General features: G+C 44.1%; 1 protein-coding gene across 7 annotated transcripts; it reads right to left on the reverse strand.

Annotated features, from left to right (window-relative positions):
- Window positions 1-23,969: 23,969 nt before the first annotated feature.
- Window positions 23,970-121,626, reverse strand: FAM53C (family with sequence similarity 53 member C). Of its 7 annotated transcripts, none has more exons than XM_082254758.1 (5): window positions 121,615-121,626; window positions 118,499-118,701; window positions 87,638-87,695; window positions 48,858-49,618; window positions 23,970-26,242 (listed from the first exon to the last, which is right to left on the reverse strand). In XM_082254758.1, exons 2-5 carry the CDS (start codon window positions 118,574-118,576, stop codon window positions 26,009-26,011), a joined length of 1,131 nt encoding a protein of 376 aa, XP_082110884.1. In that variant the 5' UTR covers window positions 118,577-118,701; window positions 121,615-121,626; the 3' UTR covers window positions 23,970-26,008. The 7 variants fall into 7 exon arrangements, with proteins under 7 accessions (XP_082110884.1, XP_082110883.1, XP_082110882.1 ...); XM_082254757.1 differs by lacking the exon at window positions 121,615-121,626 and adding an exon at window positions 121,366-121,608; XM_082254756.1 differs by lacking the exon at window positions 121,615-121,626 and adding an exon at window positions 121,363-121,608.
- Window positions 121,627-131,249: the final 9,623 nt, after the last annotated feature.

The following is a 131,249-nucleotide window of genomic DNA, read 5'->3' on the forward strand; positions in this document are numbered from 1 at the left end:
AGGATAATGTTGCCAATTCCGATACCCTGCGGGCCGAGGTAATAGCCACCAAGAATGTCACCTTCTGGGGTAACATAGGCAAGGGAATCTCCCAAATATTCTCAAATGGAGGTTTCTGGAGAACCGAAAGTACTACATTAATATAAAAAAAAATGTGTCAGTACTGAGTTTCATCACTCTGGACTCTCCAACGCATCATTATTCAACCCTCCGGTTTCTTTGGCCCCATCCCTAAGGGTATTCAGGGACGTTATGTTGAGGGATTTGGATAAAATCCAGGTACATAAAACCTCCTTGTCTGCTGATCTACAAAAAGGACTTGATTCTTTGTGTGCAAACAAGAATTTGGTCATTAGGCCGGCAGACAAGGGGGGAGGCATTGCTCTATTGGACAGTAAAGATTATGAGACAGAGATGCAGCAGATTTTGGGGAATAAACATACTTACACCTTGTTATCCAAAGATCCCAAGTCCTCCTACAAAAAAACCTTAGAAGGTATTGTGGATAGAGGTTACAACTCTAGTATCCTCAATAGCAAGGAGAGAGCATTTCTGGTACCTAAATGCCCTCGCACCCCCGTAATTTATTACCTTCCTAAATTACATAAGAGTCTGGTTTCCCCCCCGGGTCATCCCATAGTCAGCGGTATAGACTCTGTGACGTCCCGGGTGGGGAAATACATAGACTCTTATTTACAGCCTTTGGTTCAGGCCACCCCATCCTTTATTAAGGACACTAGACATGTCATTAATCTTTTGTCAGGAGTAACCCCCACGGATCATCTTTGGCTAGTCACAGCAGATGTTTCGTCTCTCTATACGGTAATACCGCATGAGGTTGGCCTCAATGCCGTCAATATGTTCCTAGAACGGGATTCTGATCTACATGAAGCTCAGATCTCTTTCATTATGGAACTGCTTGACTACGCGACTCAACACAATTACTTCTGGTATAACGGTCAATTTTTCAGACAGATCACCGGTGTGGCCATGGGGGCCAAATATGCTCCATCCCTGGCCAATTTATTCATGGCCCAGTGGGAGGAGGACGTCATCTATGCCCGCCACAGGTCACAGATCTTGCTGTGGGCCAGGTATATAGATGACGTCCTCCTCCTGTTGGAGGGCACACACGGTGATTTGACATTGTTTTTGGAGGAACTCAACTCCAATGATAGGGGCATACACCTTAACTATGAATGTAGTCAAACGCATATCAATTTTCTGGATCTAAATATATCTATCAAAAATGGTCAATTTGTTACCTCCACCTTCTTTAAACCAACTGACAGGAATTCTTATATTCCTGTCAATAGTTGTCACCATGCCCCTTGGTTGCGGGCTATCCCCAAGGGACAGTATCTCCGCATTAGACGGAATTGTTCTGATCCTCTAGATTTCGAAACACAAGCACAAATCTTGACCACTAGGTTCCTTGATAAGGGATATAGTAGTGTTTTTCTGCAACAGGCCTTGTCTGAAGTGAGGTCAACGGACAGACTTCATTTATTAAATAATTCACAAAATACAGAGAAAGTTGGTTCCTTTAGTTTACCATTTGTTACATCGTTCTCTAGCCAGCATATGATAATCAAAAATCTGATAGGACGCCACTGGCACATTCTCAATAATGATTCCATCCTTCGGGACAACTTGCCTGCTAAACCGAGGGTTGTCTTTAAGGGTGCTCCATCTTTGAGAGATCTTGAAACCCCCTGCCCCTAAATCAACTTTTTTGCAACAACTTACAGGCTATTATAGATGTAATAGATGTCAGATCTGTAGCCTGAACTCTAATAAACGAAGAAGAGTACAAGATTTTGTCTCTCAGAGTACAAAGAGGAGACACAATATAGAGCCCTTTATATCCTGCATGACCACTGGGGTGGTCTATTTACTCCAGTGTCCGTGTGGACATCAATATATAGGGAGGACTAAGCGCCCCCTCAACGTGAGACTGAATGAACACGTGGCAAATATCCGTAAAGGCTTTGCCAATCATTCATTCTCCAGACATTACGCTGAGGCCCACAACAAGGATCCTAGACATACCCTTTTTTTGGGCATTGATAGGTTTGTGCCTCATTGGAGGGGTGAACCCCGGGTGAGGGGCATCTCTAAACTTGAAATGGCATGGATCTATTGGGTAAAAACATATGTGCCATATGGTTTAAATGTGGAACTGAATGCATTTATAGACAATGCCTAGTTAGTCCTGTGTCCGGGATCTATTCCTTTGATTCTATATATAATGACCTCTAGCTGTAGATTTCTAGAAATTTGGATACAGTATTTCGAGTTTCAGCTATAATTTTTACATAGAGGTATTTTTTGGAAATTTTCTTTATTTATCAATAGGTTTGGAGGGTGGATGTTGTTTTTCCATTGTTGGATAATTTTCAATCATCTACATATATATTTGTCTGTTCTTTAATTTTAGGGTACCTAGTCTCCTAGAGGGTGATGGGTCTACCTATAGTGTCTGTTTCTTGTGGCAGACCATGAGTTGTTACTAATAGGAATGATCTAGGTAGACACTGAGTACCTTTTAACACAGATAAATATTATAGTTGCAATATCTATAGAGATATGGTTATTATATATTTCATTTAGTAAATTTAGTGGGATATAACATTCATTTGTTTAAAACATTTTTGTATTAACACTCTAATGCATTGGGCATCCATGTGTGTTGAATGTCATTTATATGAATGTATTGTGCTTTCATCTATTTTGACCAATAGATGGAGCCTGTCACGGTGGAATTGTCCACTACATTGCTTGACCTAAATTTTTGGCACATTTGAGAATATATGGAGTCAGCCTATAAGTGCCTATTTTACATGTAAAACCTGTTTTAGGTCATGTTAAATATTTTTACACAATTTTTCATTTAACTTTTTGTTCTTAGCCCATTGATTTATATTGAATTCTTCATTTGTATGGGGGAATGGGTTTTTCGCAGTCGTTGTTCACCAGAGCCTATTGTGTTTCCCATTTGGCCACTAGAGGGAGCCCACTACAATGTAGCTATTCAAATCAGAGGTTTTAATTATGCAATTTCCGTAATATAGGGGTTTATGGTGTTACGATGCCCATGCCCTATGTATTATATGATACATGCTATGTTGATAAGTTTACCGTGACTTGGCTTCAGGCTAATCAAGTCTATTGGTCTGTATCGATCCCCTGTAGTAATATGGCGGAACTAGCCTCGCTTATTACCGGATATCCGGCTGAGCGGGGCATAAGAGATGGCGTCAGTACGCCGTCCGCACCTTTGAAAACGTCTTCTAGGACAAAACATCGTTAGGTCACGGCGTGCTGATGTCATCCCTGGAAGCGTTCCAAGCGAGCGGATGTGCCTTGCCGTCCGGCCGGCGCCTTTTCATGCATCTTTGATTTTAACAGAATGTAAGTGTGTTTCCTTTATCTAAATAAACCAGTAGTTACGTTTTTACACTATTGGCGTTTTTTCTTTATATTTGGGATTGGTTTTTGCCCATCTACTGGGATTATTGGCTCATCCTTGGGGATCATCTTCAACCCTGACGTGTGAGGTATCTATCGGTGGTGAATGTCGGTGGATTGGACCTGTCCCGACATCATACATTGCGCAATTACTATCTGAGTCTGGTAAGGGGCCCTTATTGTCAGTGTTGGTGGTCCTGGTACTTTGGGATTTGTCTCTATCTGCCTATACCCATCCTCAATCTGGTAAGCGGCTTATATATTCTTGGTGGTCTCCTTCCATTTTCGTCATCATCTGTCTCTGTGATCACTCATTTGGGGAGTGTTATATGCCTGCACATTAGTTTTTTTTGGTAAGCAGCCTCACATCTGGTGAAGGATTTACACACCTCCTGCATGGTGCAATTTAGGGTGTTTAAGGAACAATTTATCGTTATGGTATTATGCTATGGCGTTTTCTTTTTTCCATGATTTTATGACTTCATTATTTGGGAGCTCATCACACGTGTCTTCTACAATCAAGTTCACTCCTTTGTGTTTCATCTCTGCAATTATTTATTGTTTGTCCGGTAAGCGCATCACCTATAAGTTTCTGGATTCTTAAAGTGTGGATTTCACTAGTCACATCAATTTGGAGATTATGCATTCTCACTAGGACTTTTTTGCACTGGGACTTGATTTAATTCATTTTATTTTTGTTTCTGTTTTTGGACATTGATTTGTTCACCTCATTCAGCGCGACTTATTTTATATATATATATACTACATTAATACCCCATGGCGGCAAAAGAGACCGTATAGGTGGTCCACAGGTTAAACCGCCTGAATGAAGGCACGAACTAAAGAGTGCTTAGCTAAGGGTTGCTGAAAGAAGATGGCCAGGGCAGACCCCTGGCCCTTGATGGTACTCAAGGCCAACTTCCGGTCAACGCCCTGTTGAAGTAAGGTTAAGATCTGAGCCACAGAAAAGGATTGAGGATGAGCGGCAACGACTTGCACCAAGAAATGTACGCTGTCCACGTACGATGGTATATCTTGCTGGAAGATGACTTCCTCGCCTTCACCTTATAGGGGGCACTGATCTAGACAGACCTCTATCTCCCGGTACCTGGCTTTCAATTGCTAAGCTACTAAAACCACCGACTGTAAAGCAGGATGATAGATCAGCCCTTGGGACAACTGGTCTTCTCTTCACTAGACAGATTAAAACCTAGAGCAGAGGGGGGGGGGGGGGGGGGGTTATATACCAGCTGAAGACAGCCCATGGGCATAGCCAGGTGTTTTTTGTTCTGCCAATATAACTCACTAGTTATGATTTATGGAGTGCTGTGTCCCTCGATGAATTAAAGGGAAAAGTTAATTTGCTTTTGACCTCCCTAGATAACTGATACCAAATGCAGGATATAGCCTAGGCTCCCTAAGCTCCTTTTGTCCCCTTTTCAGAGGATTGTACTGCATGACCTGGCACTGGATTTTCTAGGAAACTCCCTCTTAAGAAAATGATAAATGCTGTCAAATGTATGAGTGTGAATAAAACAGCATGACACCTACCTGACCACTGCAACACAGGCTACTGGTATTCAAGTCAGAACTTTGAATTGAACATTCTAAAATAAGTAATTTCTTCTGTTTGAGCTACTATGTTGTTGACTTCTGTGTTTCACATCAGTGTCACATTGCATTACCTGACTTCTTTAAGCGTATGTAGAACCTATGTAAAACCAAAATAGAGCAAATAAGTGATTTTTTGCTCTTTGAGTCTTCTAAGTACAAAGTTGAACATGTTTTGTTTTATTTGTTTGATAAGTGCAAAAAATACCTGTTGATCTTACCAGAAAATGTGTGAGCTAAAAACTTCCTCTTCTCTCTGCCTGTGTACAAGGAGTTATGAAGATAAGAATTTATTTTGTACGTATAAAATGTATACCCTGTATGGACTAGATCAACCCTGTGTTATGGTCTTAGGGGGGGGGCACACTTTTTTTTTTTTTTTTTTCAATTTTGACATGGGGATCCCCCCTTTAGGATTCATACCAGATTTAAAGGGCATGGTATGATAGGATCAAAGTCGGATGCTGTTCATTGAAGTCGGACATGAAGTTGTAGGGCAAAGTCGGATCGGAAGTTGTCTGACTTCCATGTCGGAGCACTGTGAACCTGGCCTAAAACCTAGAAGCTGATTGGTTGCTATGAACAGCTGCACCAGATTCTTTGTACATCAGTAAATCTCCATCTATGTGTATTATGGATTTTGCGTTTGTAAATGTATTTTGTATGATACGCTTGAGCTTTTGCACGGTAATCTTTATATGAATTGTATGATTTAAAGAGATAAACACAGCATTTTCAATTGGGATTGGAGTTCTTTTGTGTACCCTGTACACCCAAGGTCCAGAGCAACCCTACTCAATGCTTAAGGAATTTTTAAGTATGAACTGTTCAACTAAAAACACTCACAAGTGAACAATCAGTGAACAAAAACTCCAGTTGTTCCAGTCTGTCCCTGAGGTATAATGGTTCACTTGAAGCCTCAGATCCCAGACAAAGTTGTATCAGGGAATTTTTCAACAGGGAGTTTAAGTGTATTGGTCTCATAAGTATTGCAAGATGTCCAGGCCCCAAGGCAGCAAATTACCCTCACGCCTTTGAAATCTACCCACCATCTTTTAAAGCTGGACTAAGGCTTTGGTATGTAGTTTTTTTTTTCTCCTAACAATGCTTTAAGCAAAGTTACATAGTTGTTGAGGTTGAATAAAGACAATAGTCCATCCAGTTCAACCTGTGTAGGTGGGTGTGGACGTAATCATTTCCCATACCCCTGAATGTTTTGATCTTTGAGATGTACGTCCAAGAGAGTCTTTTAAAAGTAGCCATACTCCCCACAGTTACTACCATTTGTGGTAGAGAGTTCCACAATCTTATTGCCCTTACTGTAAAAACCCCTGAGTAGCCTTAAGTTAAATCGCTTATCTTCTAATTGCATTGTATGGCCTCGTATCCTCTTACATTCCTTGCCACTGAATAATTTTTTTTCTATGCTGAGATCACCGTTGAGGTATTTGTAAATCGCTATCATATCTCCAGCTCAGGCGTCTCTTTTTCAGGGAGAATAAATCAAGCGCTTGCAAGCGCTCTTCATAATTAAGGTCTTCCAATCCCCTAATTAGTTTAGTTGCCCTTATCTGGACTCTCTCCAGCTCCAACACATCCCTTCTGAGGACTGGCGACCAGAACTGGACAGGGTAATCTAGATGTGGTAGGACCAGAGTTTTATAAAGTGGTAGGATAATAGTTTTATCTCTGGAATATATCCCCTTCCTTTTGCATGCTAATATTCTGCCGGCTTTGGCAGCTGCAGCTTGACATTGCATGCTATTGCTTAGTCTATTTTCTACTAAGGCTCCCAGATCTTTCTCCATTTTTGATTCCCCCAGAGGTTCCCCCCCAAAGCATATTTTGCGTTTATGCTTTTAGTACCCAAGTGCAATACCTAAACCTCATTTGCCATGTAGTTGCCCACTCTGTTATTTTGTTCAGGTCATTCTGTAAGATTTCTGCATCATGAAGTGAAGTTATTGCTCTGCTTAATTTTGTGTCATCTGCAAAAACTGAGATTGAGCTAACAATCCCATCCTCGATGCTATTTATGAATAGATTGAACAAAATTGGTCCCAGGACTAAGCCTTGGGGGACCCCATTTACCACCCCAGATCAGGCTGAGTGTGCGTTATTTATTACCACCCTTTAAACAGTTTTCTATCCAAGAGCAAACCTTGTGGTCGATGCCTGCAGACCTTATTTTGTAAATTAACCACTTGCCGGCCGCTCACATTGAGCGTACTGCGGCAAAATGGCTCGTTATCGTCCAGCGACGTAGACCTACGTCGCTGGACTCCACCCCTTATGGGCGGCACGCGCGTGCGCGCCGCCGGAGGCTCCCTCCCACTATATTCAGACACAGCGGGAGTCGGGCCAGGGGAGGAGGCGGTGATCATCGCCGCTCTTCCTCGATCGTCGAGGATCGAGTGAGGAGATCTGCCCGCTTGTGTAAACAAAGCGCGCGGATCTCCTATGTGACAGGCAGGGACAGATTACAGGATTCAACATAGCTGAACCTGCGATCTGTGCCTGTGTCACACAGTCCCCCCCCCCACACACGTCAGTAAGCACCAGGCATACATTAACCCCTTGATCACCAATAAAGTTAACCCCTTCCCTGCCAGTGTCATTATTACAGTAACAGGGCATATTTATAGCACTGATTACTGTAGTAATGTCACTGGTGCCCCCAAAAGTTTCAAAAATGTCAGTTAGGGGTCAGATCTGTCCGCCGCAATGTCGCAGTCCCGCAAAAAAATTGCAGATCGCCGCCATTACTAGTTAAAAAAAAAAACAATAAAAATGACATAAATTTCCCGTAGTTAGTAGCTGTGATAACTTTTGCGCAAACCAATCAAAATACGCTTATTGCGATTTTTTTTTTTTTACCAAACTTATGTAGCAGAAAACAAATTGGCCTAAAATGTTAAATTTTTTTTGATTTTTACATTTTTTTTTTGGAGAATTTCATATAAAAAAATGTGAAAAATATTGTTATTTTTTCAAAATTGTCGCTCTTTTTTTGTTTATAGCGCAAAAAATAAATATTGTACAGGTGATCAAATACCACCAAAAGAAAGCTCTATTTGTGGGGAAAAAAAGGACATGAATTTAATTTGGGTACAGTGTCGCACGACCGCGCAATTGTCCGTTAAAGTAACGCAGTGCCAAATCTCAAAATATGGCCTGGTGAGGAATGGGGTAAAATCTTCCGGTCTTAAAGCGGTTAAAAATACGCTCATTGAGAATTTTTTTGTCAAAGACGTAGCTAAATACATTTTGACCTAAATATATGACAAAAATTGAATATATTGGATATTTTTTAACTGTCAAAATATTGTTATTTTTTCAAAATTGTCGCTTTTTTTTATTAGTATCGCAAAAAATGAAAAGCGCAGAGGTGATCAAATACCACCAAAAGAAAGCTGTTTGTGGGAAAAAATGTGACGTAAATTGTGTTTGGGTACGGTGTTGCATGACCGCGCAATTGTCAGTTAAATTTGCACAGTGCCAAGTTGCAAAAAATGGCCTGGACCTAAAGCAGGAAAATGCTCCGGGGCTAAAGTGGTTAAACGTTTTTGGGGAACTGTATCAAATGCCTTAGCAAAATCTAGATTCACCACATCCACAGGTCTCCCCCTATCTAGCTCACAGCTCACCTCCTCGTAGAATGTTAACAGATTGGTTTGACAAGAAAACCCTTTTGTAAACCCGTGCTGATTACTGCTGATGAGGTTTTTGTCTTTAGCAAATTCTTGGATTTAGTCCCTTATCATCCCTTCCAGTAGTTTACATATTACTGTGTCAGAGAGACACAATCTGACTCTTCTATATACTGGCAGCACAGGGTTCAATCGGAAATTGATTTTTTTTTGTGTACCCTGTACACCCAAGGTCCACATCAACCCTACTCAATGTTTAAAGGAACATTATTGAGCAGTTCACCATTATTTCAGTGGTGTTGACCAGCTGGCTTGATAAAGGCCATATAAAATCTACTTTGTGAGTCATGAAGGGGCTCATTTCATTTTGTGTTTAATACATCTTCTGTGAAATGCAAATTCCTTTAAAATTAGAGGTTTTAAAGATTTTTTTTGAAAATGCATGGAATGTGCCAGAGGCGTAACTAGAACCTTCAGGGCCCCGATGCAAGAAACCATGAAGGGCCCCCCCCAGATCCCTGGCCGGGACCCTTCCCTTCAAGCCCAGGGCTCTTCCCACTAATCCTGGGGCTCTTTACTCTCGTTGCATGGCCTTTTATTACAGTCCCGCAGCAGGATCCTTTCACAAGTTCTGCAGTGGGCTCCCTTCCTGCAATCTTGGGGCCTCCCCACAGTGGTGCAGTGCCAGGGCCCGGTCGCAAGTGTGACTTTTGCAATCCTGGAAGTTCTCCCACTGGTTTGCTACTGGGCCCCCTGGAGCATGGGGCCCGGTAGCAATCCCAACCCCTGCAACCCCTGTAGTTACGCCCCTGGAATGTGCATTTACATTAATATTGACATTATTTTACAAAAGGATAGAGATGAAATCAGGGAAAAGCAGGTGCTATGGTAATGAAGCATTACCAGTTAAATTCTGCTTTGGGTGGAGGTTAAAGAGGAACTAAACTTTAGGAAAAGGTGCTCCAAAAAGGCAGGCAAAGGAATAGTCATTAGGGAGCCGACAGTTTGGTTGTTTAGACAAACACATGAACTTTTGCCTAATTGTATTCCTACGGCATTTGTATAGGACAGCTTTCTGCTGTCACTGGTCCCTAGGAATTGCTAACGTTACAGCACATTGCCTTACATGGCTGGGATTCCCTGGCCAGGTAAACAAAGGGGTGTGGGTCATACTTACCTGTCGGTAGTCACTGTGATTGATGATGGATTTACATTTACTTTTTTGGGGAATTTATTTATTTTTTTTAATGAAGGACCTCTCAAACAGTTGGGTGTTTTTTTTGTGGTTTTATATACCCCATACACATTTGAAGGAGGCGGTCACTTTACTTTTAGAAGGGGCTTCCATATTTCAATAAGCCCCCGCCTACAGACCCCCACAACCACTGCCCTGGGTTATGGGAAAGAAGCCCTTGTCCTCACTAACATGGTACCCCCTCCCCCAAATGTTGAAGGCCTTTGGCTTAGTATGGTTCAGGGTGGGGGACCTGCATTTTCAGGAAGGCCTTTTTTTTTTTTTTTTCTGCGTGAGGTACCTTTACAGGTTCTGTATGCATTTTTTGAGAACATTCTACAATTATTATTTTTTTTTTGTATTTCTCTTTTTGCTGTAGAATATGCTACAGTAAAAGTGACATTTACAAGAGGAAAAAAAATGATACCATTTAAATTGCCAGAAAATGACATTTCAAATTTTAAAATACATATCAGACAATTAAAGGGGTCAGTTTGCTGTATTTTTTTTTTCTTTTTAAAGAACCTGGCAATGAAATGTAAATTTCTTTGCATTTTTAAACATTTTTTTTCCTTTATAAATGTCAGTGCTGCTGTAGCACTTTCAGCACATCACAGAGATGTGCTCCTTCACAGGCAGGATTAGGGCATTAATATTAGGCAGTAGTCAGTAGGGGCAAACCAGAAGTAGAGTGATGTTCCTAAAAGGTTAAAATTGCAAATCTGTTGCCAGGTAAAACATTACAAATATGTATTTAATCACATATTTAGCTGTTTGTATGCAATTCCATCTTAAGGGTCATCTTTAATAAATTTGTGGTAACATTTGCCATACACAGATGGAAGGTTTGCCTAAAGTCTATCTGAAGGAAGAAAAAAAAACTTAGGAGTGTTAAAATTCCAGCCACCTTTAATAAACAAACGTAATCTATGTTGTGAAAACCGCTGGCGGCACAAAATACGTTAGCACATAGAAAACTGAAAGTCGTACTTGATTTTCTGTTAACCTTGATAAGATAAACATTGAGAGAAAGGCAATGGCTAGGATTTCACAGGGCAAGAGGTAAAAGGTGAGCGTTAATCCAAAACCTGTACTAGTTTGTTAAAAAAGAAGTCATTTTACAGCATTCACCTTAATTTGCCCTCTATCCCCACCTGCTACAAAGGTACTTGTATATAAAAACCCTTCAAACTTCCAACACATCAGACCAAAAAGAGGGACAACTGAGGCTGCTCAAGGGACAGAATTATTTGGTCTCAAAGAAAGAGTCCCTCAAAACAAGGGATGGTTGGGAGCAATGTTAACCACTTAAGCCCAGGAAGATTTTACCCCCTTCCTGACCAGGGCCTATTTTGCGATTCGGCACTGCGTGACTTTAACGGACAATTGCACGGTCGTGCGAAGCTGTACCCAAATTTTGCAAAAATAATATTTTTCACATTTTTTTATATGAAATTCCCCCCCCCCAAAAAAAATGTAAAAATAAACATTTTTTAACATTTTAGGCCAATTTGTTTTCTGCTACATATGTTTGGTAAAAAAAACAAAAAAAAAAACAAACGCAAAAAGCGTATTTTGATTGGTTTGCGCAAAAGTTATTGCGTTTACTAACTAAAGGGAAAGATTTTTGTCATTTTTATTGTTTTTTTTTTTTTTAACGAGTAATGGCGGTGATCTGCAATTTTTTTTGCGGGACTGCGACATTGCGGCAGACAGGTCGGACCCTTGACTGACATTTTGGGGGTACCAGTGACATTACTACAGTAATCAGTGCTATACATATGCACTGTTACTGTAAAAATGACAATGGCAGGGAAGGGGTTAACTTTGAGAAGGAGGGGTTAAGTGTGTCCCTAGGGGCGTGCTTCTTACTGTGATTGGATGTGGCTGTGTGTGTGTAACAGCAGAGATCTACAGTCCTACATAGCAGGACCATATGATCTGTGCTGTTACACAAGGGAGAATGACAGGCGGCTTTGTTTACACTAGCCGCCTGCCTTTCTCCCGGTGTAACCGACGATCGCGAGTGAGCGGCGGACATCGGGTCTGCCGCTCACTCGCGCGGGGGTCCGTGAGCGAGCGGGAGCGCGCTCGCTCCCTAGAGCCTCACAGGCTAGTGACGTACCCATACTTCACTTTGCCTGTGAGGGGCTGACTGCCGTCGTATATAGTCGTGCGGCAGTCGGCAAGTGGTTAACCTGTCATAATGTACTGCCCAGTGCTTGAGAGGAAGAGCCTTGCACATTTCAAATTCTGTCAGTGTTATAATACCTGCTTTACAGTAGTTTTGTTACTTTACTCTCATTAGTGAAGCTTGGTTTAAGCTAATCTAAGAACAGTTGATTTGTGCAATACTCCATCTGCAATGGTCAGGGCAACTTATTTGCAGGGTACTCCACATATCTTAAGGTCAGCAAGTAAACAAAAGGGGGGATTGTTTGAAGTCTGGTACCAACATCTTTTTCTGGGGGGGGGGGGGGGCTGGGGAGGGGGCAATGGCAATTTGGACAGGCATTCTAATCGGTCAGACTGATCATTCTTCAGAGCACTGCCTGGCTGGCAACCTCCCATAGATATGAGACCATTTCTCAATTATGGGAATCTCTACTGTATGTCTGTGGGCACCTACAGGCCTGATACATTAAAGCGTCTTAACTTGGAACTGGATTTCCTACAGATATCAATTATGCTCAAACCTGCCCTTTAAGTCTGAATCCAAATGGTGGCTCAAGGGATGAGACCTATTGGTGAGGATGGTTTACCAAAAACCTGATAAAAGTACACATGTCCCACTTTTAAATGTAATTTACATTACAGATTCTTGTTTCCTTTAGCATGAGGCCACCTTCACATCGGTGTGATAAAATTTGCGTTTTCATTCAAAATCAACAGGCTGCCTTAATGCAGTGCACCTTAACACATGGTGAGATGTTTTATTTACTCGTGCATTAACACAATGCAAATTGTGAGGGCGGCCTTAGAGATCTGTGCAATAGGACAGATCAGATGTGGATGTGTAAGGCATTTTGAATGTTCCACTGGTTTTTAATAAATAAAATAAAAAAAAATGTAGTGCATAATAAAACCCATGATAAGATGAATTCAGTCTCAGCTTACTTATAGCCAAAGTATGAAGCATTGTCGGGATTTTCCAAATGTATGCAAACATCTGTCTGTAAATGAGCAACTGTTTTAGCAGTCAACTTACTGTGACAGGCATAAAGTATTCTAATATATTCTAGATCAGTGGCTTGCCAGTATTGGATGGTTAAAGCCTAAGTGCAACTAAAAAAAAAAAAAAAAAAAAAAATGAAAAGCATTAGCTCACTGGGCTGATTTGTTTTATCATGTTATGCTAACATCATTCAAAATCGAAAAATTTCAGTTTTGTATGGAAACTGGAAGGCGGAATTGCTTACCAGCTGCTTAACCCTCCTCTTATGTTAGAATTCTGTTACTATCCATGATGTTAGGGTCGGTTTTGACCCGTGTTTTAAATCAGCCATAAAATACCCTCTGAATAATTATTTATCATCAAATTTGTTTCTTACCTCTTGGTTACCTTGTTAGGCTTCTTTATCCTTGAAAAGATTGGTTTTAATATTTTTGGTGTGACCCCTTAGACCTTTCTTTTGATAGCATACCTCTCATTTTCAAATTTAAAAAATGGTAAAATAAAGTCAGCCACTCTGAAATGAATTTGTCCTATGTTTCTTCACTTTATTTAGAGAACCAGACAAGCAGGAAAAGAGATAGGCCCCTCCCTAACTACAGCTCACAGGGCTGAAAGGGGATTGGCTGTCAGTGTTACTAAGCAGAGAGAGTGTTTATGATTTCAGTTTTGGAACTTATTAGTGTCCTAAAATCCTATATTATAACTGGGTCAGAATTGACCCCAACACCATGAACGTCTTAATTTTCACCACAGTATTTTATAATTTAGTGAAAAGGATTCTTTTTCTATTACGTTGTTTAAATAGAGGTTCCTGACAAAGTAAAAAAATCTTGATGCATTAAACAAATTTATGTGATACTTCTAGACATTCAAATCCTGAAAACGGGTCGGTTCTGACCCTATCATAAGAGGAGGGTTAAGACTGATAGAAACTAGCACAAACCTTTAAACCTGTTGCCCACAGGAACTAAACTGCACAGTTCATTATCTCGGTGTAGTCTGGATCCTATGGGCCACGGCCCCCTCTTGCTTTACTTCCTTATTAGTGTAGAACCTGTGTGCAAATAGCCATAGAATAACCCTGAGGGCCCATTTAGATTTATGCATGTGTGTAGAGGTACATCTTTAGTTGCGTTAGGCAGGTGTGAGGTCATGCGTCAACATCAGTTTCCTTTGTGCATGATATGCATTCTGACGTGTGTTGACACACATTGTCAATGCTTTTTTTAATTGTAAAATTGTCAGTGGAGATGATTAACCAGCTGGTGACCAAGGCTTGTTAATACTGGTTTGCCAACACATCAAACACATTATGCATTTTGATGCGTTGCCGCTTACTTCTTTAGGCCTACAACGCATTAAAATTCAGAAAAAAATGGACATGTATTTTTCGAAATGCACTGCACTGCAGCTCTGAGATGAGAGCAAGCACTATATTTATTATGGGGAAATTGGACGCATGCGTTTTAGTGTGCTATAACAAAATAGTGAAAACAGGCTCTTAAAGCAGAACTTAAAGGACAAAGAACAATGTTTATTTATTTTTTTAATTTTTAGATAGAGTAAGGGAGGGTTATAACCCCTGTCAGTTTTTTTTTTTTGCCACCTTTAGAGAGATTTCCCTTCACATCCTGTCTGTAGATAAAATGGTCGTAAACCCCTACATATACCCAGTGAAGTGACTGGCCTCAGGTGATACACAGAAATAAAACAAATCCTCCTAAATCAACTGTACCTGTTTATCAGCAGCCTTCTCTTATCTACATCCAAAGTGCAGAATTTATAAATTTTATCTGAACTGTAAGAAAAAAAAAAAAAATACACTCCGCAGAGCTCGGTGACGAGAGCGCTCTGAGAGCGGATTGGAGGGAAGGGACACACCCCCTTCACACAGTACACAGGAACAAAGCTGAGGCAGTCAATCAGCTTGAGTTACTTCCCATCACCATTTTTTCCTTGGTGTCAGGAAAACTTGTCAGAAGTGACTCATGCTGATAGCAAAGGAAAGAAGCATCAGACAGAAATGACACTTGGTGCTCTTAATCGAGACAAGTATACACTATAAAGGGATATGCTTTGTTCATATTTTATGAGGTTTACAACCAGTTTAAAACATGAGGTGACAGCCAAAGTGAGGGAATTCCAGACTGTTACCACAACTAGTGTCCTTTTTGGAACATTTCTCCTCTATTCCTGGTCTTGTGAGAATGCAAGATTTTCTTTCACTTTAACTGTAAACATGACAAATAGAGGAGGGTAAGGCTTGGTTCACACGGATGCGCCATGGGATCTGACTTGAGAGCCCAAGTTGCATGACATGTCAAATTCAATGTTTCCCTGTGAGAACTGTCTTCACTGATACTACAAAAGTCGCTTTGACTATAGAAAAGGTTTCCTGCGCTACTTTGGTTTCACTTGGGTGTGATTTCAGCCTTTGTATAGGCTCCTAAATAGCAAGTTGGAAGGAAGTCGCAAGCAAAATCAAACAAATTGGCCGTCGCAGCAGTGTGAACGAGCCTAAATCTCTGTACCCGGGGTACAGACAGCAATACACATCTGACAGGTGTTCTAATCCCTCTTCACTCTATCCAAAACAAAAGTAAAGATTTGCCTTTAGTTATACTTTAACGTTGATGATTTGGCAAAATAAACTTGGCATTTTTAATGAGACTTGGCACACTGAACATAACTGGAAAAAATTACAGAATATCATAAAACCCTGATATGTTTGGGCAAATTGTATAAGAAAGAATGTATAGTAAAGAAGCTGTTAAACAGCGGCAGCAAATCACCCTAATTTTACAATGAACATCTTTATTAAAACAATACTCTCCATTTTCTCAATTCATCTTGATTTTATTCCTTAATATATCTAGGCCAATAATTTGAAGGGAAACACATCATAGACATGTATAGAGAGCTCTTCATAGACACATAAAATGAATCTGAAATGCAGTCTGAAAAAGTGATCAATTTTACTGCCGTTTACGAATAGCCGAAAAGTCTTTATTAAATCAGTTGAACAGAACTATTACCAGTGCAGGGAAAACCCTTTTTTCACGGAATGCCAATACGGCATCTAAAAAAATATAGACGTTTAGTCCAGATAGAATACCCAACGTTTAGTCCATTATCTGCAATCTTTATTGACACTTCAATCTTCTAAGTCAGAGATTCCCAACCAATGTGAATCTATGCAGCATAATGCCAGGCTGGATCTGGCAAAGTCAGGAAAATATTCGGATAGGCAATGGAGATTATGCATAAACTGTATTTAATTGCAAATGGCACCATTTAGCTATTGTTTAAATATACAGATACTTATTCACAGTAGTGATTCTGTTTATAAGATTATTGTCATAAAAATGAATTGTGTATTATTGTGTATGTAGGTGTGTCACTATGCCACATAGGTTTGGAACCCCTGAAATGAGTTTTAGCTTAGTTTTTACTATTTGCTGTTAAACTCCAGTAATTGTCTCAAATATCATTAAAAAGATACCTGCACTTTCTGTAGGTTTTACACACTGTTTTTAGCAGATTTGTTGACCTTCACTCATCCAACAACAGAAAATAAATAAATAAAAATGACATTTCAAATATAAAAATAGGAAGTTACAATTACATTTACAATACTAGAATGAAAACGCCGTCGCTGCAGAAAGTGTAATAACTTTAGTTATTACTAATTTGTTTTCAAAATTCAATAACTTCAATAGAGGTCAGTGTGTGTGAAGGAGCAGGTGGATTGCTTCACAAATGCCACCAGTAAGTATTTTTCAGGTGAGATAAATTTTTTGCAAGTTGTCCAAACACACAGTGGAGGGAGCCATTTTGTCATAAGTAACGCAGTATTATGTGCAGCAATTCAACAGACAAAAAGCAACCTGTAAAGGGTTAATATCCAATAATTAGGGATAACAGAGCATGTGCCTCAATCTCTTGCACAGATTTCCAGAATGCAACTGCAACGTGCTTTCCGCTATCAATTTGCCATAGATCAGTATAATCCATTCAACTGGGCACAAAAATGTTTAATGCAATTATCACCAGTAATTGTTACAATGAAAACAAATATATAAATATAACATCTTCAAAATAGACTTCTACCCAATCACTGGGTAGAAAAGGATGTGTTGAATAAAAGAAATGTGTTTGATTTTACCCAACTAGAACTCCAATGTTTGTCCAGCCAAATACTCCTTTAATTACTGGCTCACCTGAGTACAAAAGGTTTGACAGTATCAGATTCAGCCAATGTTACCTTCAGTGGCAGATAACGGGAAGAGTTAGTAATCTTAATGAGGAACCTCTTGGGTGGGATAGTAGAGTCTAGTACACTATGTGCAATATCATGCTTTTAGATGCAGCAATGATGTATAAATACCATTAATAGTTTATGGCCCCTTGGATTGCCCCGCATACAAACCTAAAACTAGCACATTTGGCACCTTTCAGGGGGGAGGGGGGAACGGGTACCTGTTTTTGACAGGTACCCTTCCCCACTTCTGAGATATGGTGCAGCCCCTCGGAAGTTTGGCCCCCTCCTCCTTCCCCCGCCGCAGAGCCAATAGAATGAGCAGCGCGCTTCGCGCATGTGCAGTAGGGACCCGCCCGTGAAGCTGCAAGGCTTCATTGCCGGGTTCCCTTACTGGCAATGCCGCAGCACCTGACAGCCGATGGAAACATCGGCTGCGGTGCCGATATTACTGGACTTCAGGACAGGGAAGTGTCCTAATATTAAAAGTCAGCAGCTCCAGTATGTGTAGCTGCTGACTTTTAATTTTTGAAGGGGGTGGAGGGAAAGGCGGAACTCCGCTTTAAGTCTACTACCGTACAACCATGCTATGAAGCCACATTGCGGGAGTAACAGTTACTTGTGTCAAGCACATTGGATAAGTACATAAAAATAGCAGGCTTGTGGCTCACTGGTTTATAAAAATTTTCTTAACATCTCCAACAGAAAAACAAATTGCAGTGTCTATAGAGTCCCTTAGCCGCAATTTAGTTTGTTCAGTAGTAGGACAAAAAGCAATTCTCAACTACTGTAACCCAAACAAACCAACCAGAATAATTGTTTCTGGTCTAGAATCTGATTGCTATGGTTTATGAGGCTTTATAATGCTTTGCCGAATAGGCTTTTAGTGGATTATTTGCACTGGCAAACACTGGGCACAATTATGATCTATACTATTTTAAATTTGGTAACAATATGGCCAGTGCAATTTAGGGTAATAGGTCCATTAGGAGCAATGGAAAGTATTTTCAGAAGCTATGCGCCAATATTGTGTCAAGTTGCTCTATGGCATTTTCCCAAGCATAGATTATACAATTTTCTTACCTTCCATCGTGGGTAGAAGAAAAGAAAATTGCTTGATTTCCCCCATCAGCACAGTCAGTGTTGATGAAGGAATCCCTTCTATTGTGTTCTGCCAGCGGGGAGCCTTCCCTGCTGGCAGAGCACAGTGATCAACTGCTGGCGGCAATAGCATGAAAAAAAAAAAAAAAAAATCTGTCAGGCTGCTTGTACTGAAGTCAATCAATGGATCAACTTCAGTACAACTAGCCTGTCCATAGGTGGATCAAATCTCTACTGGTCCCTGCTGAACTGGCAGAGATTTGATCCATCTATGGCCGACCTTAGATAACCATGATCATAAGGCTTTATTAATTAAAGACAAACTGGCTCCAAAAACATTACGCATGAGAAACCTTATCTTAATTTTTAACCGTGTTAAACCAGCAACTGTTACCTACAACCCAACTTTTTCGCACATGTAGAAGCAGGGCTCAAGCCTCTGTTTTGTTAGTGAACAGAAAATCGAATAACTTAGAAAAAAATGGCTGTCTCCACTGTGTTCTGGCAACAAGTTCACTGCTTCAAAATTGTTTGTCAATCAACAAATCAAGATATTGCAAGAGAAATGTTTCAAGAGAGAAGCAGTGCCACACTGCAAAGCAAACCACAACTGGACAGGTATTGGAGTAGATGGGATCACAGTTTCTGTTTAATGTAAACCTGAAGGAAAAAAATAAAATAAAAAATAGCACACAGGCTTGCAGACGTGGGGGCCTGCACATAAAATCACAGTACTATACAGCAATTCAACTCCTTAAAAAGAGATGTATGGGTTTCAAACAAGGCATTGAATAGGAAAATTCAAAGGTAATATGGACAACAGGGAAATGGGCATGAAATGATTAACAGTGAAATGCTTACAGAAAAAGCCATTATTTTGGGATACATCCAAGTAAATTTAGAATTGACACATTCATTACAGCTTTCAATCCCACCCACTGCTGGTTAAGGAAGCACTCCAATTCAGCATAATAAATGGTTTATGGGCTGTTACAGCTTTTGTAGTATAGGCTCCCATAACACGTAGCTTTTATGTGAAAGAGCCGCTGGTAACCTTCATAAATGTGTAATAAAACAAAACAAGAAAAGGAAATAATTCATTCAAACTGTGCATGGTACAGGTGATGGTCAGCCATATTGAGAAAAAAAAAAGTGGCTAAGAGGAAGCAAGCAAATCTTTCACCAATATTCTGTGTCAGAAACTTTGCTAATCTGTGGCCATCCAAACTACAGGCAAAAATCGGTCCTCACCTTAACCCAAATTATACTGAGTTCTCGTAGCCCTACATGCAATAATATCAAGAGCATGTTTATGTAAACCTATCTTTTTTTTTTTTTTACTGGCCACTTAAGATCAGGAAGCTAGAAGGACAGACACAAAGCAGGTCAGCTCCTGCTCAGGAGGTTTAGGATCAGGTCAAACCAATTCCAGTGTTAGCAGTTACTTTTTATTTCAGTAAACTTTTTAATTTAAAAGGGTTAGTTCACCTTTAATGGCCATTTTTCAAAAAATCCTTTATACATTTCAGAATCCCTAGCACATTAACTACCACTCAGCTGTATACATAGTTAGCAAAGTTGAATAAATACACCAGTCCATCAACACTTGCCGTCCAAGCCAATTTTGACATGTCTCCTAACATTAAAAATCAGCCTTTGGTTTGCTAGAAAATTACATAAGACCCCCAAAAATTATATATTTTCTGAAAGCTGAGGCACTGCAGAATAAAATGGTGATTGTTGCAATTTTTTTTATGGCACACAATTTTTGTGCAGCCATTTATCAAATGCAAATTTTCAGGAGAAATAAGTTTATGTGCATTTTAATGCACATAAACAATATAATACCAAATTTTTTAGTAAAATATATAAAATGATGTTGTGCCAAGTAAATAGATATCAAACATGTCTAGGTTTAAAATGTTGTACGTGATATGGCGACAAACTACTGTATCTAAAAGTCTCCATAGAGACCTTTAGAGGCTTTAAAAGCCTTTACAGAATACCAGTTCAGAGCTCTGGCACTAGAATTATTATTGCTCTCACTCTGATGTTCGCAACAATACCTCACGCCTGGTGCAGTCACCATTTACATATGCATGCGGGACCTACATGCGCGTTTGCCTTTGCATGTGAGCATGGAGGGACGACGGCGCTTTTTTAAAAATTAGATTTTTTTTACATGGTTTTTTTTTCACACACTTTCCTTAATTTTTTTTAAATTTAACTTTATTGCTATCACAAGGGATGAACAAAATCCCTTGTAATAGCTGGAGCAGTGACCGGTACAATTTTTGGAGATATCTGGAGTATATTAAACCCCCGATACCTCCTCTGCCCTCCAAAGCAGCTGATCAAACACAGATCGGTTTGGTTGGCTGCTGCGCTGGCCAGTATCGGGCAGTACATGAAACAGAGAAAAGAAAGCGTGGAAAGAAACAATCATATTGGTAACAATATTTGTGATGACACTCACCTTTATTGTAGGTGAGCACCAAGATCACGTAATTGTTGGCTCCCATAACCATTTTTCTCTTTTGTTTTGGAGTAATGGCCAGTAAGAATCGAAACTGTATGTGGCAAAATCCTTGTTGCTTCTGGTTTCATTTGTCACAGAGGAGTCGATATTCCTCCCTATCCTCTGTCTAAAGCTAGCACGACAGTATGTCGCAATCCTAAACTAACACAGGAACAGTGACAGTGAGGGTGTGTGTTTTTAGGGTCCAGCATATTACTTCCAAGTCCTGTAGAAGTGATCGGGCAGCTGAAGAGACGCTCAGATCAATTTTACACAAAAGTCCATCACTGGCTGCAAATTATGATATCAGGATGCCATGATCCTAGTATATCTGCTTCCCATTCAGGACATATATATATGTACACTGGATGGGAAGCAGTTAAACATTTGCTCCAGGCCCCCTCCATATATGTAGGCCATGCGCAGCCTGTCTGGAAAAAAAAAAAAAAAACTCTTTAGTGGCTGACCCCCAATTCATCCTGCTGAATATCAGAAGTACACCCCTAGTGGCTGTTCTGGCTTGTTCAAACATGCATGTGGGATTTTTTTTAGAATGGCCATTAAATGTTCATGTAGACTTTAAAATATAAAAAAAGAATATATATATATATATATATCTTTTTTTTTTTCCTATCAGTCTGGGTTGATCAGAAAATGGAAAATATTTACATGAAGGTATTGAACAAATTTATAAGGGCAGAAGAGAAGGGTAGAAGGTGAGGGCAAAAATAGAAGTGGCATCCACAAGATGCAAATCTGTTCCACCATTTTCCCTTACTGCTCTTCTGCTGCTGTGTGTTTCAGTACATTCTGCATTATAAGGCAAATGCAAAATTCTGAAAAGAGGAGGCAGCAGAAACACAGAATTGGAAAGACTACCAGGGGAACTTTAGAAGCTTAACATGTGCAACTACACACACAGACTGTGAAATGCAGACAAAGAAATATGGAGTGGTTGCTCATTTATAACAAAAGTTCATGTTTTAATAACTTCTCCATACAGGTAAAAGACTGAAAACTAAACCTGAATAATTGCATGTGCATTTTTTTGAATTCAAGTTCCTTGTTCAAAATTAAAGAATCCTTGAGAAAGAACAGCAAATGCACAGGTAATACATGTTTATTACCTCCACTCCAGCCTATTCATTGGACAGTGAACCAGGATCCTCCACTTAAAAGCAGGGAGCAGAATCTAGCAGATCTTCTGAGCCACACTACATAGCATGGCCATGCCAGCTGTCAAAATACCAGAGCATTCTGCAGAGTTTTGGCCACACACAAATGGGCTGCAGCAAATCGGCCAGTTTGTCCGCGGCCATAGCACAGAGTTTGGCCGCCTTTGAACACAACAGACTAAAGCCTCGTACACATGATCAGATTATCGGACAAATTTTCTTACGTTTTTTTTTTGTTGCATGCTAGTCTCATCTCGAAAGTAAAGAGGTTACTTTCATACAAAAATTCTCGTACGACAGAATACAACTTCAGAAGTTAAGTCATGTGTTGAATTGTTTTGTATGCATTCTTTAATTTCTGAGCAAGCATAGTCCTGCTCTTACGATTTTTTTCGGAAGAAAACTGTACTATTTAAATGAAAAATCGGACATTGTGTTTACGTATGATTAAAATTTTATAGACTGCACATCCAGTTTTTGTCCAAAAATTCGTAATCGGCTGTCAAAAGCACTATACTAATGATCCTGAAATCGGCAGATCGTTCCTTGGACGAAATTTAAATTCTGATTTTCTGATCGTGTGTACGGGCCTTAAGGCTGGCCATATACGGGGCAATTTTCTTTCCTGCCATGGGTTACAGGAAAGGAAATCATTCAATTCACCCATCAGCACAGTCAGTGTTGATGCTGAATCCCTCTTGCGGATCCATTGTGTTCACAGTGATTATAGCTAGCAATAATCGCATGTAAAAGTCAACAGGCTGGTTGTACCCAAGTTGATTGATCAACTTGGGTACATTCAGCCTGCCTATACATGGTTCGAATCTCGGTTGGTTCCTGCTGAACCGGCCAAGATTTGAATGGTCTATGGCCAGCTTAAGCTACAGTGTTAAGGTAATTAGGGCTTTGCAGTACTTTGATCTAATATGCATTACCAATCGCTACAGCATTAGGCAATACAAAAGCTAGAAATCTGTAATTTATTAGATCAAATGTATGGCATCAGTAGGCTTTGCTTCGAAAAGAAATGGTTTTGACAAATTAGGACTAGAACAATATGCCTATTGAAATACGGTAAATGAAGAACTTATTATGCCTATTGTTCATACAGTCAATATGGTGATATTATTGACAAATTAGAAAGAAAAAGATATTCTGATTGTCTCAAATATCACTTTTCCCCTGCCTATTAAAGCAGCAAGCTCTTAAAAAGAAACAATGATAGGTGCTTATTACTGGTGCCATCGCAAATCCCCGCAATACTGCTTTGCATTAACAACGCTGGGATACACTGCCATTTCACATGTTTTACACTGAACTAAAAATGCAGTTTCCTCATTACATAATGACTCGTGGTAAAAGTGCTGCACTTTTGGCATTTAAAGTCAAAACACTACAATATAAATATGAAAATAGAGCTTTCCGCTCAATGTACTAACAAATGAGGGCTTTTGCTGGGGTAAAAACATTTGAAAATCCACTAAGGTGATGGCCAGAGACTGAAAAGATCCAGCCTCCTTTACCTACAGCATTCTCAATACCCATCTTCACATTATGTGCTTGCCATGAGCAGAATTTCTTTGGGAGGTCATCAAATTATTACATTTTTGAATGTTAATAAGATTGTTATTAAAAGTCTCCATTTGAGTAATATTTTACGAAGTGTTGCTCACAAACACTAGGAATGATTGTCGCTCATAACCTTAGTAAGCGTGGAGACTATTCTAAACCAAGTGGGACTTTGACAAGACTTTCCTTTAGTGACGGAAGTGTATGTAACCTCAAAATATATTATATATACTACATGTCTGTGTCCACGTGGATCTTAAATGTAATCTGGTATATGTTCTTTTCCTGGTGATCCTGCCAGTCACCCTTCTTTCCTTTTCTATTCTGACCACGTAAAGCACAGAAGCAGATCCCTGCTGGTGTGGTCAGTTTGAGTCTCAGGTTTTAATTCATGAAAATACAGGATTCTGCACCAATTTTTTCCGTAGTCTGTTTAGCTGCTTTGCTCCCTACCCTGACCTGTTGATTGACAGCTGCTCCCAGCACAAGCCTCACCGTCAAATTATAGCTGCTCGAAGTCAGTAGAGAAGTGCAGTTGGCTGTGTGTGACATCATGAACTGCCCTTCTCCCTGATGCAGAAGAGTAGCTGAAAGTAGGCTGTGCGGTCTATGACCACTAAATAAACCCTCATATAAAAAAGGTAAAACATTAACGTTTGAAATAACTAAATACGAATATGGAAACTAAATAATATTTCCTGTTTTACAACGCATTTTTGATGTAGTGCATTCACATATACTTTAACTATGAGCAAATAATGTAAACCATGAGATATTGATTAATTATTTTTTAAAGTAGAGAAAAATAATTATTTTAAAAGATCTGGACCTGCCACTGGGCAAGCTTAAAAAATATCACAAGGCATAGAATCCACCAAGAGGTATAATGGCCACATACACATCTAGCAAGAGGTATATTGGCCACATACACATCCAACAAGAGGTATATTGGCCACATACACATCCACCAAGTGGTATAATGGCCACATACACATCCACCAAGAGGTATAACGGCCACATACACATCCGCCAAGAGGTATAATGGCCACATACACATCCACCAAGAGGTATAATGACCACATACACATCCATTTTATGTGTAACTGCAAACACAGGCTGATTCCCGTCCTTTGTCAGAATATACAATAATATTTACTGTACAATACATTGTATATAGTAGCATACTATATACCAACAACATTCAAGGAGGACATTACACCTTGACTACTTCCTTCATAAAAAGGTTATGAGACACTGTCCTGGGGGGCTCATGAACACTAAAGAATAATACAATCATTCATACATCCACGTCCTGCAAAACTCATACCCAAGAAGGTAATGGGATGGTGACATCCAGGAGGGATTGTGTATGCAGAAAAGAAAAAAAACCAACACCTGTCTGAGGTAATGGCATGGCCATGTAATGACTAGGATGGCAGTGCAGGCAACATAGGTTTAGGGTGAACTGGAAGCTTCCTTTTAACTGGCCAGCAATGTTAAAGAACAAATTCATTACAGCTTCTAAAACATTTGCCACAGGCAAACATCAATAAAATAACATAAAAAAACAAAAGTTTAAAAAATAAAATAAAAAACACCACACACATACAACAATTGGAAACATTTGTTCTGTTGTCAGCCTTCTTCATGATGAATTGGAGAGCAAAAGAAAGTGTTCTGATCGGAACACACGGGATTGGGCTTCCTTGGTGTGAAGCTCTAAACTCATGTCTTGGGGATTTCATTTGAAAACAAGGCCTCAGCCTTTGTGCACAACCAGATTTGCCATCTTGTTGGTTTGCTTTTTTTTTCCCAACAGTCAGTTAAGCATGAAGAATTAATCACACACCTATATTTGCATGTGATCCCCTCAGGGCAGTGCAGAACATCCTTCCAAAAGCCATCTGTAAAAAAATAAAGCAATCCCACAGCACCCTTTATGTGAAGTTTGTTACTCGGTAATGGGAGATCCCAATTCCAGCTGTATTACTGGGAATGGAGAAGTGTAGTTGGGGGTCCAGGTGACCCAGCCCCAGGCTTCTCCTTTAGAAAAAAAAAAGGACAAAGCTTTTTGCTCACTCTCTTTTGCCCTACACCCCCACACAATATCTATCAGTCATGAAGTTTAGAATGTTTGTGGAATGCTCCTGGTGCAAGTCTCCTGGTGGTGCCTGGTAGCCTTACACTCTCACTAATATGTCCACCTTACAATAACTCCATTTGAAGTATGATGTTTCCTGAGAGTGTTAATTCTCTTCAATTAGATTTAAATCCAGGTCCGCAAAATCGTGCTGGAAGAGCATTGCCTGGGAGCAGGAGTGATCCCTGTGATCCCTCCTACCAATATCTTCTTCACTAAGTGCCAGTGTGCAAGTGGTGACAGGACTTCCAGAAGTGCAAGGAGACTCCCCATGGCAAGCCATAAAAGGAGAAGGGCTGCCTTCATCCGAGTTGTCCAAGAAACACATAGCACCAGCATTCTGAAAAAAATAAAAATAGGTTGCGGTTAATATTCAGACATATTTATGGAAGACCTCTGCCCAAAACTACTTACATGGCCAGGCAGCTCTACAACAATCTATACAAGGTGAAACACAAACCTAGGCCTTTATAAGTGAAACTTAACTCTCTCAATCAACTTTCACTATTCCTAAAGTCGATCTTCACTGCATCTGAACAACAAAAACGCTATTTAAGGCTCCATTCACATATAAGCAAATGGGAAGCATTTTGAACCGCATTCGATTAGCATAACATATGAACCGGCAGCCTTCTCGATGCAGCTAGTTCACACATGTGCGGGGTGACAGCGGTGCGGTTTTCAGTCCAGGTTCAAGGTTCAGTCCAGTCCAGGTTCAAGTGTAATTTCATGTAAAAATTTGCATCTGAATCACACCTGAACTGGTGAACACAACCGCACCGCACTCCCACGCTAAAAACTGGGTGGCATATATGTGAACAGAGCCTCATTCATTTTTAGAATTCAAAGCAAACTCCCCCATCCATCCATGTCTCTATGCTTTATTTTCTTGAGAAATCATGTTGAAAAACAATTCCCTAGCATTTCTGGCGGTGGCCATCTTGAATAAGGGCAAATGATTCATGTAGCATTTACTTCCTGGAATCTATTTGCCCTAAGCTCAAGCCTGCATGCAGGAGAGTATTTTTAGCTGAGAAAACCCCCCCTACTCTCCTGAAGATTCCTGGGATGTAGGACATCATTTGCCTAGACCAGAAACCAGGAAGTAACAGAAGAAATGAAAAAAGTAAATATAATATACTTTCCTATCTATTTACTAATGCTAGCAGCATAAGGATTAAAAATATAATCAATGTTGAGAATGAAGTTCCACTTTAATCTTTATGCTGCTAGCATTAGTAAATAAATAAATAAATACAATATGTAAATTTACTTTTTTTAGCCGCTTTTTTTTTTTTTTTCCCCCCCATTTTCAATTTCTGCATTTACTTCCTGGTTTCCACGCCTATGCAAATGATACCATACATCCCAGGAGTCTGTAGGTGGGGAGGAGGGGCTTTCTCAGCTACGCACATCCTCCTGCTTTTCATCCCTGAGCTAAGGGCAGATTGATTCCAGGAAGTAACGGCTGCAAGAGTCATCTGCCCTTACTCAAGATGGCCACGGCCAGAAATGCTAGGGGGGCAGTTTGCAAAGTGATTGCTCAACAAAATAAAGCATGGAGACATGGATATATGGGTGTGTTTGCTTCGAATATTAAAAATGAATTAATCACTTCAATGCCAGACACTTTTACCTGCCCGAGCCAATTTTCAGCTTTCAGCACTGTTGCACTTTAAATGAAAATTGTGCAGTCATACAACACTGTACCCATATGAAATTTTCACACACATAGAGCTTTCTTTTGGTGGTATTTAATCACCACTGGGTTTTTTTATATTTTGCTTAACAAAAAAAGGACAACAAATGTTTTTGTTTATGTTAAAAAAAATGTATTAAAAACTTTCTTCATAATTTTAGGCCAAAAAGTATTCTGCTACATTTCTTTTGTGAAAATAACCAAAATCAGTGTATATTATTTAGTCTGTAGGAGAGGTATAGAGTCTAAAAACTATGGTATACACAGGTGATTCTCATAACATTAGAAAATCATCAAAAAGTACATTTATTTTAGTAATTCAATAAAAAAAGTGAAAATTATTTTATATACAGTGGATATAAAAAGTCTACACTCCCCTGTTAAAATGTCAGGTTTCTGTGATGTAAAAAAATGAGACAGAAATAATTTAAACATTTTTTCCATCTTTAATGTGACCTATAAACTGTACAATTCAGTTGGAACAACAAACTGACATATTTTGGGGGGGTAAAAATAAAAACAAAAAAAAAAAAATGTGGTTGCCTAAGTGTGCACACCCTCTTATAACTGGGGATATAGCTGTGTTCAGAACTAAGCAATCACATTCAAACTCATGTTAAATAGGAATCAGTACACACATGCCATCATTTAAAATGCCTCTGATTAACCCCTAAAAAAGTTCAGCTGTTCTAGTAGGTCTTTCGTGACATTTTCTTAGACACATCCTACAGCAAAAGTCATGGTCCGCAGAGAGCTACCAAATCAAAAAAAAAAAAAAATTCCAAGGCATTAGATATACCATGGAACAAAGTGAAGACAGTCATCATCAAATGTAGAAAATATGGCACAACAGTAACATTACCAAGAACTGGATATCCCTCCAAAAGGAGAAAAAGACAAGAAGAAAACTGGTCAGGGAGGCTGCCAAGAGGCCTACAGTAACATTAAAGGAGCTGCAGGAATATCTGGCAAGTACTGGCTGTGTGGTAAAAGTGCCAACAGTCTCCCGTATTCTTCATAGGTCTGGGCTATGGGGTAGAGTGGCAAGACAGAAGCCTTTTCTTACAAAGAAAAACATCCAAGCCTGGCTAAATTTTGCAAAAACACATCTGAAGGCTCCCAAAAGTATGTGGGAAAATGTGTCATGGTCTGATGAAACCAAGTTTGAACTTTTTGGCCATAATTCCAAAAGATATGTTTGGCACAAAAACAGCACTGCACCTCACCAAAAGAACACTATATCTACAGAGAAGCATGGCGATGGCAGCATCATGCTTTGGAGCTTTTTTTCTTCAGCTGGAACAGGGGCCTTAGTCAGGGTAGAAGGAATTATGAACAGTTCAAAATATCAATCAATATTGGCACAAAACTTTCAGGTTTCTGCTAGAAAGCTGAACATGAAGAGGATCTTTCAGCATAACAACGACCCAAAGCATACATCCAAATCAAAAAAAGGAATGGCTTCACCATTATTCCTTGTTGGCGTTTAGTACCTATAGCAGGGAGAGGGAGTATACCCCCTGGGACTGCCCATAGGTATAGCCAGATTCTTTTTCTGCCTAGTGTCCTACTCCTGTAGGGAGCAGTATAACTCAATCTTTATGAAGATCAGGAGCTGTGTCTGTGAATGAACAAAAGAGAAAATTGGATTTTTGACTTACCGTAAAATTTATTTCTCTGATGTTCATTGACGGGAAACAGCTCCTGATATTCCTAACCATTGGGTTATATACTTCCCCTACAGGAGTAGGACACTAGGCAAAAAAAAAAAAGTCTGGCTATGCCTATGGGCAGTCCCAGGGGATATACCCCCCTCTCTGTTTTGTTACAAGCGGTGTCAGAGAAAATACAACTCTACAGAAGGGTGGGTGCTGTGTCCGTCAATGAACATCAGAGAAATAGATTTTACGGTAAGTCAAAAATGTGTGTCTGTGGCATCTGCCAGAGGATCCCATGACCGTGCCACGAACCTCTGCACCTTTCTGTTGAGCCGAGACACCAACAAATCCACCTCGGTGGTGCCCCAGCGGAGACACAACTGATGAAACACCTCAGGATGCCGACTGAGGTAAACCGCCTGCCAGTTTTCCACCCCAGAATGTGTACGGCGGAAAGGGCTGAAACAAACAAATGTTCTGCTCACCTGAGAATGCTGGCTGCCTCCGAGGCAGCCAGGACCCTTCTTGTGCCCCCTTGGTGATTGACATAAGCCACGGCTGTGGCATTGTCAGATTTTGTGCGCACTGGATATCCTTGGAGATGATCCGTCCAATGTTCCAGGCAGAGTCCGATTGCTTAGAGCTCCAGGACATTGATCGGTAGTCTGGACTCTTCCAGGGTTCAGACCCCCTGAGCAGAATTTGTTGAGCATGCCTCCCCACCCCAACAAGCTGGCATTCATGGTGACCACTGTCCAATACAAGGGGAGGAAGGATTTGCCCTGCTGGAGAATGAATCCACCATATCAGGGTCCCTTTTGCGACCCGGCTCAGCTGGATTTTGTTGTCCAGAGACTGCAGAGTCTTGTCCCATTTGATCAGAATCTCCCTTGCAGGGACCTCGTATGGAACCGTGCAAATGGGACCGCCTTGAAAGGAGACACCATCAGGCCCAGCACTCACATGCAAGTCAGGAGGAATGACCATCTGCTGGACAGCAGAAGGCGAATTGCAGCATGCAATTTCTGGAGTTTGTCCAGAGGAAGGAACACTCTTGCTAGAGCCAAGTCCAGAGTCAGATTCAGATAGTGCAACTTTGTGGAAGGAACCAGAGAAGACTTCTGATAATTCAGAAGCCAGCCAAACTCCCTCAGAGTCTGTATAGTGATTTCCATTTTGTTCACCAGAGCAGTAGGTGAATCCGCTTGCAGGAGAAGGTCGTCTAAGTAGCTCAGTACTGCGATCCCCCGCTGACTTAACAATGGCCACACCGGGGCCAACACTTTAGTGAAGACCCTATGAGAGGAGACGAGACCAAAGGGTAACGTCACAAACTGAAAATGTTCCTTTCCCACAGCAAAGTGGAGGAAGCGCTGGTGACAGACACATATTGGAATGTGTAAGTAGGCGTCCTTGATGTCAATAGAGGCAAGGAAATCTCCTTGATGCAGGGATGCCACCATCGTGCGAACAGACTCCATTCTGAACTTCTGTACCCGCACAAAGCAGTTCGGTGCCTTAAGGGCCAGAATTGGATGCACCTTGTCCTCTTTCCTTGGGACCATGAACAGGTTTGAATAAAACCCTTGAAAGCGTTCCGAGGTCGGAACTGGGACAATCATCCCCTGAAGTAACAGGTCTTGCAAAGATAGCCTGTAATCGGTCTGGGGACAGACGTACGTTGGAAGGAAAGAACGAAACTCGATCTTGTAGCCAGACAGTATCACTTCGTAGACCCACTTATCTTGCACCAGGGAAATTCTTGGGTCCGGGAACCAGCGAAGACGTCCCCCCACCCCAGGCACGGGTGAGGGTGCACCATGTTAAAGGAGCCTTGTCCCCGGGTCTGGAGAATCCCATTCTCTTCTTGCCAGACCAAGGTCGCTTAGATCACCCCCGAGGAGGCCTTGAAAAGCTTTAAACCCTTCTCAGCCCACCCTGAGGGACGAAAAAGCTTCTTATGAGCCGAGAAGGATGGGCCACGTCTACGACGAGGTTCCTTACCCTTACTAGCCTGTGGAAGAAAAGTACTCTTCCCCCTGTAAGACTCTTAACAAGATCATACAGGGTAGCTTCAAATAGGCAATCTCCTTGAAAAGGAAGATCAGTTAAAGGGTAACTCCACTTTCGTGGGGAAAACAAAAAAGCAAATAAAAAAAAAAAAAAAACAATGTAGAGTATACATTTGCGACACAAGTCATATTGTAATTGAATGTTATTAAAAATGACATTTCCTTTTCAATCTGCAGCAGTTGTAATTTTCTAAAAATGCAATGCAAAATGGCTACCTGGAGATGTTTTGTACACAGAATATGTAATGACCACAACCCAGAATTATTTCCTACTTGTGTGATTGGCTCACCAATTTTCCCAGAAGTCTGCACTAACAAGTCAGATTTCAGGCATCCCCTGCAACAAAAATGTCATTGTTGGTGAGATCCTTCTAATAGGATCAGGTCTAAAGGGATGCAGGCCCAGTAGATTTCCTCATTAGTGCTCTGCAGCTGCACAGCTGACAGATAATTATGAAAGCACTCCCATTAGACCCACTCAGCACAGAGGAACAAACAATTACTTCTTCAGAATAACAAAAGGTAGGAATCTGCAACAAAAGGTTGTTAAAATCATTCTAATGTACTTAGATCACCCAGAGGGGAAAATTTTTTTCTCAACAAAAGTGGAGTTACGTTTTAAGGCTTTTTTTAGAGGTCCGGTCCGCAGACAAACATTTGAGCCACAAAACAATCCTAAGGACCACTGCCGAAACAGACAGTCTAGAAATCAGGGGAGCAGCATCCAAAGAGGCATCACAGATAAACTGCACCCCTTGAACCAACTGATCCGCAAACTCAGCAAAGGCCAGGGGGAGCTGCTAACCCTCCAGGTCACGGCGTAAAAGTTTAGCCCACTCGGTCAGAGTTTGTGACATCAGGACAATAGTAAACACCGGCCTAAGTGCCGAACCCTCAACAGTACACATATTGCAGGCCACAGCCTTGGCCTTCCTGTCAGCCGTATCCTTAAAGGCCAGAAACTCTTGAACCTGAATCATGGTTGCCTTATTGAACCTGGAAACCGGGGGATCCACCACTGGTGGAACAGTCCACTTTTTAAGGAGGGACTCTTCAAAAGGAGTACCTCATTACAAATCGCTTAGACGTTCCCACTCTTTTGTGACAAATCTGTCAAAAAAGAAGGGAAAGGGAAACACCTTCACCGATCTAGACAGCTTGTGAGTTCCTAAAAGGAACCGGTAGCTCTGACGTAGCTTCAGCTACATCCTCCATTTTTAAAGTCTCACGCACAGACACAATCAGCGAGTCCACCAGCGCCTTTTTGTGCGCATCTACAGGTGTGGAGGAATCATCCTTACGATCGGAAAAATATAATTTTTGTAAGAACTTACCATAAAATTATTTTCTCTTACGTCCTCTGACAGACGCAGCCTCTTCCAAGTTTCATCACTACTGGGTAATGGTGCCCTCTGCAGGAGCAGGCTAGGTAGTGAAACTTCATTAAAATGCTTTAACTAGACACACCTTAGGAGCTGTCCTTCTCGACATCACCCTCAGACACTTAGAGCTTACTAATCAGTTTTGTAGCAAGCAGTACAGGAAGACAAATAACCCCAATATAGAGGGGCTCGGGCTGCGTCTGTCAGAGGACTCAGAGGAAAGCATTTTATGGTAATTTCTTACAAAAATTCTATTTTCTCTTACGTCCTGACAGACACAGCCTCTTCCAAGTTTCATCACTAGTGGGATATCCTAAAGCAGTGCAGGTGTGAGGGGTGGGAAAAGACGCAACCAACAGAATGGTAACGTGCCAACAAGGCCAGAACAAAACGTGGCCAATAGGGCAACAAAAGCTCAACCAACAGGAGCTAACCCCAGAACAACAAATTCACCCCAAGAAGAGAAAACATGTCTCTTCAACAAACCGCAGCGCTCAAAACTTTGCGGCCAAAGGAAACATCCGGGGATGCCATCACGTCAATCTAGTAGAATTTGGTAAAAGTGTGCACAGACGACAAGGTCGCTGCTTTACACACCTGAGCCACAGAAGCCTGAGGCACTCACGGCTCTAGTAGAATGTGCCCTCACAGGGAAAGCAGGAACCTGACCCTTGAGTGAACAGGCCTTAACAATAGTCCGTCTGATCCAGTTAGAAATGGTTGCAGTCGCCACAGCCAAACCCTTCTGAGGTCCCCCAGGAAGGACAAACACCGTTCTGCAAGAAAGCTAGGACCCTCGCCACAGAAAAGGAGCGAGGATGCAACCCTTGTGACTCACACCAGGCAATGTACGCCTTCCAGGCACGATGATAAATCTTCCTGGGAGGTAGCCTACTGAGCTCTCAGCAAGGTAGGAATAAGAGCATCAGAGAGACCTCTGTCTCTCAACACCTGGCCTTCAACCGCCATGCCGTTAAAGCCAGAGACCGTAAACAGGGTGGAAGATCGGTCCTTGAGACAGCAGATCTTCTCTCAGAGGTAGCTGCCAAGGACGCTCAACGACCATCTTGACAAGGTCTGCGTACCAAGACCGACGAGGACAGTCTGGGGCCACCAGAAGCATTTGTACCTGTTGCAGCGCTAACCTGCGGAGGAACCTGGACAACAGTAAATCAGCTGATACTGGTGCCAGGGCACCACCAACGCATTCGAGGCGTCTGCCAGAGGATCTCGAGCCCTGGCCACAAACCTTTCCACCTTTTTGTTGAGACTAGACGCGGACTGATCCACGTTCAGAGACCCCCACCGGACACACAGGAGCCTGAAACACCTCCGGATGCAGGGACCATTCCCCCTGATCCAAGAGCTGACGACTCCGATAGTCCGCCTGCCAGTTCTCCACTCCAGGAATGTGAACAGCAGAGATAGCTGGAACATGTGCCTCGGCCCTAGACAGAATCTCGGCCACTTCCCTGGCCGCCCGGGAACTCCTGGTTCCCCCTTGGTGATTGATGTAAGCCACAGCCGTGGCATTGTCGGTTTGAACCCAAACCGGGCGACCGTGCAACCGAGTCGCCCAATGGAGGAGGCAAAGTTTTATCGCCCTGAGCTCCAGAACATTTATCGGCTAGGAGGATTCTTCTGACGACCACATTCCCTGGGCACAAAGAGTGTCCAGTACTCCACCGCTGCCCGTCAGGCTGGCATCCGTGGTGAGCACCGTCCACAACAGGGGCAAAAATGACTTGCCCTGGTTCAGAGAGGGTGATAGAAGCCACCATGAAAGCTCCGTCCTCGTGAGACGGCTCAAACACACCATCCTGTCCAAGGACTGGGGATCCCTGTTCCATTTGGCAAGAATCTCTGCTTGCGGAGTCTTTGTGTGAAACTGGGCAAACGGGATTGCCTCGAAAGCTGAAACCATCAGCCCCAGGGACCTCATGCAGGCCCGCAGAGAGGAGAGATCGGTGTCCCTGAGGGACCTGATCTCGCCCTGCAAGGTCTGAAGTTTTTCCTCCGGGAGAAAAACATTTGCTTGAGTGGAGTCCAGGACCATCCCCACATATTGCAGATGTACGGATGGAGTCAGTGCCGACTTCTGGAAGTTGATGGTCCACCCGAACTCCTGGAGCGTCTGAACCTTGACCGTCAGATCGCCCGACAGAGTGGCACCTGAGCTCGCCCTCAACAAGAGATCGTCCAGATAACCGAGGACCGCAATCCCTTTCTTGCGCAGCAGAGCCAGCACCGGGGCCAAAACCTTGGTGAAGACCCTGGGAGCTGAAGCTAGACCAAAGGGTAATGCCACAAATTGAAACTGCTCCTTTGCCACTGCAAAGCGGAGATACAGCTGATGACCTTCGTAGACAGGGATGTGCAGATACGCATCCTTTAAATCGATGGAGGCCAGAAAATCCCCTTGACTTAAAGGCACCACCACCGACCGGATGGATTCCATCCGGAACTTCTGTACCTGCACAAAGTGGTTCAGTGACTTGAGGTCCAGAATCGGACGAACCTGGCCCTCCTTCCTGGGCACTGTGAACAGGTTTGAATAAAACCCGCAAAATCTCTACTGCTGTGGAACCAGGACAATAACGCCATGAGCAAGAAGATCTTGCACTGCCCCCTTGAGCCGTCAGGCGATCGGGAGACAGACGGAGATTTGATGGAAAGAACCTGTCTGCGGGGCGAGATCGAAATTCGATCTTGTACCCTGAACGAATCAGTTCGTGAACCCATTTGTCCTGAATTAGGGACAACCAGGGTTCCTGCAAGTAACGCAAACATCCCCCCACCCCTGAAACGGGTGAGGGTGTCCCTTCATGTGGAAGAAAACTGGGCCGCAGCACCGGACTGACCGGCCTTGGGCTTACCAGAGCAGGGCTTTTTACCACCGGAGGCCTTGAAGGATTTTCCTTGTTCCTGCACCCCTGAGGCAGGAAAGGGCCCCGACGAGCGCGGGGCGATTTACTCTTCACAGATTGGGGCAGGAGGGTACTCTTACCCCCTGTGAGACCCTTGACATTCTCATCCAAAGAGTCCCCAAAAAGGCGTCCCCCCAAATAGGGGATATCAGACACAGTCTTTTTTGAGGCATGGTCTGCCGACCAGCTCTTCAGCCATACCATGCGGTGGAAAGCAATCCCCACCGCAGCCTCGTCCAGGGCCGTATCACACAGATACACCATGGCCTGGGCCATTTGGTCCGTGAGCTCAATGAGATTCGGAGGAACCGACTCAGCCACCAAGTTGCGCCTAAGCACCTTAATCCATTCCGTAACTGTCTGAGAGACAACACGGAAGCGAACACGGGGCTTGAGGAGTGAGCCCGCCACCAAGTACATGTGGCAGTAAAGTGTCTCCACGCGCCTAACCATCGGGCCTTTAAACACCGGGGAGTCCTCCACAGAAACCACCGTGGATTTATTCAACCTGGAAACGATGTGGTCCACTTTAGGTGACACCAACCAGCGATTGGAAATAGGGTCCGCAAAGGGGTAACGGCGTTGAAAACACTTAGGCACCGCCAGCACGTGCTTTACGCGATGCCACTGTTCGTTCACGATATCTGAAACTCCTCGGGGCAGGGGAAAACCTGACCCGACTTCTGGGCTTTGTGGGACCCAAAAGGAAACCCGCCTACCTGACAGGGTGGGCTCATCATCAATGTTCAAAGTCTCCCTAACGGAGCGAACAAGTGCTTTAACCAAAGCGCGTTCCCGAGCTGCAGCGGAGGAGGACTCCTCCTCCTTCCCGTCTGAGTGTGCGGACAGGGATCCCTCAGGGAGGGCAGTGTCCGTGGCAACCATATCAGGCTCTGAATCAGAAGACTGAGAGGGCATTGGCCATTTTTAAACATTACCTTGTGACATCATAAGATCAACTTTGGACACCAAAGTTTCAAGGGAGACAGATAAAGAAGCTAGGGAAAGTGATTCGGATGTCCCGGATGCACAAACAAGATCAGTGGGGAAATTGTCACCCTGGGACTCCATTTTGGCAAAAATACAAAAAAGGAACACTGGCCCTTTAAATTGGCGATTGCGGTCTACACCGCGATCCCACGCTGCTGCTGGAGTCCCCCTTTATATTGCCAGATAACTGAGAAAGCAATGTGTCTAAGGAAAAATGCCCAAAAAGCAACAAAACCCCTTATAGTGTCAGAGAGAGAGAAAAAACAAACCGCTCTCCACGCATCTTCTGCAGCAAGTGAAAGATGGCTGGAGGAAGTGACCGAATTCACTAGAGGCCGAAAAGCACCCTGAGCCACACAAACATGGATGCCAATAGAAAAGATATGGGAAAACAAAGGGAAAATGGCTGCCGCACTTACAGTGGGGCTGCCCACATCCAAGATGGCGCCGAAAACGGCGCCAAAAGCACATGTTAATGCGAAAAAATGGCTGCTGCCCATACACTGATGCAGCCAGGCGTGCCCATACCTAACATGGAGGCGGAAAACGTTGCCGACAGTCAGGAGACCAGGAACCCTGGCCACCGCGGGAATCCACTACAGATAGCCCCCCAGGACAAGGTAGGAGCCCTACACCTCACGCAGTGGACACCGCTAGAGCGCCCCCCATATGGAGCAGGGAGGCAGGATCCTTTCCAGACCAGCCAGGGGGGACCACACAGAGACCACCGCTCTGAAATCCCCAGGAGTGGGCCCACATCCCCCACCCCCCCAGAATACTGTCCCAGGGACATGGGGGGGCAGCATTACTCACCATACTATGTACTGTGGGCACCGCTCCGATACAGCTCGCCTCCCACCCTGAGTGGGGGTGCCGTCAGCCAAGAGGGGACGCTGCAACACAGGGCATTCCAGGTTGATGCATCCCGGCGAAGAGTTTCTTTGCAGGCTCATCCCCATCCGTCGGGGCACCATCGTGGCGAGGCCTGGGCGTACCACAACCTGCGCACGCTCGTAGGCCAGGCTGGGGTACCATAAGGATCTAGATTATTCAGTGCAAAGCCCAGCCCCACTGTCGCTTGTAGTTCTCCAGGAGGATCCCCCTGACTAGCTAGCAATAGAAAATAAAATAAACATTTTTCAAAGAAAAAAACTAAAAATCTGAGACCGGAGTCCCAGCAGGGTATCCTAGGTCCTACTCCTGAGCTAGGCAGCAAGAAACTGATTAGTAAACTCTAAGTGTCTAAGGGTAATGTCGAGAGGGACACCCCCTAAGGTGTGTCTAGTTAAAGCTTTTTGATGAAGTTTCACTACCTAGCCTGCTCCTGCAGAGGGCGCCATTACCCAATAGTGATGAAACATGGAAGAGGCTGCATCTGTCAGAGGACATAAGAGAAAGTCAGAGCGTGTGGCCGCAGACCTCGCAGAATGGGCCATGTCCATGGCGGCCGAATCAGATTCAGGATCTGAAGAGAAAAGCGGGGGCGCTTTTTACTAGCCCGCCGCCCAAAAGCCACCTTCACTCGGGACACAAAGGACTCCACGACTGCCGTCAGTGCATCAACGGATGGTTGGGATTCGGAGGGCCCCGCGGCCTCTAAAATGGGGTCAGGTGGGGAATCGTGCTCCAAAGACTCCATGAAAAATAACGGGATTTCACAAAATGTGCAAAAAACACTGCTAAGGGACACCCCTACCACGCTGGTAACACCACCCGGTCGCCAGCAACAGAGCACCCCACGATCCTGCAGCAGAGAGAGGAAGGCCCTCATCAGACTCACTACCCCACCAGGCAGGCACCGGCAGCACCAGGATGCGGTGTGCTCCACATGCGGTGTCCAGAAGGAAAGAAACCCAGAAGTCAGCACCAGGGGATAAGGAGGGTGTCTCACTGCCAAAAATCGCTGCCCAGAAGGCTCCTCTGTAATGGACGCCTCTATTTTCAATGCCGGACCAACACAAAATGGCTGCAGGACTCCACAAACATGGCCACCACATATACATATTACAGGCCACAACAAAATGGCAGCTCCACGAGACTCCCAGGAGGGATGCCTGGGGCCCAAGACAAAGCACAGAAGGGAAGGGGCCCAGTCGCCGGCAGCACATGTCCTCCCGCCCCCATCACCAGTACAGCACCTTGCCCTAGCCCCAGAAGGTAGGCCAGACCACCACACTACCCCAAGATAGAAGGGGAGGTGGTGGGGTGGATGGGGGGGGGGGGCTAGATGACCCACAGGGACAACCAGGCACAGAGGAGGGGGATGCCTAATGGGAAGGAGGGAAACCTGGGGGTCCGACCTTCCCAGGGAAGGGCCCATGTCCACCCCAAAACCCTCCAGGGGGAAGAGGGCGGACAGCTACTCACCATACCAGGAACCAGGCAGGCACCGCTCCAGATAGAACCTCCTCACCATCTAAATAAGGTGGCTGCCAGCCAGGACCTGGTCGTATATGCGACCTCTTGAGGCTTTAACTCGCATGCCAGCCCTCGCTGGCCAGACTGGGATGACCTCTGGATCTATATTATCCAGCCTGTTGCCTAGTCCAGTAGTTGATTGTAGATCTTGCAGTAAAAAAAAAAAAAAAAAACTAAAAAAATCTAAAAGAAAAAATTGCCAGGACCAGAGATCCCAGCAAAGAACCATACCTATAGCAAAGAGGGGGAGTATACCTACTGGGACTGTCCATACGCGTAGTTAGTTTTTTTTTTCTGCCCTAAAGTGCTACTTCTGTAGGGGGGAGTGTAACCTAATGGTCAAGAAGATCAGGAGCTGTGCCCGTCAATAAACGAAAGAGAAAAAAATGGATTTTTATCATAAAATTATTTTCTCTGAAGTTCATTGACAGATGCAGCTCCATATTCTTCTTAACCATTGGGTTATGCTGCCCCCTACAGGAGTAGGACACTAGGCAGGAAAAAACTTTAGCATGCCTATGGGTCAGTCCCTGAAGGTATATACCCATTCCCTGTGCTATAGGATTCAGTTTTGTTGCAAGCAGTGTCAGAAAAAAAAACCCCAACCCACTCAGAAATAGAGGGGCGGGTGCTGCATCTGTCAAAGAACTTTAGAGAAAAGGATTTTACGGTAAGTCAAAAATCCAGTTTTCTCTATCGTTCGTTGACAGAAGCAGCTCCATATTCTTCTAAACCATTGGGACGTCCCAAAGCAGTATTTGCAGGAGGCTAGGTAAAAACGCAGAGAAAGAACGAAATTCCCCAAAGGCTAAACTTAGTCAACCAGGTAACATGCAGCTCAACCAGGAACAACTGGAGCTCACCTAGAAGCAACATACACCATCAAAGAGAAAAATTGCTCTTTTAAACAGCAGCCTGCAAAACCTTGCGGCCAAAAGAAGCATCCGAGGATGCCAACATATCTACTTTGTAGAATTTAGTGAACGTGTGCACAGACGACCAAGTTAAGTTGCAGCCTTGCAAACTTGAATTACTGACGGCTAATGGCGAAAGGCCTAAGAGGCACTCAGCGCACTAGCAGAATGCGCCTTCACAGGGAAAGGTGGAACCTGACCCTTAAGTGAATAAGCCTGTACCACCACCATCTGCCTGAACCATCTGGATATGGTCGTAGCAATCGCAGCCAATCCCTTCCGAGGTCCTTCCGTGAGGACAAAAAGAGTCTAATTTCCTGAAAATTGAAGTAACCGCCAGCTAAACCCTAATTGCCTGAACCACAGCCAAAGAATGCAAAGGAAAGAAACAACTGATTAGGTCGAAGTACCACCTAATCTCTGTGGACCACCAGAGAAGGAAAATGGCAGGACAGCGCCGCCAATTCAGACACTCTGTGGGCAGAGGTAATAGCCACCAAAAAGGCTACCTTCTGTGACAGTGTAAGCACAGGAATCCCCCTAAGTTTTCAAAGGGAGGTTATTGAAGAACAGACAGTACCAAGTTAGGATCCCACGGAGGTAACAGGGACCGTATCAAAGTAGCCACATGACAAACTCCCTGGATACAAGTGCGAATCAAAGAATGCGTAGCTAAAGGGTGTTGAAAAAACACAGTCAAAGCCGACCCCTGGCCTTTAATAGTACCCAAGACCAACCGCTGCTTAACCCCTCTTTGGAGGAAAGCCAATATCCTAGCCACTGAAAAGGAGCGTGGATGCACCATGAGATGTACGATTTCCACGTACAATGATAAATCTTCCTGGAGGTAGATTTTCTAGCCTTCAACAGTCTAGGAATCTCTGAGTCAGAAAGACCCCTATCCTTCAATACCTGCCTTTCAACAGCGACGCCAGTAAAGCCAGCGACTGTAAAGCTGGAAAATCGGTCCTCGAGACAACAGATCTTTCCTGAGAGGAAGTCTCCAAGGAGCATTGGCGACCAACCTTACCAGATCTGTGTACCAAGACCGGCGAGGCCAGTCTGGGGCCACCAGAATCCCTTCCACCTCTATTCAGCGCAGAAGTCATGGCAGAAGTTTCAGCGGAGGAAACGCATAGATCAGCCGATACTGACCCCAAGGAGCCACCAGTGCGTCTGTGGCGTAGGCCAGAGGATCCCGAGACCTGGCTACAAACCTCTGTACCTTCTCATTGAAACCGAGAAACTAACAGGATACACAACAGGTGAAACACCTCCGGGTGCAGGGACCATTCCCCTGATCCAACACCTAACAACTAAAGTAATCCGACTTCCAGTTCTCCACTCCGGGTATATGCACGGCGGAGAGGGCTGGAACAAAATTTTCTGCCCATATTAAGATCTCGGCCACCTCCCGGGCTGCCAGGACACTCTTGGTGCCTCTTGATGATTGACGAAAACCACGGTCACGGCATTGTCTGATTGATTCCAAACTGGACAACCCTGCAGACGATTTGTCCAGTGACTCAAGCAAAGCTTTATCACTTTCAAATACTGATCGGAAGTCATGACTCTTTCAGAGTCCTGATCCCCTGGACACACAGCTTTCCAAGTACCCCCCCCCCCCCCCAGCAGGACAGGCTGGCATCCGTGGATACCACGGTCCAATACAACGGAAGGAAGGACTTGCCCTGATGCAGGGAAAAGAAACGGACCCACCACAGAAGAGCACTTCTTGCGTTTTGACTCAACCAAATCAGATTTTCCAAAGAGTTTGGATCCTTTTTCCACTTGACAAGAATACCCCTTTGAAGAGGTCTCACATGGAACTGAGCAAACGGAACCACCCCGAAGACACCATTAAGCCTAGAGCTTGCATGCAAATCCGCAATGAGGACAGAGTGCTGGATAACAGTAACCGAATCGCCCTCTGCAACTTTTGCAGCTTTTCCGGGGGACAAAAACACCCTCGTAGAGGCTGAGTCCAGAGTCAGTCCCAGATGAACCATTTTGGAGGCTGGGACCAGAGAAGATTTTCTGAAATTGATGGTCCAACCGAACTCTTACAGAGTCCGTACAGTGATTGACAGATCGCCCACCAGAACTGACTGGGAGTCTCCTCTTAAGAGGAGATCGTCCAGGTACCCTAGTATCGCAATCCCCCACTGTCACAGTTATGCCAATACCGGAGCCAACACGTTAGTGAAGACCCTTGAAGCGGAGGTGAGACCAAAGGGTAATCCCACAAATTGATAATGTTCCTCTCCTATAGTGAAGCGAAGACAACGCTGGCGTCCAGCGTAAATAGGGATGTGCAGATATGCGTCCTCGATATCGATAGAGTCCAAAAAGTCCCCTTGGTGTAGGAACGCCACTACTGTGCAAATGGACTCCATTCTAAATCTCAGTACCTGCACGAAGCGATTCAGAGCCTTGAGGTCCAGAATTGGAAGCACTTTCCCTTCTTTCCTGGGAACAGTAAACATGTTAGAATAAAACCCTTGAAAGTGTTCCCAAGAGGGAACCGGCAGAATCATCCTTTGCAACAGCAGATCTTATACTGCCTCTCGTAGATCCCTAACTAATCTGGAGATAGGCGTAGATTGGACAGGAAAAATCTGTCCGATGGTCGGGACCTGAATTTCAATCTTGTAGCTGATGGGAGCAGCTCGTGGGCCCATTTGCCCTAAATGAAGGAGGTCCCTGGATCTGGACAGAAAATAGACGCCCCCCACCCCAGATACAGGTAAGGGCATCCCTTCATGCAGAGATTTGTCCACAGATCTGGAGGGGCCTGTTCTCGGTTTACCCGACCACATCTTCTTGGAACCCCCAGATGACCAAAACGGCTTAGGTCCTTTCTCCTGCATGGCGAAAAATAAGGGCCCCGTCTATTACGCGGTGACTTGCCCTTAGCGGATAAAGGAAGAAGAGTACTCTTCCCACCTGTGAGCCCTTTGATCAGTTCATCCAACAAAGACCCAAATAGGTGCTCCCCTGTAAAGAGGAGATCTGATAGAGCCTTTTAAGAGGCCTGGTCCGCAGACTAGCTTTGTGGTTACCATTATTGCATTTAGAACAACTCCACTGACTCGTAACAATTTTGTCACAGTAAGTGGGAAAAGGGAGCACCTTTGCTGCTTTTAGGGGATTTGCGGGCCCTGAGGGGACCATGTTAAAATTTTCTGCACCGATACAATCAGTGCATCCACCAGCGCCCTTGCATGTGCAGTAAAAAAGGAAATTATCCTCACCGCAAAGCACCTGAAGTGCGTGGACGCAGACCTAGTAGAGTCGCTTTATGCTAAGCTCACACTGAGAACATACCAAGCAGGGGAGGTCGCTGACCAAAGTTCCGCAAGGAGACGCCAGCTAAAGTTCCACAAAAAGACCCCTATTAGGCCTAAGGGTCGCCCTCCATAAATTATATAAAAAGGACGTAGCCCCCTCTAAAGGGGAACAGGGGTGAAGACGTGCAGGCAGAATACCCCCACACAACAATGCCCCCATGGCAACCCCCGGTTCAAGGGGGGGGTGAACACCCATCCGCTGTTCTATCACCCCGGTCAGCAGCTTAAACAGCCTGGTCAACAGCTCAGACAGCCAGCCACGAGTAGGCCGCAAAGCCGCGGCCTTAATTTGGGGCCCCAGTATAACAAAAACTATCAGCGCAAAAAAATGTGTGATAAGTGACAGTGCATATAATAAATGTGCAAAAATTCAATTAAAAAAAATGAATCAATAAAGAGACCGGCAGCATACACTTAATGTGCCTACACCTCACAATCCAAGTTAAATAAACCAAAAATAGTGATGCGCCAGTCAAAAAAGTGCACAAATGGCGATTCACAAACTCAAAAGTCCGTGTCCATAAATAATGTATACATCTCAAGTGTCCATATAATAAATCAAAAGGTAAATCCACTCCCATGTGTCCAAAACAATAATCAGGTGTAAACTTAAATACGTGCTTCTGTGAACAGTGAAATCCCACCACCAGGTGAATCAGTCTCTCACCTCCACTACAGACCCAGAAATGGGTCAGTACCAGCGTTAGTAAAGCACTGAGATCTTCGGATCACATAGGCTATAAACAGCCTTTCACCTCCAGAGCGATTACCAGCGATTAACACATATAGGGAACAAAATAAACAGATCTAGTGCTCTCTGTAATGTTCAGCAAGCTACTTTATTCAATTCATAAGAGTATTACTCACAAGGGTGGCGCTTCCACAGCGCATAGCAGTCAGCATATGGTATAAACAGGAAGAGATGGCTTGCAGCACGCAATCGCTCTGGAGGTGAAAGGCACATGGGAGTGGATTTACCTTTTGATTAATTTATTATATGGACACTTGAGATGTATGCATTATTTATGGACACAGACTTTTGAGTTTGTGAATCACCATTTGTGCACTTTTTTGACTGGCGCATCACTATTTTTGGTTTATTTTATTTGGAGCCCGAATCGGTCGTGAGTCCGTCGTCAGCTTGATCAGCAGCTCAGACAACTCGGTTAGGAGCACGGACAGCCTAGTCAGTTGCCTGGAGAGCTTGGTCAGTCACTCAGACAGCAAGCTCCGTCAGGCGCGAGTAGGCCGCAAGCCACGGCCTAAATTTTTGGCCCAATCCGGGCACGTGACGCGATCTGTCGGCATCCGCCTGTTAGCTTGATCGGGCACCTCATCTCGGCAGATGAAGAAACATTTGATTCCCCCCAAGCCCATAACCACCACAGGGAGCCGAAAAGGACATCCCTGCCCCAGTCACTAACCCTCAGGGGGCCGGGAACTTGTTCAAAGACCCCGTGTGCGATCCGGACAGCCCAGTCAGCAACAACCACATCCACCCCCCTATACCGGAGCATGTAGCAAAGCCAGCTCATACCTAACCCCTGGAGGGGGGCATAGGGAGTTAGGTTTGGGCCAAAAGGCCACCATGACTGTTGGAGGAGCTGGGGAAAATGGAAGGGAACCTGGGGGTCCAACCATCCCCAGGAGGGGCCCACATCCACCCCGAGACTACAAGAGCTATAGGGGGACACTACTCACCATACCAACGACAATCGGGTGGGCGCCACTCCGGACAGACTACCTCTCCACTTGGGGTGGGGCTGCTGACGGCCAAGGGGCACGCTGTGACCCAGGCCGAACCAGGTCATGTGCGTCCCGGCGAGGTGTTTCACTCGCGGACCAGCCCCCTTCCATTGGGGCTCTGTCGTGGCGAGGCCTAGTGCAGGGCTATAACCTCGCTGGCCGGACTGGTAGACCTTAGGGATCTAGGATATCCAGTCCGAAACCCAGTCTGCTGTTGATTGCAGTTCTCTTAGGAACATAACTAGCTAAAAAATAAAAATTTTAACAAAGGTTCAATTTGAAATAAAAAAACAAGCTAAGACCGAAGTCCCAGCCCGGAACTAGGTTCTAAACTAGGCAGAAAAACTGAATCCTATAGCAGAGTGAGTGGGTGTATGTCTTCAGGGACTGCCCCAAAGGCGTGGTAAAATTTTGTCCTGCCTAGTGTTTTGTAAACACTTTTTATATCTTTAATTTGACAACACTGAAGACATGACACTTTGCTACAATTTAAAGTAGTGACTGTACAGCTTGCATAACAGTGTGAATTTGCTGTCCCCTCAAAATAACAACACACAGCCATTAAGGTCTAAACTTCTGGTAACTAAAGTGAGTACATACCTAAGTAACAATGTCCAAATTGGGCCCAACGTGTCAATATTTTGTGTTGCCACTACTATTTTTAAGCACTGGAATGGAGTTCACCAGAGCTTTACAGGCTGCCACTGGAGTCCTCTTCCACTCACTGATCACGACATCACGGAGCTGGTGGATGTTAGAGACCTTGCGCTCCTCCACCTTCCGGTTTGAGGATGCCCCACAGATGCTCAATAGGGTTTAGGTCTGGAGACATGCTTGGCCAGTCCATCATCTTTACCCTCAGCTTCTTTAGAAAGGCAGTGGTCGTCATGGAGGTGTGTTTGGGGTCGTTCTGTTGGATTACTGCCCTTGCGGCCCAGTCTCCGAAGGGAGGGAGGGGATCATGCTCTGTTTCAGTATGTCACAGCACATGTTGGCATTCATGGTTCCCTCAATGAGCTGTAGCTCCCCAGTGCCGGCAGCACTCATGCAGTCCCAGACCATGACACTACCACCACGCTTAACTGTAGGCAAGACACACTTGTTTTTGTACTCCTCACCTGGTTGCTGCCACACACGCTTGACGCCATCTAAACCAAATAAGTTTATCTTGGTCTCATCAGACCACAGGACATGGCTCCATTAATTCATGTCCTTAGTCTGCTTGTCTTCAGCAAACTGTTTGCGGGCTTTCTTGTGCATCATCTTTAGAAGAGGCTTCCTTGTGAACAACTGCCATGCAGACCAAGTTGATGCAGTGTGCGGAATTTTGTCTAAACACTGACAGGCTGACCCCCCCCCCACCCCTTCAACCTCTGCAGCAATGCTGGCAGCACTCATACGTCTATTTCCCAAAGACAACCTCTGGATTTGACGCTGAGCACGTGCACTCAACTTTGGTTGACCATAGGGAGACCTGTTCTGAGTGAAACCTGTCCTGTTAAACCGCTGTGTGGTCTTGGCCACCATGCTGCAGCTCAGTTTCAGGGTCTTGGCAATCTTCTTATAGCCTAGGCCATCTTTATGTAGAGCAACAATTATTTTTTTCAGATCTTCAGAGAGTTCTTTGACATCAGATGCCATGTTGAACTTACAGTGACCAGTATGAGAGAGTGAGAGCGATAACACTAAATTTAACACGCCTGCTCCCCATTCACACCTTAAACCTAACACTAAAAAGTCACATGACACCAGGGAGGGAAAATGGCCTATTCAAGCTGTACACTAAATACTTTACATTGTAGCAAATTGTCTTTTGTGAGATACTGTGTATGTATATATATTTTTTTTCCCCAAATACTGTGACCAGATCAATACCATAGTAACATTGTGCCACTCTGGGGAGGATTTTTTTTTTTTTTTTTTTAAACATACTCTGATTACTTTTAGAAGTGAATTTCACTGCTTTAAGCAAATATTTGTACTAAATGACAGTGTGTGCACTTTGTATTGTTGTGCTTAGCTGTGATTGGCCACAGCTAATCACATGGTACAAATGGGCTGTGATTGGTCCTGTCTGTACTAAGTGAGATCACTGTGACCAATTACAGCTAGCAACACAATTGTATACAATAAATGGCAAGAAAGGAAGCCATTCATGGTTTACAATAGGCATGTGATCTGCTGTGATTGGTTACAGCGATCACATGGTACCAGCAGCAGGTCAGTACACTGATCAGTCATCCGCTGTGTCTGGTATACACAGCGGGTGACAGATCGCATCTGAGCATGGTCTGGAGGGGCCACACTTCAGAAATTTTTTATTCTCACAGTAATAAAAAGAACTTGTCAATGGTTAGACCAATGGACCTAATGGGGTCGATATACTAAAGAAGTAGAGCATGTTTACGTTGCATAAGAATTTTAACTTATCTCAGTGAATGTACTGAAAATACATTTTGCAAATAATACACAATCATGTGCAAGAGAAATGGGAAAAAAAAGAAAAAAAAAAACACTGGATTTTTGATTGCACGATCAACAGAGCTTTTTCTCATTCACTAAGCTAAGAAAAAAGTACCTTTAATTTACTAAGTCAACAGCCTATACTGCTTTAGTAAATTAACCCCAATGTTTCATTGCTGTTTTAATTCCTGCTAGGAATTTTGCCCACTTTCTGTCCTTTTGACACCCAGATCATTTCCGTGAGATGAAAGCCCCAACTACTTGCTCTGGAGCACATTCTCAATAGTCTATGGAAAAATCCAAATAAAGCTGGTGACATTCCTGAGAAGTACAGGTCCTTTTAGACTAAGGAATATTAAAGCAGTATTAAACCTAAAAGCAAAACATTTATTACATTTCAGTTTAAGAATTCGTAGATGTGGTGGCTGTATTCGTTTTCTTTTTAGGCTTTCTTTCTTCTATTTCCATCTGGTGATCTGACCAGTAAGCCTGTTTTTCAAAAGACCAAGATCAGCAGAATGTATCAGTTACAGAAATGAGACAAACCTTATACCACCGATAGGGGTGCTTACAATGGTCAGCTTTTATTTATGTAAAACCTTTATATCAAAAGACAACAACACTTACTGTAACTGCTTATGAAGTGTTAGCTTGAGTTTGGCTTCAGTTTGTTATTGTATCTAAATCTACTAGTCTAACACTCCCCTTCCCCCAGACTGACAATTCTGCTGCTTAAAGGTGTCCCTTCATCCAGAGTGGAGGCACTCAAATACAGGAGATGTACTCTTGTCTTTGCCAGTAAAGTTCGACTATTCCTTTTTTTTACAGAAAGCGAAAGTCTGACTATTCTATTTGTGATTTTGAGGTCGAATACTACAAGGGTGTGGCACTGGAGTGGCCCAGTATACCATGAATAATAATATTAATAATAATAATAATAATAATAATAATACAGGGAGGGGTGTTACTGGCCAGATCACCAGGTCAAAACAGAAGAAAAAAGCATAAAAAAGTAAAACCAATGCAGCCACATCTAATGATTGATAAGCTGCATCATTTTACAATTTTGGTTTGGGGTTTATTACCATTTTAGGAGAACAGGAATTTAAATTTACTGAAGTGTCTTCCGGTGTTACCAGAACATGAAGTAATTACATTAAAAACCCAATAGAGGGCTCTATTTTTTATTTATTTTCAAAACGAAAAGATCCACTTTTTATACTAGAACACTCCTAAAAGATTTAATATTGATGTAAATTATGTTGATCACAAGAATAAGTATTATAGTGCCAATGTAAAATAACATATAATGAAAAGCCTTTCTTCGAGTCTTTACCTGGTTCATCTTGTAGAAGTCCAGAGAAGGGCGATGCCATCGTGTATCTTCCTCGTGCCTTCGTTTGATTCCACATTTCCTGGTGTCAAGATCACAGGGCTGTGACTGGCTACGAGGCAGACATTGCTGTCGCCGGACCAGCTCTGGTGTGGAAGGTGGGGAGCTGCTGGCTGAAGGAAGGAACCGTCCTGCATCCTTGATGAGTACTGGTGACAGTGAAAAACGGCGCTGCAATGGAAAGCAACTTGGCCCTTCTGTGTTTTCCCAAAATATAGTGGTTGGAGAAAGGGTGTAGGGACCTGGTGACTCCCGGCACAAAGCCAGGCTGAAGAAGGGAGGGCTGTTGGCTTGGATGCATCGTAAAGAGGCACTGGGGTCATTTTGAAACCTGAGATTGGAGACCCCTTGGGATGGACTTTGAGTCTGCACCCCTAGTACTGCTCCAACCCCACCACTATTACATCTCCTCTTGACAGGAGTCCAAACTTTAGACCCACTGGGCCTCCAAATAGGCCGCCAGCGTGATAGGTCCTCTGGCACTGATAAAGAGCGGCAGTGTCTCTTTGTAGGGGGAGCTGGAGGAGCCGCAGAGTTGGATGCCTCAGGCTCTTGGGAAGGGCTCCTGCGGTTAGGCGAGTTCTCCCTGCTGAGGACTGGAAAGTGGAGACTCAGGCTTGAATGGTGATGGCAACCAAGTCGAACTCCATCTTCAAGTTCAATTCTTGGACAGTGACTAATAATCCCCCAGGAGCGTTCTTCTGCTTTAAAAAAAAAAAAAAAAAAAAAGAGCATGTTAATACAAGCACTACTTATTGTGGGGTATATTATTTACCGAGTATAAAGTGGTACATCTAGCCAAAACTGATATTTGACTAGATAATGCTTAAATAGAATCACACTCCAGCCTCTTATTCCAAACTTCAGCAGCAAGCATATCACGTAAATAGACTTGTGAGAGGGTGCCGAGACTATGTAGTCTGAGATATGAGACAGGAGGGTGAAGACAACACATTAGTCAATTTGCCAGTAAACCTGAAATAACAGTTCTTGATAGACTTGTTTTTTTTTTTTTTTTTTTTTAAAACATTGTAATCTATGTTAAAGAAAAATGGGATTTTTGACTTACCGTAAAATCCATTTCTCTGATGTTCATTGACGGACACAGCTCCTGTCATTCTTGACCATTGGGTTATGCTGCCCCCTACAGAAGTAGGACACTGGGCAGGAAAAACTTCTGGCTACACCCATGGGCAGTCCCAGGGGGTATACTCCCTCTCTCTGCTATAGTCACTCAGTTTTGTTACAAGCAGTGTCAGGAGAATTATAACTCCACAGAGGGGTGGGTGCTTTATACGTCAATGAACATCAGAGAAATGGATTTAGTCAAAAATTCCATTTTCTCTTTCATTCATTGATGGACACAGCTCATGTCATTCTTGACCATTGGGATGTCCCAAAGCAGCGTTAAACACGAGGGGTAGGAAACCGCAAAAAATTCCCAAGGCTAAACATTAGCCAACCAGGCAACAGGGGCTCAACCAAAACAACTAGAGCCCACCTGAAAAAAATAATACACCCTCAAAGAGGATTAGGTCCTCTTAAACAGCAGCCTGCAAAACCTTGCAGGCCAAAGGAAGCATCTTTGTGGACCAACCTGTCAACACATCCACTTTATAAATCTTTGTAAAAGTGTGCACTGACGACCAGGTGGCTGCCTTGCAAACCTGTGTCACTGACGCTTGATAACGGAAGGCCCAGGAGGCACTAAGCGCCCTAGTAGAGTGCGCCGTGACAGGGAAAGGAGGAACCTGACCCCTGATGGATTAGGCCTGAACCACCATTTGGATCTATCTGGAAATGGTTGCAGAGGAAGCAGACAACCCTTTACGAGGTCCATCCGTGAGAGTCTGACTTGCTAAAAGACTCCGTAGCTGCCAGGTACGCCCTGCCCTAATTCCCCGGACAACATCCAAGGCATGCAACGCAATTTCCTTAGGATGTTAGGGCCTGGGACAGTGGGAAGGCAACACAATGTCTTCATTCAAATGAAAAAAAAAAACCACCTTAGGAAGGAATGATGGACAGGGGCAAAGCGCCACCTTATCCTTGTGAATCACCAAATAAGGTGAACAACAGGATAACGCCACCAGCTCCGACACCCTGCATGCAGATGTGATAGCTACCTAAAAGGCCACCTTCTGGGACAGCGTAAGCAGGGGAATCTCCTGAATATTGTCAAAGGGAGGCTTCTGTAGAGCTGAAAGCACCAAATTAAGATCCCAAGGCGGCAACAGAGCCTGCGCTGGAGGAACCAAATGTCGAACACCCCAAAGAAAAGTACGCACCAGGGAGCGTATGGCCAAAGGTCGTTGGGAAAAAAAGTCGCCAAGGCCAATACCTGGCCCTTGATGGTACAAAAGGTCAATTTATGTTCGTCCCCCGTTGAAGGAAGGTTAAGATCCGAGTAACCGAGAAGGAGCGAGGATGAACCCCAAGAGACTTACACCACACAATGTACGTCTTCCACGTACGATGGTAGATCTTCCTATAAGTAGATTTCCTAGCTTTTAACAATGTAGGAATCACTGACTCAGACAAACCTCTATCTTTTAGCACTTGGCGCTCAACAGCCAAGCCATCAAAGCCAGCGACTGTAAAGCAGGATGGAAGATCGGTCCTTGGGACAGTAGAGCCTCCCTGAGACCAAGCTTCCAAGAAACGTCGGCGACCAGCCGCACTAGATCGGCGTACCAGGCCTGGCGAGGCCAATCTGGAGCCACCAAGATGACGGAAATTCCTTCTGTCTCGATCCTGCGTAAGAGTCTGGGCAGAAGCTTGTGGGGAGGGAAAAGTGTAGATCAGACAATACTGACCCCACGGGGCCACCAACGCGCTAGTGACGTCTGCCAGAGGATTCCTTGACCGAGCCACAAACCTCTGCACCTTTCTGTTGAGCCGAGACGCCAACAGATTTACCTCGGGGGTGCCCCACCGGAGACACAGCTGATGAAATACCTCCAGATGAAGGGACTACTCCCCTTTGTTCAACGCCTGCTGACTGAGGTAATCTGCCTGCCAATTTTCCACCCCAGGAATATGCACGGTGGAGAGGGCTAGAACTAACTGTTCTGCCCACCTTAGAATGCCAGCTTCCTCCAGAGCCCAAAGGCTCCCTTGGAGATTGACAAAAGCCCCTGGTGTGGCATTGTCTGATTGAATGCGCACTTGGCATCCCTGAAGATGATCCGTCCAATGATCCAGACACAGTCTAATCGGTCGGAGTTCCAGGACACTGATCGGTAGTCTGGACTCTTCCAGCGTCCAGATCCCCTGAGCAGAATGCTTGCCGAGGACGCCTCCCCAGCTGGACAGACTGGCATCCGTGGTGACCACTGTCCAATACAAGGGGAGGAAGGATATTCCCAGCCAAAGCCCTGGAGAGTGAAGCCACCATATCAGGGACTCCTTTGTTCCCCGACTCAGCTGGATCGGATTGTCCAGAGATTGCAGAGTCTTGTCTCACTTGGTCAGGATCTCCCTTTGCATCTACCAGTGCCTTTTCGTGCAGACATGGAGGAATCATTCTCACTATCAGAGGATTATAGGTGTGTGGTTGCAGACCCGGCAGAGTGACCCTGTCCGCAGCGGCCAAATCAGATTCAGGGTCTGAAGAGACAGATGAGGCAGGGGAATGCGGGGGAATTGCTAGCCAGACGACCAAAGCCGCCTCCACCCAGGACACAGGGGACTCCAGGACCGCCGTCAGTGCATGGATGGATGGTTGGGACCTGGAGGGCCCCGCAGCTTCAGAGAGGGGATCAGGTGGGAAAACGTACTCCAAAGACTCCATGAGTCACCAGAGGGACCCAACAAAAAGTGTAAGACACTGCAAAGGGACAACCCCCATCGAGCTGGCAGCACCACCCCGTCGCCAAGCACAAGGCACAGAGCGATCCTCAGCAGAGAGGGAGAGGACCCCACCAGACTCTCCACCCGCCGGCACACAGGCACCTGCAATCACCAGGAGAATCTGCACTACACATGCAGTGATGATCCAGGAGTCAGCACTAGGGGATAAGGAGGGGCTCCCACCACCAAAATCGCCGCCAACAGGGCTCCATTGTCATGGCCGCCGCTATTTGCAATGGAAACCACAAGAAAATGGCCACCGGACTACACAAACATGGTGGCTCCACAAGGTCTACAGGGGCCCAACAATCAGGAGACCAGGTCTCAGGATAGATTCAGGCAGGATACGGGGCAGGCAGGAGCCCCCACCAGGTACACCCCCCCAAAGCCAGTTAGCGCCCTGCCCCCACCCCAGGAAAGTGGCCATATCACCCCCAAAAAATACATCCGCAGCATATGTGGGGGGGGGGGGGGCAGGATGAGGAACTTGGCAGGGGGGGGATGCCTGCAGGAAGGAGGGGAACCCGGGGGTCTGACTATCCCAAGCAGGGGCCCATGTCCACCCCAAAACCCTTGAGGGGTAGAGGGGGGGGGGGGGGGGGACAGCTACTCACCATAACAGGAACCAGGTCGGCACCACTCCAGACAGATACTCCTCTCCATCTAAATGGGGGGCTGTTGGCCAGGAGGAACGCAGGGACTGAGACCCGAGGCCAGGTCGTATGCGACCTCGCGAGACGTTTAACTCGCAGGGCCAGCCCCCGTCCAGTGGGGCTATGTTGCGGTTGACCTAGCGTGGAGCTGAGGCCTGCACGCGCTCGCTGGCCAAACTGGGGTGACCACTGGATCTAGATTATCCAGCCCATTGCCCAGTCTGGCAGTTGATAGTAGATCTCACAGGAAAAATCCAGGAGGAAAACATTTTCTATCTAAATGCCAGGACTAAAGATCTCAGCAAGGAACTAGGTCCTTACTCCTGACTAGGCAGAAAAGAGTGACTATAGCAGGGAGCGAGAGTATACCCCCTGAGACTGCCCATGGGTGTAGCCAGAAGTTTTTTTCTGCCTAGTGTCTTACTCCTGTAGGGGGCAGCATAACCCAATGGTCAAGAATGAAAGGAGTTGTGTCTGTCAATGAACGAAAGAGAAATTATAGGTTATAAGAAAGAATGACTCTAACTCACCAACTCATGCTGAACAGTACATGAAAAGCACACAGAGAGAAACTGATCAAAACTAGAGTAAATCTGGAGCAGCCATGCATGGAAACCAAATAGTTTTCTAACTTTCATTTTCAAAACCTACCTAAACAAGCTGAAGGTAGAAGCTGGTTGGTTGCCATGATCAGCTGCCCCAGATTCGGACAGCTCCAGTTTTGATAAATCTCCCTCCTTATGTTTAACGCCTTTTAAACCAAACATCTGTATATGAAGGTTCTCCATTGCGATACGACCTCAATTTCGCAGCCTATGGTCAAAATGTAAAATCATATATTAATTTCAATATTGTATTTCAATTTGTTGTAGTCTATGTCTATTAATCTGAACAAATCTTGAAGCCTAAAAACTTACTTATTGCAGAATCCCACCCTTCCCTGAATTCTGTGACACATATGCACTATGCCTGGTGAATATGCACTGCTTGTGTCACAAATGTCACAGAGCCTGCCTTCTGAACTACAGAGGTGCTGACAGCAAAGTCCTCAAAATCAAAACTAAACCAAAAGAATGTTTAGCAAGGAAGCTGCAAAGCACGCAGGGAATCCAGGAATTTTTGATAAGAGATTAGCAGCAGACAGACAGCACTCACAACATTAAGAGTTTTTGAAGTTTTATATTGAATTGGATATCATTTTAGGTGGCTGATAGCTCTCATTCCTTACTGTCACCAACTCTTTGAGGTTTAATTTACTAAAGCTAGAGTTTGCAAAACTAGTCACATTTCTGCATAGAAGCCAATCAACAAAGTTATCACATGTAGACTAAAAAAGGCTTCTTGGGGGGGGGGGGGGGGGGGGGGGGGCTCCAGCCTGCAGATAAGCACTGCCACCTTCAAGCTGCAATGTTTCAACTAAAGTTCCACGTTTCAGGCTGCTATCATCAGACTACAAAAAAAAAATTCTTAAAATTTTGCTAGCTTATAATTAAGAAAAGTGCAGGGGCCCAGTATACTCGATGAAAGCTTTAGTCATGGAGGTATAAAGCTAGCCGATGCATGCTACTAAATTTGGCCTTGGCAACTAGGCACCAATGACATCCAGGCTTTTTCAGGAATGTTTAAAAGCCACATTCAGCCATTCACCAAACATTCACTACAGGTTTATCTTTAAATCTTCCAATGCATGTGTTTCACAGGACTGAGTCACCTGCGGTGAATGCTACGTTCATTACCTTATAAAAAAATGCCGCTTGGTGTAAATATTAGGCAAAACACACCCAAAATAAATATTACATATACTATTTCAGATTGAAATCAACTTTATACATTTTGGAAGGATTTTTCTTTTGAGTTACCACACACACAACTGTTTGCCCTAACCCAATAGACACCCCCCCCCCCATAATTCATTTAAACCTTTTCTGTTGTATGAAGATATATATTGCATGGTATTAGGACTGAGAAGTTGGTCAATATACCATAATAAACAGTACTACACAATCAAGAATGGAAAATGTGTGTTCATTCTTCACATAATTACTAATAGATTGTTTTTCCATTGATGCAAATGCAATACCAATATTATCAGACTGACAGACATATGGGCATCATACTAGAAGTAAGTTAATTAAAATGGTTGTAAACCTGTGAAATTAAAGAAGACCTAAGCTTATACCTTCAAGTTTACTAGCCTCAGTCCAAAGCATAGTGGTTCCTATCTGCTAGAAAATCCCAGATTTTGGATTTTCCCCAGAAAAGTAATAAAGGGGAAATCTTCCAATGGGGACACTAGTTCTGGTGACCTAGGGGTCCCTTAATTTGCAGGGTATTCATCTCCCTTCCTGTTTGGCTATGGGACAGGAAGTGAAGGCAAATCTCCTCAATGGGACACAGATGGCAAAAATAAACCTGACAGGGGTTATAACCCTTCCTTTTGCCTATAGTTTTATGTTAAGTCACTTGCTTCTGACAGGTTAGTCCCACACCACAGAATCATGGGAGACTGCCCTGCCCCCCTCCAGCACACAGAAGGTGACTGACAACCCCAATTGTGCTGTTTCCCTAGGAGACAGTGTAGCAAAGAGGGTGTCCTTTCACGCTTTAAGCTTTTTAGCCATACTTCTCTTCTGGGTCACAGGAGCTTTTTAGCCATACTTCTCTTCTGGGTCACAGGAGCTTTTTAGCCATACTTCTCTTCGGGGTCACAGGAGTGCACTTATTTCTGCACTCTGGTGACCCAGAGTCAGCCCCTCATGTCACAGAGCTGTTCCAGGCTCTGGAAGGATGGATGCTGACTTTAACATCTGGCTCCACCCAAATGACTGACCAGAAGCTGACAACCTGAGATACTCCAGTGAGCCACTTCCAACCACTCCCACAGCTTGGCACTCCAGCAAGAGCTGGAGGGGCAGAGCAGAGAGCCGGTGACTGACAGTCACCGCTCTCTGTTCCGAACTGACCAAGAACTGAGTGATCAGCAGTAATGTGATTGTTCCATGCTTGGGCTTAGAGCTGGCGGAGGACAGCTTATTTCCCACACTTCTCCTTTAATGTGCATCAAGTCTTAGACACTTTGACAAGCCACTCAAAGCTGATATCTGACAAAAATGGGCAGCCACCTATCTCATTCTCAACATTCACCTGAGCTAAATTCCATGAAGTAACAAGTGTTTCAGACCTTCACTCCAAAATATATATCTTTGCCCTATTGTACATCTCCACCCTTGTTAATTTTACAAAAAGGGGCACTTTATGTATTCACTTTTTTTTTTTTGTTATAATTCACCCACCCTCTGCCTAGGCAAGAAGGACTACTGAAGACTCCTAGGATATCCATGTGAGATATCCCAAAAGGCATCACAGCACTGGTGAAAGAAATACCCTGAGGTGCGTCATCAGGGCGCTTACTGCAAGAACTCAGAAAAGACAGCTAGCTCCAGATGAGAATAATGTTATCAGCATAGGAAAGGGGTCTCCAAACATTTAAACAAAGGGCCAGTTTACTGTCCTTCAGGCTTTAGGGGGGCTGGACTGTGGCCAGTGTGAATAGAAAATGCCCCGGCATCAGTAGGAGTAAACATTGCCCTATAATTGATTTTCACAGAAGGAATAGTGTCCCATTGTTGGTTTTAGCAGGAGTCGTGGTGTCCCATAGTTGGTATCAATGGGAGGGATAGTGATCCATCTACAATGTCAGTGGGAGGAATAGTGCCACGTCATTGGTCTTAGCGGTAGAAACAGTGCCCTCATCAATAATGTCAGTGAGAGTAATAGTGCCCCCATCGATGTTGTCAGTGGGAGGAATAGTGCCCCACCAATGGCGTCAGTGGGAGGAATAGTGCCCCATCGATGGTGTCAGCGAGAGGAATATTCCCCTACTGATGGTGACAGTAGGAGGAATAGTGCCCCATCGATGGTGTCAGTCAGAGGAATAGTGCCATCCAGTGGGCTAAAATATTAATAATACAGAAGTTCTGTATGTAGCAGAAGCTACAGTACATATTAGGGCACATCCAGCGGGCTAAAATATTTATTACCGTAATTTAATAACGTCATGGAGTTGCGATAAATGTACAAAAGTGTACAAACATTGCGGGAGTGGACACAAACATCGCAGGAGCGGGCGGGAGTGGACACAAACATTGCGGGTGCGGGCGGGAGTGGAACACAGACATTGCGGGTGTTCCGGGTCATACATTTAGTGGGTGTGGGCGGGTGCCAGTTTAATAAAACAGTCGCCGAGCAGGGCTCTACCCCATACCTCTTCTTCTGGGGTTCGCTGCCGGCTCTGTCTGCTTCTCTGTGTGCCCCCATAACAAGCTTTTTGCTATGAGGGGCACAAGTTCAGGTATGCTCTCGAGCTGGGTTGGATGCATCCACTGGGTTGGATGCATCCATAGAAATCCGCAGCACAACTTGGCCTAAAATCAAAAAGCTTTGTGTGGCAGAAATCTAACACTGCACATTTACCTGAACACACCATCCCCACCTACAATGGTATGTTTACGGTCAAAGCATATTCATGTGTTAGAATGGCCAAGTCAAAGTCCAGACCTAAATCCAATTGAGAGTCAGTGGCAAGACTTGAAAATTGCTGTTCACAGATGCGCTCCATCCAATCTGACAGAGCTTGAGCTATTTTGCAAAGAATGGGCAAAAATTTCACTCTCTAGATGTGCAAAACTGGCAGAGACCTCCCCAAAAAGACTTGCAGCTGTAATTGCAATGAAAGGTGGTTCTACAAAGTATTGACTTAGGGAGGCTGAATACAAATGCATGCCACACTTTTCACATATATATTTGTAAAAAGTTTTGAAAACCATTTATCATTTGGTTTCCACTTCACAAGTATGTGCCCTTTCTGTTGATCTATCACATTTACGTTTTTGGTTGTAACATGACAAAATGTGAAAAATTTCAAGTCGAATGAATACTTTTTCAAGGCACTGTACATTGTTCACAAAGAATCTCAACTCCGATCATAAAAAAATGAAGAGGCCTATTTATAGGGAGAGTGGATACGGTTATTCACTATATACCGCAGTGTTTAATTCACACTGCACCTGTCGATCATAAAATGTAAGCCACAGTCTGAGGTGTCCCACAGATTGTTCTCTGCATATTGCTGCAGAAAAAATACTGTGAACATGTAGAGGATGATCACTTTACTCTGACAGGTCACGTGACCAGGTTCTTCTGTTTCCACCTTCCCACTCATTGAAACAAATGGGGATTTATTAGAATTTGCTTAACACATTTTTAGAGCACATTGCTTTTTATTTGCTTGTTTTTCTTTTTGACCGTTCAGCCATGCCGCCTTATAATTTTAACAACTAGATTCTAAGCAATTGAGACTATAAAAGATGTTTAGGGGCCCAATCACAATAGATGCGTTGGGATTGCACTGTGTGGCATAGGACCAGTCTCACCACATGACAAGACAAAACGCCTTGTCTTCTTACCTGCTGTACTTTTTTCCAGTGCAGCACAAGGCAATCCACTGCCTCTCAACTTGCAGCCGGCAACGGAACTTTAGGTCTTTGTGACATCCCAAAGTCCATAAAAAAACAAAAAAAAACAAAAAAAAACAAAAAAAAACAGTGCGAAGTGCTGAGACTATGGCCAGATTCCACCTATAAAGAGCTGCTGCATTATAATGCAGCAGCTGGTATGAATATACCCTAAAGCAGTGATGGCGAACCTTTGCACTCCAGATGTTTTGGAACTACATTTCCCATGATGCTCATGCACTCTGCAGTATAGCTGAGCACCATAGCAAATGTAGTTCTTAAACATCTGGGGTGCCAAGGTTCGCCAACACTGCCCTAAAGGTACATTTGTACACAATGTACCATTTCTTGCCCACTTAAAGTGGAACTTCATTCAAAACCTAACAAACACTAAACCTATTTGCAGCCACATTCTAAATTTAGTTTGGTGAATTTCTACTTTATTTCCTGTGCACAACTATGACCTTATATATTAAATACCATACCGATTTTATATCCACCTTTGTCAGGCACACATCCTCACATCTACCTCTCTCATTGGATCACATTCTCATATTGCTGGATACGTTGTGGGAGAATAATAAGAAAATCACCTCCCCCTAAAAACTGTGAAATGAAGCAGATGTATACTAGATGAAAATGTGAAAGTCTAATTGTGATGTACTTGGGGTCACATATAGATCACAGCACATCAATTGGGCAACATCAATTTAGCTATACAATGAAATTTACTTTGGGAGACAGCACAAACGTTAAAAATAAAAAACTATACCTTGTTGAAACAGTGGAAGTGCAGTCAAACACTAACTACAGTATACTTAAATATACTCCCACCCCCATTCACCTGAGGTCTCTCCTTGTCATCCACCCAACATTTTTAATTTTTTTGATACTATCTTAGACATAGATTTATACATAATCTTTTATTAAGAAAATTTTTTAAAAAGGAGGAGGGTGAACAGGTAGAGACCATGCAGACTTTCACTACTGCAAGTAGCTCAGTTATTACAGATGATAATTGTGATTCGTTTATTTTTTTCTGATTTAAGAGCTAAATTGATTTTGGAACAGCTACAGTCTGAATCTGGGGCTGGCCTTGTGGGTATTCAGCATAGCTCCATATACAAAGGTGATACATTTTTTTTATCCAATACAAGCTAGGGATCTCACAGTTAATGCCTTTCAGGCTATTGTTGAGAAGGAGCTACTTGACTTAAAACAACATTCTTCCACCTCACGAGCCTCTAACATTTCTAGGCAGGAAAGCATTGAGAGAGTCCACACAACAATTAATTATGAAGGAAGCAGATAAGGGGGTGCGGTGCTAGAATTGGCAAGAGAAAGTATCGCTCGGAGGATATACGTCAACTTAGCGACCCTCTAACCTATTCCCCCATGCTAAGTGAATCCTACAGCCAATTTTCAATCATCCTTGTTGGCACTTCTGCATAGAGGAAACGAAATGGGGGTTTTGTCTCCCAAAACTGTGGAATACCTCTATGTTGAAGATCCAATAATGCTGGTGTTCTACCACCTCTCTAAAATTAATAAATCTTATAATTTGATTCGGGTTGTCCAATAGTGGCTGGTATCAGCTCTTTACTTGAATGATTGGGAAAGTAGGTTGATAATCATTTACAACCTCTAGTATTGAGATTACCAGGGTATATTAGGGACACCAGTATCGTTTAGACACATATAAAATTGGTTGTATGGACATCTATCTATATATGGGCTACTTTGGATGTTAGGGCTTTGTATTCCTCCATCCCCCACAGCACTGGACTGAAGGCTGTTGAGTATCATCTGTATTGATATAGCATTTACTCAAGGGAGCTACAGCACTTTATTCTCATGAGTGTGGAGTTCTTGCTATCACACAATTATTTTCTTTTTGATGACTGTTTTTATGTCCAGAGCTGTGGGGCATTGATGGGGGCTAGATTTCCATGGCAAATTTGTACATGGGGTGGTGGGAATAAATGTCCTTGTTTTCCCCCCGAGGGTCCATTTGTACAGAACATCAAGTGGTATGGTCGCTATATTGATGATCTGCTGATGGTGTGGGATGGGATGGCATCTCTTTAAAGGATTTTGTTAAGCATCTCAATGACAATCAGTGTAATTTAAAATTCACTGACTGTTCCAATTCCCTGAGCATTGACTTCCTGGACATCACCCTGAGTGGAGATCCAGAGACTGGCCATACACTTCAGTACCTACAGGAAGCCATGCTTGGGCAACACAAGACTTCATGCCATGAGCTGCCATCCATCCCACATCATCAGAGCTATACCTATGGGGGAATTGACGTCCGCCCATTCAGGCAGGGCAGGTGCGGTGACACGCCGCCACCGACAGTGCAGGGCGGCGCGTCCCCGGGAGACAGCCCGTCACGGGCAGGGGGGAAACAGCCAATGGGCATGGCTGTTTACCACGTGATCGGCTGTGTTCCAATCACACAGCCGATCACAATAGCAAAGCCCGGAAGAAGACCGCGCATGCGCGATCGGGAGCACGCAGCGCGGTCATGTCGGTGGCTCTGTGTTCCCTAGGAACACAGCTAGTCACCGGCAGTAGCAAACAGTCACTGACAGTGACTGTTTACTATGTGATCGGCTGTGAATCCATTCACAGCCGATCACAAAATGTAAACACAGAGCAGTAACTCACTGTTACTAGCTCTTCTCCCCTCACACAGTTTCCAGTGTGAGGAGAGCAGAGCCAGAAACAGTAAGTTACTGCTCTGTATACCTGTCAATATAAAATCACAGCAATAAAAAGGTCCCCACACAGTCCTCAGCCCCCCCCCCCCCAATTGCACCTGTCACCCAACAGTCACCTCATCAGTGCCCAGAAATTGCCACCCATAAGGCTACGTTCACATGCGAACGTACCGATTGCAGGCAGAATAACCACGATTCTGCCCGCGATCCGGAAATCACTGCAAATCAGGGGACGCCTGTGCGTTGCCCGTGATTTGCAATAGCACCCCAAACGCTGTGCGATGTTGCCGCGATTTCCGCCTGCCGAATCGCGGTAACATCGCGCAAACAACGCATGACGCCCAAAAAAGGTACAAGAGCTTCTTTGGGGCATCATGCGTTGTTTGCGCGATGTTACCGTGATTCGGCAGGCATAAATCGCGGCAACATCGCACAGCGTTTGGGGTGCTATTGCAAATCACGGGCAGCGCATAGGCGTCCCGCGAATTGCAATGATTTCCAGATCGCGGGCAGAATCGCGGTGATTCTGCCCGCGATCGCTACGCCCACATGTGAACGTAGCCTAAAGTGCATCTGTCACCAGAGACTGCCATCAGTACCGCCGTGCACCAATCGCCCTTCACCTGTCACCCATCGGTGACCATCGCCCGTCACCCCATCAATCACCGTCACCTGTCACCCCATCAGTCATCGTCACCTGTCACAGCATCAATCATCGTCACTTGTCACCCCATCAGTGATCATCACTTGTCACCCCATCAATCATCTGTGGGACTACAAGACCCAGCGCACCAGCAGCGCTGCTATAGCAGAAGAGGGAGCTGCATACCCGCAGGGACTCACCACCACCTATTCAGAGCTGGATACAGAGCACCAAGCTGCTTGCCATGCTGCGTTCAGAAAAGGAAGAGGAAGCGCAGTTACTGCCACTAGAGGCCCACCGCCGCATCACCGCTCCACAGGCTGCAAGAAAATGGCCGCAGCATTGACTTCAACAGGAAACTACAAAAACATGGCCACTGGACTACACAAACATGGTCACCAAAGCTGAACACAGCCATCCACAAGAAAATGGCAGCACCATGCGGCACCCAGGACCGATATAGGTACTTGTAGTCCACCATGGGGGCCCTCACAGGGACCCCCTGCGCAGCCTCTCGCCATAGGAACCTCAAAAGAAAAAAAAATGAATCGCCGGCGGCACTCTCCCGCCTCCCTCCAGCCCATCACCAGGACACCCCACACCCACAACAGCCTGTGCACCCCGAGTGGGGACTAAGAGAGGGGGGTAGGTGAGGGCGACCAGTAGAGGGGAACCCCGCTAGGGAGGGAGGGGAAAAACCATGAGGAAAGGTAGGGCACAAAAGGGGCCTACCAACCAGAGGAAGGGCCCGCATCCACCCAAATATTTCCCCAGAGGAGAAAGTGGACACAACTCACCACACCTAGGAAACTGAGCGGGCACCACTCCTGACAGTACACAGTGCCATCTTGGAATGGGAGTGCTGCGGGCCAGAGGTACCATGACCATTATCGTGACCAGGGCTATGCGTCCCCGCAAGTTGTTTCACTCGCCAGCCAGCCCCCTGTCCAGTAATAGTTGGGTCGCGTTCGCTGGCCAGACTAGGAAGACCGTAAGGATCTAGGATATCCAATGCTTCGCCCAGTCCAGCAGTTGATTGTAGTTCTCACAGGAACAGAAAATAATAAAGGAAGAAAAACAAATTCCATTTAAAAAGGGAAAAAAATGCCAGGACCGCAGATCCCAGCAGGGAACCAGGTCATTACTCCTGACTAGGCAGAAAAAAACTGAAGTCCTGTAGCAGGAAGTGGGGAGGCCCTAGTACCATAGTCAAGTTTTATTTCCACCTAGCCCTACTCCAATGGAGAGCAGCATAACCCCAGAGTCAAAGAAGATATGGAGCTGTGTCTGTCAATGAATGAAAGAGAAATCTAGTTTTATCTTTTGTTCATTGACGGACACAGCTCCAGATCTTCTTGACCCTTGGGACGTCCTAAAGCAGTGTCAACATGAGGGGTGGGAAGAACACAGCAAAAAAACACACTTCCCAAAGGCTAAACATAGCCAACCAGGTAAAACAGAAGCTTAACCAGGAACAACTGGAGCTCATCTGACAAAAAAAAACACCCTCAAAGAGGACTAATCCTCTCCAACAGCAGCCTGCAAAACCTTGCGGCCAAAAGAAGCATCCGCAGATGTCAACACATCCACCTTATAAAATTTTGTGAAAGTGTGCTCGGGTGACCAGGTGGCTGCCTTGCAACCCTGCACAACTGATGCCTGATGAGGAAAGGCCCACAAAAAAAAAGGAAAAAATGCTAGGACCAGAGGTAGTCCTATGTACTAGAATGGGTGGCCATTATTGCGATACTGTTAATCCTGATGCCAAACACATTTATAATGTTTTGCGTTATTTCAGAGAATGTCATGCTGGGGATTTGTCCCCTAAGGTTTACTGGCATTGAAAGATTGACTCCAATGCCCAGGGGTGGGGGACAAAAGGTAGGAGACTGAATAGGGAAGCTACCCCCAGGGGTTAAACCTCAGATGGGTCCTGAATTTACATTTATGGTAATTATATAATTTTTCTTTTTTCCCTTTTCCACCACATCGCATATTCTGTTGTCTCTATTTTTGTACATAACTGTTGTGAACAAGGACATTATGGCTTAAATGCTGTACATATTTATCTTTTATGGAGTTACCATAAATTTGGACTTATTGAAGAGCATGTATAGAGTTGCTTATTGTCTTCTATCCATTCACCCCCATTCTAAGCCCATTCCATCTAGCCTGTAAAGGAAAAATCTGTATACTTACCTATTCTGAGGGCGCCCTGGTCCAGTCCTATGATTCCTCCAGCACTGGCTTCAGTGAAGAGGAGAGATTGCAGATAATGGCTGCAGAGCTTGGGCGATGACGCTACCTATAGGCTTACTATGGGGCATCCATTGTTAGCTGTCCCTCCTCTACACTGAACCCGGCGCTGGGAGCCAATCATGTGACCAGATCGCCCTCAGAATAGGTAAGTAAAAGCATCTTTCCTTTCACAGGGTAGAATAGGCCAGTGTTTCTCTACTATTTTCCAGTCAAGGCACCCTTTAAAATTGTTGACAAATTTGAGGCACCCCCTTCTAAGGCTACACGTATACTGGCCTTCCCTAAACTAAATTCTCCTGGCTGTAGAAAAATGCTAAAACGGCTAAAACAGCTTTTTTGCTTCATTCGGAGTTTATATATTTCATTGGCCAGAGTACTTGCTTGGCCAGAGTACTTGCTATCGAAATGAAAACACCCAAGTGCTAAATGCAGCTAGCGTTTAGGCGCATTGACATGCGTTTTTGCTGCATTTGGAGTTTTTTGGCCAAAATGTTCCTCTCCTAAATGTGATTCTTTTGCGTTCAGAAGAAGGACGTTTACTGCCCCTAAACCCTGTTGCTCCTAAAATCTGATAAAGGCCTATGTGTACAAAGACACAGTCTTTTATTAATTTGAGTTTAGGGGCTTTGGCAAAAATACGCCAAAAGCTCCTAAACTCACATTTAGGAGCAGCCAGTGTACATGAGGCCTAAATGTTAAAAACTCGACTAAACTAAACACTCTGATCAGTTTTCGATCAATTTTTCAGTTACAAAAAGCAGAAGAATGATGCATTCCTTAAAATCCTATGGAACTCTTCAAACTGGTCCGTTGCTCTTCAGTTGAGTTTTTGGGTATTTTCACACAGCAACATTGCAAAAACACGGTAAAAACACATAATGCATCCCTTTAAATCTATGGAACTCTTAAAAATGCAACTGACCGCTGTGAAAAGTCCTGCTTGCTGCATTTTCGGTGAGTATTGGGTGCATGTTAGGGCCCTTTCACACTGATCAGTTTTTCATTCATTATTCTTTTGCCTTTTTTAACTGAAAACTGATCAGTTTGAAAGGGCCCTAAGGCACCCAACATAAAAGATGACTTATTCTTTCAAAGCAAAAATACTTTTGCACACTGGTACTGACAAGGATTTCAGCATTTCGTCTTCCTCATTTTCTCCTCCCCACGCAACGAACGTGACCCCAGTGCTAACAAAGAGCAGCAGGGGGGGCAAACCAGGATGTTGTGCTGGTGGCCGATGTCCTACTTATTAACTGATGATGTCAGCAGTTGTTAAGAAACCAATGGCTTTGTGTTACAAAAAAGCAGGCTTGATCCACCCACTGCCTTCTACACAATTTTTAGGCATTATGCCAAGACAACCCTTAAGAATCTAGAAAGCATCCGGTTAAAAAAGGCTGGAATAAGCTTTCAATGAGGGCAGAATTAAATTTAAGTATAGTTAAAGTGGTTATAAACCTCAGACATTAAATATGAACAAAGCATATCCCTCTACAGTGTGTACTAGTCTCAGTTAAGTGCACCAATTGTTATTTTGGTCTGCTGCTTATTTCTCTGCTATCTGTATGAGACTTTTCCTGACACCAAGAGAAAACTGGTGACAAGGGAGGGATGGACCTCAGAGCCTCAGCTCTGTTCCTGTGAGCTGTGTGAAGGGGGGAGTGTCCCTTCCCTCCAATCAGCTGTCCTCACTGAGCTCTGCAGATTGTAACAGCTTTTCGCTCCCTTTTTTCTGAACTCTCAGACAAGCTTAAAAATTCAGCACTTTGAATGTTTGTAGAAAAGAGAAGACTGCAGATAGACAGATACAACTTATGTAGGACGATTAGTTTCATCTCTGTGTCTAGCCTGAGGACAGTCACTTCACTGGGTATATGTAAAGGTTTACAATCCAATTTAAAGGAGATGTACAGCCAAAGCTTGTTTGGCTGTACATCTTCTATGGCTCACAGGAGTGTAGTTCGTTCTGCACTCCTGTGACCCGTTTTCAGCAGAGAGCGGGCTGAAGTCACAGAAGTCGGTCTAGGCTTCGCGTCATTAGGGCCACAGAGCCGGGATCCGCCAGATCCCTTGACCGACACCCGGCTCAGACTCTCAGCAGGCCGCTGAGAGTCTGAGCCGGCCGCTCCGCCCCCTCCACAGCCCAGCGCTCCAGTGAGCGAGGGGGCGGAGCAGACAGCTGTGAGAACCGTGCGTTTGATCGCTCGAATATCAGTGTAGAGACGCCGGGGGACAGATGCTGCATCCACCTAGAGGAGTATGATTGGGGAAAAAAAAGAGAAACTCATACTTCTCTTTTAAGTGTTTGGCTGAGCTCTCTCTTTAATAGCATTGCTGCTACTTACTAACCTACTTCAAACCTTGGTACTGAGTTCTTAAACTGTAACCTGTTATCTCATGCTTCTGTACCTTCCGCTAGAGCAGAGAGAAGCAAGATCACACAAAAAAACATATAAAATAAAGGGAAGATGTAAGACAGGAATAGGAGAAGCTATCAATTTATGCAGCGCCCTGCATTGCTCCTTTGCAGAGCCAATTGATATAGAGATTCTAAGTTCCTGCTCCTGCACAACAGCTAGAACAGATCAAGGCATAGGTCATAGAGATTCCAGGTCCTGCTCCAGCTCACCACCAGAGACCTGTCCATGAAGCCATGGAGCAGACACATTTGCAAGTATGCAGATTTTGCAATAAATACAGTGCTGTGAAATTATTCTTTTTTTTGCATATTTGTCACACTTAAACAATTCAGATCATCAAATAAATTTTAATATTACACAAAGATAACCTGAATAAATACAAACTGCAGTTTTAAATGATGATTTCATATATTAAAGAGAAAAAGCTGTCCAAACTTGTCTGACACTATATGAAAAAGTAATTGCCCCCCTTGCTAAATTATAAACTGTAAGGCTCGGGTCACACTATTGCGATGCGGGAAGGCTGCGAATTCGCAGCCTTTTCCCGCATCGCACACGCACCCCCGGCAGTTCACACTGCCATATGCGATACGCTGGGGGTGTCAATGTAATCTTAACGACACCCCCAGTTTGATCGCATATCGCAGTGCGATCGTGCAGTTCGCACAGGATGGGATCGCACAAGTGTGAACCGCTGTGCGATCCGATCCTGATGCGGCTGCAAAAATGCCTCCTGTGCGTGTTTGCACCGGGTGCGATGCGAATTTAGCCATACAAACTGTATGGCTAAACTCGCACCGCACAGCTGATCGCATGTAATGTCGGAGCAGTGCGCTCCGACATTACATGCGAACCCGGCACTCGCATGAGTGTGAACCGGGTCTCATTCACCAAATTTTTTGGAAAGCTGATTTCACTTGTCATAACCAGGCCTGGTTACTGCCAGGCATGTTAAATCAAGAAACCACTTAAATAGAATCTGTCTGACAAAGTAAAGCACGCTAAAAGATCTCAAAAAGCAACACATCATGCCGCAATCTAAAGAGATTCAAGGACAAATGAGAAACAAAGTAATTGACGTGTATTAGTCAGGAAAGGATTACAAAACCATTTCCAAGGCCTTGGGACTCAAGTGAACAACAGTGAGAGCCATTATCTACAAATGGAGAAAACTTGGAACAGTGGTGAACCTTCCCAGGAGTGGCCGGCCTACCAAAATGACTTCAAGAGCACGACGACAACTCATCCAGGTAATCATAAAAGAACCCAGAACAACATCTAAAGAACGGCAGGCCTCACTTGCCTCGGTTAAGGTCAGCTTTCATGATTCAACAATAAGAAAGAAACACAAAGGCTAGTCTCACATTTACCAAAAAAAATTTTTTATTATCCCCAAGATGTTTGAGCAAATATTCTGTGGAATGAGGAGAGAAAAGTTGAGCTTTTTGGAAAATCTGTGTCCCGATACTACTGGTGTAAAACTAACATTGCATTTCATAAAAAGTACATCATACCAACAGTAAAACATAGTGGTGGTAGTGTGATGGTCTGGGGCTGTTTTGCAGCTTAAAAACCTGCACAACTCACAATAATTGATGGAACTATAAATTCTGCGCACTACCAAAAAATGTCCAGCCATTAGTTCCTTACCTCAAGCACTAGCACACTTGGACAGCAGGACAATACTGTAATCTGAAACACACCAGCAAGTCCGCCTCTCAATGGCTCAAAAAAAAAAAAAAAAGAAGAAGATTTTGGAGTGGCTTAGCCAAAGTCCAGACTTAAATCTGATTGAAATGCTGTGGCATGACCTTAAACAGGCTGTTCATTTTCGGTATGCCCTCCAATGTGGACCAAAATTCCTCAAAAGCAATGTGAAAGACTCATTTCCAGTTATAGCAAACGCTTGATTGCAGGTGTTGCCGGCAAGGGTGGCACAACCAGTTATTAGGTTTAGGGGGCAATTACTTTTTCACATAGGGCAAGGCAGGTTTGGACAGCTTTTTTCCCTAAATAAAAGGCAATTTCAAAATTTCTGCATTTTGAATACTTTGAAGTGCAGTGGAGGGGTCTGGGGTCTTTTAGGCCCCCGATCCCTCTATGAAGAGTACCTGTCACTGACTTCTACTGTCACAAGGGATGTTTACATTCCTTGTGACAGCAAAAACAATGATCAGATTTTTTTTTTCTTTTTAAAAAACAGTGCTAAAAATAAAAAAATGTAATAAAATAAATAGGAAAAAAAAATGTAAAGCGCCCCGTCGCCGTGAGCTCGTGCACAAACGAAAATGCATGGCATAAGTCGCGCCCGTAAATTAAAACGGTGTTCAAACCACACATGTGAGGTATCGACCAGATCGTCAGAGCAAGAGCAATAATTAAAAAAAAAAAAGCCCTATGCTGTAACTCTAAACATGTAACCGTTAAAAGTTTTTAAAGCGTTGCCTATGGAGATTTTTAAGTACCGTAGTTTGTCTCCATTCCGTGAGTGTGCGCAATTTTAAACCGTAACATGTTAGGTATCTATTTACTCGGCGTGACATCATCTTTCACAATATACAAAAAATTGGGCTAACTTTACTGTTTAGTTTTTTTTTTTTGTGAAATGTTTTTTTTTTCCAAAAAAATTGCGTTCGAAAGACCTCTGTGCAAAAAATATTGCAACGACTGCCATTTTATTCTCCAGAGTCTTATATATATATATATATATATATATATATATATATATATATATATATATATATATATAAAATGTTCAAGTCATTTTCTAGCTAAGAATACGTATTTTAACTTGTAAACAACATGTGTCAGAAATAGGCTTGTCCTTAAGTGGGTAAAGTGGTAGTAAAGACAATTTCTGTTTTATCTACAGGTACGCCTACAAGAAGGCTTACCTGTATTGACTGTAAATATCTCCTAAACGTGCACCAATTAGGAGATATTTACTTGTGTAGCCACGGGCGACACAACCTGCGCATGCGCTCTGAAGGAATGGCATACCCGCAGTGCTGTATCTTGGCCTAGGCCGACAAGGCCCAGGCCTAGGGTGGCACTTTGCAGGGGGGGGGGGGGGCAGCAAAAAAGCTGCTCCCGCATGAAGAAAAACAGCCTCCCACCTGCTCCCACATGAAAAAAAATAAGGCAGCACTGATATTTTGCACTGATGGGCACTGATGAGGCGGCACGGATAAGCTTCACTAATGGGGCTGCACTGATATGCTATCCTGATGGCCACTGATGAGGCTGCACTGATATGCTATCCTGATGGCCACTGATGAGGCTGCACTGATGAGGCAGCACTGATAAGTTGCACTGATGTGGCTGCCCTGATAAGGCACCACTGATGGGCACTGATAGGCTGCACTGATGGGGCTGTATTGATGAGGTCACACTGATATGATGCACTGATGAGGCTGAACTTATGGGAACAGATGAGGCTACGCTGATGGGCACTGATACTATGGTTGTGGTCTGTGGTTTACAGATGACAGGGCGGGTCAAAACAGGAAGGGGTGTGGCCTTTAAAGGAAGGGGTGGGTCACATTTGGGGGGGGGGCACACGTTTAATAAGGCCTAGGGCAGCACAAAACCTAAATACACCACTGCATACCCGTGCTGTTCCTTCAGAGCCCTGTACTGTAAACAGTGACACCAGAGCTGTCATGCCATCATCGCAGCTCAGCCATTTAAAGGATGGGAGTCCGCAAAAATAAGCAAACAAATAAAGAATTAGGAAGAGGACAAATACTTTTTCACTGTGCATTTACACAAATCCTATGGTGGAATTTACAGGTTAGTTGGCAGTACCCTGCATATCAAAGAAGTACAAGCTTGGAATGGCAGATGGCAACTAGCATATCTAGTGAGTACAGCTTCTTCCCAGCATTGTAGACTAGTCTAGACAAAAACACATTTCATATTCCGAACAAATGATGACTAAGGAGACAGGGTCAAATACTCGGGTATTCATATTTCTAATTCAGTCTCAGACTTCATTACCTTAAATGTTACCTCACTATTGCAGGCACTGAAATGTAGACTGCAGGCTTGGCAAAACCTACCCTTGACACTCATTGGGAAAGTCAACCTACTAAAGATGAAGCTTCTGCTGTTATTACTATATGTATTACGTTATTCACCCGTGTGGATTCCGAAATATATATTCCAGAACATTGACAGTCTAGTCTCTGCTTCCTTATGGAACGGGCTAAACCCTAGGATTAAATTACAGGTACTTCAGCAACCATGGAAACAAGGGGGACTAGCGGTACCAAACATTCTTTGCTACTATATGGCGGGACAATTGGTGTTGGCTCATAGGTGGTTGACCCTCCCAGAGGACGATGCGGTGGTAGCTCTGGAGGCTGCGATAGCAGGTTCCTATGAGTCCCTGCTCAGAGATAATAAGGCTCCATACCCCCCATCACTACATCTATGCGAGCAACATTTAGAGCATGGGTGGCAGCCGGCAAGGCAGAATCCGGGAACAGCCGGGCAATATCAGCACACTCCCCAGTCCCACTGTGAAATAATCCTCAGTTCTCACAATTATACAAGTTGCCAGACCCCATTATATGGACTAAATTTGGTATTAAGAAGGTGACAGATATAGTTAAGAATGGCACATTTCTACAGTTTGATGCTATGAAATCCAAATTTAATCTACTCAATACCCATCTTGTTTCGCTACTTGCAATTGCGACATGCATACAAATTTCTACATCGAAAATACCTTACCCTGGCCAGACTGACTAGAATTTCTTCTTCCCAGTCATCCTGCTGTTGGTGGTGCACCTCACCCGGAGCAGATTTTATGCATATATTTTCGGAATGTGTGGCCATACGGACGTTCTGGTTGGAAGTCACTGAATGCATAGAGGTGGTGTTACTACTCTGTGTTAGGCTCAGAATTGAAATGTCTCTCTTGAGATTGGTTGATGCTCTAGCTCCAAAAAAAAGTATTACGTACACTACTGACTTGGTTATTTTACTATGCTGGAAAGATGAAAGTTCTCTCCTGGAAAAAGCCTACACCCCTGCCATTCAGGCATGGAAATCACTTGTAAATAAAGCCCTTCCCTTTTTTTAAAGCCACTTATGCCAGCAGGGGAATACCCAATAAATTTTAAGGTGTAGGGTGGATGGACAGATTACCTCTACAGTGCCTGACTAAATTGGGTGTATTTCAAAGGCCCTTCGCAACCTCCATGCTATATATTGATTTGGCTGGACACTGATACTCTGGGGCTATATATAAAAGACATATACATTGCCCTGGCCCTGTGAACATGTGCTAGTTCTGGTGTCGGCTCTTTGGTATGGTGGCCCGGTAGAAGGTCTCCAATATTGGGTGTCAGGATCATAGAGCACTTTTATGACACATTAAGCTTGAAAAAGACGTGAAGGTTTCCTATATAAATATATTAACTTCTTAGCTATACTGTGTGCCTTGTGCTTAAACTTTGTTTGTAAACTGTCGCCTGATTAGTTTAGGCTGTGTTAATTTTTATGTGGTCTTTTGCTTTTGTACTTTTTGTAAAAAGCAGCAATAAAAATAATTTAAAAAAAATGACAAATGGCACAAAGCAGTCCCAGAAAAAAAATATGTCCAAAATGTTTAAAATAAGCATAGAAGCTAATCCCACACACATATTAGGCATCTTTATGATATAGCTATATGAAGCTTAAGGTGGTAGTTCAGTCAAAATCTGAGGCTAAATCTACTCCTACCCCGATTCTAAGACTATTCTGTCTACCCTGTAAAAGGAAAGATGCTTACACATTTTTTTTCTTTTTTTTTTTTTTTGCCAGGAAAGAGTTTTATTGAAACAATTATAAAGTTTACAACGAAAAACCATACGATCCAGAATATACAGTACAGTGAAAACAATGAAACTATGCCAGGACACAAATTAAACAAAAGTACAGTAACCAACATATAACTGTTCAAATACTAATCAAAGCATGTACCCTGCCACCCAATCACAGAACTCCCCCAGCGATCTGCCGCTTACACGTGCACACGGACATAAACCACTCCTTACAGTAACTAAACCCGTATATTGTATGGGACACTGTGAATGAGTATATGTATATAGATATCAGCCTAACAATCTATCCAGAACCAGGTCTGTCGGGTAAATGACCCGCTCAAACCTGTGTACTGTCCACATTCTGCAACCATTCTTTAAGGGTAGGAAGGGAAATGCTTTTCCAATGTAGCAATAATATTTTGCGTGCCTGAAACAGTGCTCTGGACACCGCCTCACTAACTGCTTAAAGTGAATGTAAATACTCAGATATACCTAGTGAAGTGAACAGTCTCAGATGATACACACATCACCCTACATAAGTTTTATTTGTGGGGGCACCCAAAGGAAAGGAGGAGCGGATAGCGCCAGCAGATTACTGAAGAAGAGGAGGTAAGTTACCGCTCTGTGCTTTAGCTCTGCCTCAGCATGGGACATGTCGAACCTCTGCAGAGACATCTATGGTCTGATTCAGCAGCCAATGGCAGGGCAGGCTTTTCCACACAGGCTGCAACTGCTTTAGAAAGAAAATGAGCTGCGAGACATTGAACGCCATTTGTTTTAACGCACCTGAAATGTACTTAGCTAATTGGCTGAGTGTTCAGTTGAAATTTTAGGAAACTTGGAAAATTTTTGAACTAAGCATGTGCAGAGAAAAACACATAAGCCAAAGTTACCTTAAAGTGGAACTTTAGTCAGAAAATTAAGTCCTGCTAGACACTTCAGGCTGGCCCCTTTTGCTGGCATAGTTAAACATTAAAAAATAAATACCTATACTGTTTAAAATGCACTAATAAGCTATCTCATCCTGCTCTGTACATGCTCAGTTGCTCTCTAATTTTAGGCACGAATTTGTAGTCGAATTTGTAGAGGCCAATCTGCTGACAGCCTATATATTTACTGCTGCTCCGGGGCTCAGCAAAATGGCAGCCTCCAGCAAGCAGAAACAGAAGCAAATTTGGCAGCATACATTTTAAAGTGTTATGCCTCGTACACATGTAGCGATCGTCGGCCGAACGATCGGCCGTCTTTTGTCCAGGGCTGTCCTGTCTGTTGAAAACTGCAAAAGACTGCACACGAATTTTGTCGGCCAACAACAGCCGACTGCAGAAGTGATGTCATGTGATGGTTAACTTTCCTTGTCTTTTTTCTTTTCTGAGCATGCCCAGTCTTGCTAATCTGCTGTCTGTCGGCCGAAATCTGTACTGACTGACGAACAATCGGCCATTCTGGTGTTGGCCAACAAAAATTTTAATGCCTGCACGACAGATTCTGTTCGGCCGAAAATGCGCTGTCGGCTGTATCATACTAACAAGCCTACAATCGGCCGAATATTTACGGCCGACAATGGTACTTGTGTACAGGGCTTTACTTACACAGGACCCTGCATGCACTATATCTGGTCTTCCACAGTACACAGAAAATAGAAATGCAATTATTTTAGTAAATATAAACTGCTTAATACCTTTTGTCATCAGCAGTACATGGTCTTGTGACTTCTATCAGTGTCTGGTTAACGCTTGTAGGAGGAGTTTTTATACTGCACTGGCTGTCCTATCAGGATGCAGGATCACTGACCCTCTGTCTAGACATTGCTGATTGGCCCTGTGCTGATCACATGCACTCTCTCAAGAAAAATAAAAAATCTCTAGCAATACACAACCAAACTGAGCATGTGCAGCCTGACTCCAGTAACTCTTTCTTATCCGGACATGTTATGGGGATAATGCAAGAAGAGGAGGATCTGTGCATACAGGATCAAACTGCCTTTTTACACAATGCAGAGGATTAACCCCTTGGGTTCCACAGTGAGTAGAACAAGCATGCTTTACTGCCGTTACAGACTGATTTTACTGTTGTGGGTTAAGTAACACTTTAATTTAGAATGTATGTTCCTTGTTAAAGAACATTTTTTTTAATCAAGTTGTTTTGGGTAAAGTTCCACTTTAACTGAAAATGTAAGATCAAAATGCAGAATAGAACCAAAAAGTATAGGTAGTTGAAGTCCCCCCCCCCCCCCCCCCATTCCCTACTGCTTCCCTAAAGGAATTATTTACTAAAATAGGCAGGTGGCTATTACTGACCTCCCACAAACACTATTCACTTGGTTAACTTTGGTCTAAAATGCTTCCTGAATAAACGCCTTGGAACAATCATGCAGCTTAATAAGCCTGAGGAAAGCCAGAACTCCTTATCTGCATACATGTTCCATATTAGGGACTTAATATCCTAAGGAATTTTTACCAATGGAATAGCCAGGCTTTTACAAAAGAAGAGCCAGCAATGGCAGCTTGCATATTTTCCTGCCTGATTTTTTTTTTTTTATGTAATGGACAACCTCACTGATCAATAAGGAGGCTCATGCAAGGGCAGAGCAAAGCTTTACATTTACAGAACCTAAGATTTGCAACATGCAATTTCAGCTGGCCGTATCTTTGGTTTGATTCAACATATGGTTTTCACTGAAGTTAACCTTGGTTTTTAGATTCTTTCATCATAGGCTGGGTTTGAATTTCCCAGGCTGGTGACAGCTTTCTTTTAATAATAGGCCTGCTGCAACCTGTAGGTGAGACAGCCATGCTGGCCCAAACTAACTATTTTCATTACACACTGATGCACCCTCTGTGTGCCCTACAATGCTGTAGTAGCATGAGCTACACACAGTAAGCACAGCGGTGTTTTAAGTGTCTTCCTATCTGCTGCTAATATTAATAGTAATCTGAGTCCATTTGGATTTCTACTTTTATCAATGAATACAAGGCTTTCTCTGATTGGCAGAAGTAGAAATCGGGACATCATCTGCCAGTCTCTCCTCCTTGGCCAGAGGAAGCCTTGTATTCATTGACAAAAAGAAAAGGCTTCTCCTGAATGGTGGGGAAGCACTCAGGCATTTAGTCCCAGCAGCAGACAAGAATTTGCCTGTACTGCTGCAGAACACAACATCGCATACTGTATGTATGTAGCTAATGCTACCAAAGTACATTACAGCACACATAGGGGCTGAATTAATATGTAGTGGAAATTGTTTGGAACATTGTAAACTGCTCAAAGTGAACTGAAAGCTGGAATTCTACTTTGAAGAGCTCAAGCTCTGCAGAGAGATCGCTACTTTAATAAGCAGGGATAATAAACTTTGCCTGTTTACAAAAGGTCAATAGCACAAGCTGAAATTAACACACAATTGAGTAACTCAATAAAAGAAAATCTGCAATAAAAAGGTAACCACTTCTATTGTGCTGTCTCCTTAGAAAAACGCTGAGAATTCAGGGGAAGCCTTGCTGCAAAAAAGCAGTTTTTCTGAAAACAAATATTTGTTTCAGACAGAATAAGAACTGTTAGATTCTGTCAAGTTTTTATCTCTGTCAATGACCCCATTAGGGACATCTGCCTGTGACATCTATACAATAAATAGGGGAAATGGTTGTTACAAAGAAAGAAAAAAAATATTTTTTGACCCTTCACCACACTACTATAAAACAAAATCTCCAATGATAGTGACACAGATTGCAATAAAAGCCTGACCTTGGCTCTAATCCTCGATACTGAACCTGCACCACATGTAGCTCATTGTTACTTCTCTATTAAGTTTGCAGTCTCTAAGGTCGACCATACACTCGGCTGGAGATTCGAACCACAATTGGGCAGGCTGAATGTACCAAGTTGGTACAACCAGCCTGCTGGATTCTCCTGCGATTATCGCTAGCGGCTGCACACAGATGTAAACCAAGAGCGCATTCACATGTGGGGTTGGGGGACAATAGAACCACATGGTTGAACTGCATTTTTACCACCCCCAACTGTTCCCCTTTTAGCTGCAGTGGCCACATGACGCACACATGCTTTGGCCACAGCTGGAAGTATATCCCCAGATGAATGGTGTCACGCTGCATGCATGAAGTACATTGCATGAAGTTGTGACATGTGGTGCAGCATTTAGGACGTTAATACAGGCAGTGAGGAGGCAAGATATTGCCTCTTCACCGCCTGTCAAACGCCTCTGAAAAGCTCAGCATGGATTTATTTTCAGAGGAACAGCAGACCTTGCCACTATTATGAACGAGCCCTAAAAAGGCATACACAAACACAGCCTTTTAAAAAATGCAGTACAACACCTGCATTAGCACTGGGTGCTGCACTGTAGGGTAAGGCAAAGAGTTCAGGACTCAGAGAGCTGCCTTCCCCTTTTACCGCTTTTCACTTTACTGTACCGATTATGCTCCGGCTGTGCCAATGTACAGTTCGCAAAGCGAGAGCTTGGTTGGATCTGACAGCCCTTCTTAACCAGGATGCCATGGCACCCCTGAGAAATTTAAACAGCAACCCGGCTGAGAAAAGCTACTCTAAGTCCCGGTTCACATATATGCAATGCGGGAACCCCTCAAATCCACTGCGAGTTCCCGCATCACATTCAACTCGCAGGCAGTTCAAACTGCCATATGCCAATCACTGGGAGTGTCAATACAAGGTTAATGACACCCCCATATCAGTTCACATAGCACAGTGTGAACTGCAAGTTCGGACATAAATCGGATCGCAAAAGTGTGATCACCTATGCGATCCTATTCTGGTGCGGACCCAAAAAAGGGTCCTGTGAGAGTTGGTTTCGAATTCTATGTAAATTTAGCCATACCAACTGTATGGCTGAATTTGCATTGCACAGACATCGCATTTGATTTGCAGAGCAATGCGCTGCGAATCACAAGCGATGTCTGTCATTACATATACAGTATGTGAACCAGCGCTAAAGGTCTTTCATAGCATTACATATACTGAAAAATGTGTGCTACCCTTTGGTGCTTTCAGGAGCTGCTGCTGAGGCACCACATATACACCATACATACATACACCATATACCTATACACCACAAGTTAAAAACACAACCCTCACCCCACCAAATTAGATAATTCGTTTTGACTAGAGTAAGCTGGCCATAGATTAAATAAAAGCATGGGTCCCTGCTGAACCAGCCAAATTTAGATCCATCTATGGCCATTCCCATTCCTAACATGTCAACCTCATGATTGGCTTCTCACAAACAGGCTTATTGGAAATTTTTTGTTAAATCTGTGCTGCAGTGCTGATTAGCGTATTCTAAGTACAAGAGCTTCTTTGGAGCGTATTGCGTCCCGCGATTTTGTTTGCGCGATGTTGCCGCGATTCGGCAGGCGGAAATCGCGGCAACATCGCTTGGCGTTTGGGGGGCTATTGCAAATCAACGGGCAACGCTAGGCGTCCCGCGATTTTCAATAAATCTCCGGATCGCGGGCGGAACCGCGGCGGTTCTGCCCGCGATCCAAACGCTGACATGTGAATGCAGCCTAACACTGGAGTCCCCTCTGTCAGAATACAATAACAAAGCAAAAAGGATTTCTCTGTCCACCTTCTGTTCAATCAGCCTTCTAGTTGGCTGGCAACTGGAAGATCAATGAATTACAAGAGCGATAAACAGCACCCTTGCAGTTCACTGAGAACTACAAGCCATCAACAGCAATAGCGGATTGTACTTGTAGTCTATTGTGCCTGCTCGCTCCTAAGCCGGCTTTGTCTGTCTATAAGACACACAGAGCATGGCTTGGCCCTGCCCCCTTTTTTACAGGCTGTGATTATTAGTAGCCTAAACCAATGGCTCCTGCTGCTGTGCCGGAGCCAATGAGGAGGGAGAGGGTCGGGAGAGCCTCTGCTCTCATGCACATGCCTGGTCTGAGATAGGGCTCAGGTAAGTATGGGGGATTGCTTGGAGACGTTTTTTTTTAGCTTAATGCATAGAATGTGTTAAAGGTAAAAAAAACTTCCGCCCTTAGAACCACTTACAAGCACATTTGCCAAACTGGTGCCACAACAATTGAGGGTTCATCATTTATGAAAAATTTGCATTGCAAAAGTGAGAAGTGTTAGGGGGAAGAGTTACAGATGCTGGAACATGTTACATCTTTCACCCTAAAAATGGATGAAACATGTAACATATTCCAAAAGTGAACTTTTACTTTAAGAGCTTTTTATCAGATGAGTTAGGCTCCATGAACACTTTTGAGAACTTTTTTTTTGCCTGCTCCTAGAAGCTAATAGTGTTATTCCATGTCTCCATGCTCACCATTTTATGGTAGCAGCATCTTTTAAGCTTCAGCGTTGAGCAGAAGGAAAAAAAAAAAAGTTTTTCTAGAGTTTTTGAAAGCGTTTAGCAGAGGAAAAAAAAAAAAAGAAAAAAAAGCGTTAAACACTCCTAACAGCTTTTTAAGTTTTTTTTCTTCATGTACTGTAAGAATGCTCCTAAAACTCTACTACAAGCCGGAAAAAAAAAAAGCTATTATCAGCATTTTTTTTTTGTGTTTTTTGAGCTTATAAGAAATGCTAGTGTGCATGGAGCCTTAACCACTTGACTTCCGGAAGATTTACCCTCCTTCATGACCAGCCATTTTTTTTGCTATACAGCACTGCATTACTTTAACTGACAATTGCACGGATATGTAACGCTGCACATAAATTAAATTAATGTATTTTTTTTCCCACAAACAGAGCTTTCTTTTGGTGGTATTTGATCACCACTGGGTTTTTTTCACTTTTGCACTTTAAACAAAAAAACTGACAAATGTGAAAAAAACAAAAAAATAAATAAATAAATAAATATTTTTTCTGCTATAAAACATATCCATGAAAAAAAAAAAAAATCAATTATGTCTTCATAAATTTAGGCCAATATGTATTATGCTACATATTTTTTGTAAAAAAAAAAAAAAAATCCCAATAAACATATATTGATTGGTTTGCGCAAACGTTTTGGCGGTGCCTACAAACTATGGTATATATTCACAGGAATTTTTAGTTTTTTCTATGCTAGTAATAGCGATGATCAGTGACTTTTAGCAGGACTGCGATATTGCGGGTGGACAATCTGACGCTTTTGGGAACCAGCGACACTAATACAGTGATCAGTGCTAAAAATATACACTGCCACTGTACTAATGACACTGGCTGGGAAGGGGTTAAAAATCTAGGACGATCAAAGGGTTATATGTGTGCCCAACCAGTGTTTTTGTGTACATAGTGTGCTGCTTTTACTAAGGGACGTGCTGGATTTTATTTCCTGCTTTGCAGGGAAACAAAATCCAGCACATCACCGCTGACAGGACGGAGCTTTGCATTGTTTCCATATGCAGAGCTCTGTCCACTATATCTCCTCAGCGATCAGCGGGTGCCAGTGGACATCTATTAGCCGGCTTCTGCTGCGACTAACCATAGTAGAAGCGGAGCTCTTGCCCCCTACCCGGACGTGCAGAATCACGTATATATGCACATGATTTGGCACAGAGCGACTGCCCTGTAGCAGTAAATCTGCTCTAGGGCGGTCAGCAAGTGGTTAAAAAACATTTCACCAATAGAGAAAATAGCCTAACACCATGGGCTGAAAAGAAGAGGAAATAGGAGGGAGACCTCTGCACTCTTTACAAAGTGTATAGAGATTACCTTCCTAACAATGACAGTGTAATGAATCAGCAAGTCCAGTGAGTGAACGTTTATACAGAACTGATACGATATTGCAGAGATGGAACTCCATTGTTTACCTTAGGTGATTTGTTGCTCATGGTAAATTTGTTAAACAAATGGAACATTGTATCAATTCTGTATAGCAAGTTCACTCTCTGCAGTTGCTGATTCATTCATTACACTGTTGGAGCTGAGCACAGGAATTTCCATGCATTTAGTACACAGTACAAAGGTCTCCCTCAAATGATTTCCTCTTCTGGTCAAATGTTTTTAACCCATAGCGTTAAGCAGTTTTCGCTAGTGGTCAAATGTTCTGTAATTCTTCTAGTCAATTATTCTTAAAGCTTTACTCTCTTAGGAACAAAGGTTAGGGAATATTAAATTCACCCCAAGAAAGGCAACAAATAAAAACTGACATTTCACACATTGTTAATGACTTTTGTGAATGCAAAGCAATTAAAAAATAGGATCTTTAGTGTGATGCTTGACTTCATTTTAAAGTGGAATGCTTAATCCTGCTACTACACCCCATTCTAAATCCTATGCCAACTACCCTTATACTTATCTATTCTCAGAGCCCTCCGGTCTGGTCATGTAATTTCCCCAGCAAGTTGGCTTCAGGGAAGAGGAGAGAGCAGCGACAACAGCAGCAATGCCTGGGCCGTGACGTCACCCATAGGCTTACTATGGAGAGGCCTTTGTCAGCTGTCCCCCTCTCCCCTGATGCCGCCACTGGGAGTCGATAATGTGACCAGTTTGAGTGCCCTGAGAAATATATACATATATATAAGAGATATCAAAGTAACTCAACACACAGCCATTAATGTCTAAGCCGCTGGCAACAAAAGTGAGTACGCCCCTAAGGGAAAAAGTTCCATATTGGGCCCAATTAGCTATTTTCCCTCCAAGGTGTCATGCGACTCGTTAGTGTTACAAGGTCTCAGGTGTGTGAATGGGGAGCAGGTGTGGTAAATTTGGTGTTATCGCCCTCATTCTCTCATACTGGTCACTGGAAGTTCAACATGGCACCTCATGGCAAAGAACTCTCTGAGGATCAGAATAGGGATGCACCGAAATGAAATTCTTGGCCGAAGCCGAATAATAATGAAATGCTTGGCCGAAGGCCGAATACCGAACGCGGTGTTTCGCATTTCTCTCTCATTTCTCATTTCTCTCTCTCTTGTCCTCTCATGTCTCTCTCTCTCATGTCTCTCTCTCTCGTCCTCTCATGTCTCTCTCTCTCTTGTCCTCTCATGTCTCTCTCTCTTGTCCTCTCATGTCTCTCTCTCTCTTGTCCTCTCATGTCTCTCTCTCTCTTGTCCTCTCATGTCTCTCTCTCTTGTCCTCTCATGTCTCTCTCTCTCTCTTGTCCTAACATGTCTCTCTCTCTCTCTTGTCCTAACATGTCTCTCTCTCTTGTCCTCTCATGTCTCTCTCTCTCTCTCTCTCCTGTCCTCTCACTCTCTCTCTTGTCCTCTCACTCTCTCTCTTGTCCTCTCACTCTCTCTCTTGTCCTCTCACTCTCTCTCTTGTCCTCTCACTCTCTCTCTTGTCCTCTCACTCTCTCTCTTGTCCTCTCACTCTCTCTCTTGTCCTCTCACTCTCTCTCTTGTCCTCTCACTCTCTCTTGTCCTCTCACTCTCTCTCTTGTCCTCTCACTCTCTCTCTTGTCCTCACGTGTCTCTCTCTCTTGTCCTCACGTGTCTCTCTCTCTTGTCCTCACGTGTCTCTCTCTCTTGTCCTCACGTGTCTCTCTCTCTTGTCCTCACGTGTCTCTCTCTCTTGTCCTCACGTGTCTCTCTCTCTTGTCCTCACGTGTCTCTGTCCTCTCATGTCTCTCCTTACCTCCCTCCCTCCCATCTGCAGAGTCTATGTTTGCTGTATGGCTCCTGTGCCCTGTCACAGGTGGAGGCGGAGTACATTTGGTATCACTCCGCCTGTGACAGACCCCGGCGCTAAGCGGCTATACAGGAAGCATCCGCTCTGCTTCCTGTAGTGCCTCCGGCTATGTTTACAGTGATGCTTGGGGATGGCGGGTCGCCGGTCGAGGACCCGCAATCTGGGCTTACCGACCCACCATCCGCGTCATTAAAAACGTCATTGTTCGGCACAAATTTATTCGGCCTTTTTACTTATTCGGCCGAACACCGAAAGTGCTTTTTTTGCTATTTTCGGCCGAATAATTTCGGTTGCCGAACATTCGGTGCATGCCTAGATCTGAAAAAAAGAATTGTTGCTCTACATAAAAATGGCCTAGGCTATAGGAGGATTGCCAAGACCTTGACACTGAGCTGCAGCACTGTGGCCAAGACCATACAACGGTTTAAAAGGACAGGTTCCACTCAGAACAGGCCTTGCCATGGTCAACCAAAGAAGTTGGGTGCACGTGCTCAGCGTCATATCCAGAGGTTGTCTTTGAGAAATAGACGAGTGCTGCAAGCATTGCTGCAGAGGTTGAAGGGGTTTGGGGGTCAGCCTGTCAGTGCTCAGACCATACCCTGCACACTGCATTAAATTGGTCTGCATGGCTGCCGTCCCAGAAAGAAGCCTCTTCTAAAGATTATACACAAGAAAGCAAGAAGACAAAGCTGATTGAAGATAAGTAGACTAAGGTCATGGATTACTGGAACCATGTCCTGTGATCTGATGGGACCAAGATAAACGTGTTTGGTTCAGATGGTTTCACGCATGTGTGGCAGCAACCAGGTGAGGAGTACAAAAGACAAGTGTGTCTTGCCTACAGTTAAGCATGGTGGTGGGAGTGTCATGGTCTAGGGCTGCATGAGTGCTGCCAGCAAAGGGGGGCTATATTTCATTGAGGGAACCATGAATGCCAACATGCACTGTGACATACTGAAGCAGAGCATGATCACCTCCCTTTGCAGGGCAGTATTCCAACATGATAACGACCTCAAACACACCTCCAAGAAGACCACTGCCTTGCTAAAGAAGCTGAGGGTAAAGGTCATGGACTGGCCAAGCATGTTTTCAGGCCTAAACCCTATTGAGCATCTGTGGGGCATCCTCAAAACGGGAGGTGGAGGAGCGTAAGGTCTCTAACATCCACCAGCTCCGTGATGTCATCATGGAGGAGTGGAAGAGGACTCCAGTGGCGACCTGTGAAGCTCTGGTGAACTCCATGCCCAAGAGGGTTAAGGCAGTGCTGGAAAATAATGTTGGTCGCACAAAATATTGACACTTTGGGCCCTATTTGGACATTTCCACTTAGCGGTGTACTCAGGTTTGTTACCAGCGGTAGACATTAATGGCTGTGTGTTGAGTTATTTTGATAGGACAGCAAATTTACACTGTTATACATGCTGTACACTCACTACTTTACATTGTAGCAAAGTGTCATTTCTTCAGTATTGCCACATGAAAAGATATAATAAAATATTTACAAAAATGTGAATATAAACAATTTTCCTTTCACATTTAGGCTGCATTCACATGTCAGCGTTTGGATCGCGGGCAGAATCGCTGCGATTCCGCCCGCGATCCGGAGATTATTGCAAATCGCGGGACACCTGTGCGTTGCCCGTGATTTGCAATAGCACCCCAAACGCTGAGCAATGTTGCCGTGATTTCCGCCTGCCGAATCGCGGTAACATTGCGCAAAAAAAATCGCGGGACGCATTACGCCCAAAAAAGTACAAGAGCTTCTTTGGAGCGTATTGCGTCCCGCAATTTTTTTTGCGCGATGTTACCGTGATTCGGCAGGCGGAAATTGCGGCAACATCGCTCAGCATTTGGGGGGCTATTGCAAATCACGGGCAACGCACAGGCGTCCCGCGATTTGCAATAATCTCCGGATCCCGGGCGGAATCGCGGCGATTCTGCCCGCGATCCAAATGCTGACATGTGAATGCAGCCTTAGAAAGGGGTGGCGGCAGGTTTAATTATATTAAAGCTGTCTATAGACAGTCAGTTTTTTTTTTTTTTTTATTCATTCAACCAGCGGGCGGAATAAAAAAAAACAAAACAAAAAAAAAACTGATGCGATTCCCCCATCCACACATTCGCAGACAAATCCTCCCCGCTTTGGCTTTGTATTCGGACAGTGGGAAAACCTCCTCACTGTCAGAATACACTAATCAGCATTGCAGGCTATACAGGGAAAATCTGATACAGGGCGGTTCTACAGAAGTCGATTGGTAGATCAATCTGCTGAATTTCAATCTATGTATGCCATCTTTAGTAATAGCCTTGAATTGCACTTTAACTCATATCTAGAGCAACCACATTTACTTTCAACTAAAACCAATCAGAATATTGAACAGCCCTGCATTGCAATCTACATGGCTAACAAAACACAAAGCAGAACATTTAACAGCATCCTCCCATACTGTGAGGCCCTGTTCACACCTAAGCGTTTTTCAGCTCTTAAAACGCTCATCTCTAAAGTCTCAAAACGCCCAACAAGCAAAATCGTATTCATTTCAATGGCCCCTGTTCACCTCTGTGCGTTTTGTCGCCTGAAGCAAAACGCTTGAAATTCCAAAAAATACATGAGCTTCTTTTTTGGCAGATTACAAACATTTTTGTTAGATGTCAATGCCTTCCTCCAAACACCTGCAAAAAGCCCAAAAAAACGCCTGAAAACAATATGCTCAGGTGTGAATGGAGCCTAAATCTGGACTGTTTTAAACGTATCTAGTAAATAAATCTCCCATTAAAACAAAAGATGAAGCCAGGTTGAATTGTAGTAATATAATAATATGCTCACACTATTTATGACAAATGCCTATGCAAAATCATTTCACTGCCCTCTGCATGACAACATTACCTACAATCCTCAGTAGCATGAGACTATTTACAGCTAATCTCAATAGTCATAGTCCCAACAAGTACCAAAGCAATGAAGGAAAAGACACCATGCTCAGAAACCATGCCCAACTGCTTAAACCGGTCTTGAAATAAGCACCACATGTTCAAAAGAGTACACACCGGAAACGTTAAACAAAAAGGAACACCAAGTTTTTGCAGATAATGTAGGACCCAGTCAACATGCAAACTTAAAGTTAACCTGTTCTCAGACTATGGACACAAATTAATTTACATATTTTGAACAAGCAACAAAAGCCCTCATTCACCTCTGTAGTTATAAACACTATGAAGAAATTCATCTTTAAATTCAAATTTACAACAGAGGCACTGAAATCTCATCTTCTGTCCCCTTTACTTTACATTGCACCAGAATCTTGGTAGCCTGACAGCCCTCCAATGAAAAAGTCATCAGCCGTTTTAAAGTGGCTGTAAAAGCTAAATGTTTTTTACCTTAATACATTCTCTGCATTAAGGTAAAAAACCTTTCAAGTGCTGCTCACCCTGCTGCACACCCCCCCCCCTCCTCCCCCGTCCCCTAAATACTTAACAGAGCCCAATCTCAGTCCAGCTCTGTGCATGTGAACAGCTGTGCAGCTTTCGCCCTCCCTCCTCACTGGACTTTGTGAGATCAGCTGGAGCCAATAGTCAAAACCAGTGACGGGGACATGGCCAAGCCCCACTGTGTGTGAATAGACATGGGATTGATGAGCCTGCCTGAGTACCTCCCATAGCAAGAGGATTCCCAGGGGGATAATGAAAGGGGGGAGGAGCCACGAGCATCGGTGGGAGACCTGAAAAGAGAAGGATTGGGGCTGCTCTGTGCAAAACCATTGCACAGAGCAGGTAGGTATGATGTGTTTGTTAAATAAAAACGAAAATGAAACTTTAATATCATTTTAAGCTGTTAGCAACTAACTGAACCCAATTGAGCGTTTGCGGTTATCTTTGATAACAATTTACTTCACAGTACAAGCAGCTAGAGAGGTCAGAGGTGACTTATTTGAAAGCACTTTCAATGTCTGTAAGGACAAGAAACTACTTTAAACACTTCATGTGTGGGGCAATCTTTTATTTTTCACATAAGTTAAAATCCAGCATTTTTTGCTAGAAAATTATTAGAACCCCAAACAATTTTATATTGTCCTGAAAGACTAGTCCTGTAGAGTAATAGTGCAATTTTTTTTATGTTGAACCATATTTGTGCACCTATTTATTAAAAGTATATCTTCAGGTACAAAAATACACTAAATAAATTTTAGTGTATGCAAATACAATATAATAATCAATTGTATGGTAAAATATAAAAGAAGGGGCTGTGTTGAGTAAATAGATGCCAAACATGTCAAGCCTTAAAATTGCAGGTACCAATAAAATGTGGAAAAACTACAGTACCCAATACTATATGCTATGCTTTAAAAGCCTTCAGATTATCAATTTAGAGTCAACCATGAATTATGGCCCAAGAATTTTTGCTCTCAAACCAGCGGTCATGGCAATACCTCACACGTATGGCACAATTGCTGTTTACACACAATTGGATGCTTTTAAAATTACTCAAATTATTTTTTTGTAACGCTTTTTTCCCCCCCATAAAAAGCTCCTATGTGATAGCATGGGCAGGTGACAGGTCCTCTTTATAGTGACATCAAAAGTCTATTAGGCCCCCAATGTCTTCCCTGCAGCTTATCAACAACAGATCGTCCTGCAGCTATATGAAAAGCTCATTGCTTCAATCTTCATTACTTGCAGAAGAGATCAGGGAATGGCTGTTCCTTGATCTACTCTTGTGGCAGTTTACTGCAATCCCTTGCTCCCCGGATGAACAGGAAAACCCAGGAACCCCCATGGGCAGCAGCAAGAGGATGGGATGTGGCACTGATCAGACAGCTGTAGAGCCAGCCAGATCACTTTTACTAAACATTTAAATTGACGGCTGAAAAAGAATGATACCAGCTTTAAACCGGATTTATCCAGGTGATTTATGAAGAGCCCAAGGAAAGTGGTTATTGTCCATAGTCTAGGTACAGGTGCACTTTGAAAACGGATATAGCAGGCATGCACAGGTCACTGCAATCTATCAGAATTGCATACATTTTTATCAATTTAGACAGAAAAATAGTGTACCTGGACAAATCCTATACACAAAAGGCAGCGTTCTTTCCTAATACCATTTATAGGACAAATAATTCTGAATTTCTTTTTAGAAAACTTCTCAAATCACACATACATGTACCTGCAGCAGTACATATTCACAGCACAAAAGACAAATAATGTGTGTGGCTCCTAAAAATGACTCAAGAGTTGAAAAGACTCATTTACCTGTCACAAAATGGTAAGGACTGCTGCACGCCTCAGGGTCTGGATGATCAGGCAGTGGCTGGGAGAAAGACAGATAAGCATGAGAGGCACAGGCAAAGTCTTTTAGCTCCATACAGAAAACATGAAATAAATATTAAAACTTCAGTCTGTGCAAAAAAGACTCCTTTGTCAACTTGGAAAGCTGTACTGAGAATATATGGAGCTGACACGCTGATATGACACTTTCTTCCTTACCGACCTTAAAGCATGCAGATTAGAAAGTACATATAAATCAGCACTCCTAATCTGCATACTTGTTCCAGGTCAGTGCTTAAACAGGAACTTCACCCGGCTATCCAAAAATAAATGTCAACAGCTACAAGTTAATAAACAGGGGAGACTGTCCTGTAGCCTTCTTTGATGTGTGACAGAAGGCTGGGTGGGGGACACAACAATTGCAAACGTCTTATAGGGAGAGGATCAGAACAATGCTAATTAAGTGGAGGTTGAAATACTGTAGTTGCTGGATCAGCATGACAGCTAAGTATCTAGCATTTTCAGAAGGGTATATCTCTATATCTTCTTCAGTACAGGGTCCCTTTTGGATACATCGTTGTCACGTTTGATTTGCAGCAAAGCACACATTCTGTAGCTTTAAAAATAATGCACACAGACCTATGAAAGTAGTCCAATAGCAGAGCATAGGATAACTAAATCGCAGAAAATAAGTGGGGGGGGGGGGGGGGGGGCAACAGCGAATAGATTTTTTTTTTTAGCCTGCATTTTCACTTTAATTTTTTTTAATTTAATATATGCAAAAAACAGAGACCGATTCATGTGTCTATTGATTTCATGCAGAAAGGGCTATTGAGCATGGTCATTACAAAGGTGAAGCATGTGGAACTTTTTTCTATGAGCCGTTCAGCGGAAGCACAGGATTCATTTCCGCTGAGTACTGTTATACTCTAGATAATCCTATCCATAATTAAATCCTTTTATTGTTGATGACAAATAGTGTAACCGAGTGGTGACAAGCTGAAACATTACCATGTGCAGTTGGCTCTGCTTGTAGTCAAGCAAACTGCATTTTTAAGGCCCTGCACCAAGCACCCACTTGGGGAATTTGCTGACACACAAGCCAAAGCGGTGTCAAAATCTGCAGTAAGAGCGTGTCTATAAATCACAAGACTAGACCAGGTGCACAAAGGCAACTTTAAGGGCTCATTTGCACCAGCTAAATGCATGCATGCCAGTGTATGTTGGGAAGGGGCATTGTAATGCATTGTTACAACACATCACACGTTTTTTTTCCCTAAAAAAGCGTTTTCTTCGCAAAACCCTTCAATCAAGCCTTGCACTGCATAAGAATGCAACTGACCTTAAAGCAGAACTAATTCCTCCTAACCTTTACAGTCAAAGAAGCTGCCATCTTAGCCTCTGTTTGATCTACTGTTGCCATGGTGCTGCACATCTGATCAGTTATAACACCAGCCATATGATGGCTTGATAGTTTCATTGAGAGCACAAACAACTGTGACAATTACCATTCAAGGCATTGTAACCATATTGGGAAATAGTTAAATTGATAGGTTTAGTTCCTGCTTAAGAGCATTGAGGCATGAGCAGGATACATGGAAAAAAAAAAAAATCTGTGTGCTTTGTGATGAACCTGTGATATTCTATAACGATCAACTCAGCTCAACGGATATGATGTGAATGTGCCTTACTTGCTTTTCATCAGATATTAGGTTCTCAGCAGGAATGTCTAACCCCAATGTAAACGATTATACATCATACTAGAGCTGCACGATTAATCGTTTAAAAAAAATTGCGATCACGATTCAGCCCATCCCGCACAATCTTAAAACAGCATGTCCTCGTTTCTTAGGCCCCATGCACAGGGGACGTTAGAAAAAACGTGCTGCAAAGCTAGTTCTGACGCCAGGAAAAAGCAGCTGTTAAACGTGCTTTCAGTAGCTTTTTCCATTGGCGTTATTGCACGTTTGGCCACGTTGCTTTTAGCAGCGTTTTTTCTGCCTTCATTCAAAATCAATGGTTCCCTATGGGAGCCTATTGATTTGAATGGAAGGCGCACCGCAAGTCGGATCAGGATGATCCGACTTGCGGTGCGACTTGCGCTGTGAGAATCTTGAGGGGGAACTCCACGCCAAAAATGGGAAAAAACGGCGTGGGGGTCCCCCCCCATGTTCCAAACCAGGCCCTTCAGGTCTGGTATGGAATTTGAGGGTAGCCCCATGCCGAAAAAACGGTGTGGGGTCCCCCGCAAAATCCATACCAGACCCTTATCCGAGCATGCAGCCCGGTAGGGCAGGAAGGGGGAGGGGACGAGCGAGCGCCCCCCCCCCCGGACCATACCAGGCCACATGCGCTCAACTTGGGCGGGTGTTGGTGCTTTGGGGCAGGGGGAGCTCTGCACCCCCACCTCAAAGCACCTTGCCCCCATGTTGATGGGACAAGGGCCGCATCCCCACAACCCTGGCCGGTGGTTGTGGGGGTCTGCGGGCAGGGGGCTTCTCGGTATCTGGAAGCCCCCTTTAACAAGGGTGGCCCCCCAGATCCCGGAACCCCTCACTATGTGAATGGGTATGGGGTACACTGTACCCCTACCCATTCACCCCATAAAAGGCAGTGTATGTAAATAACGACAGGAGACGTTTTGGAAAGTTTATTAAAAATCTTCATCCGGACATCTCTGCTCTGGTCTTCTCCCTCTCCGCTCTTCTTGTCTTCTGCTCTTTTGCTGTCCGCTCTTCTGCTGTCCAATCTTCTGCTCTTTTGCCCTCGGCTCTTCTTCTTCCTCCGGTCCTCCTCAGACGATGTCTCCAGTGATTATGCCGGTCTCCGGTCTCTGCAGCTTGTTATATAGCCAATGTGGGCGTGGCGGTCAGGTGACGTCATCAGGAGACCCCGCCCCCTGGTGTCACATATGACGTCATCGAGAGGCCACGCCCACAATGGCTATATAACAAGCTGCAGAGACCGGAGACCAGCATAATCACCGGAGACATCATCTGAGGAGGACAGGAGGAAGAAGAAGAGCCGAGGGCAAAAGAGCAGAAGATTGGACAGCAGAAGATCGGACAGCAAAAGAGCACAAGACAAGAAGAGCGGAGAGGGAGAAGACCAGAGTGGAGAAGTCCGGATGAAGATTTTTAATAAACTTTCCAAAACGTCTCCTGTCGTAATGCCGGACTGCATGCTCGGATAAGGGCCTATTTTGGAACATGGGGGGACCCCCATGCAGTTTTGTTCCCATTTTTGGCGTGGAGTTCCCCCTAAAGATTCTCACAGCGCAAGTCGCACCGCAAGTCGGATCATCCTGATTCGACTTGCGGTGCGACTTCCATTCCATTCAAATCAATAGGCTCCCATAGGGAACCATTGATTTTAAATGGAAGAAAAAAAAAACAACGTATAACGTGGCTGAAGGTACCTCATCACGTTCGGTCCCGTTTTTGTGTTTGAAACGCCGGGAAGCACACGTTCGAACGCAAATAATTGTGGTCCAAAAAACGTCCCTGAACTCAACTGCCTGCAAATGACTGTAAACGACCCTGTGTACATGGACAGATAAGATAACATGCAGGTGGGTTCAGAGGCTTCTGAAAAAAACCCCCAACTGCTCCTAAACGGCCATTTACAACGTCCCGTGTACATGGAGCCTTAGTGCCGGTTCACACTAGGGCGACCTGTGAGGAGACCTGGTCGCCTCACAGGTCGCCGCAGGTCGCCTCCCATAGGGAAGCTGCGGACCCGTTCTAATAGGAGCGACACAAGTCGCTCCGACCTAGAAAAAGGGTCCGGAGCTTCTTTGGGGCGACCCGGAGGCGACCGCCATAGACCTCAATGTTATGAAGTCCGTGGCGGCCGCTCCGAGGTAGCGGCGCGCTGCTCGCACCGCGACCTCGGAGATCGCGGTGCGAGGTAGCGTCGCTGCAATGTGAACCGGCGCTTACAGAGCGATTCTCTGCTTGCTCACAGCTGTCAAATAAATAAATAAAATAAAAAAAAGCCCTCAGCAAATGTTTATCAACATTGTTAAGGCTGCTAGATAACTATAAACACAATGCTTTATAATGTAACTTTTCATCTTTTTAGCTCAAAGGAATGAACTGTGAGGGCAGTTTAACCTCTTAAAGATGAAGCCTTTTTCTGACACTTGTTGCTTACAAGTTAAAATACATTTTTTTTTGCGAGAAAATGACTTGGAACCGCCGCACATTATATACATACATACATACATACATACACAGTATCTCACAAAAGTAAGTACACCCCTCACATTTTTGTAAATATTGTACTATACCTTTTCATGTGAGAAAACACTGAAGAAATGACACTTTGCTACAATGTAAAGTAGTGAGTGTACAGCTTGTATAACAGTGTAAATTTGCTGTCCCCTCAAAATAACAACACACAGCCATTAATGTCTAAACTGCTGGCAACAAACATGAGTACACCTCTAAATGAAAATATCCTCATTGGGCCCAAAGTGTCAATATTTTGTGTGTGGCCGCTGTAACGTTAAAAAACCATACCCCGTAAAAATTCCATACCCACATCACTTCCTGTCATGGAACAGCTGAGCCGCTTCCCATTGCGCATGCTCACAGCTGTGCCCGCCTCATTCATCAGCTGTTGGAGCACGTCCCATTGCGCATGCCCGATCTCGGCTCCAGGGATTAAAGCGGCGATATAAATCATGGCAGTACAGTTGTCTATATGGTATTGTAGAGTTTTATGATTATATATCACTGTACTGGCTCCAGAATTCGGATGATGATCCTGAAGTTGGGTTCCTTGAACCCCATTCAACTTCTTCAGTAATTTGTGCAGAGCCGTGTAGTGATTTCAATGTATGGATAACGATCGGCTTCCACTAATGAAGACATCAATGATGACTATGAGATGAAGCCCTGCATTCTTTTCTTTTAATTAATATGTAAAGGGATTTATATGCATTGTAGATTAGATTAGAAAGATAAGGAATTGTTGGACCCGCCGCCTTGATCGCCGCTTTAACATTTCCCTGGACCCGCAGGCAGTCTCCGAGATAACTTCATTTAGCGGCTGGGCATGCAGCCGCATGCGCACTGGGAAGCGGCTGGAAGCGCCTCAGCTGTTGAATGACGTACCCTGACAGGAAGTGACGAGGGTATGGAATTATTACGGGTATGGTTTTTTCACGGAACACCGCCATTATTTTCCAGCACTGCCTTAACCCTCTTGGGCATGGAATTCACCAGAGCATCACAGGTTGCCACTGGAGTCCTCTTCCACTCCTCCATGACGACATCACAGAGCTGGTAGATGGTAGAGACCTTGCGCTCCTCCACCTTCCGTTTGAGGATGCCCCACAGATGCTCAATAGGGTTTAGATCTGGAGACATGATTGCCCAGGCCATCACCTTTACCCTCGGCTTCTGAAGCAAGGCAGCGGTCATCTTGGAGGTGTGTTTGGGGTCGTTATCATGTTGGAATACCCAGTCTCCGAACAGAGGGGATCATGCTCTGCTTTAGTATGTCACAGTACATGTTGGCATTCATGGTTCCCTCAATGAACTGTAGCTCCCCAGTGCTGGCAACAGTGACCATTATGAGAGAGTGAGAGCGATATCAAATTTAACACACCTGCTTCCCATTCACATCTGAGATCTCACGAGTCACATGACACCGGGGAGGGAAAATGGCTAATTGGGCCCAATTTATGTGTGTGTGTGTGTGTGTGTGTGTGTGTGTGTGTGTGTGTGTGTCTGTATATACACTGCTCAAAAAAAATTAAAGGAACACTTTAAAAACACATCAGATCTCAATGGGGAAAAAACTCATGCTGGATATCTATACTGATGGCTAATTGGGCCCAATTTGGACATTTTCACTTAGGGGTGTACTCATTTTTGTTGCCAGCAGTTTAGACCTTAATGGCTGTGTGTTGAGTTATATTGAGGGGCCAGCAAATTTACACTGTTATACAAGCTGTTCACTCACTACCATACATTTTAGCAAAGTGTAATTTCTTCAGTGTAGTCACATGATAGAGATAATAAAATACTTCCAAAAATGTGAGGGGTATACTCACTTTTGTGAGATACTGTATATTATTTATATCATATATATACAGTGGGTACGGAAAGTATTCAGACCCCCTTAAATTTTTCACTCTTTGTTATATTGCAGCCATTTGCTAAAATCATTTAAGTTCATTCTTCTTCCTCATGAATGTACACATAGCACCCCATACTGACAGAAAAACACGGAATTGTTGACATTGTTGCAGATTTATTAATCACACTGAGGCTGTTTTGAAATTGTGCGAATTCAGCTGAATTTGCACAATTTCAAGCCGGCATTTTAGCCCGAATTCGGGGGACGATTTCATAGATATCTGTGCGGGTTCCTGCATAGATGTCTATTGAAATCGCCCCCAAAGTCACAAAAAGTAGTATAGAAACTATAGGGATATAAGTGTGGAATGAATAGCCACTACCTGCGCAAAAAGACGGTCAGCTCCTAATCTGAACGGTATCTTGACAAACCGCGCTATTATAAAGTGAATAAGTGAAAATAGACACACACACACATATATACATACATACATACATATACACAGTGCTTTGCGAAAGTATTCGGCCCCCTTGAACTTTGACCTTTTGCCACATTTCAGGCTTCAAACATAAAGATATAAAACTGTAATTTTTTGTGAAGAATCAACAACAATTGGGACACAATCATGAAGTGGAACGAAATTGATTGGATATTTCAAACTTTAACAAATAAAAAAACTGAAAAATTGGGCGTGCAAAATTATTTAGCCCCCTTAAGTTAATACTTTTTAGCGCCACCTTTTGCTGCGATTACAGCTGTAAGTCGCTTGGGACATGTCTCGCTTGGGGTATGAGCTCAGTGAGGTTGGATGGAGAGCGTTTGTGAACAGCAGTTTTCAATTCTTTCCACAGATTCTCGATTGGATTCACGTCTGGACTTTGACTTGGCCATTCTAACACCTGGATATGTTTATTTGTGAACCATTCCATTGTAGATTTTGCTTTATGTTTTGGATCATTGTCTTGTTGGAAGACAAATCTCCGTCCCAGTCTCAGGTCTTTTGCAGACTCCATCAGGTTTTCTTCCAGAATGGTCCTGTATTTGGCTCCATCCATCTTCCCATCAATTTTAACCATCTTCCCTGTCCCTGCTGAAGAAATGCAGGCCCAAACCATGATGCTGCCACCACCATGTTTGACAGTGGGGATGGTGTGTTCAGGGTGATGAGCTGTGTTGCTTTTACGCCAAACATAACGTTTTGCATTGTTGCCAAAAAGGTTGATTTTGGTTGCAGTTCATCCAGAATGATCATGGGCCTCTTGGCTGCATCTCTGATTAGTATGAGCTGAAAGTTAAGGCTCGGTTCACATATATGCGATGCGGGAAGGCTGCGAATTCGCAGCCTTTTCCCGCATCGCACACGCACCCCCGGCAGTTCACACTGCCATATGCGATACGCTGGGGGTGTCAATGTAATCTTAACGACACCCCCAGTTTGATCGCATATCGCAGTGCGATCGTGCAGTTCGCACAGGATGGGATCGCACAAGTGTGAACCGCTGTGCGATCCGATCCTGATGCGGCTGCAAAAATGCCTCCTGTGCGTGTTTGCACCGGGTGCGATGCGAATTTAGCCATACAAACTGTATGGCTAAACTCGCACCGCACAGCTGATCGCATGTAATGTCGGAGCAGTGCGCTCCGACATTACATGCGAACCCGGCACTCGCAGAAGTGTGAACCGGGTCTTAGAGGGACGGCCAGGTCTTCGTAGATTTGCAGTGGTCTGATACTCCTTCCATTTCAATATTATCGCTTGCACAGTGCTCCTTGGGATGTTTAAAGCTTGGGAAATCTTTTTGTATCCAAATTCAGCTTTAAACTTCTCCACAACAGTATCTCAGACCTGCCTGGTGTGTTCCTGGTTCTTCATGATGCTCTCTGCGCTTTAAATGGACCTATGAGACTATCACAGTGCAGGTGCATTTATACAGAGACTTGATTACACACAGGTGGATTCCATTTATCATCATTAGTCATTTAGGTCAACATTGGATCATTCAGAGATCCTCACTGAACTTCTGGAGAGAGTTTGCTGCACTGAAAGTAAAGGGGCTGAATAATTTTGCACACCCAGTTTTTCAGTTTTTTATTTGTTAACAAAGTTTGTGTCCCACTTGTTGTTGAATCTTCACAAAAAATTACAGTTTTATTTCTTTATGTTTGAAGCCTGAAATATGGCAAAAGGTCGCAAAGTTCAAGGGGGCCGAATACTTTCGCAAGGAACTGTGTGTGTGTGTGTGTGTATATATATATATATATATATATATATATATATATATATATATATATATATATATATATATATATATATATATATATAATAATAAATAGTAATATATTCATAAATATATATATCAGATTGCATGATTATAAATATAGCAGATCATAATTGATGAATAAATAAATAAGTGCATAAAAGTGCTGAAAAATTAATAAGTAATGTCCACGTCCTGGTTGGCCAGGTGTTCTGTCTATCAAAGAAGCCGGGCTAGGAGGCGGGACTGTGCGTGTCACCGAGCGCCCGGCAATTACAATTACAACTGTAACAGTGGGATGATCCGCCGCTCTGTCATTATCCGGCCAGGTTCTGAGGTGAATCTATGATCGATACATCCTCTCATGCCCAGGAGCTTCTGTCTGATGCATCGGCTGGGCTGGCCGGCTTTCCTCCTCCTCTCCTCTCTTCACCTGATCGGCTCCCGGAGCAGCCCCACGCTCGCTCGCCATAAATAATTTTCCACTCGCAAAATGCGAGCAGGCGAGTGGAAAATTTGAGGGCTGTGTATATATATATATATATTTGCACTTATTCACTTTATAATAGCGCGGTTTGCTCAACATACCGTTCAGATTAGCAGCTGACCAGTGTTTTGAAGTTCACAATAGTACAGAAACTACTATTGGAAATTGGTGTGGCGCCACAAAGTTGGCGTCGCACCGATTCGGAAGGTGCAATTGCCAGCAATTGTCTCCGATTTGACATGGACCAAAGTGAATGTGTGCTTAATAGGAGTCAGTACATATCTGCCATCATTTAAAGTGCCTCTGATTAACCCCAAATAAAGTTGAGCTGTTCTAGAAGGTCTTTCCTGACATTCTACAGCAAAAGGGGTTTCATTGTTAAAAGTTATTAGTCAGGAGAAGGGTGCAAAAGAATTTCCAAGGCATTAGACATACCATGGAACACAGTGAAGACAGTCATCATCAAGTGGAAAAAATAGGGCACAACAGTAACATTACCAGGAACTGGACGTCCCTCCAAAATTGATGAAAAGACGAGAAGAAAACTGGTCAGGGAGGCTGCCAAGAGGCATACAGCAACAATAAAGGAGCTGCAGGACTATCTGGCAAGTACTGGCATTGTGGTACATGTGGTAACAATCTCCTGTATTCTTCATATGTCTGGGCTATGGGGTAGAGTGCAAGACGGAAGCTTTTTCTTACGAAGAAAAACATTCAAGTCTGGCAAAATTTTGCAAAAACGCATCTGAAATCTCCATAAAGCATGTGGGAAAATGTCTTATGGTCTGATGAAACCAAGGCTGAACTTTTTGGCCACAATTCCAAAATATATGTTTGTCAGAAAAACAACACTGCACATCACCGAAAGAAAATCATACCCACAGTGAAGCATGGTGGTGGTAGTATCATGCTTTTGGGGCGTTTTTTCTTCAGCTGGGATAGGGGCCTTAGTGAAGGTAGAGGGAATTGTGAACAGTTCCAAATACCAGTCACTATTGGCACAAAACCTTCAGGCTTCTGCTAGAAAGCTGAACATGAAGAGAAACCTCATCTTTCAGCATGACAACGACCCAAAGAAGACATCCAAATCAACAAAGGAATGGCTTTACCAGAAGAGGTATAAAGTTTTGGAATGTCCCAGCCAGAGCCCAGACCTGAATCCAATTCAAAATATGTGGGGTAATCTGAAGAGGGCTGTGCACAGGAGATGCCCTTGCAATCTTCAGATTTGGAGTGTTTTTGCAAAGAAGAGTGGGGAAATATTGGCAAGTTAAGATGTGCCATGCTGATAGACTCATACCTAAAAAGATTGAGTGCTGTAATAAAATCAAAAAGGTGCTTCAACAAAGTATTAGTTTAAGCCCCGGTTCACACTTGTGCGTGTGCGGGGTTCGCATGTAATGTCGGAGCGCACTGCTCCGACATTACATGCGATCAGCTGTGCGGTGCGAGTTTAGCCATACAAACTGTATGGCTAAATTCGCATCGCTCCCGCAGCAAACACGCACAGGAGGCATTTTTGCAGCCGCATCAGGATCGGATCGCACAGCGGTTCACACTTGTGCGATCCGATCCTGTGCGAACTGCACGATCGCACTGCGATATACGATCAAACTGGGGGTGTCGTTAAGATTACATTGACACCCCCAGCGTATCGCATATGGCAGTGTGAACTGCCGGGGGTGCGTGTGCGATGCGGGAACAGGCTGCGAATTCGCAGCCTTCCCGCATCGCATATATGTGAACCGAGCCTAAGGGTGTGCACACGTATGCAACCATATTATTTTATTTTTTTATTTATTTTTTTATTTTTACTTTCCGCCACCTAAAATATTTCAGTTTGTTGTTAAACTGAGTTGTGCAGTTTATAGGTCACATTAAAAAGGTGGAAAAAGTTCTGAATTTATTTATCTTTGTCTTATTTTTTCACATCACAGAAACCTGACATTTTAACAGGGGTGTGTAGACTTTTTAAATTGTGTGTGTGTGTATGTATTTGTGTGTGTGTGTGTGTGTGTGTGTATGTATGTATTTGTGTGTGTGTGTATTCATACACACATATATATATATATATATATATATATATATATATATATATATATATATATATATACACATATACATATACATACACACACACATACATACACACACACACACACACGCTACTCAAAAAAAAATTAAAGGAACATTTTAAAAACACATCAGATCAATGGAGAAGAGGATCATGCTGGATATCTATACTGATATGGACTGGGTAATGTGTTAGAAACGAAAGGGTGCCACATCGTTTGATGGAAATTAAAATGATCAACCTACAGAGGGCTGAATTCAAAGACACCCCAAAATTCAAAGTGAAAAAATTATGCAGCAGGCTAGTCCATTTTGCTAAAATGTCATTGCAGCAACTCAAAATGGTACTAGTAGTTTGTATGGCCCCCACATGCTTGTATGCATGCCTGACAACGTTGGGGCATGCTCCTAATGAGACGACGGATGGTGTCCTGGGGTATCTCTTCCCAGATCTGGTCCAGGGCCCTGCTGAGCTCCTAAACAGACTGAGGTGCAGCCTGGTGAGGTCAGATGGACTAAAACATAATATCCCAGAAGTGTTCTACTGGATTTAGGTCAGGTGAGCGTAGGGGCCATTCAATGGTATCAATTTCTTCATTCTCCAGGAACTGGCTGCATACTCTTGCCATAAGAGGCTGGGCATTGTCGTGCACCGGGAAGAACCCAGGACCCATTGCACCAGCGAAGGGTCTGACAATGGGTCCAAGGATTTAATCCCGATACCTAATGGCAGTCAGGGTGCCATTGTCTAGCCTGTAGAGGTCTGTGCATCCCTCCATGGATATGCCTCCCCAGACCATCACTGACCCACCACCAAACAAGTCATGCTGAACTATGTTACAGGCAGCATAACGTTTTCCACAGCTTCTCCAGAAAACCTGCTCTAATCTGTGAAAAGCACAGGGCGCCAATAGCGGACCTGCCAAATCTGGTGTTTAATGGCAAATGTCAATCAAGCTCCATGGTACCGGGCAGTAAGTACAGGGCCCACTAGAGGACGTAGGGCCCTCAGGCCACCCTCGTGAAGTCTGTTTCTTATTGTTTGGTCAGAGACATTCACACCAGTGGCCTGCTGGAGGTCATTTTGTAGGGCTCTGGCAGTGCTCATCCTGTTCCTCCTTGCACAAAGGAGCAGATACTGGCCCTGCTGATGGGTTAAGGACATTCTAAAGCACTGTTGAGCTCTTCTAGAGTAACTTCCTGTCTCTTGGAATCTCCTCCAAGCTCGAGACAATTGGCATGTATGGATGTGCCCTCCTGGAGGACTTGGACTGCCTGTGCAACCTCTATAGGGTCCAGGTATTGCCTCATGCTACCAGTAGTGACACTGACCCTAGCCAAATGCAAAACTAGTGAAAACAGTCAGAAAACATGCAATTTCAGCAAAATGGACTAGCTTGCTGCATAATTTTTTCACTTTCATTTTTAGGGGTGTCTTTGAATTCAGCCTTTTAATTTTCATCAAACAATGTGGCATCCTTCCCTTCCTAACACATTACCCAGTCCATATCAGTATAGATATCCAGCATGAGGTTTTTCCTCATTGAGATCTGATGTGTTTTTAAAGTGTTCCTTTAATTTTTTTTGAGCAGTGTATATACAGACACACACATAAATTGGGCCCAATTAGCCATTTTCCCTCCCCGGTGTCATGTGACTCATGAGTGTTACAAGGTCTCAGGTGTGAATGGGGAGCAGGTGTGTTAAATTTGGTATTATCGCTCTCACTTTCTCATAATGGTCACTGGAAGTTCAACATGGCACCTAATGGCAAAGAACTCTCTGAGGATCTCAAAAAAAGAATTGTTGCTCTACAAAAAGATGGCCAAGGCTATAGGAAGATTGCCAAGACCCTGAAACTGAGCTGCAGCAAAGTGGCTAAGACCACACAGCGGTTTAACAGGACAGGTTCCACTCAGAACAGGCCTCGCCATGATCAACCAAAGAAGTTGAGTGCACGTGCTCAGCGTCATATCCAGAGGTTGTCTTTGGGAAATAGACATATGAGTGCTGCCAGCATTGCTGCAGAGGTTGAAGGGGTGGGGTTAGCCTGTCAGTGCTCAGACATATGCTGCACACTGTATCAAATTGGTCTGCATTGCTGTCATCCAAGAAAGAAGCCTCTTCTAAAGATGATGCACAAGAAAGCCTGCAAACAGTTTGCTGAAGACAAGCAGACTAAGGACATGGATTACTGGAACCATGTCCTGTGGTCTGATGAGACCAAAATAAACGTATTTGGTTCAGATGGTGTCAAGCATGTGTGGTGGCAACCAAGTGAGGAGTACAAAGACAAGTGTGTCTTACCTACAGTCAAGCATGGTGTTGGGATTGTCATGGTCTGGGGCTGCATGAGTGCTGCCGGCACAGGGGAGCTACAGTTTGAGGTAAACATGTAGTATGCCAACAAGCACTGACATACTGACGCAGAGCATGAGCCCCTCCCTTTAGAGACTGGGCCGCAGGGCAGTATTTCAACAGGATAACGACCTCAATCACACCTCCAAGACAACCACTGCCTTGCTAAAGAAGCTGAGGTTAAAGGTGATCGACTGGCCAAACATGTCTCCAAACCTAAACCCTATTGAGCATCTCTGGGGCATCCTCAAATGGAAGGTGGAGGACAGCAAGGTCTCTAACATCCACCAGCTCCGTGATGTCATCATGGAGGGGTGGAAGAGGACTCCAGTGGCAACCTGTGAAGCTCTGGTGAACTCCATGCCCAAGAGGGTTAAAACAGTGCTGGAAAATAATGGTGGCCACACAAAAAATTGACACTTTGGGCCCAATTTGGACATTTTCACTTAGGGGTGTACTCACTTTTGTTGCCAGTGGTTTAGACATGAATGGCTGTGTGTGAAGTTATTTTGAGGGGACAGCAAATTTACACTGTTATACAAGCTCTACACTTACTACTTTACATTGTAACAAAGTTTTTTCTTCAGTGTTGTCACATGAAAAGATATAATAAAATATTTACAAAAATCTGAGGGGTGTACTCACTTTTGTGAGATACTGTTATATTTATGATCACTAGAAAATGATGGAATACGTGTGTGTGTGTGTGTGTAATATATCTAAACAACCCTGATTCCAAAAAAGTTGGGACGCTATGTAAAATGCACTTAAAAACAGAATGCAATGATTTGCATCTCATAAACCTATACATTTACAATAGAAAACATATAAAATGTTTAAACGTTGGGTCCGAGCAACAAAAAGCTGGCAAAGCAAGTGGTACTAATCAGGAAAAGCTGGAAAAACATTTTGCAACAGGTTAGTAACATGATTGGGTATAAAAAGAGCATCTTAGAGAATCAGTGAGTCAGAAATAAAGATGGGCAGAGATTCATCAATCTGTGAAAAGCTGTATTTAAAAATTGGTCAAACAATTTCAGAATATTGTTCCTTAATGTAAAATTGCAAAGACTTTAATTATATCATCATCTACAGTACATAATATCATCAAAAGAATCAGAATCCGGAAAAATCTCTGTGCACAAGGGACCAGGCCAATGCCCACACAATATTGGAAGCTCGCGATATTCTGGCCCTTGGGCGGCACTGGATTAACAACAGGCATGATTCTGTGATGGACATCACTGTATGGGCTCAGGTACACTTCTAAAAATCACTGTCTGAACACAGTTCACCGTGTCACCCAAAAATGCAAAGTAAAGCTCTATCATGCAAAGAAGAAGACATCTGGTGAAGTATCTGAACATGATTTAGAAACACCATTGTGTTCTCTGGGCCAAAGCTAATTTAAAATGGTCTGTTGCAAAGTGGAAAACTGTACTGTGGTCAAACGAATCAAGATTTGAAATTCTTTTTGGCAGCCATTGTTGCCGTGTCCTCCGGACTAAAGAGGAGAGGGACCTTCCAGTTTGTTATCAGCACTCAGTTCAAAAGCCTGCATCTCTGATGGTATGGGGGTACACTAGTGTGTATGAAATGGGCAGCTTTCACATCTGGAAAGATACCAGCAATGCTAAAAGATATATACAGGTTTTAGAGAAGCATATGCTCATATCCAGGAGACATCTCTTTCAGGAAAGGCCTTTCATATTTCAGTAGGACAATGCTAAACCGCATACTGCATCTATAACAGCAGCATGGCTCTGTAGTAGAAAAGTTTGGGGTGCTTAACTGGCATGCCTGCAGTCCAGACCTTTCACCAAGCGAAAATATTTTGTGCATCTTGAAACAAAAAAGAAAATGACAAAGACAACCCAGGACTGTAAGAATCCTGTATCAGGCAGGAATGGGAAAACATTTCTCTGCCAAAACTCCAGCAACTAGTCTCCTCGGTTCCCAGATGTTTACTGAGTGTTAAGAGTAATGCTACACTGTGGTAGACACGGCTCTGTCCAAACTTTTATTGAGACGTGTTGTCCAAATAAAATATGGGTTTATGAGATTTGCAAATCATTGAATTCTGTTTTTATGTAGATTTTTCACAGCATCCATACTTTTTTGGAACTGGGGTTGTATATATATATATACACACACACATACATAATAAAAGAAAGTTACCACACAGATCTATCTGGGCATAATAGTGACTTTCTTTTAATAAAACGTAACCGTGTATATCAGTTTATGATGTGAAATTACTTGACAATTGTGGAATACCACTGCATTTTTAATATTGGGTACAGATTTGATATATTATGCCTGTTTATGGATATTCGCCATATTTATGCGAAAACAGACTTATGAGAAATGCATCAAGTAAAGTACCTCCTACTATATATATATTAGTTTTTATGATATACTGTTACATAATACAGACCTTTAAAGGTATCACAGATAACATAATCCTAATATATATATATATTTTATGATTGTGTTATCTGTGATACCTTTAAAGTCCTGTATTGTGTAACAGTATATCATAAATGTACAGTAAAAATGTAGAGTACAATTAATCTGGTTACACATTTATCTCAGAAGAATCAACCCATAGGCTGTGAAGAAGACAACATTTTCCATCAAGGAATATCACTAACAAAACTAGAGATGCACCGAAATTTCGTACGAAAATGATGTTATCGGCATTTTGAGGATAGGAGAAAAAGATGCGGATAATGGCTCAGAAAACATGTGCAAACTTGCCGCAAATTTGTGAGGATTTTACTGTGAATTCACGCCGATTTTACCGCAAATTCATGTTGATTTGCTGTTATTTTGACACATTTTTTCCACGATTTTACTGTGCTTATGGTTTGCTTTTCATAGGTCATGCGACATCAAAAATGTAACACGGGTGCATAAATGATGCGTCGTGCTGCATTTTCAATGCATTTTAACAGGGAGGTGGGAAATGCAGCAAGCAGGATTTTTAACACCACAACTGAAGCGCAACGGACCAGTGTGAAGACATACATAGAATTTTTCCTGAGCTTTTCTTGAGCTAAAGGTGCCAATAATGGCCGACAATAAATTCATATTCATTTAAATTCATGATATTAATTAAAAAGTCGAATATAATACAATTATATATAAAAATATTTAAAAAAATTGTCATTTTCGGTTTTCGGCCACGTGCATCCTGCATGTTCGGGTTCGCCTTCGGCTCCTAAATTTCCATTCCGTGCACCTCTAAACAAAAAAACTTTGAAAAACCTTCTAATAAGCAAGATTGTTTTCCTGCTAACTTCTGCTCTGCTCTGGCTAGACACCCCTACTGCTGCTCCATAATAACAAACTGTATAATAAAGTAGTTCTAAAGCCTTAAGGTTTTTCACCTTAATGCATTCTATGCAAAAAGGTGAAAAACCTTCTGTGCTGCAGCTTCCACCCTGCCCCCCCCCCCTCCCACCTCCTTTTTTTCTTACCCGAGCCCAATTCAATTCAGCAATGTGCACGAGAGCAGCGGCTCCCACCGTTGTTTCCCTCCTCATTGGTCAGATTCATAGTCATTGGCTCCCGCTGTTGTCAATCAAATGCTGTTGTGATAGGGGAACAGGAAGCGAGCACGCACGGGTGCCCCATGGAAAACAGCTTTCCGTGGGGGCACCTGCTGAAGAGGAGGGATCTGTAGTGCCGGCGGTGGACCCCGGAAGAAGGGGATCGAGGCTGCTCTGTGCAAAAGCATTGCACAGAGCAGGTAAGTATAGACATGCTTGCTATTTTAATTTAGGATAAAAAACAAATGTTTAATATACTTTAATACTCATTCCCAAAAAACACTGCAAGCTAAAATGTTCTTGAGTGACCAATAAGCCTCCATTTGCCCCTATGCTATAAAAGTACACACTTTTTTTTAGCATATTCAGGCATTTTTTGCCCCCTATAGACTTGAATAAGTATGCCAGTAATCGTGCACACATATTTGCATGTGAAAAACCCTTCTCCTCCCCTTGTCCAGCTAAGGAAATAAAATGCCTGAAGCTTGATACATGTCTGAAAACCCTTGCACAAAGCTTATAAAAACACCACCCAAAAAATTGCTTAAAAATCATTAGGAAAATGCTCTGCTCAGGTGTGAATGCAAGCGAATAACCCTTCCTCATTACATTAATTTTAACCACTTAAGAACTGAAAGGTTTTGCCCCCTTAACCACTTAAGCCCCGGAGGATTTGGCTGCTCAAAGACCAGGGCCTATTTTGCGATTCGGCACTGCGCGACTTTAACGGAAAATTGCGTGGTCGTACCCAAATGAAATTGGCGTCCTGTTTTTCCCACAAACAGGGCTTTCTTTTGGTGGTATTTGATCACCTGTGCGATTTTTATTTTTTGCGCTATAAACAAAAAAATAGCATCAATTTTGAAAAAATAACAAATATTTTTCACATTTTTTTTATGAAATTCCCCAGAAAAAATTTAAAAATCTAAATTTAACATTTTAGGCCAATTTGTTTTCCGCTACATATTTTTGGTAAAAAAAGAAAAAAAAAAAAATCGCAATAAGCGTATTTTGATTGGTTTGCGCAAAAGTTATTGTGTTTACTAACTAAGGGAAAGATGTCATTTTTATTGTTTTTCTTTTTTTTAACTAGTAATGGCGGCGATCTGCGATTTTTTTTACGGGACTGCGACATTGCGGCGGACAGATCGGACCCCTGACTAACATTTTTTACACTTTTGGGGGTACCAGTGACATTACTACAGTAATCAGTGCTATACATGTGCACTGTTACTGTAAAAATGACACTGGCAGGGAAGGGGTTAACTTTATTAGAGATCCAGGGGTTAAGTGTGTCCCTAGGGGCATGCTTCTACCTGTCAAGGGGCGTGGCTTTTGATGTAACCACAGAGACATACGATCCTACATAGCAGGATCGTATGATCTCTGCTGTTACACCAGGGAGAATGACAGGCGGCTTTGTTTACATCAGCCGCCTGCCTTTCTCCCTCTCCAGCGGGAGATTGCGAGTGGCCAGCGGAGATCGGAGCCGCCGGTCACTTGCGCGGGAAAAGCCGTGAACGAGCGGGAGCGCGCGCTCGCCCCCTATAGGCTCCTGGGCGAGCGACATAGTACTATGTCGCTTTGCCCAGGAGGGGCTGACTGCCGCAGTAAATGTACTTGCGGCGGTCGGCAAATGGTTAATGACCAGGCCATTTTTTGCAATTCGGCACTGCGTTACTTTGAAGGACAATTGCAGTCATGCGACGGTGTCCATAAATAAAATTGATGCCCTTTTTTCCCCCACAAATAGAGCTTTCTTTTGGTGGTATTTGATCACCTGTGCGATCTTTATTGATTGCGCTATAAACAAAAAAAAGCGACAATTCTGAAAAAAATCCCAATAACCGTATTTTGATTGGTTTGCGCAAAAGTTATCTCATCTATAATCTAGGGGAAAGATAACTTTTGGGCAAACCAATCAAAATACGCTTATTGGAATTTTTAGCAGAACTGCGACATTGCGGCTGACAGATCGGACCCCTGACATTTTTGACACATTTGGAGGGACCAGTGACATTACTACAGTAATCAGTGCTACAAAATATGCACGGTTACTGTAATAATGATGCTGGTAGGGAAGGGGTTAACCCAGGGACGATCAAAGGGTTAAATGTGACCCTAGGGGAATGTTTTTTAACTGTATGGGTGAGGGACTTGTGGAATCAACACAGAGACCTGTGATCCTATATAGGAGGAACACATGCGCTCTGTGTTCATTCCAAGGAGAAGAACAGTCAGCTGTGTTTACAACTGCAGACCCGTCGATCTCTCTCCACGGGGAGCGATCGTGGGTGCCCGGTGGCAAACGCAGCCAACGGCTCCATGGATCAGGTTCCCCGCTTTCCAATGGGGGTGGGTGCATGGGCCCCTGCGTACCGCTGTACAGGTACGCCGGTTTTGCTCAGCCGAGCCAGCCTGCCACAGTATATCTTGGTTGGCGGTTGGTTGGCAAGTGGTTGAATTCTATTCTTTCCATTCTATTAAATTCTTTTAAATGCCACATTTTTAAAAGAGTATACAAAATTATGTTTGCCTCCCTTTAAAGGATAAGTTCACCTTTTGTAACAAGTTACACCTGTAACACATGTAACTTCTCCCCTCTCATGACAGCGGGCAGAGGATCCTCTCCCCTAACCGGCTGTCACATTTTAAAAACAGTGCGGCTGCGCGGCGCACGGACCGTGGACAAGCAGACAGCTGTAATGAGAGTCTGCAGGAGCCTGACATTGCTCCATGATCAACCGATGCTTTGCAGTGTAAAAAAATATTAAATGCATTTTTTTTTATCCTTCAAAATAATATAAAATATATATATATATTACACACAGTGCCTTGCGAAAGTATTCGGCCCCCTTGAACTTTGCGACCTTTTGCCACATTTCAGGCTTCAAACAAAGATATAAAACTAATTTTTTGTGAAGAATCAACAACAAGTGGGACACAATCATGAAGTGGAATGAAATTTATTGGATATTTCAAACTTTTTTAACAAATAAAAAAAACTGAAAAATTGGGCGTGCAAAATTATTCATCCCCCTTAAGTTAATACTTTGTAGCGCCACCTATTGCTGCGATTACAGCTGTAAGTCGCTTGGGGTATGTCTCTATCAGTTTTGCCCATCAAGAGACTGAAATTTTTGCCCATTCCTCCTTGCAAAACAGCTCAAGCTCAGTGAGGTTGGATGGATAGCGTTTGTGAACAGCAGTTTTCAGTTCTTTCCACAGATTCTCGATTAGATTCACGTCTGGACTTTGACTTGGCCATTCTAACACCTGGATATGTTTATTTGTGAACCATTCCATTGTAGATTTTGCTTTATGTTTTGGATCATTGTCTTGTTGGAAGACAAATCTCCGTCCCAGTCTCAAGTCTTTTGTAGACTCCATCAGGTTTTCTTCCAGAATGGTCCTGTATTTGGCTCCATCCATCTTCCCATCAATTTTAACCATCTTCCCTGTCCCTGCTGAAGAAAAGCAGGCCCAAACCATGATGCTGCCACCACCATGTTTGACAGTGGGGATGGTGTGTTCAGGGTGATGAGCTGTGTTGCTTTTACGCCAAACATAACGTTTTGCATTGTTGCCAAAAAGTTTGATTTTGGTTTCATCTGACCAGAGCACCTTCTTCCACATGTTTGGTGTGTCTCCCAGGTGGCTTGTGGCAAACTTTAAACTACACTTTTTTATGGATATCTTTAAGAAATGGCTTTCTTCTTGCCACTCTTCCATAAAGGCCAGATTTGTGCAGTATACGACTGATTGTTGTCCTATGGACAGAGTCTCCCACTTCAGCTGTAGATCTCTGCAGTTCATCCAGAGTGATCATGGGCCTCTTGGCTGCATCTCTGATCAGTCTTCTCCTTGTATGAGCTGAAAGTTTAGAGGGACGGCCAGGTCTTCGTAGATTTGCAGTGGTCTGATACTCCTTCCATTTCAATATTATCGCTTGCACAGTGCTCCTTGGGATGTTTAAAGCTTGGGAAATCTTTTTGTATCCAAATCCGGCTTTAAACTTCTCCACAACAGTATCTCGGACCTGCCTGGTGTGTTCCTTGTTCTTCATGATGCTCTCTGCGCTTTAAACGGACCTCTGAGACTATCACAGTGCAGGTGCATTTATACGGAGACTTGATTACACACAGGTGGATTCTATTTATCATCATTAGTCATTTAGGTCAACATTGAATCATTCAGAGATCCTCACTGAACTTCTGGAGAGAGTTTGCTGCACTGAAAGTAAAGGGGCTGAATAATTTTGCACACCCAATTTTTCAGTTTTTTATTTGTTAACAAAGTTTGAAAAATCCAATACATTTTGTTCCACTTCATGATTGTGTCCCACTTGTTGATTCTTCACAAAAAATTACAGTTTTATATCTTTATGTTTGAAGCCTGAAATGTGGCAAAAGGTTGCAAAGTTCAAGGGGGGCGAATACTTTCGCAAGGCACTGTATATATATATATATATATATATATATATATATATATATATATTTTTTTTTTTTTTTTTTTAAAACAAAAAGGTGAACTTAGCCTTTAACATAAACTTGTCAGTCAGGTTAGCCCCATTGGATTAGTAAAAAAAAAAAAAAAAAAACCCGTAAAAACTTGTGAAATAATCAGTATTTAAAACATAAGTAGCATGTCTTGGAAGGCATAAAATGTCAGCAGATACTGCTTATTGCAAAATTAGTGCAGTATTCCACTGCAAAGAGTTTTTATTTGCCTAGATAGCATGTAATGCATAAACCATTCCTCCCATATAGCACTATCCAAGCCTGTTGTCCTCTGGGACAAAGCACTGGACTATGGGATTGAGCACAGAGATGTGCCCAATCCCAACTACTAAGAAGTGAAAATAAGCTACGGCTGTAGACTGCACTTTTGCTGCAGAAAGAGGAATGTGCTTATGGTGTTAGCTACCTGGGGATTCTGTCTGACAATTTATCTACACGTTTCAAGTTTACATCATTACCCCCACCCTATGAATTCTCCTCCCAGATTTATCTTACCAACTGCTTAAAATTCAAAAACACAACTACCATATTTTCGCTCCATAAGACGCACCTAGGTTTTAGAGGAGGAAAACGAGAAAAAAATATTCTGAACCGAATGGTCTACAAAAATATTTAGTACTTATGGCGGGAAATGCTGGCAGGTACTGCTGGCGGGAACTGCTGGCAGCCAGGTAATGCTGGTCTCAGTGGTGGGTATAAGGCTTATTGTGGGTATATACACAGTATACGGTAATAGCAATAATAGTGGGTACTTGCAGAGATTTGCTTGTAGGCACTGTCTGTGGCTGAGCCCAGGAGGAAGCATACAGCTGTAGTATAGAGCAAAGCCTCTGCTTCCTGTGTATGGCTCCACAGGTGGAGTGCATCTGATATCACTCCGCCTGTGAGCCGGGCCTATACAGGAAGAAGCGGCTCCGTTCTAGAAACTAACAGTGGAGCCGGGAGTCGGGACACTCGGGATCAGTGTGCGCGGACCGCCTGGTACCCAACTTGTAGGGATTTAGTCAGTATTCGCTCCATAAGAATCACAGACATTTCCCCCCCATTTTTTTTGGGGGGGGGGTGCGTCTTATGGAGGGAAAAATATGGTACATACAAAACCATCTGCAACTCTGCCCCTAACTTTACCACCAACCTCATCCCAAGACCTCCTTTCTGACCTCTTTCAATGCTTGCTACAGGATTTCTCAAGAACCTCTTCCATCCTCTGGAACTCCTTACCCCAAACTATCTGGCTATTCCTTACGTCAGGCGATTTCTGAAAATCATCTTATCCTGGAAGTTTATCCTGCCTCCACCTAAAAATGAAACTTTTACCTGCTCCATCAACTGATCCACAGTTAAGGCCATTTGTATCACCTGCCCATACTTTCTATATGGCAAGTTCTCCAGAGCAGGGACATGCTAACCCTTTCAACTGTATTGTAACTGTACAGTCTTTCTTTATTTTGTAAAGAGCTCTACCAACTGTTGGCGCTATATAAATCCTGTGTAATAAAAAGGCATCTCCTATAAATGAGATGCTGAGAATCACTCTAAAAGCTAAGAGACCACCTTAAAGCGGAGTTCCACTCAAAAGTGGAACTGCTGCTTATCTGTCTCCTCCCCCCTCGGGTGCCACATTTGGCACCTTTCAGGGGGGAGCGGGTACCTGTTTTTGAAAGGTACCCTGTCCCCACTTCCATCGGACCTCGTCATGGCGAGGTACGTCAGAGGTTCGGCCCCCTACTCCTCCCTCCCTGCTTCCTTTACACATACCGCGTGCAGCACGCTTCGTGCATGTGCAGTAGGGACCCAGCCGAGAAGCCGCAAGCCTTCATCGCAGGGTTCCCTTCCCAGCAATGGCGGCTGCAGCACCCGACAGCCGGTGGAAACATCAGCTGTGGCGCCGACATCGCTGAACTCCAGGACAGATAAGTGTCCGAATATTAAAAGTCAGCAGCTACAGTGTGTGCAACAGCTAATTTTAAATTTTTGGAGGGGGACGGAACTCTGCTTTATAGTAGAACTATAGGCAAAACTTTTTTTTTTGGACAGAGTAGGGAGGGTTATAACCCATCAGATTTTTTTTTTTTGCTGCGATCTGTGTTCCATTTCAGATATTTTCCTTCACGTCCTGTCCCACAGCCAAACAGGAAGTGAGAGAAAATCCCTGCCAATTAAGGGAATCCCTTGGCGACACCAAAACTAGTGTCCTCAAGGATAAGTTTCCCCTCCATTACTCTTCTGGGGACAACCAAAAATTTGGCATTTTCTTTTACTTTCAATGATATTAGTAAACAGGACAAATAGAGGGGGTGAAGTTCCCAAACGGGGGCACAGACCGCAATAAAAACAGAGGCTCTAATCCCTTTCCACTATCCAAAAAATGTTGCCTTTAGTTATACTTTGACCACTTAAGGACCAAGCCTATTTCTGACACGTTCACAGGTTATAATCAGTATTTTTTGCTAGAAAATTACTTAGAACCCCAAAACATATATATACTTAGAACCCCAAAACATATTATATATATATTATATATATATATATATATATATATATATATATATATATATATATATATATATAGCAATATTTTTTGTCATGCGGTATTTGCACAGCGTTCTTTCAAACGCAATTTTTTGAGAACAAATACACTTCACTGAATTTTAAAACACTAAACAGCAAAGTTAGCCCAATTTTTTTGTAATATTGTGAAAGATGAAATCACGCAGGAGTAAATAGATAGTTCACATGTTACAGTTTAAAATTGCGCACACCCATGGAATGGCGACGCACTACGATACTTAAATTTTAAAGCATCGCCTATGGTGATTTTTAACGGTTACCAGTCAGAGTAACAGAGGTGGTCTTTTGCTAGAATTATTGCGCTCGCTCGGGCGATCACGGCGATACCTCACATGTGTGATTTGAACATTGTTTTAATTTGCGGGCGTGACTTACATATGCGTTTTCTTTTGTGCGCAAGCTCACGGGATGGAGGCGCTTTAAAAAAAAAAAAAAATCTGATCGCTTATTGCTGTCACAAGGTTTATACACATCCCTTGTGACAGTAATAAGCAATGACGGGTTCTCTTTATGGAGGGATGGTGGGTCTAAAAGACCCTAGACCACTCCACTGCCATTTAAATTATTCAAAACGCCAAAATCTGCATTTTTGAATATTGACAGTTCTTTGAAATCGGCGCCATAGGCAGCCGAGTAAACTGGAAGGGCTGTCGTGACGCCGCTCCCAGGTTACATGATCGGAGACCCGATCAAAGCCGAATCCGTCTTGGTTCAGGACATCCAACCAGCCGGTGGACGTTGACCCGGGCAGAGCCATGGAAGGCGGCGGGACGGGGAAAGTCCCCTCCCGCTTGCTGGGATAAGCAGAAAAGACACCTGAGCACCCAAAAAAGCGCGAAAAAAAAAAAATGGAAAATAGAGCTGAGGGGAGGGTTTGTGAAAAAAAACCGCTTCTGCTCACAAAAGCTCAAAAAACGCGCACAAAAAAAGCACAAGCTTTTAGGCAGAGAATGAAATGCCTATAAAAACATCTTTTGTTTGAGCTGCAGTGTGCATAAGCCATAAAAGAGAAAACAAATGCAGCCATCACATCTAAGTAAACTGCAATACAATAAAGGTTTGCTTTTGGGTTTAATACTGATGGAAAAGTAAAATTCTGGCAGCTACAACACATACATACAGTAGTTTATTAGATACCAAAAGTCACAATGCAATGAAGGAATACAAGAGAAATAAAGTTTATCTGTAACGCCATTCATAAAGCTTATACAAGTTTTTATTACACAAGACTGAGGAACCATATAGTCATACTAGAGCTTAAGAAATAAGTCACCCTGTAGCAGAAGTGAATGTTGAACTATTTCTTCATATACAAATTAGAGAAAACCACAAGGTCAAGTTTGTACATGGTTTCTCTCAGATTTCAATTATTACATACAAGAATTGCCTAAATTCTTCATGGGATGGGCTGCACATACTTTACTTATGTGTACTCATGACAGCTTCCTGAAATAAAATAGGTCATACAGCACAATCTGTAACCACTATGTGAAAGTAGCCAGGCCTTTCCTTCAATTAAGTATTTTCTGTGACATATGCAGATTCTCAGATCTACATTACATATTTCTCCAGTGTTATTTACGGTTGACCTGACAAGGTGTGTTAAATATGGAGTGTACAAACTGGTATGGAATTCAGGAGTCAATCTGTCCAATACAGGAGCAAGCTCCACTGACAACTATAGAAAACCCTTTAAAAGTTTAGCATCACTTTTAGCCCCCGTTCACACTGAGGCGACCTGTGAGGCGACCTGGTCCAGGTCGCCTCCCATAGGGAAGCTGCGGACCCGTTCTAATAGGAGCGACACAAGTCGCTCCGACTTAGAAAAAGGGTCCGGAGCTTCTTTGGGGCGACCAGGAGGCGACCGCCATAGACTTCAATGTTATGAAGTCCGTGGCGGCCGCTCCGAGGTCGCGGCGCGCTGCTCGCAACCCGACCTCCGAGGTGTGAAGTAGCGTCGCCCCTATGTGAACGGGGCCTTAAGATTACAACTGGTTCCGAAGTCTCTTTTATTTGCTTAAAAATAACAAACATGTCATACATACCTGCTCTGTGCAGTTAGTTTTGCACAGAGCAGCCCAGACCCTCTTCTTCTTGGGCCTCTCTTTGGCTTTCCTGGCCCCTCCCTCCTGACGAGTGTCCCCACAGCAAGCAGCTTGCTATGGGGGCACCCAAGCCAAGTTGCAGCTCCGTGTGTCCATTCAGACACACGGAGCTCTCTCTCTCTCCACGCTCTCACCTCACTGGCTTTCTGACTTTGATTAACAGTAGCAGGAGCCAATGGCACCACGCTGCTGTTTAAGTCAAGGAAGAGGGGAGTCCTGGGCAACCAAGTCTCTCCTGCAAAATCAACCTGTACGTCGTTTCGCAGGATCACTGGTGGGGGTGTGCGAACGCGCCGATTAGCCATAGGGGGAGCCAATCAACGGGTCCGGTGGCCGCAATGTCTGCCGGCCACTCATGATAGCTCCCCGTGGAGACTGAATGGCGGTCTGCCATTGTAAACACAGCAGACCGCTGTTCTGTCAGTAATGAACACAGTGATCCTGTATTCTTCTTATTTAGGAACACAAGTCTCTATGTTCATTCAGCAAGCCCATCCCCCACAATGTTAGAAAGCACCCCCTAGGGACACATTTAACCCTTTGATGTTAACCCCTTCCCTGCCAGTGTCATTAGTACAGTAACAGTGCATATTTTGAGCACTGATTATTGTAGTAATGTCACTGTTCCCCCCAAAAGAGTCAAAAATGTCCGATCTGTCCGCCGCAATATCGCAGTCCCGCTAAAAATCGCTGATTGCTGCCATTACTAGTAAAATAAATAAATAAAAATGGCATAAATCTTTCCCCTAGTTTGCAGATGTGATAAATTTTGCACAAGCCAATCAATATACACTTATTGGTATTTTTTAACCAAAAATTTGTAGCAGAAAACATATTGGCCTAAAATGATGAAAAAAAAAAAAAGAGATTTTTAATTTTTTTGTGAAATGTTTTATAGCAGAAAGTAAAAAAAAAAAAAAGGTTTTGTTTATTCAGAATTGACGCTTTTTTTTGTTTATAGCGCAAAAAAAAAAAAAAAAAAAAAAAAAAAAAATTGCAAAGGTGATCAAATACCACCAAAAAAAAAGCTCTATTTGTGGGGAAAAAAAGGACATCAATTTTATATAGGGTACAGCGCCACACGACTGCGTAATTGTCCGTAAAAATAACGCAGTGCCAGGTCGCTAAAAATGGCCTGGTCATTAAGGGGGGGTAAAACCTTCTGGTCCAGAAGTGGTTGAATACCACAATTTTGCAATGTCAACAACTGTATTGTTGTTGAATGGCTTTTGAATATAAAAGAATTGAAAAAAAAAAAAAAACATATGGTTTAAATTCTGTAACACAACAAAAAGGAGGCATGTAGAATCCCAGAAGCATTTGTGGAAAGTATTCAAACACAAACTATGAAAACCCAACCAAGCTGCGTCAATCACGCAGTAACAGAACATGTCAAAAAGAGGATTCTTAAAAAACAGAGGCACTAATATCCACACTTTTAAGATTAGCTGACTTTAAAGTGGTTGTAAACCCTATATATACACCCAGTGAAGGGACTATCCTCAGGTGATAAAAATCATCCTACATATGTTATACCTGTTTATCTGCAAACTTCTCTTCTCTACATTCCTTCAAAGTGCTGAATTTATAAGCTTGTCTGAGAGGTCAGAAAAAAGGGGTGGAGAGCCGAAATTACACTCTGCAGAGCTCAATGGGGAGAACTCTGACAGCTGATTGGAGGGAAAAGACACCCCCCTCCCGCCACACATCTCACAGGACCAGAGCTGAGGCTGTCAATCACCTGAAGGTCCCTCCCCTGTCACCACTTTTCTCTTGATGTCAGGAAAACTTGTCAGAAAGTGACTCATGCTGATAACAGGGAAATAAAGCAGCAGCCAGAAATTACACATAGGGGTTGATTTGCTAAAACTAGAGAGTGCAAAATCTGTTGCAGCTGTGCATCGTAGCCAATCAGATTCTGACTTCAACTTGTTCAGCTTAAGGCCCCTTTCACATATTCTGTCCGTCGGACAGACTAAGTTTTTCTCAGTGGGGGGATCGATCCACCGATCCCCCGCTGAGCAGGAGAATGACAGCTGTTCTCCGTGCTGTGTGCGGAGACACAGCTGTCAGAGCCCCATATATCTCTATGGGGGAATCGGATGGGAACGGAGCGTCGGTCCGTTCTCATCCGATCCACTGGACAGATGGAAAATAGGGTTTCCATCCGTCCAGATTTGACGGATTGGATCGGATCGGATGTCAGCGGACATGTCTCCGCTGACATCCAATGCCCCATAGAGATGCATGGGGGGACCGTTCAGATCCGTCAAAAAAACTGACAGGCGGATCTGAACGGTCCGCCTGTGTGAAAGAGCCCTATACCAAAGAACCTGGAAGGTCCCTATGCAGAGCTAAATGAATATAGTGAAAAAACTATCAGCGCAAGACTAAGTGAAATTCAAATGTGTATAAATGTGCTAGAATAAATCAATATATAAATCCGGCTGCATACACAAATTGTGTCCACACCTCACAACAAAAACATAAAAATCAAAAAACGTGCTGCGCCAGAAGTGCACAAAAATAATAAGTGATTAATGAATCAACAAGTGTTATCAACAAAATATAGTGTCCATCATATGTGCTCTGATGAAACATAAATGTTCATATAAAGTGCTCCAAAGTAATGATTAGTATATCCAGGTGATGACAGGACAGCCTCAATCCCTTGTGAATCAAGCAGGAACCACCAGTGTGTGAACTCCCTCCACCAGTAAGATTGGCCTCTCACCTTGATACCAGACCCAAACGGGCCAGCATGAGCATATCAGGGGATAAACAGACTATCACAGGTAACCTCTCCAGCCTTCACTTCCGGGGGTCGCCAGGACATAAAATAAAGATAAAGCAAAGATCTAGTGCTCTCTGAATGTAAATAATGAGCTTTTATTGAGCATAAAGGGGTGACTCACATTTGTTGGGCACTCAGCCGTGCCTGCTGTTATGGCATTCAGTGTTAGAGAGTGGCACCCGAGCGATCGGCGTCAGGCACGCAGGCTCCGCCTCCCTATACGCGTTACGCCTGGAGCGTGGGCTCCGTTTGGCTTCTTCGGTAGGGGACCCCTACCGAAGAAGCCAAACGGAGCCCACGCTCCAGGCGTAACGCGTATAGGGAGGCGGAGCCTGCGTGCCTGACGCCGATCGCTCGGGTGCCACTCTCTAACACTGAATGCCATAACAGCAGGCACGGCTGAGTGCCCAACAAATGTGAGTCACCCCTTTATGCTCAATAAAAGCTCATTATTTACATTCAGAGAGCACTAGATCTTTGCTTTATCTTTATTTTATGTCCTGGCGACCCCCGGAAGTGAAGGCTGGAGAGGTTACCTGTGATAGTCTGTTTATCCCCTGATATGCTCATGCTGGCCCGTTTGGGTCTGGTATCAAGGTGAGAGGCCAATCTTACTGGTGGAGGGAGTTCACACACTGGTGGTTCCTGCTTGATTCACAAGGGATTGAGGCTGTCCTGTCATCACCTGGATATACTAATCATTACTTTGGAGCACTTTATATGAACATTTATGTTTCATCAGAGCACATATGATGGACACTATATTTTGTTGATAACACTTGTTGATTCATTAATCACTTATTATTTTTGTGCACTTCTGGCGCAGCACGTTTTTTGATCCCTATGCAGAGCTGTACCAGATTCTGCACGCTCCAGTTTTAAAAAAACAACCCCACAGTGCTTTTAATTGAGACAAGTACACACTATAGAGGGATATGCTTTATTCATTTTTCATGTCTGAGGTTTAAACCACTTTAACCACCAACAACCTTATATTAAATGGAAAAGTCAGTTTTCCCACATAAAAAGCCCTTAAATACATGAACTGCTATTTATGCTAGTCTTTAAATGCCCCAACACTGACAACACATGGCGAAGATTTAATTGTTCAACAAACCGATAATTTCAATCAAAAGGATTGCGTCTGTCAGAAATCAACTGCACTAAACAAGCGTTTCGTCAAAGAAGAATGATCCATCCTGGAGAAAAATCTTATCAAGTTTAACCAATTTGAACTTTTCTTTGATTCCGCAATTGTCTTTTTAAAATAGAACATTGTTTGCAATTTGCTAATCCAAGCCTCCCTCTACCTTGGAGGAAGCCTTGGAAAAAAGGTTCAAGTCTCAGGAAACACCTGTTAAAAAGGATTATAGCCACAGCTCATGATATATTAGCATAACGAGTAAATTGTACAAAATTATCTATACAAGAATGTGGAATGCCTAGATAGCTTGACAACACCCAGAGCAGGCCATAATAGAGAAGCTTCCAACTGTATAAGACAATATTAATCTTAATATGAAATAATAATAATGGTCTCACACGATAGACTGAAAATTGTAGCATCCCCCTACACTGGTGGTCAAAGGGGAAGCATCCCCGTATATTGCATGTCAGTCATTGTCGATGGGAGATGAATCTACCACAGCTCAAAGAAACACTAGCAACCTTTGAAGGTACCCTAGTTCTAAAGCCTGATCCACTCTTTTATCAATCATTCATTTATTGTTACATTTACAGCCAGCATGAGAGGACATAGCTAAGGCTGGCCATACACTATACAATCTTCCTATTCAATTTTCTTCAAGATTTATGTAATGCAAGGGTCTGCCTGATTGCATACACATTGAAAGTCATCAAGTTTGAACTAATATTATATGTTTTTTTTTTATACATCTAAAGGAAAATTGTACACTACGATTGTATCATGTACTGCCAGTCTTTGTGCCTAAAATATGACCTTCTGTAAGTGGTCAAACTGAAACCCCGCCCACTACAAAATCTTATACGCACAACTTAATCGGATGAAACCTTACCAGGCTTATACTGAAAGATTTGCATTTTAGGTCCTCCAGACTTTGTTTTTGTAATTGTTCAGTAATCATGGAGATCATGATGTCAAGGAAGGGCGACTCATTTGTCTTCTCAGTAAGCAAAATAGGACATGATGCCAAACTTTGTGCCAGTCTTGACTGGGCTCGACAAGTGTAAAATTTCAGTTTGGCCCCATCATTCCGCCCTGCATTGAACAAACACAAAGTCATTCATGCAAACAATACGGAACAACTAAAAACGTGAGTTGGTCAGCATGGATTACATACAAGCAAAGGCTCGGCTTTGGAAAGCAAACTCTCATCGGGCCTATGCAGTAATGGAGGTGTAAATCCAATCTCTCCAAAAAGTTGCCACGGCCTTGTTAAGGCGCCAGGCGAAAATAAGGGACTTCTGAAGGAAGAAAGGCCTAGTATTAAAACTTGAGCTATGATCTGAACAGGATTTCTACTGATTGATCTGCACTGGATTTCTACAGACTGATCTATGATCTGCACTGGATTTCTGACCTGTACTGGATTTCTGATTGATCTGCACTGGATTTCTACATACTGATCAGTGACCTGCACTGGATTTTTAAAAAAATTGATCTGTGATCAGCACTGGACTTCTACCGATTGATCTGCACTCAATTTCTACAGACTGATCTATGATCTGCACTGGATTTCTACTGATTGATCTGCACTGGATTTCTACAGACTGATCTATGATCTGCACTGGATTTCTGACCTGTACTGAATTTGATTGATCTGCACTGGATTTCTACATACTGATCAGTGATCTGCACTGGATTTCTACATACTGATCAGTGATCTGCACTGGATTTCTACAGACTGATCTGCACTGGACTTCTACTGATTGATCTGCACTCAATTTCTACAGACTATTCAGTGATTTATACTGGATTTCTACAGACTGATCTGCACTGGATTTCTGCAGACTGATCAGTGATCTGCACTCGATTTCTACAGACTGATCAGTGATCTGCACTAGATTTTTAAAAAATGGATCTGTGGTCTGTACTGGATTTCTACAGACTGATTTGTGATCTGCACTGGATTTCTACAGACTGATCCGTGGTCTGCACTGGATTTCTACATTTTGATCAGTGATGTGCACTGGATTTCTACAGACTGGTCTGTGATGTGCAATCAGTTTCTACAGATGGATCTGCACTGGATTTCTACAGACTGATCTGTGATTCGCACTGGATTTCTACACTGATCTGTAATGTGCACTGGGTTTCTAGACTGATCTGCACTGGATTTCTACAGACTGATCTGTGATTCGCAATGGATTTCTACACTGATCTGTAATGTGCACTGGGTTTCTAGACTGATCTGCACTGGATTTCTACAGACTGATCGGTGATCAGCACTGGATCTCCATAAATTGATTAGTGATCAGCAGTGGATTTCCATAAATTGATCAGTGATCAGCACTGAATTTCCAGAAATTGATCAGTGATCGGCACTGAATTTCTACAGACTGATCTGTACTGGATTTCTGCACTGAATTTCTACAGACTAATCTGGTCTGCACTGGATTTCTACAGAATGATCTGTGGTCTGCACTGGTTTTTTACAAATTGATCAGTGATGTGCACTGGATTTCTACAGACTGATCTGTGATGTGCACTGGATTTCTACAGACTAATCTGTGGTCTGCACTGGATTTCTACAGGTTGATCTGTGGTCTGCACTGGATTTCTACAGGCTGATCTGTGGTCTGCACTGGATTTCTACAGGCTGATCTGTGGTCTGCACTGGATTTCTACAGGCTGATCTGTGGTCTGCACTGGATTTCTACAGGCTGATCTGTGGTCTGCACTGGATTTCTACAGGCTGATCTGTGGTCTGCACTGGATTTCTACAGGCTGATCTGCACTAAATTTCTACAGACTGAACAGTGATGTGCATTGAATTTCTAAAGACTGATCTGTGATCTGCAGTGGATTTCCACAGACTGATCTGTGGTCTGCACTGGTTTTTTACAAATTGATCAGTGATGTGCACTGGATTTCTACAGACTGATCTGTGATGTGCACTGGATTTCTGCACTGAATTTCTACAGACTAATCTGTGATCAGCACTGGATTCCAGAAATTCATCAGCACTGGATTTCTAGAGACCGATGAGTGATCTGCACTGGATAACTACAGACTGATCAGTGATCTATACTGCAATTCTTCAAATTGATGAGTGATCTGCACTAGATAACAAATTGATCAGTGATTTGCACTAGATTACTAGAAATTGATCAGTGATCTGCACTGGATTACTAGAAATTGATCAGTGATCTGCACTGGATTACTATAAAATTGATCATTGATCTGCACTGGATTATAATAAATTGATCAGTGATCTGCACTGGATCTCTACAGACCGAGCTGTGATTTGCACTGGATTGCTACTGTTTGATCTGCATTGGGTGTCTACAGATTGATCAGTGGCATCCCCCAAAGTGAAATGTTGTGCATTCTGGTCTTGTAGGCCAAGCTATCATGCCATCGTGAGTAAGAAGCCGTGTTTTGGCAGCATAGTGGGGTGAGCACACAAGTTGACCTTATGTACGTGGTTTAGATGAGCATGCAGTGGGCCCTAGCACTAGCAGCACTTCTAGAATGGGCTGAATGAAAACATGATGGTGTCATCTGAACATGGCTTACTGATGTTACCAACACAAACACAGAAGAGCTCATGCACCCTACAGGGGGGTCTCCTTCTCTCCTCCTGACTGCAGACATTGGATGTACAGATTGATACAGCTCGGGTATCATGACATGGGGATGCTGTGTATGAAGGAGGATGAAGGGGGGAAGGGGGAGGGGGGGCAGAGCATCTCTCACCACCTCCAAACCAATGCAGTGCCGGCCTTGTGTGCCCAGTGTCATCTTCCGCCCGCCTAGGAGAACGATGCTGTGCTGAGGGCAGCAATGACAGGCCCCCCAGTGACTGCAGCTCTTGCTCCGGAGCATGAAGAGTTAAGGGCTTGTTTATCTCCCTCCTCAGGAGATGGCCTGGCCGGCGCCTTTCCCGGGCCGCATCCTACAGCGCCGCCACCATCCAGGCCTCCCCCATCTGCCCGCCTCCCCCTTTACCTTGTCTCCGCCGCCCCCACCTGCTCTGTCGTTACCTGCCCCGACTACGACCCTCCCTACGACCCAGAGCAGCTCTGAGCCACCAGCGGCCCTGCAGAGCCCTTAAATATCGTCTGGAATGTTCCTCTCTTGCGGGGGGAACACACGGATATCGGCACCCTGAAGGAAGATGAAGGAAGCGCCGATAACCGTTTGTTTAGCCACCATGTGAAGCAGCATATTATTTCTGGTTCATATATGCCCGCATTGAGGCGGCCAATGGGTCTCAATGTATAAAGAGTACAATAGGTGTAAATAAACCATCCCCGCAGAACGATGGAGCTGCCCGGTCCCCCAGTGCGGAACAAACCATCTTACGCTATAGACGGGGCGAGCGACTGGTCCTCGTTCAGGCTGGGGCCTGAATTGCAATGGCTGTTCCTTGGAGCGCGATGTCAGAACACCGCGGCACCGTGTCGCTGCCCTCCGAACATCATTAGCGCCTACTATGCGGGAAGCCGGGCTCCGCCGGTCACCTCATAGGCCACAAACACACCCCCCATCGGCCATGTCTGCTCCGTGAGGACAGAGTGCACGTTGGGAAATGTAGTCTGCGGGCAGTAAGCTGCTGTACTGTGGGTGTGCTGAGCAGCAAAAGGATGCTGCAGGTTTGACCCTCACTAAGAGCAGCGCCTAGGTAGGATTTGGGCAATGCTAGTGAAAGGCCAAGCCCTGGGCACATGACAAAAGTAGTTGTTGGTCCAAATGAGTTTTAGGCAGGCAACACCTTCTAACTTTTCAATTTCCTTTAAATTTACCTTCAACTAACTAGTACAAGAGCCTGCCTCATAGCATACAAATTGAAAGTGTTTAGGTTTGACCTCATATATGGTTTTGGCAAATCTAAAAGACATTTGTTTCATGTAAAGCCAACCCAAGTCATTACTCTGTAAAGTGGGCATTGGTCCAGCACAGTGTGGAAGCTGACTAGGCACAAGAATGTTTAAGAGAACCATGCATGGCACAGTATTTTAATACACCCCCCTACTGTCCATAATCCTATATCTTTTTTTTGGCATGCCAGATCTGGCTGGGCACACCCTAATCAGCCCATGCACAATATCATTGGGTGTCAGCAAAAAAAAATGACAGCACCGATCACCCTTGGACCAGCTCTGTAATGCCCCATACACACGTGCAGATTGTCTGCAGACTTACCAAAACCATATAATATGAGGTCAAACCTAAACACTTTCAATTTGTATGCAATCCGGCAGGCTCTTGCACTACATAGAAAAGGTAAGTCTGCAGATAATCTGCACGTGTGTATGGGGCCATGGCCGGATTAAGAGCATCATGGGCTTGGTGCTGAGGATTTTGAAGGGCCTTAAGGGCCGTGCCTTGGCATGCACCCAGAGGAGGAAGGGTGCAGCCATGCATGCCTAACTCGACATGGGATGCTGTCTCTGAAGCCCATAAACACATCCATGCATCGGCAACTGTCCCTCCTTGTCCGGCCTTCGTGCTGTGTGTGGAGGTTCTGAGGGAGCTGCCTGGGGAAGCGAGCATAGAAGCCAGACTTCTGTGTTTACAAGTGACAGAAGAGCTGTAACAGTGAATATGGCCAACCCGGGGCCTATATTAAGGTAGGGGCCTGGAGCTGCAGCTCCAATAGCCCCTATGTTAATCTGGCCCTGTATGGGGCATAAGAGAAACGTTTATACACTTCTTTCACCGTGCCAGGGTCATATCAAAAGCATTAGGACTCCTGCCTTTACACACATGAACATTAACAGCATCTTAATCTGTAGGGGTCAATATAGTGTTGGCCCACCCTTTATAGTTATAACAGATTCCACTCTTCTAGGAAAGTAGTCTACAAGGTTTAGGCATGTATCTAAAGGACTGTTTGACCATCCTTCCAGAAGTGCATTAGTGACATCAGGCAATATATTGAATGAGACAGCCTGACTCACAGTTTCCACTCTTAATTCATCCCAAAAGATGTTCTATTAGGTTGAGGTCTTGACTCCATGCAGGCCAATCAAGCTCCTCCACCCTAAACTCACTCATCCATGTCTTTATAGACCAGGGGTCTTCAAACTTTGGCCCTCCAGTTATTCAGGAACTACAATTCCCATCATGCCTGGTCATGTCTGTGAATGTCAGAGTTTTACAATGCCTCGTTGGATGTGTAGTTCTGCAACAGCTGAAGGGCCGTAGTTTGAGGATCCCTGTTATAGACCCTTGCTTTGTGCACTGGTCCAAATCATTTGGTGGAATGAAGCAAGGGGTATCGTGTGGGGTTGGGCTTAGCCCCCTAGTTCCAGTGAAGGGAACTCTTAATGCATCAGCATACCAAAACAATTTCATGCTCCCAACTTTGTGGGAACGGCTCCTTCCTGTTCCAACATGACTACACACCAGTGCCCAAAGCAAGGCCCATAAAGACATAGATTAGCACGTTTGTGGTGGAGAAGCTTGACTGGCCCGCACAGAGTCCTGACCTCAACCCCATAGAACACCTTTGGGATGAAGTAGAGCAAAGACTGCGAGACAGGCTCTCTCATCCAGTGCTTAGACTCACAAATGCACTTCTGGAAAAATGGTCAAACATTTCCATAGACACTCCTAAACCATGCAGACAGCCTTCCCAGAAGATTTGGAAGCTGTTATAGCTGGAAAGGGTTGGCCAACTCAATATTGAACCCTACAACCCAAGACTAGGATGCCATTAAAGTTCATGTAAAGGCAGGTGTCATCAAAGTTTTAATAATATAGTGTATATGTAGCGCCACACATGTATATTTGAGCTTTAATGTGAACACCCTAATGCAATAGGCCTTGCAGACCTATGCTTATGCAGTTATTGAAGGCTTACTAATCAAAGGCAAAACTGGCTTATAAGAAATATATGCAAGTTAAAGTGGCTGTAGGACAGCAGTGGGCAATCACGTGAGCACCGCTCCAAAATAAGGTATAAAAACTGAATTTTTGTAAAATCTTACCTGTAAAATTCCTTTCTCTGAGTCCTCCGACAGTCGCCGCCTCTTCATATTCATCACATATGGGGTATTAGACTGTGCTCCGAAGGAGTAGCTAGGCAACAGAATATGTTAACATTAAAGCTTTTAACATATCGTCCCCTCAGTCAATACCCTCCTACTTCCTGCAACCATATCTCAGTTTTAGTGGAATAGCAGTAGAGTATACAACCAAACCCCAAAAGAGGGGCGGGGGCGGCGACTGTCGGAGGACTCGTAAAATTCCTTTCTCTGAGTCCTCCGACAGTCACCGCCCCCGCCCCTCTTTTGGGGTTTGGTTGTATACTCTACTGCTATTCCACTAAAACTGAGATATGGCTGCAGGAAGTAGGAGGGTATTGACTGAGGGGACCACCCCTTGAGGGTGGGATATGTTAAAAGCTTTATTGTTAACATATTCTGTTGCCTAGCTACTCCTTCGGAGCAAAGTCTAATACCCCATATGTGATGAATATGAAGAGGCGGCGACTGTCGGAGGACTCAGAGAAAGGAATTTTACAGGTAAGATTTTACAAAAATTCCGTTTTCTCTTACGTCCTCCGACAGTCGCCGCCTCTTCATATTCGTCACATATGGGGACGTCCCAAAGCAGTGCAAACATGAGGGGTGGGAAACGCATCCGCGCCAAAAGGGCAACGCAGTCTCCGCATCAAAGAAAGGAACCTTACCAAAGGAAGGAACCCAGCTTGGCAACAGGAAAACACAGGTGCTCAACAGGAGCAACAACCCAGGAAAAAACAAATAACCAGGGGATAAAAAACTTATCCCAACAGCCAGTGGTCCCCACAAGGGACCCTAGGGAACCGCCGCACTAAGAACCTTGCGGCCAAAGGAAGCATCCGCAGATGCCTGAACATCTACTTTGTAGAATTTTGTGAACGTGTGTACGGTCGACCAAGTCGCCGCCTTACACACCTGGGCCACAGAAGCCCCATGACGACAGGCCCAAGACGTACTCCGAGATCTAGTAGAGTGCGCCTTCACAGGCACAGGGGGAACCTTCCCCTGCAAAGCATAGGCCTGTTCGATGGTCTGCCTGATCCATTTGGCGATGGTAGAGGCCGACGCCGCCATGCCCTTCCGAGGACCCTCTGGAAGAACAAACAAGGAATCCGTCTTTCGAAAAGACTCCGGGCGATAAGGGTTTACCTTAAATCGACTAACAACATCCAGAGAGTGTAATCGCACCTCCTTTGGATGTTTAGGCTTCGCGCACAGCGAAGGCAAGACAATATCCTCATTAAGATGGAATTCCAAAACTCGTTTCGGAAGAAAAGAAGGATTAGGTCGCAAGACCACCTTATCCAAATGAACAACCAGATACGGAGACTTGCAGGACAAAGCTGCCAGCTCCGACACTCTGCGAGCCGAAGTGATCGCCACCAAAAAGGCGACCTTTTTGGACAACATAGACAACGAGATCTCCCTGATCTGTTCATAAGGAGCACGTTGCAACACAGACAGAACGAGATTCAAGTCCCAAGGGGGCAGAGGATCCCTCCTAGGAGGAACCAGATGCCGCACACCCTGAACAAAAGTGCCAACCAAGGAGTTGGAAGCCACGGGGCGTTGAAACAGAACGGCCAGCGCAGACACCTGACCCTTTATCGTAGCCAGCGCCAAACGCTGATCGACACCCGTTTGAAGGAAGGACAGCACTCGGGAAACCGAGTACGTGCGGGGAGAAAATCCCCTGGACTCACACCAAGCAAAATAGGCCTTCCAAGTACGGTAATAAACCTTCCCCGAGGAAGACTTCCTCGCGTTGATCAAGGTATGAACGACCTCTGAGGAGAGACCCTTCTCCCTCAGGACCTCGGTCTCAACAGCCAGGCCGTCAAAGCCAGCGACTGTAAAGCAGGATGGTATATCGGTCCTTGAGACAGGAGATCGTCTCGAAGAGGCAGACGCCACGGGGCGTTGACCGCCAGATTCACGAGGTCTGCGTACCAGGACCAGCGAGGCCAGTCCGGTGCCACAAGAATCACCGTGCTGCGTTCCGAGTGTAACCTGCGAAGGAACCTGGACAGCAACTGAATCGGTGGAAACGCGTACATCAGCCTGTACTGATGCCACGGGGCCACTAACGCGTCCGACGCGTCTGCCCGAGGGTCACGCGTCCTTGCCACGAACCTTGTTGAGACGAGACGCGAACAGGTCCACATCTGGAAGACCCCACTTCGCGCACAACATCTGGAAGACAGCCGGGTGGAGAGACCATTCCCCCTGATCCAGGGTCTGGCGACTCAGATAGTCCGCCTGCCAGTTCTCCACTCCCGGAATGTGAACCGCCATTATCGCCGGGACATGAGCCTCGGCCCAAGACAGAATGTCGGCCACTTCTCGAGCCGCTCGGGCACTCCTGGTGCCCCCTTGGTGGTTGATGTAGGCCACCGCCGTGGCATTGTCCGTCTGCACCCGAACCGGGCAGCCCAGCAGCCGGTCCGTCCAGCGATGAAGACAGATTTATCGCACGCAATTCCAGAATGTTGATCGGAAGGGAGGACTCCCCCCTCCGACCAAGTCCCCTGGGCGGACAGAACGCCCAGAACACCACCCCAGCCCGACAGGCTGGCATCCGTGGTGATTACCGTCCACGAGATCGGACGAAACGACTTGCCCCCGGACACCATCGGGGACTGGAGCCACCACAGAAGGTCTCTTCTGGTGCGATGACTCAACGAGATTTGAAGATCCAGAGATTGAGGTCGCCCGTCCCACATGGACAGGACCTCCGCTTGGAGACCCCGCGTGTGAAACTGGGCAAAGGGAATCGCCTCGAAGGCCGAGACCATCAATCCCAGACATCTCATGCACGTCCGCAGAGACGAGTGCGGAACGTCCCTGAGGGACCTGACTTCCTCCTGAAGAGTTCTGAGTTTGTCTTCCGGCAGGAAGACCTTCACCTGCACCGAGTCCAGAATCATTCCCAGGTAGGGAAGACGAACCGACGGACTCAGCGTCGACTTTGGAAAATTTATCGTCCAACCAAACTCCTGCAGAGTTTGCATCGTGACAGACAGGTCCTTCTCCAGACCCTGGCTGGTCGCAGACCGAACCAGAATGTCGTCCAGATACCCCAGGACAGAAATGCCCTGGGCCCTCAATAATGCCAGAACCGGTGCAAGCACCTTGGTGAAGACCCGCGGAGCCGAGGCGAGACCAAAAGGCAACGCCACAAACTGGTAGTGATCCTCCGCAATGGCAAATCGAAGGTACCTCTGGTGACCCTCGAAAATGGGGATGTGAAGATACGCATCCTTCAAATCGATGGAGGCCATGAATTCCCCTGGAACCAGGGCAGCCACCACCGACCGCAGGGATTCCATGCGGAACTTGCGAACCCGCACAGAGCGGTTCAGAGCCTTCAAGTCCAGAATTGGACGAACCTTGCCCTCCTTTCTGGGCACGGTGAACAGATTGGAATAAAACCCCCGAAATCTGTCCCGATGAGGCAGCGGAACTACCACTCCCTGAGCCCTCAGGTCCCGCACCGCCAGGTGCAGGTCCCGTAAACGCTCTGGAGACAGTTGAAGATTTGAGGGAAAAAATCTGCTCTCCGGCCGAGAGAGAAACTCGATCTTGTAACCAGATCGAACGATCTCCTGAACCCATCTGTCCCGCACGCGGGCCAACCAGGGCTGAAGAAAACCGAGCAAGCGTCCCCCCACCCCAAAACTGGGTGAGGGCGCCCCTTCAGGCCGCACTGTTATGGGCTGCGGATCCGGATTGACCGGACTTCTGTTTACCAGACCAGGGCTTCTTCTGAGAGCCTTGACCTTTGAACGGTTTGCCCTTGTAGTGCGACCGAAAGGCGCGAAAGGACCCCTGAGGGGGCCGAAAATTAGCATGCTTCTTCCCAGAAGCCCCCTTAGCCTTGGGGAAATGGGGCAAGAGAGTGCTCTTACCTCCGGTGATCCCCTTAATCAACACATCCAAGGACTCCCCAAAAAGGCGAGACCCATCATAAGGTAGATTGGCTAAGGTCTTACGTGAAGACTGGTCCACCGACCAACATTTCAACCAAACCAGGCGGCGAGACAACACCGCTACGCTGTGCACACAAGCAACCAACGGAACTAGGTCCAAGTCCGCATCACACAGATACATGACACCCTGGTGGATTTGATCCACCATATCCAGGGTCGCCGGCGAGGCCGAATCGGCCACTAGGACGCGCCTAAGCATCTGCGTCCAACTTGCGATCGCCTGGGCCGCCATGAGAGAAGCAAACAGAGCCTTAAGCATAGAACCCGTAACAGAATAAGTATGACGGGCAAGAGACTCCAATCTCCTATCCGTGGCATCACGGAACACAGGGGAATCCTCTGCAGGAATCGCAGTGGATTTGTTTAAAACCGCAATTGCGTGATCCACTGGGGGAGGCACACACCACCTTTCATCAGTGGAAGGCGAGAAAGGATAACGCAGCTTGAACCTACTTGGTACAGCAAAAGGTTTGCGCAGATTGCGCCATTGTTCCTTAACAGCGCGCTGAAAATCATCATTGCAGGGAAAAACCTGCGGCGTCCTGCGTTTTCTCTGCGTCCCATAAGCCGCCAAGGCAGCGGGGGGACACACTTCATCCTGCAAACGCAGTGTTTGCTTTATGGAAGCAATCAATTCATCCATGATTGCAAGCTCTTCAGGCGAGCCAGGGGGAGAATTATCAACCCCTTCAACTTCAGCCTCCACTAGATCCAGGGAGGAGCGGGACCCCGATAAGGAGGCCCCCGCCATAACAGCCCCATCACCTTCACCCTCAGAATCAGAGGAAAGAGCAACTCTGGGTCTTTTAGTAGATTGAGCAGCCACCAGCATCTGCACCTGAGCAGCAAGGCCAGCCACAATAGTGGCTAAATCCCCCCCTGGGGGGGAAACAGCGGTCCCCTGGCTTTCCACCAAGGCGGTAGGAAATTTCCCCTCCTGAGAATCCATTGCCCCTATAACAAATGCCGGATAATAAAGGGTTAACTGCCCCTTTAACACGCGCGGCGAGCGCAGCCCACCACACACAAGCACAATGAGACCCCCACAGGGACAATAAAACTGACACAGGCAATGGATAGGAAGGATAAAACCTGAGGAGACCCTCGCCGCTGCTGCTGCCTCGATCGGTGTTCCTGGAGAAGAGGAAGTGATGCTGCCAGGGCGCTCTATGAAAGCCTATGGGAGGCTACAAGAAAATGGCCGCCATGCATGTAGAACATGCGGCCGGAGCGAGTGTAGGCAAAATGGCGCCATTTGGCGCCGAAACTGCCGCTCCACAGTACAGTAATGCACACATGTCTGTATAAAAAAACATGTCAGATCGCCGCAGCGATCGCTGTATAATGCCCAAACATGCCACAAAACATGCCCCACAGCACACAGCTTCTCACACTGACAAGGCTGACACACACAGTGTCACACAGCTCCCCCCCCCCCCCCCTTGCAGCCCACAGCATGCAGCCGAGAGATAGGGAGACAAACAGTGTGAAAAGAGGCAGGTTACACAGTCCCAGACTGACACCCCCCCAGACAGACAGGTCCCCACATAAATACACTTACCTCACAGTGGCGTGGGGGACCCGCACAGGCGAACAAGCCGCTGCACATGAGGCAGGGAGAGTCGCATACAAGACGCACAGAATGGGGGTTAAGAAACCGCACAGCGTCCAGTGAGGTAGCCTTCTCACCAATCATCCCTGCACCGAACAGGGATGGGTCGTTCACTGTGCCAGGAGCGTTACCTGGCTGAACGCTCGATGGCAGGCTGGGAAGCCACTGACCCACGACCTGCGACCAGGGGGATCAGCCCGAGACCCAGCCCGCATGATCCTCTTCATCCGAAGAACTAACTAAAGCTGACAAAAAGAACAGCTAAGTAAATTAGAGAGAAAACTCAAACAAAAAAATCAAAAAAGAAGAAAGAGTCTGGGGCACAAAGCCCCAGCACAGAGAGAGCCAGCCACTCCTGACAAGCTAGACATTAAAACTGAGATATGGTTGCAGGAAGTAGGAGGGTATTGACTGAGGGGACCACCCCTTGAGGGTGGGATATGTTAAAAGCTTTAATGTTAACATATTCTCTTGCCTAGCTACTCCTTCGGAGCAAAGTCTAATACCCCATATGTGACGAATATGAAGAGGCGGCGACTGTCAGAGGACGTAAGAGAAACTTTTTTTAAAAGCACAGACATTGGGGTACATTTTAAACACTGGGGATTTGTAGGAATAAGTTTTTTTTTTTTAGCAAGGGGAAGGGCAGATTGGCACTGGGGGAGACAGCCGGATGACAGAGGCACAAAAAACCGCCCACAGTATTATGGATCAGTAGCCATGATCACTTTACAGAGGGGACAGAAGCACCATACAGCATCAACCAGGTCTTTTTGATGCTACAAAGAGCCAAAATTACACAGCACAAGCACTGTGCTATTATGCATACTTTAAAAAGGAACATTTGTTTTAGGGTTACAACCACTTGAATGTACCTGCTCACTAAGCCAAAGTGAGCTGACATCCATGAAAGACCAGAGAACCAGGAAGGCACAATCCGTGTGCATTACTATTACAGAAGAACCTAGCAAGAAACCGCAAAGTGGAGGGCTCCTCCTCTTTACTAAATGG

Source organism: Pelophylax lessonae, assembly GCF_965119305.1.
Source record: "Pelophylax lessonae genome assembly, chromosome: 4".
In the NCBI taxonomy this organism is placed as follows: Eukaryota; Metazoa; Chordata; class Amphibia; order Anura; family Ranidae; genus Pelophylax; species Pelophylax lessonae.

What these genes read in the sequence shown, in the direction of transcription:
- FAM53C (XM_082254758.1), bottom strand. Translation starts at nt 118,576, where the DNA reads ATGATCTCCATGATTACTGAACAATTACAAAAACAAAGTCTGGAGGAC. An exon ending in TCCTTACCATTTTGTGACAG is followed by an intron (nt 49,619 to 87,637) that starts GTAAATGAGTCT and finishes TTTTTTTTAAAG; the next exon opens with CAGAAGAACGCTCCTGGGGG. An exon ending in ACTTCTACAAGATGAACCAG is followed by an intron (nt 26,243 to 48,857) that starts GTAAAGACTCGA and finishes TATTTTTTTCAG; the next exon opens with AATGCTGGTGCTATGTGTTT.